General features: G+C 39.8%; 3 protein-coding genes across 5 annotated transcripts; 1 reads left to right on the forward strand and 2 right to left on the reverse strand.

Annotated features, from left to right (window-relative positions):
- Positions 1–6412: 6412 nt before the first annotated feature.
- On the reverse strand, positions 6413–21727 carry FEM1C (fem-1 homolog C). Of its 2 annotated transcripts, XM_054003292.1 has the most exons (3): positions 21609–21727; positions 20344–21066; positions 6413–10707 (listed from the first exon to the last, which is right to left on the reverse strand). In XM_054003292.1, the coding sequence occupies exons 2-3, from the start codon at positions 20885–20887 to the stop codon at positions 9398–9400; spliced, it is 1854 nt and encodes a 617-aa protein (XP_053859267.1). In that variant the 5' UTR covers positions 20888–21066; positions 21609–21727; the 3' UTR covers positions 6413–9397. The 2 variants fall into 2 exon arrangements, with proteins under 2 accessions (XP_053859267.1, XP_053859268.1); XM_054003293.1 differs by lacking the exon at positions 21609–21727 and having other exon boundaries at positions 20344–21198.
- Positions 21728–49747: 28020 nt separating this feature from the next.
- On the forward strand, positions 49748–65704 carry ALDH7A1 (aldehyde dehydrogenase 7 family member A1). 2 transcript variants are annotated; one of them, XM_054003294.1, is made up of 18 exons: positions 49748–49947; positions 50047–50100; positions 50982–51047; positions 52692–52772; positions 55085–55208; positions 55823–55955; positions 56544–56588; positions 56939–57016; positions 57842–57939; positions 58957–58998; positions 60611–60705; positions 61563–61647; positions 61938–62044; positions 62735–62851; positions 63290–63387; positions 63553–63626; positions 64378–64453; positions 65218–65704. In XM_054003294.1, the coding sequence occupies exons 1-18, from the start codon at positions 49774–49776 to the stop codon at positions 65270–65272; spliced, it is 1602 nt and encodes a 533-aa protein (XP_053859269.1). In that variant the 5' UTR covers positions 49748–49773; the 3' UTR covers positions 65273–65704. The 2 variants fall into 2 exon arrangements, with proteins under 2 accessions (XP_053859269.1, XP_053859270.1); XM_054003295.1 differs by lacking the exon at positions 50047–50100.
- Positions 65705–77162: 11458 nt separating this feature from the next.
- GRAMD2B (GRAM domain containing 2B) lies at positions 77163–106981 on the reverse strand. Its single transcript, XM_054004009.1, has 14 exons — positions 106890–106981; positions 94549–94671; positions 92402–92483; positions 92024–92090; positions 90990–91093; positions 87465–87560; positions 86773–86844; positions 86575–86655; positions 85825–85936; positions 84026–84148; positions 83749–83836; positions 83163–83264; positions 81460–81553; positions 77163–78428 (listed from the first exon to the last, which is right to left on the reverse strand). The coding sequence occupies exons 1-14, from the start codon at positions 106979–106981 to the stop codon at positions 78387–78389; spliced, it is 1278 nt and encodes a 425-aa protein (XP_053859984.1). The 3' UTR covers positions 77163–78386.
- Positions 106982–144179: the final 37198 nt, after the last annotated feature.

Genomic DNA, 144179 nt, shown 5'->3' on the forward strand with positions numbered 1-144179 from the left:
AGGTAAGAAACTCAACGGAGCAACTGGGAACAGTAAAGTCAGGCAGTAGGTAACACAATGATGATGATAAGAAGCAATGACGGCACATTTAGAAAGGGTCAGAAAGGATGGAGGGAAATCTGAGCATTTTGTTTTAATTTTTATTTTTAAATAGCTACCATTGCATATCACCTGCACTGGACCTTCCTAGACATCACTGTCAAAGAAGGGCTGGCTAGTTCAACAGCTGGCTTTCAGTGGCAGCCAAGGGCAAGAGCAGTCACCATGCCCTGCAGCTTTCAGAGGGGCAGGAGGGCAAGGTATTACAGCTGGAGAAACACTACTGCACAAAGAATCCATGAGAGCTGGAAAATTAAGACAAAGTATAGACAGAAGCAGGGATATCAGGAAAATTTACACTGGAGGCTCAGCAGAGAGAAGCCATCAAAAGTGCCAGATCCATTTTTCCACAGAACAGTTCTTCACCAGATACAGGTTTCCTCTTATAGATTTCATGTCACTTTGAGCTTTCTAATACAACAGTTTCCAGACTTGACAACTGAAATGAAGGATTTTGAAAAAGGAAAATCACACTATGGTCTTACTCATTACTTGTATAAAGATCAATATAAAAATCATGATGCTAACAAGTTCAGAACTCTTGTAGATGAACTAGGAGTCATGGTTTCCCCCAGCCTGCTAAGAAGGCAATAATAACTCAACAGAATTAACTTCAAATCATTTTGGCATGTCTAATAATACAGTCAGTATACAGCCATAGAAAGTCCCAAAGTTTCTCAATTTTGTGCAGCTTGGCCAATTTTTATTTACATTCTGTGCTATTACAGCAAACTCAGGACAGACTATACAAACCAGGATAATCTGATGCTCAGATGCTACCACCTTGATGAACAGGTGGACTGACTGCATATGATGTAATATAAGTATGGCACATTCTGAACAGTGACCAGATATGCTGCTCTCTAGTAAAGCCTGGGCTGTGATCAAAGACTTTTTCATGGTCCTAAGTATTTTAATTCCTGTGTTGATTCTCTCATGCCTAATAAGGGCCAAGCTCCTGCCAAATCCTCTCCTTCAGTGGGAACTGTTAGTATGGACTCTGGCATCTGCTCACTCTAGTGTTCTCAAGGAAGTTACAGACACACATAGGCTGCTCTATTTCTGTTGAGTTTATTAAACTGGTTTAATATGTTGAAAAACTAAGGAGAGGAAGGATAGATGCACACATTAAAACTGTGCAATAACATTAGCCCAATTTCCCTAAGAAATTTAGGAAATTCTTGTGGGTTTTTTTTTTGTGGTTTTTTTGTTTTTTTTTTTTTTTTTTTTTTTTGTTTTTTTTTTTTTTGTTTGTTTGTTTTTTTTTTTTTTTTTTTTTTTTTTTATCTGGAGTCTTCATTTATAAAATTACTGATGTCAAACCTACCTGGAGCAAATAATCTCAAAATTAAAGTCCCTGGAGCCAGATGATCTGAGCCCTGTTTCTTGCTACAGACCATACTTCCTGTGGTCATTTTAAGAGGTCACTGAGTCTGTGCCTTAGTTTCTGCCTTTGTAAAATGGAGCAAATACTTCTTTACAACACATCAAGAGCACTGTGTACTAAGGTCAGTCATGCTGTCAGGAGGAAGTTTTGCATGTGGCACAGCTGACTCATTTTCCAACAGTTAATGATGTGGTAGATCCACCTTTAGCAATCAACTACATGATCTCATTTTCATGACCCAGCTCAAAGCAGAACATGGGTTATGCAATGTTATGCACGATAGGCAATAACCACCTACAAGCAAGAGGAAAAACAAGCCAGTGTACATGTCAACTTATGTTTAACATCAGAAGACAAACTGAGAGCTACGGTTACACTTGTATTAGAAAGGACATCTATAGAATGAAGGAGTTGATGCCAAGAATCAAAAGTCTGTGACGCTCCATGGGAGTAGAGGAGGAATGGGAGAAGATATAAGGGTTACAGAATAACTTATAGTCTGCTCCCATGAACTAGACAGCCATTAGTGGTTAAAGCCTGTTATGTGAGCTTTTGGAACACTTCTTTAAGGCCAGGTGCATTCAAAATCAACACATGTTGTGCAGTAAGACACTTCAGTGACACAAACCCAAACAAGCAAAGGATGGACAATTGTGAGACTCATTTGAAAAGCAACCCTGATCTGCTAGGGTGTGTACAGCCTGCACAGAAAAGCCTTCTCACAGAACTATCTGCCGTCTGGCCCTAAGGTACCGCCAGGAGGGACTGGAAGTAAGCCATCCACACTCCTCGCAGCAGGCCACAGGGTATCTGCCTCACACAACATATTTTGTTTATTTATGGCAAGTCCTGTTTTCTGGTTTGGTTTTGAGGGTTTTGTTGGCAATTTTTTGTTTGTTGTTTTTTGATTGTTTGGGCTTTTGTTTTGGTTGGGTTTTTGTTGAGTTTTCTTTTAGGGATTTTTTTGCTTGTTTCTTTTGGTTTTTAACTCCCTGAAGCTTCTATTTCATGCTTTACGGGAAAACAAAGCCTGATAAAGCAGGAGATGTGCTTCCCTTAGCCAGAAAACCAGAAAGAGCACCGTCATCCCAGGAGGACGCCCATCTTACAGGCCAGCCAATAAAAAGTACAGGCTGGCCAATAAAATGCCTGGTAGCCACACATCCAAAGAGAAAGCAGAAAAAGGCAAGTTCACTATTTTTAAACTATGGGATGGAAATAAAAACTAATCCAAGTCTGGCTCATTCACTGAACGTTTTGCCTCACATTCCAGTTAGGATAAAGCTGTGTGTGAATGGAACAAAGCAACATCCAGACACTTAAAATATTTGAAGAGGACAACACAACCTACAGAATCTGAAATGAAAACAATCAGCTGTTTACTGTAAAAAAAACCCTCCCACTGTAAAAAGGAACGAATTAGCAATTTCAATTGCAGGTTCAGCAGCAAAAAGTGTTTAGTGAACAAGTGGATCCTGGGGGTTTTTTGGTAGTGTATAATCAAGAGAGGGGAAAAGGGAAAACCGAACCATTCTGTCAGCTTACTCAATTCTAGATTATTCTGTTTTTTGCTTATTCTTACAGCTTGGGAGTTCTTTTGGTTAGAGAATGAGAAGATCACACATACAAAGCTAGGAAAACATGTATTTCAAATGGCAGTTAGGTTTCTAATTAGTGATAGATGGGAATTCCAAATAACTTTCTAAAGAGAATTTTTAGTAAGGAACTTATGACTTGATAAATCTTCAGGAGATAGGATAGAAGCAACCCTTTGAACTTCAGAGAAACCCAGATCATGTGTCTTATGATCTGATGGGAGATGTGTTTGCCATTTTCATAATTTACATTGCCTCACACTGACTGGCTTCTGACAGACACTTAGATGAATCAGAAAGTAATTATTTTTTTCCCCTGTGTGCATGGCTCAAAACTGTTGTCCATAATTTCTGAGTATAGCTCCTTCTCAATTTTTCTGAATGCTGGAGATCAAGGTAAGACTTTGGAGTGGGGGAGAAGGGCCTTCTGCTGTTCACTGTGGATGGCATTTGGCCCTCTGGATATTATGTGCAAAACAAACAAAAGTATTGCCTTTGCCAGAGCAACACACCTCACACTTGGTCTCTTTTGCCCTAATCCTGCACTATTTTGTATGATGAGTTTTGGTTCAAGCACCAGCCAGCACTTGCTACTGCCAAGAAGCCGTTTTTGGATGGTTACACAGCTTAGGTAACAGCAGACATCTTTCATTATCTGCAACTGCAGAAAGATGAATAATGATGTAAATGATGCTTTCCAGTTTTTCCCTTTCCTAATTAAGTGAATCTACATTCAATTCACTAAAGCCATCTGTGTGACAATTATCCTACCAGAAAGTTCTGGAGCAGTTTTCCTCATTCAGAGCCTCATCTTTTTTGATCCTATTGTTACTGATCAGGCCTAATCTAAAGTTACAGTTCTCTGAAATGTACACTTCCTTATAGGATAGGATTGTGACTACTGTGCCTAACTATAAAAGTATTTTGAAATTACAATAGTAATTTTCTGCAAAGTCTTCAATTCTCCAGCTGCCTCTAATAAGGATCTTCTGCTTCTCTCACCCTTGAAATGTTATATTCCTCTATTTTTCAAATTGTTAATGCAATATGGAAGATCCTTCAAAAGCTTGAAGAAGAAAATTAGTTTGTCCAACTTTCTTGAAAACTGTCTGCTGCTTACTTCTTACAAGGCATTGCTATCTACTTTTAAGTTACAAACTGGAAGTACTGTTTCCTTCCAGTTAACAGTATGACTAAATGCTTTTTCTAGAGAGTGTGAAAATAATTTCTCCTGTATCATCCAGTTTAAGCCTTTTCTTTACTACTACCCACCACTGAAATTTAAAGGCTTTGCCAGACCATAATTTCAGAGAAAGAAAGAGCATATAATATGGCCTTTTGCTTAAGGTACAATTCTTAATGACAGGAAGGTTGAAGCTGCAGCATTCACATTTAGCTACTCAACAGGAAAAGTAGTTTACCAACCAGTACTGCAATGCCCTACAGAAAACACATATATACACTCGGACAGGTGTTCTCCAAAACATATTTTTAATGTAATCTGCATTTGGAGCCTAAAGAGAGTAGGAGCAGAGAAATATGTTTGTTATTCTTTTTTTACATTACTCTTAAAGCTAAATTACTTCACGTAAAAAAGAAACTGCAGTATTTCCATACACGGAGCTAGCCCTGCATAGGAAGTCTTTGCAATAGAATGGAACACAAATACAATATTATTTAAAACCAAACCAACAACACTCTGCCCTCACTGAGGGCTCAACAGTCACTTTTACACTCAAAGGCAAGAAATATGAGCAGTCTAGTATGTATCTCATCAAAATTACCAAAATTACTTTTAAGTGTTAAATACCAGTTGGCATCATTGTAGTCACAGAAGGTAAAATTAGTATTTAGTCTACTTTTTCATGCTTCCCAACATTTTAGAGTATAACCGTCATTTCACTCTATATTTCAAAGCATTTCAAAGCTATTTCGAGAGCAGCCATATCCCACCACTGTCACCTTGCAGCTGATACAAAACTGAGGAGAGGTACACTCAAAAGGTTTTTATCTAATTACAAATCCTCCTTTAAGGATTTTGCTATAGCACTGCATTACTTTCTTTAAAGTAGTGTTTGTAAAAATTGAAAGAGGTTAATTTTAACCAGATGCAAAACAGTTGTTAAAAGACAGCTCTTTGTGGACTTAGGAACAACACAAGACTACTTCCTATCCAGGGAGTGTTGTGAAGTATATATGGAAAAATAACCACAATGTTGCCTTGCATTTCAGAAAATGTCTTTACACTGCACTTAAATAGAACAGAGACACTGCAGACAGCTGGAATCTTGTTAGCAGCCTAAGTTCCTAAATAGGAACATAATTTTAGATTTTTTAATGAGAATATTTTTCATCTTCCTTGTTGAAATACTTCAGTTGAAACCCACAACTATCAGAAGAAAAGCTGCTCTATGCATTTATCCCTTTTCCCAAAAAAATGCAACTTAGAGGTCTCAACAAGCAAGGAGGTATCAGTTCCTTTGTCTCTAGGGGAGTGATACCTGTAAGCTGTTTAATCAATTTAAAACCTGTTTCATCCCTGAAGGGCATATAATTATTTCCGCAGTGTACTCAGCATTTTGCTGTGTCAGTAGCTCAGAAGCAATGTGTCTCATCAGAAAAAAGGCCAAACAGGAAGAAAAATGCTAAAAGAATTAGTTAAAAATATTACAAAATTAAGATAAATAAAACAGAGTAGTGTAAACACATAGGTCTAAATGCAAAGTGACCAAAAATGCATGAACTCATCTGCCAGGACACGTAAGTCCAAGTTATCTGGCAAGATAAGTATTCTCTTCAGCAGAGAGCTTCATCACCATGAAAAATTAAATTCAGCATGGAGGTGATAAATCTTTTGGATTGATGCACATCAGTAGATATTTACACAGGAACTCGTGCAATAAGTCAGCATGTACTAATAGCCTGGTTTGTTTCTAAAGAGCAGCTAACACAGTAAGCCTTTCTTGTAGCAATATTCACTAGATTAACATAGAACTAATAGTGATATGCTTTCACTTTTGGGAATGCTTTCCATTTAAAAAAATGCTAACAACTAAAAATTTTTACATTATATTTCTGGGCTAATAATTATAACTCATAGAATGATTTGGGTTGGAAGGGACCTTAAAGATCACCTAGTTCCAACCTCTCTGCCATGCGCAGAGACATCTTCCACTGGATGAGAGCCCCATCCAGTCCAGCCTTGAACACTTCCAGTAATGGGGCATCCATAACTCCTCTGGACATCCTTCACCAGTGCCTCACCATGTTCATAGTAAACAATTTCTTCCTTATATCTAAACTAAATAAATCTCACCCTTTTCAGTTCCTCCTTGTACTTTCACCCCATGACATTGTAAAAAGTCTCCCTTCAGCTCTTTTGTAGCCTTCTTTAGGTCCTGGAAGGTCCTATATAAGGTCTCCCTGTAGCCTTCTCTTTCTCAGGCTGAACAACCAAGCAACTAATTTTACACAGGGCAACTGACAGTTATAATGATAGAAATTTAAACTAAAACTACAAAAAAGCAGGACAGATTCCAAAGTAAAAAACTCTAAAAATCCTTTTCTCTATGACCTATACAAAAATAATTACTTTTATGACTTGAAGTATAATTCTAGCATGGTATCATTTGCTGATTATCCCCACCTACAGAGCAGCAAAAAAGCATTAAAATGTATAAATTCAAAAACCAAACTACATGTCCTCACAAATGAAAAGCTGAGTGGCACGTGTCCTAAGCATTACAAATCACAGCAATTCAGTCAGTTGACTAGAGTTTAGTCTCATGCGATGCTAGAGAAACCTGCATCCTGGCCTGTATCAGCAATAGTGTGGCCAGCAGGATCAGGGCAGTGATTGTCCCCCGTACTGGGCACCAGTGAAGCCATGCCTCAAGTGCTTGTTCAGTTTTGGGTCTCACATTACATGAAAGATATCGAGGTGCCACAGCATGTCCAGGGAAGGGCAGTGGAGCTGGGGAAGGGTTTGGATCACATGTCTGATGAGGAGCAGCTGAGGGAGCTGGGGTTATTCAGCCTGGAAAGAAGGAGGCTCAGTGGAGAACGTAGGACTATCTACAATTACTTCACAAGGCAGGGGTTGGCCTCTTCTCCCAAGTAACAAGTGATACAACAAGGAGAAATGGCCTCAAGTTGAATAAGGGGAGGTACAGAGTAGATACTAGGAAAAACTTCTTAATGGAAAGAGCAGTTAACCAATGTAACAGGCTACCCAAAGGAAGCAGTTGAGTCACCATGGCTGGAGGTATTTGAAACATGGGTAGATGTGGCACTTAAGGACATGGTTTAGTGCTGGACCTGGCAGTGCTGGGTTAAGGGTTGGACTCAATGATCTTAAGGATCTTTTCCAACCTAAATGATTCTATGATTCTCATAATAGTATACAACATAGACACGGTAAGGGACAAACCAGAGAAAATTGCTTCAAAACAGCAAGTCTGGTAGTGACAATACACAAACAGCACTGCTTTCAACATATCTTTGCTTAAAAACATCCCCATAATTTTTGCAAAAATGGCTAAGCTAGTAGGCACCTGTACACTGCCATACACTGGCAGGAATGCCAAAACAGAACAAAAACAAGGAAGGGCTATTCTTATGTGCTCCCAAGATATGTTCTTCTTCAAGTTCAACCACAAATGACAAAAGTATTCTAACATCAACTTAAAAATTAAAGTCTTACAAAGACCCTCCTAACCTAACCAATCTGGAGTCTAAATATGTCTTATCTCTGACAAAGGTATAAAACCAGTTGTTGGATTTCTAGAGCAAGAACCCCATAGGTACACTTACTGCCCACAACTGAGATGAAACATTAAGCCAAAAATACCCAAAACGCTAGATGACTAAATTTGCAAGTAAACTGTATCCTATCCAACAGAAATTAATTTCACTTTAAGACATTTGTAGGGCTAATGTGCCATATTAAATCCTACTATTAATCAACAGTAAAGTGCTGAATTATATTAATTACCTGAATCGCACTCACATTTATGATCTCCATTTATAGACTTCTTATCAAGTCAAAAGAGCCCTTTCTGTTGCAAAAGCTAAGCTGTTGTGCAAATATTATAAAAAATAGGTACTTCAATAGGAGCTATATACACAACAGAACTTCTGCTTTTGTTAAGTATAACTGACATAGTAGAGATGAAAAATCCATGCAAGTATTTATAAAGATATGAAGAAAAAAAGGACACTGCTATAGAACTTTCAATACCCCGGCAGACAGCCACTTATGATACTATATGATGTCTAGATCTGGACTGATAAACATCATGCCATCAACATGCTTTAGTTTTCTTATGTAGCTAAAGCTGATTTGCAGATTTTAAAGCAGAGCATATATTTGATCTATTTCTCATAGAAGTGTATTATTAAGGTCTGAGGTTAAGCTTTGAGCAAACTTCACATCTAGTCACATAACTAGCACAAGCAAGATGTTAGTGCAGAGGGGAAGGTGTCAGTTGTACATCATGAGGACTCTTCCCCCAGCTGCATGATGCAACAGAACAATTTTCAGATTTAAAGTTCAAGTGGACTACAATTAGAAAAGAGCAATATTTTCTTCTCCCCAGTTTAGGAAAAAATTCCAGAGGATCAAATGAAAGCAACCGCTGTTACAACAGTCAAAAAAGTCAACCCAAGTTTGGAGAGCTGATAAATAACTCAAAAATTCATCATGCTATGAAGACAGCATTCTCAAAGAGAGCTCTAAACAAACTGCAAAACAAGATTGGCATTTAAGTTGAAATTGGCCAAGTGCTGCATAGAAATATGCTCACACACAACAGTCATGTTTAAGCCAGTGCATAGAGAAGATAAAAGCACTTATGGTAGTTGCACATGTTAAGAAGTCCATACAACTTGCACAGTTTAGCAATGAGTCCATAGAAAAAGAAGAGAGTAGGAGCAGGAACGCTCAAGCAAAATCAAAAAAAGATGACCTTCCAACTGTATAAAATCCACGTTAACAGTTACAGTAAAAAGACATCAGTGGAAAATACTCAACTCAGTCCAAACACCCAACAGGCAAATAAGACCAGAAAAGACAAACCTTTGGCAAACAATTTAAAGTCTAAATATGGCATTACATTTCTAAATAATCCACAAAATATATTATATGGCATATTCATATGAAATACTGGGTAACCAACTCTGCAGATCTGATGCTAACAACACTAGCCAATGAGAGCAAAATGGAGCAAGCTAAGGGAACGCTGGTGTATCACAACAGTGCTCAAGGAAAATATCACCATGTCGTGCTTCAAAAACAGTACTCTGGAATGCCACACTATCATCTATGGAGCAAAACGAAGTTCTCTAGTTTTTCAGGGATATGCCCTGCATAGGATATGTTATGATTCACTATTACACGAGCAGCAAGACACTGCAAAGTAGTATGATTTATGGGCTGGATTAAATTCTTTGCTATTTCCTTCTCATCCAGCAAATCACTAGCTGTTTGTTTACATGAGTTTGTGGCATCGAAATGTGAACCTGACTTGATAAGAAGATTCATGATATCTGGATGGTTGTTCAGTGCAGCAATGTGTAAGGGACTGTTGTTATCAGAGTCTCTGACATTTACATCAGCACCACATTCCACCAGGACAGCAGTTACTTGTAGAGAGGGGAATTTACAAACTGGATAGCGACCAACGCATGTAGTATTATTGTCAACAGCGAGGTGAAGTGGACTGAAGTTATTTTTTCCTCTAGGCTGAAGCTTAAGAAACTTGTAAATAGTTTGTTTCTTAAAATGTTCCTGTTCTGAGCTGCAAGGTACTTTCTCCAACAAGCAAATTAAATGCAAAATGATGGAAAGAGCTTTGTTTAGCTGTATTGGATCAGGAAGACACTGGGTTTGTTTCATGGCCCGTTCTATTTCAAGAACGCTTTTGCACAGTATACCCATTAGATCATCAAAAGTGACAGTAGTGCCTAGCAGGCCCTTTGCCCTATCCTGAAGCATGAAGGAGAAAAGTTCAGCAAACGATAGCAAACTGCTGGCTGTCATAGGGCTTAGCGGATCAAGATTGCTCTGCTGCATGTCCAAAGCATACTTCCATAAATTGATGCAACGCTTGAAGTTTCCGGAGTCTGCATACACAGCACCTCTGTATCTAATATAGTAGGATGTGTCTGGGTGTGAAGGGCCAAGAATGCGTTCTCTAATTAATAATGCTTGCATTCTCATTTCATCGGGGTCTGCAATAAGATTTTCTAGCTCTTCTGAGCTGTTTACCTCTTTAGCATAATCATAAGCCATAATTAGTGTTTGTGGCACAGGTTTGCTGAGGATATTAGTCCTATCACTGTATCTCATTTCCATAGCTCTTTTCCAGTATTTCAAAGCACCAAGCAGATCTCTCTTTTTGTCCACAAATGTTGCTCCTAGAAGTTCCAGGGCATTTATGCGCTCAGCCTTACTAGTCTGTACATGCTGGGTCAGAAAGTCCACTATATTTGTGTGGCCTGTCACACTGGCTGACAGAAGAGGAGTCATTCCGTAACCATCCTTTTCCATTTTAGCACAATACTTGAGAAGCATCTTCATGATCTCCAAACTTCCAGATTCTGCACAGTCATGTAGTGCTGTATTTCCTGCAAGAGAACAAACACAATTACACAAATCATATCAAATTAGAGTCCAAATCTCATCATGCTAATAGTTAAAAAAAAAAAAAAAGTAAAAACCCCCAAAATATTAATGGTTTTAAAATAGCTTTTGTTTCCCCATTTATGTACTGTGAAAGCAAGGCTGACAGGAAGCTATAGAAATCAAAATGTTTAATATTTTTATCTGAAAAAATTAAACAGGTTTAAGAAAAATCCCAAACCAGATTTAAAATGGAAATTTTCACTACATAAAAGCACAGGAGTCAGCAATTCCATTCTATCAAAAGTCAAGCAAATAGGACAGGAGACCAGTTTGACTGGACAGAGAACTCCTCTTGGAGCTCGGGAGGGAAAAGAAATTGTATGCTGTCTGGAAACAAGTTTAGGCTTTGCAGGAATTTGACAGCAGTTCATATATTCTGAGGACAAGATGCAGAAGGCCGAAGCTCAATTAGAGTTGAAACTGACCGGTATTGTGTTAGACAACAATAAGGGTTTTTAAAGTACACTAGTAGCAAAAGGAGGTCTAAAGAAAATACCAGTCTGATTGAAGGTGGTCATCTGACTAATAAGGGTGAAGAAGTGCAGAGACACTCAAATGCTTTCCTTTGCCTCAGTCTTTAATAATACAGACAAACTGCCATCTGCCCTGGATTTAGAGGATGACTTCAGGAACAGTGAATGAGGCCATCAAATTTAGCTGACACATTAATCAAATTCATATAAAACATGAGTAAAAAGTTATTTTCTAAAGGTTATGGCTCACGTTACCAGAGGTACAAACATACTTTGTACCCCGAATCATATTTTAAGAGCAAAATTCAAACATTTTAAGGAAAAAACCCATAAAAAATACTGGATTGCTTCATTTATGGACAGTGAACTTAACTTTCAAAATTGTCTTTTCCTGAATAATCTCAAAAGAGTGGCCAGTGATTTTACAATCATTTACTAAGAGGTAAACTGAGGAAGACATCCCAACACAAAGTGGCATATGAAATTACCTGTTAGATCAAGATTCATAAAGTTAAATCCAGTTCATACAAAGGGAAGTGATTTTCCTTCTTTCTAATACCTCAGGCAATTTTTAACATTAATAGCACTAAGTCAGTTATAGGTCTGGCCAATCTCTACCTAGACTAACAAAATTTTCAATTGCAGGAGCAGAGATTTAAGCAAATTTAGGTGGATTGAAAGTTGGCAAATTTGGCATACATAGCTTATCAACTATAATTCTCCCTGTCTTTATCTGACATCACAGACTAGAAAACTGTCAATATGTCAACTGAGAAAGGACAAGACCTTGACATGCCTAAGAGAGGAAGATGTCAAATGCAGGCCTATATACAAACTTACCAATATGCATACACTTATTCTTGCTATGCTGCTGAAAGTCTAGTTAAAATGAAACTACAGCAGTTAATTCAGAACTAAAGAATGGCTGGTCCCTCAGATCATCTTCAGTTTTGTATTTATTGATAAAGGCAAAACCAGACGCACATGGGTATTTTCTGAGCCAGCGGTTAACACAGCTGTTTCAGGGTGTACTCAACTCCATACACTATCCTTCACAGCAGAGCTCTGCAACTGGCAGCTGTGTCTTCCTTCAAATAAATATTTTTAATATATTTGTAAAATAGTAACATAAAAGCTTATTAAAGATAAATACTGAAGCCAAAAGGCATCAGTAACGTCAAAGTTCTTAATATTGTCTCACAACTGTTAATTTATGTTTTGCTAGTTTTGACAACTGCAACAGTGCCAGCTATGCATATTACATACTGCAGATCCATCACCACGTAATGCTGCTTTTGACACTCTTTTATCAATTGACAGGCATACACACTATGACTGAAAAAAATCCACACAAAATAAGCTTGGCCACTGGCCATGTAAACTAAATCCAGCAGTCTGTATGCCACTAATTTACAATGCAGCTATGTAGAACATGTGGAAATATGCTTAAGACTCCAAGGAATTTCACTGCTCTTCCAATTGGATGCTCTAAATTTAAAACAATTTAGATTTATTTATTGGTATTACAATTACCGAATTCAGTTCAACAGCTTATCGGAAATAGTGTAAGTTTTCAGTTGTTTATACTGCAGTAGCCCTTAGAATTAAAATAACTACAGTTTAAATTATGCCATGTATAAACTAATAATGCAAGGCCATCACCACTAATTTTTATGCAGCAGCTGCACCTCACTGAAGTTTGATTGGATGGTACAGATACAGCAGTAGGAAGAATACTTCTTAAGAAACTCAAGTTTCCATAGAAAAGTGCCTAGGAGTAAAAAGATTGTTGAGAGTTGCCAACTTAAAAAAAAACCCAAAACATAAGCCCCAGCCTTAAGAAATAACACTGCTAGCCATTTATACCTAGCAAGTATCACTTGCTATATTAGAGGAAGAATTTGAAAGAAAACATGAGAGCAGCCTTAATGTGCAAATCAAAGGCTACATACTGGCCACAAATTGACCAGGAATTGAACAATTCAAATAAACACAGCAAATCAACCACTATTCTGTGAATTAACTCATCAATTTTAAAACATTGTCTATAGTGTCACTATAGTGACCATATCATCTGTAGTGATAAACAGTGACTGAACACAATTCAGAAGTTAATTCAATTTTTGTAACATTATTTATTCAGTAACAAATTAAAAAACAATGTTATATCTATTGCTGTATTAAGAAGGAAAAAGGTCAAAAAAAGCAAAACTAATTTGAAAGTCATTCTCTTTGACAAGTAATTTTTGAAGAGACATATGATGGGTATGGTCAAATTAAAGTAATTTTTTAAAGATGGGAGTAATTATTGAAAAGTAGGTTTCATCTAATTTTTTTAAATCAATTTTAAATTGGAAAATGACCAGCAGGAATTTAATCACATATCAAAGACAGCTATTGTTACCATAACATGAAAGGTTCCTCCTTGCACAGACAAAAAACTGGACTACAGATGATTCCGGTAGTCCTGATACTTCTCTGCTAAATATTAAGTGTCACTATACTGTATTGCTAATAGTGCTTATAAACTGCTTCTATCTGTATAAAGCTTTACTATTCATATTACCTAATAACTTCCTCATTAAAATTGGCAAAAAGAAACAGAATAACCCTAACTCCAGTCCTTCCAAATCTTGCAGATATGAAGTACAGAAAAAGGTATGGCTAGTTGGCATTGTATCTTCACACTTTACTCTTTTGTTAACAGGACTCCTTTAAAAGGAGTTATGAACATTTCAGAAACACTTCATGTATCACAAAACTAACTACCCAGTGTTTCCAAAAGCTTACTGGAGCAGGGATGGGTATTCAAATTCATAAGGAGGACAGGCCTTTCTATGTCAGAAGCAAGTAATTCCCAAAACAGACTGATAGCTTGTGACAAGGGAATGAAAGAAAATGAAGTCATGACACAGAAAGTGATTTGACTCGATTTGCAACCAATTAAGTGCATCCACTTCCTAATACTTCCAAAATGCTTTATCAGATTTCCACATTGTAAAACTTATATTAAAACTTAACACCAATCTGAATTTCTATCCAAGATCATAAAAAACAAAAGAAATAAAAGTATTTAATTTAAATGACTGACCAATGTGTAAAATTAACCACCTGTATATATTTTTGCAGCCTTACAAATGAATTGATCACTTTTATAAAGTGAAATTTTTCATGTAACATTTGTTTCTTTTTCTACCACAGCACCTGAAACAATTCTGTCTTCCAAGAGTCTTTACTGATTTAGAAGTATTGCCAGATAGATACAACATGGACAGTGCACAAGAAAACTGTTATACATCCTAACACTTAGTATGCATAGTAAATAAAAATGAAATGTCTTTCCTTCAAGAAACTAACTAAAAATGCAAAGAACTGCTAATCTCAACAATTTATTTTAATCTAATTTCCAAATGATGTAAGGGAATAATTGCAGTCTTGCTCACTGAAATACTTCAAGAGAACTTGTATCATCAAGATTATCAATTATTACATGAATAACAGCATGCTGTGAATGATTTAATTTAAACAAAAACTTTTTAGTTAGAATTAAACTTAAATTGTATCTTTATCTTCCTAATTGAACTTACAGACATTCCTCCTGAAGTTCAGTTTCTGCACACAGTCACATACAAAATATCGACAAGTTTCAGAGCCCTGTACCATGTAACACCTACCAAAAAAGGAAAAAAAGTAAACCCCTTCCCAAAAAAAAAAAAAAGACACAGCACATTTTTAGAGCAAGTATTTATTCACGGGGAGAATTTAAAAAAATAACAAAAAAGCAACAACAACAAGCAGAAATAAAACACAAGGACCTTTGTTTTGGGTTTTTTTTACCCACTACCTGCCCCCTCAATGCTTCTATGAACCTTGGCAACCAGAGAAGACAAACACCCTCAGAAGAAAACAAACCTGTAAAGACTCCTTAATGTTTACAGCACAAGAAAATTAATTTTTTTTTACACTAGACCACCCTTATCATAAAGGAAATAGCATGACGCTCCATAATCCCCCTACTTCTGGGTCTGCTATGTCTGTAAATGATTTTTTTCCATCACCAGCAGGTTTGAGTATTACACCTTCCAGTACCCCTTATAAACAACACTACTGAAATAGCACTAGCCCTTGATATAATACCCATAGAGACAGAGGTTTGTATGCTTCTATACTTCCCAAAATGAGGAAAGATAGTCAACAAACCTTGTTTACCATATTATTTTACAAAACTGTCAAATACTGTGCCAGTGGAATTAAGGAATCACAGTATTCTTTTTTTTTTTAATGCAAACAAACACTCCTGTGCATATCTCAAGAGACAACTAAGAGAATGCCTAATCCAGCATTTCTTAGAAACACAATTCTGATTTTCTAATATTCTGGAGGGGAAAATCCGGTCCTTAGGCTAGCTGATGAGTCTATTAACTACAGAAAGCAGGCAGAGTTGGTGAAAACCACTAACAAAATCACAGAAAGCACTCTGAAGAGCGAGACCATATACCAGATCACTGAGCAATGGAAAGACTTACCAGCAATGTTCACGTAAAAAAACTGCCTTTCAAGCATGGATTTGAACAAAGGTAACAATTCCCTTGCATTTGGCCCATCGTAGCTACCAGCATATGCATACTTTATCTATAATCTAACTCACTAACTGATTCAATAATGGATTTTTTTCCCTTCCTTTCTGCAAATCTGGCAGAGGAGAATAAAGTATAACACAAACTTTTAAAATATGCACTGCAAATTTTCAAAATGCAAGATATTAATTGTCCTGTCTGGAATCGAAACAGGAGTATAAGATTTCTTTACGATTAGTCAAAATGAAAAATATTTCTATTGGGGAACTTAACTGAAATACTGTACCTTAAATAAAAAAATCAAACAAAGACAGTCCCAAAGAGCCCAAATCTGTAATCTGGAATCCTTAGAACCACTGACACTTGTATTAAAAGAATAAGCATTTCGTTGCCTACACATCACTAAATGAACACTGTGCACAGAAACACATCAGCGAAATGCTGTATTTGAGAATGCAGTGGTCTGTTCTGAAGGTAATAATAAGGTAGCACCACTCTAACAACAAATCACTGGCAGGCTTCATAATGCAACAGAATAGAAAATGGAATGTGGCTGACACAGAACATGCTCCTCATCTGGCACAGAGACAAAACTGTGAGATTCTGAGGTTTTAGTTCTAGGATTCCACCTTCTGAAAAAAATTGTGTTTCTGCTACTCTAACATCCACACTCTTCCTACTTTTAGGAACAGCATAAAAACTTTGCATCTGAGAGATCACTGACTACAAGTGAAACTCCTTAAGCTTTATTTTTAATTTTCAGCTTCTTAAATGAGGAGTTGTTCTGCTGGTTTCAGCTGGGGTAGAGTTAATTTTCTTCATAGTGGCCGGTATGAGGCTGTGTTTTGGATTGATAATCCAAATCCACAGGGTTGATAATACAGAGATGGTTTTGTTATTGCTCAGCAGGGCTTACACTGAACCAAGACCTTTTCTGCTGTTTGTACTTCCATGCTGGTGAAGAAGTTGGTGGTGCATGGAGATTGGTAAAAGACACAGCTGGGACAGATGACCCCAATCGACCAAAGGGATTTCCAGACCATGGGACATCATGGTCAGCACATAAAACTGAAGGGAAGAAAGAGAAAAAGTGGACCATTTGGAGTGATGGTGTTTGTCTTCTCAAGTAAGTGTCACACATGCTGGGGCCCTGCCCTCCTGGAGATGGCTGAACACCTGCCTACTCATGGGAAGTGGTGAACTAATTCCTCACTTTGCTTTGCTTGTGTGCATTGTTTTTGTTTTCCCTATTAAACTGTCTATATCTCAAGCAACGAGTATTCTGTTCCTGGTCTCACTGGTGGGGAAGAGAGCAAGTGGTTGCCTGGGGCTTGGCTGCTGGCTGGCGTTAAGCCATGACAGTAGAACACTGGTGAAAGTTATTAATCAGAGACAGTGGTAAATTAATTGGCTTTGTGAAGTATTGCTTAGGCTGCTTCCTATCTACAGATATCTTTGCTGTTTTCCACAATTACAAAATAATAAAACCTATCCACCCTTCTTAGCCCACCTATCAGTTTGTCCCCATCACTTACACTGTTCATGTAAACTAAAATATTTTTTAAAATAGCCTTTGCTTACAGTTCTGCAGATTAACTCCTACATAGAAATTCAGTGAAACTGTGAGAAAGCTCAGATCTGCAAAACAGTAGAAATAAATACCATCAAAGGCTCATACTTTAAATTCAGAACCATTGGCCATCTTTCACAGTTGAGGACTCATCTACCCAAACATCCTCCTTCAGCATCATCTACCATGCGACACTGCCAGACCTACACTTCACTTCATTCACCTCAGTGTAGCATCTTACCTGACACACTCTGAAATCTTTATGAACACCTTAATTTCCTGGCTGTACTTCCATACTTTCATAACTTTTTCAAGAACCTCTGAACCCTGAACTTCCATAGTTCAAAACACAGCTGTGGGAGTCTGCATTTTAGAAGCAAGATTTCACCACATGTTTTCACCCACTCTTTCACAAATTTAAATGCATGTAAATGTACCTATTTTTTCCTATTAAAGTATTAAGATTTTTCCCTGGAACTGATAAACACTTTGAAACATTTTCATATCTATACATTCATGAGGTTTAATATGTGTATTAAGTTCTATTTTGCAATATGAAAATCCAGTGGAAAACCACAAGACATAAGTCAAGTAATTCTGCCCCCCACCCTCACACAAACTCTAAGAATAATAAATCTTAGGACATATTTCTGTAGAAAAAGGATCTACAGAAATCTCCCACAACAGCAACTCTACTGAAGTTATGTAGTTCTGCTCTTTTAAGAAGCATTGCAATTTTAAATGCAACAATTTATTTTTTTTTTTACATCTTTCATGGAAGAATAGGCTTCTCTATACACGGTCCAGGAAGGGGCCTGTCTAAATAGAACTCACATACAAGGGCAGCAACTCTTACTACCCAGGAGCACACACTCAGATGCTCTGTTATCTTCCGGCTACAAGCACAGGACACACTGTCAGCTATTTAGCACATAGCAGAGAGGAGTAGAAACTGAAAGTAATACACAAAATTCTTTGGGGGGGAGGATGACAATGTAGAATTAATACTGTTTGACTAATTTTAAAATCAACAGCATTTCTGCAAAACAAAACTGAGGAGGTTACCTGCTGATTCTCAGCCACTGTTACAACACTTACTGCGACCAATTTTCCTCAGTTCTTCTGCTTTTCCACAGACAACTTTCAGGGTTTATAGTACTTTCTTTCTTGCTTGCTTTACCTCACCAGTGCTTTTTCAATAACTTCAGAGCTAAGACTTCTTAAAGATACCAAAAAGTATGCTCCTGTCCTACCAGAGGGGATTTCCACACATTACCAACAGATAGCTACTACGCACACACAGCCAGTTGTACACATGACAGTTTAAAGTATAAAATGAGTTTTAATGAGCTGAACCCTATCCAATCCAACTTCTTTAATTAAGGATCATTTATCTATTTTAAGAACCTTTGCTTGTGTGCCTAGATGCAAGTCACACAGAAACTAAAGTAAGTAGAAAGGAATTAATATAATAATTGACAGCACTGAGAAAATCGTCAGTCATTTAAAGAAAGACAAATAATGCTAATTCACTAATAAAGTGAATAAAAAGGATGAGTAAGGTAAAGACTACTCCACCAACACAAAACGAAAAAGAGCTGCAGAATTACATCCTTTTCCCTAATAAATCAAATATTTAAGAGCATTTCTTGGTTCACACCTAACATATAAAGAGATAGGTTTAAAACTAAACCCCAAGTTTTCAGCTGGTTACACACTTTATATTTAGCTTGCTATTCCCAGAATGTTATTTAGAAAAATGACATTTTTATCCTACCACAAGTCCATGATGATTCATAAGCAACCTCAAACCCTTACAGAGGAAGATTTATTTTGCTCTGCCCACCTCCATGACAAATCTTTAGCTTTCTTTACGCTAAACCCACAAATTTGCATGATCTGCTGAGAAAAGGCATATTTAACCAAGTAGCTTTTCTAAAGATTACTCTCACATTTGGTATTTACCAGTATCATACAGCAATCTAGACATAAAGGATATTTTAACACAAATAACTGAAAGGTACAGTATACAGTTACAAATGTAATTAGCCTGAAAAAGGCAGCAGAAGTATTATGCTACAAAATGATCTGCTAGCAGATTCGTTTTTATATATATTGATATATATATTAAAAAAACCAAAACCTGCTGGAACATAATCCTGGCTCAGTGAGATAGAAAGTTAGCTGTAAATTGCAGTAACTGGTGTGCTTTTAAGGCTAACATGCAAGTCTGATTTATAATAGAAAATTTATATGTTCAACTAATTATGATCATAGGAAAAAAAGCCAGAAATTTATTTTGCATGGTAACACTAGAGCAATTGTAAACAGAGGCAAAAGGGTTTGAGATTTGTGAGCCACTGGAAGTCCTTCTGCTGAGATCACAGTCACCTGCATCTTCATTTCTTCAATCCTAATATATAATTTTGTTTACTAACACTGAAAAAGGTACAAAATTACTCACTAATTTGAAGAGAATGGGTGAAGACCAAAGTAATTATTAGTTTTCCAATGCAGAAGGTAATTTTTCTCCTTTATGTGTACTTCCTTAGACCAGCCTTACTGGTACAGATCACTTTTATGTACAGCATACTTGATTTGTTAAAAATTACTACAAAAACCAAGAACACATGTTCATGTTTTTGAGTATGTTGCTAGACCAACCTACTACACAGACTGGTTCTCAGCAAGTTTATTAGCTTTTAACACATTCATAAATGTGACACTTCATATGACTAAGTATTTTAAGAATTAGGGATTTAAGAGTAAAATGTATCAATTTAAACAAAAATTTATAATCCACGTTAAAAACCAGTAAATTAAAAAGTAAAAACACAGCTATAAACGCTTTATATATTACATTTTATGAGAAGATTTTTTTTTATGCCAGGCTCTTTAAGAAGTAAATTAGTAACTTTACCTCTATTTACTACAATGAAAGTGAAAAAATGAACTTACCTTTAACACTTTTTCTGTTCACATCAGCTCCTTTTTCAAGTAAATACTGAGCTATTTCTTTGTGGCCTTTGTAACATGAGATCATCAAGCACGTATGCCCATGACGGTTTGATACTTCCAGGTCTGCTTTGTGCTCCACAAGGTATTTGACTATTTCCAGGTGACCATCAAAACAGGCAGCTCTAAGAGGAGTTGAATTTGTCAGTGTTGTGTTGTTGACAGATGCACCATGATCCAACAGACACTGAACAACCTTCAAGTGGCCGGCAGCTGATGCTGCCCACAACGGCGGAGCTCCCTCGATGGTTTCACCATCAAAATTCACCGAGCCACCAACCTCTATAGAGGCAGAGCAATGGTCCAACAAGTATTCCACCATGTCGAGGTGACCATAGCGAGCTGCCATCAGAAGTGGTGTGGCACCATTGGTTTTTTCTGACATCAGTTGGGCCACCTCTTCCCTTGTTTTGTTCGCCAGTAGCTTGGAAAGGAGCCGCAACTTGCCATCACGAGCTGCGTTGAAGACTGCTGTCTTTAGATCCATTTAGCCTGTACCTCTGCTTCCTGATGGACACACACCTGAAATTTTCAGCCAAGAGCTTATTGGAACTGCTTAGCCCAAACAGAATGTCCCCAGCTTCTCAGATCAGTTTCATCCAGATAGGGAAACATGGAGACTCCGGACAAGGTCCTGACGAAGCGCAGGCTACGCTTATCACAAATCTGCAAAAGGAGAATTCTCGATGTTTTCACCTCCTACTTCGCAAACGAGCAACCGCATTGTATCTTCCTACAGCTACACCCAAACAAGTCGCTGTTGTGGCGCGCCGGTGTCCAGCAGCATTCCTTGGGACTCTCCCGGGCCGCGCGGTGGCCCCTAAGGAAAGCTACGGGGAGGAGGGGGCTCATCCTACCAGCGTGTTATCCATACCAGACACAGAACGATCCTCTTCTCCCTCATTTCTCCGTCAGCTGCACCCCCGACTCGCTCCGGGGCGTATCCCAAGTACAGAGACCCCTGCTCCCGCCAGAAGACCCGCAAACACGCACCTTCAAGGCAGCCGAGTGGGGAAGGTGACGGCCGCATTCCGGCCAAGCACCGGACGGCGGGGAGAGCCCGAGCCCTCCTACCGCCTCACGACCGGACCCGCTGCACCCAGAGCCCGGGCAGTCCCATCCCCCTCCCTCCTTTCCCGCACGGCACCAAACCCTCGCGGCCGCCGTGCTCAGAGCCGGCTGGAAAGGCCCGCCAAGCCGCGCGCTACCTTCCCGGGGCGCTCCGGATCGTCTGCCGCCGCCACCGTCCTCAGAGGGACGCGCCCGCCGCCGCTGCCCGCGCTCCGTCCGGCACCTCCATGACAGCCGGGCCCCGCCGCCAGGGCCGGCCCTGCGCAGAGGGCGGGGCGGCCCCGCCGCGGCCAATCAGAGCCACGTTCCGCGCGCCTGGGGGCGGGACTACGGCGCCGCTCGAAGGCGCCTTGCGGGCTCAGCCGGCCGCTAGGGGGCGCCGGGAACAGCGGAGCGGGGCCCCGGTGTGCGGAGGGCGCTAATGTCCCACAGGATCCCACAGGATCCCACAGGGCCCCACAGAGGTGCTTTGGGAATGCACTTCATAGACACGCCGTGGGCTTTGTACGGACACATCTCTGCTGTATACCGGCACTGCTGGGTCCCGTCCTGTGCTCCGCAGCACAAGAGAGAGAAGGACCTGCGGGAGCGAGTCGGCGGAGACCACAACGATGATTTGGGATCAGGAGCATTTCTCGTACGAGGAGAGACTGCGGGAGCTGGGCTTATGTAGCTCAGAGAAGACTGAGAGGGGATCTCATTAATACATACAAATATCTCACAGTCAGGTGTCAAAAGGATGGTGCCAGATTTTTTCTGTAGTGCCCAGCGGTAGTACGAGGAGTAATGGCCATAAACTATAACACAAGAAGATCCACCTCATCATGAGGAAGAACTTTACACTGAGGGGGGCAGAGCACTGGAACAGGCTGCCCAGAGAGGTGGAGTCTCCTGCTCTGGAGAAATTCAAAACCCGCCTGGATGCATTCCTGTGTCACCTGCTGGAGATGACCCTGCTTTGGTGGGGGGATTGGACTGGATGATCTCCAGAGATCGCTTCCATCCCTAATTATTTTATGATTCTGTGATTCTGTACATATATGCTTTTCGAATTAAAAAATTAGATTAAAATTCCAATTTTTGCAGCACAGATGAGGATCTGGCTCTGGACAATGTTGCTGTCTGGTGCAAATTTTGCTTTTCTCGACTGAGATTGCACATGGCTTGCTACAGGCTTAGGATTTGACATTTATTGTGTTCCTATGATAACAGAGAGAAAACTCCTAAAAAGAATGTAAATTCTGTCACAACCAAGTATGGTACCTGGAAGCCTCAGAAAGCAGTCACATGCAGGAAAAAAAAAAAAAAAAGGGAGAGAGAGAGAGAGAGAGAGAGAAAACAGTTCAATTTGTAATTTTATGTACAAAAGTAATGTATCAGAGTCTGGGTGGCCCTTTGTCCCTTTGTACCCAGTACTGGAACTATGATGCACAGGCTGCTGGTTGTTTTGTCTGCAAGACTCAGAAGAAGAAAGACCATAAGAAACTGATGGGAAATTAGAATAAAGCCATGTCATGGTTTGACACTGGCGCAATGCCAGCGCCCCCATGAAAATGCACCTTCCCTAAATAAATGCTGTGAGATGTTATCAGGAACAGAGCAGAGCAGGCCCAAGCTTAATAACAAAGGGGAAAAACTTTATTAAACTACTACTAACACAGAAAACACATAAACTAAATCCAGGATGAAGACCTTTTAAAACACCCCTCCTCCTCCCAATTTCCAAAAACACCCACCATGAAACATCACCCGGGATTCCTGATCAAATTATCAGATAATCAGATAATTAATACTCAAACTATCAAGGGAGAGAGAAGTCTCTCTTGCACCACAGACCCCCCAGGAAACACAGTTGCCACACCCTGTGTTTCCCTGTCACACATGGCAACCGCCCGGAGAAAATCTGCCAGTGTGACACTCTCCATTCCATGTCACAGTGCTCTCACCACTGTGCATGGACAGACTGCTCATAGGGCTCCTTTAAGGATGCTTTGCCACGGACCCAAAGATACAACAGTTCAGCTCCTCATCTTGGGACTACCGTCCCCCCCATTTTCCTCTGGGGCCGAGGGTCCAAGAACAGAAAATCATCTTCTTTCCCGAAGACAGAGGGCATCACCATTCCCTCTTCAACTTTCTTCTGTTCTTGCCATTCCGGTACTTTTAGAAGCTGAAGCAGGTCTCCTTGGGTCACCACTGCATCCCCCTAAAATGCAGTTTCTATTGCAGGAGATTTTGGTTGAGTCCATGGCTAACAAGAAAAGTCCAGCCAAAAGCTACTTCATCATCTGCTCCCACCTAAATATTTCTTCTTCTAACATCTCAGGTCCCGGACTATCTTTCTTCCACTACAAATCAAGGATGAGTAATATTTTACAAAGTCCTCATTTCCTGGAAAGGGTTAAAAGTTCAGACTCCCTGGACGGCTGATATCTCGGTCCGGCGTTCCGTCTCCCACGCTGGACATCATCCCCCCCCTTCTCCTTCTCCTCTGCCGGCAAATTTCCAGGTGCCGCCAGGCTCTCTGTCTCTTTCCCTCTTGGAGGGGGGGAACAAAGGCATCTCCGCTTCTCTCCACCCTTCCGTTCACAGGATCTGGCTTGGTTCCAGACCCCCAGCCCCTCGGCCTACCTGGACAAGGCCACGTGGCTTCCCCTCCCCCACCCAGCCCATGGCTGGGCAGGGGAGAGCCTGCACTCTCTGACGACCGGAACCAAAAGAGACAGTTCCCCTGGGAGTTTTTGCTTTTAACCCCCTGTGTTCTCAGAGGCGTGTCCATACTTTCAGTGGTCACTCCAGGTGCCAATATCCAAACCTGACCACTGATTGGTTTGACCCAACTTCCTGGAAAAAATTCACTTCCATGTCAAACCACGACAAGCCATTAAAATTTTTAAGGAAGTGGTGGTATTGATTTGTGGAGATGCATTAAAAGACCTAACGGTGTGAATATGCAACATTAAAAGGAAGTGGGGGAAAGAAGAAAAGAGAACATTTTCAAGAAATATCAGTGGAATGGAGGATTTACTTGAAGAGAGTTGCCAGGTGTAATCAACAGGAATTAGAAACAAAATGAACAGATGAAAGAGCATACTTAGCATCAAAAATAATATGCTGGTAGGGAGGATCTGCCAAGCCAGAAAAATAATTTGAAAGTTGTGGGAGCTAATTGATAGTCATGGTGGGCTGTGTAAATGATAGCACGTGTAAATAAGGTATTATAGGGAACGGTTCTGTGCTGGAGGGAACACGGAGATGATAACCAGACTGACCTTCCCCCTTCAGTCGCTGGAGTTTTCAGGGCAGGCAGTCAGCAGTGCAGTCAGCACTGATCGGCTTGCAAACTACAGGGCAGTGGGTGCAGAAATGCATCTGTGGGTGTCAAACACAAACACCCCCTTCCCAGCTCTGAATAGGCCAAGGTCCTGGGACAGGGTCCAGGGGAGGAATATTGGTCAAGTAGGCCAGAAGGGAACAGGAATGGCTTCTGCAGAGATGTAATGCCTGGACCATGGCAGAAGATAAACCCTTGCATGCAACCACAAGGCACGCTGATGGGGATTTTAGACACAGCCTGTCAGACCACCAGGCTTCTTCTCTATATAAAAATATCTTACTTCTGTGGCAAATAATAAGTCTGCCTTGATATTTCCAAAATCTACCTTAGAGTAACTAGGTGTTTGAATGAATTAAGCAGAGAAATTAATTACTAAAGAAAATTTTACAGGAGTTATACTTCTCTAAGTGCCCTGATGCCACTTTTTTTCATTCATATCTCATTATATATACATATTAAAGAATCACTTATATTTTCAGAGGGCCATTCTAATGATGTAAGTGGACTTAAGGAGGTCTGACTATATGGCTGCCTCCTGACTGCTGTTCTATGAATTTCATACTTTCATATTGCCTTGTGGAGGAAGCACTTGCTTGACAGTACCTGGCTCTGGGGGCACTGAGAGCCAGCACATCATGGCCTCAGCCTGCACTGCAGTTATTGTCTGGCTCCCAGAATGAACCTAAGCCCTACTTCCCAGAGGTAAAAAGCAAATATTTTGACCCAGTGTACCAGAAGCACCATGAAAAATAAGATATACCAATCCATGCTTTAAGGTTTCAACTTCAATCATTCATACCTAGTCAATCTGTCATGGGCACACTGCCAGCAACCATTTCATTTGTCTTACCTCCCCCTCTCTTTGGGATGTAGTTCCATGCCCATAGGGAAGAGGGATGTTGATATCAGGCTGGGATCTTTGGTGGTGCCACAAACACAATGCATACCATTGAAAAGAGCAAGTCAGTCTTGTTGCTTGTTCAGTTTTGCAGTTTCCCTCCTCAAAACACTCTGGTTTTGAAAGCTATGAATGAAGAATGGTGTTAAGTGGAATACTAGTGTTGTGATTACTTAGTTCTCACCTCAGGGTATTCTTGTCCTCACAGCTGTTCACAGTAGACAGCAGCAGGGATTTGTCACATACACATGTGCTACCCACCTTGCAGACACCTCTGGTTTTGTGTGGAGCAGTTGTCCCCTCAGTGTCTGGGTCACAGCTCTGTAGCACTGTATCTCATACACCAGTGCTTTACTGTTGCATTCACATCACTCATTCTAGATTGAAGAATTTATATTAATTTTGTGTACAAATGATAATACCATAAGGAAAAAGTCACAGGTCACTAGATAGTTCTTGACAGTGCTGGTATGAACCAGCTGAAGAGTTTTCAAAATTGCCATTGATAATATTTTGGAAGTCAGATTCTGACTTCAGCAAGAGATGTGGTTGTAAAGTGCTGTATTCAGTTTCAACCCTTCACTTCCTTATCTCTATGACAGAAGGTACATAGGTTTCTTCATCTTTAAGGCAGACTATGCTCAGCAATACAGGAAAGAAATCTTTAATCTAATCCACATCTCAGTTGTTAGCTTTGGCACTAGAAGGCATATATATGCATTAATACAGTGATTTCTTCAAATTCTTTATCCCACTTTTGTTCATGCAACGTTTGGTATCCCCAGCATAACGATACTTTTGTCAGGCCTCAAGTTAACTCAGAAAAAAACTGTGTTATATTTTGCAAGGTGGACAAGCACTCCAGCTGCTCTGTGTTATGCCCGCAAACTAACCGTGTCTTCCCTAAACTGGCACCCAGTTGCCTACACAGACCTGACTGAGAATCAGGTCAGGAAGGCACTATAGGATATTACATCAAGTAGGCTTCCAAAAACGGGAGCTAGAGCAAATGGCAAGCTGAGCAGACAGATGCGTAAAGCATTTGTGCAACTGCCTGCTTGTGAACTAAGGCTAAATTATGCAATAAATTGAAAAACCTGTTTAAGCACGGCCTGAATCCTAGGTCTTCCCTGAGGTACCTTGACTGCTGGACAACAAGGGAGGGATGGCAAACTGCTGCCAACTGCTGCCAAACTTACCTTAGTAAAGCTGCTTCCTGGTTGCCAGTACTTGCCCACACCTCTGGCAGCCCCAGTGGTATCACAGATACCACCACTGATGCTACATGCAGTCACTGAAACTTGCTCTTAACCATGAATATTTATGTATTTTCATATAAAGCAGAAGAGCTTTGTGAGGACAGAGACACGTGCTGGAAATGTCTGTTGCCAGGGGCTCAGAAACAGGGAGGAGACCCCTGCATTGGCTGGCCAGGGATGCAGACCTGCACCCCTGGGCCAGGGCCTGGGCCAGGATGAGGGCTCAAGGAACCTTCTCACCTTTTCTAAGCCTGAGCGCTGTCTGTGTGTGCTGCATCACAAAATACCCCTCTCTCCCTCAGGAGAACAAACACCATATGCCTTAGACACAGACTCTGTTTGGGGAGATGGTATGCATGAGGCAGTTGCATATATAGGCTTAGTCTCCTAAACTGTGTTTGCTCACTTTAGATGACATCAGTGTTCAACTTCTGGTCTAGATGTTCAACTTCTGGTCTAAAAACCCAGCCCTTCATATGGAAGTGCACTCTGGACAAGCCAGAGGACAAAGTTTCTTCCTTTAACTGGAAACTTTCCTTTCTGTCACCCTCACAATAAAATTCTGGGAACTGAATCATTAGTTGTTATATAAGCAAACAGACTTTTTGTGCAGAAATCTGCTCTTCTTCTGCAGATTGGTGTTAAAATCATGAGAAATTATGAGATGGCTGGAGGTGTGAGTCGGCAGGATCTGAAAAGTTTAGGCATGTTTGCTAACCCCCTGCAAGCTGTGAGCTTTCCTTGTCCCTTGGCATTTAACTCACAGCTGACAGCAGAAACTGCAGTCTGCCTGTGGACACAAGCTGAGACAGAGAAGTCTGGTCTCAGGAGGTGCCTCTTTTCTTATGAGGAAATAAGCATTTCTGCCTATTCACTCTGGGGTGTAAGGATGACATTTTGTTTCCAGGGGAGTCAGGGTTTTGTCCCAACTATCCATAATAGTATTTGGCTTTCTATTTTTTTCTGTACTATGAAAAAGGGAAATAAGAAGATAATGATCTACGTTTGTATACAACATGTAAAAAGTTTTACAGATAATACTAATTTTATAGCTCTTAAATTATACATTTGTCTAGCTGTATGCTTGTGTGTATATATTTTCATATAACAGGAATAATTTATATATTAACTTCCCTCAAATACATGCAATAGTTTGGTAATATAAATATGCTACAGGATACAGATGCTATTCCACATGATGCAAGGATTCTAACAGGCATAAATTTTAAAGGAATTCAGAGGTTTTATACATTCTAATTAACCTACAGCTTTCCACATTATTTTGGTGTTTGATGTGCAAGCTGCAAATTTCCTTTCCTTTCTCCATTGCCCTGGTGTTATTTCAAGAGGTTGAAATTACATTCACAGAGATTGCAATTTTCAGATGTTCCACATTTATATTTTTAAAATCAGTGTCAGTGGTGCACCTAGTTTTTAAGGCAGTATTTGCCAAGCATGTGAAAGCTGAATTTCTTTCCCAGAAGATAAAATTTTCTCCCTCTCCTGGCAATCCCTGGCATGCATTACCTGCACATCTGAATTCATATACCCTGAGACATTCCTGCTAGCCAGTGCATGACCACACATTGCCTCTTCAGTATGGCATTCTGGTAGAAACTGCCCTAGGCTCCATAGCAGATCTTGAGCAGTAAGACTTGTAAATTTTCAAGGTAGGATTTAAATTCAACAAAATCAACTACCAGAGTAAATTTCACTACCAAAGCAACATTTGCAAAATACTAGATAGTCTCAGATTCACAAGAACAGTGGTTTAAAGCTGACAGTTTTCTAAGATAGAGATTAAAAAAAAAGGCACAAAAAGTAGCGTAGCTTTACAAATTAGCTGACTTAGCTCATGGTACTTTAAATGTGCCATTATTTTGTAAAGCCAGGTGTGTTCATTTTGCTAGTCATGCTGGGATTTAACAGTGCTCTGCCATGGTGTGATCTATCAGAGACATGTTAGGAATGTACTGTGATTTTATTTACAGTTGATTGGTTTTACTAATACTTATGCTCTGTTAAACTTCAGGTTATGCACTTCTGACACCAGAAACCTCTGGCATCCCTCAGTCTGTACCCATTCTGGTATATTATAGATGTGAAACTTTCAGAACAGACTGCTCACAGTCTCCTTTGCTGCCATTTTTTGAAACTACACAAATTATTCCCCTGTTATTTACCTTTCTTAGCTCCCAGGCCAAGGAAAAGATGGGCCCCACAGTGTTGATAAACAGAATTTTAGCTATTGAATTAGCAAGATTTCCACAGTGGGTGGAATAAAAATATATTAAATCCTCTGCTTTCCAAATATAGAACAGGCATTTAATCTACAATGAAACCTACTAGGCTAATCATAATAACTTGGGAGTATGCATATTCAACTCCCAGGCATTTGCACAGACCTCTTTGCTAATTAATTGCAGAGAAAAACAGAGCTGATCAGCTAGTGAGTACTCTGGGTGAACAGAACATTCTCAAGGCTCCAGGGAGTTAAAAAAAGTTGGAAGTAAATATCCATGTGGTAAAGCTACTTTTCCTGAAATGGATGGCAGTAGAAAGGGGTGCCCAGGGGTAATTGAATGATTACTCAATGTATCTTAAGCCTCAGCCAGCACAATCAGAAAGAGCAAACAAAACAGAGTATGAGTGCTAGGCAACAGTCTGGATTGCAGCACACCACACGCTGCAGCTCTCACAGAAGATGACGAGTGGCTGGGAGCAGGTGGGTGGTATTTCAGTCCTTGGCTTCAGATGCAAGTGCTGTAAGCATCCCTACATTCCAGACAGCTGTAACTGTCACTGGAAGTCCACAGAGGCATCGAGCTGTTCAGAGTAGCAATGACCTTTTACACTGCCATATATATCCTGAAACCATTCTGTCTGTCAGAAAGAATCCTAGTTCCCGATGGTTCCTGGCCACATGGATGTCTGTGTGAGTATGCATGCACGCTATCACATGCTTACATGCTTTGGAAAGTTCTGCTCTCATTTTCTGCCTTCTAACCATTTCCATAAGCAGCTGGTAGAGTCAAGTGTGTGGCCTTTTAGTGAAGAGTTCTCTGGAGGTAGCTTCCTACTAAATCATGACTAGTGACTCTTTCGTTTGTATGTTTCTGATTGCTGGCTCTAGCTTGATCCTGAAGAAAGACAGGGCATGGACTAACAGAAAAACTATTTCCAAATCTGGCTTAAGTCTATATTAGGAGGCAGAGGGTTGGTGGTTTTTTTTTTAATTACATAGAGTTCACCTACTGAGTTTTTCAATTCCCTTGTGCAGAGGTGTCTCTGCCTGTCTGGTGATTTTCTGATAAGACTAGTCTCATTTCAGCAGTAGTTCTCTTTGTGGAGCTGCTGTTGATCCTGGACATCCCCTTGGCATTGTCCCACATACTCCTGTCCAGACAACCAGCCTGCTTGAGGAAAGTCCACAGGCTCGGAACACTTGCTTTGACAATGGGTTTCACATTGCTGCCTTAGTCTACAAGAGACACTCATGTAACCAGTTCCTTCCTTATCTAGGCTGCCAGTTCCACAAGCTGGATGCATTTTACTGAGGCTTCTTGCAAGCATGCCTCAGAAGATTCAGTTACAGCAGAGTGGAGAAGTTTGCTTAGCTTTTAATGCTAACTGTGCTGACCTTATTAAAGCTGTTCTCCACAGATTGCCTTAGTTTATTTAAGAATAATAAATCTCTGGAATATATGCTACTAGTACCTTGAGTACCCAGCTACTGTCCTTGGTACCTTGGGTACCCCTGAATTCTGGCTATCAGCCAGAGAGTGCAGGCAGGCCATCCCTAACACTGAAATCTGAGGAGAAGCTGCCTTATCTCTGCTTTGGGTTTTGCTTTTTTTCTTCCCATTTAGTGGTTGCACCAAATGAGATTGATGGTTTTCAGAGATGGAAGAGCTGCTGCTTTTACTTTGCCCTTTCTCTAAGGGATAAATACAGTGCAGGGCAAGGTGGCAGCTGCAAGACTTCACATTTTCCACACATCAAGTTGATAGAGAAACATGTAAAATGAATGCCAGAAATTTTGCAATAAGATTGTACTTTTAAGAGAAAAAAAATCCCAGAAGATGGCTTATTCCAGTTGATATGTCTCAGCACTTTTGCAGAAATCCTTATAGGCCTTCAGGCAAAACAAAGAGAAATTTAAAATCACAACTATTCAGCTGCAAAGAAAACCAAATAAACTGTTACACATATGGAGTGTGTTAGCTCTGCTTTCCATTTTATAATCACTACAAGACTTTAAAATAAAATACGTGTAGCCTTCTATGACATAAAGATCACTGTCTTAATTTAAAAGCTGAGCATAGCAAAGCATGGAGGCATTTCTGAACACCCAAGCTGCTTTGGGGAGAGGGGGCTGAGGCTGATGCCAGAGAGCATTTTTCCACTGTGTTACCTTGCTTGCCCAGCCCTTTTGGCCTCTGTACTACCTTTCCTCATGTGTTTGGGCACTTTGGATTTCCAACCATTAATAAAGCACCTGCATCAAACACTGCTGTTAAACCAGGTGACCACTATGCCTTGCCTGTGCCACCCAGGCCAGTATCCTTTCCCTCAAGTCCACATGATGCTCAGAACCCCCAAGGTCTCTCCCCATCTCTTACCACCAGGATACAAAGGGGACAGGTGTTATCAAGGTCGAATTTGGAACCTCCAGAGAAAGGAGACAATGCGAAGGCTGCTGGTTGCAGAGTACTCTGAGAGGCAGCAAAGAGTCTCCTTTGCAAATGCAATAGTCATGGCAATGGTTTTCTTCAGCTTTTCCTGCAGAGCAGTAATCCAGCTTTAGATGTAATTCTGTATAATTGATTTGTAGTCAAAACTATGGAACTTTTTTTTCTTTTACCATTCCAAATGCAGGGGAGGGCTGCTCAGCTTGCTTTTCCAGCACTAGCATGAATGATTGCAAGAGCAGGATCAGGTCAGCTGGATGAAATGCTTATTTCTTAGACTTCTCTCATAGAAGGGTACAAATTTTCACCCTTTGCCAGAGTACCCCTGCATGCCCTTTTGAGTGCTGCATTCTGCTGCAGTGCTCAGAAAACTCTGCACGTAGCGTGAAGGCAGCTGCCTGGGAGAAGTACAGCAGAACTGCAGTCTGCAGTGAGTACAGCCTCAGACAAGTAACAGGAGCTTCATTTGGCTGGAATTGCAGCAGGGCAGCACACTAAGCATCCTGGTAAGTGTGGCACAAAGATGGGCAGTGGTAAGCAGTGACAAGGAACACACCTCAGCATTGAAATGAGATGGTAATTTTTATTTGCAGGCTCTTAATGTTCAAGAGACTTAGTGTTCATAGACAGCTATGTAGTTCTTGAAGGAACTAGGCAGCGATATGAGCAGACAGTTAACACTTTTGGGAACACTTTTTTCTGAACTAGCTATTGAAAGAAAATAACATTGATGTAAATGACCTGAGGACTTTAACTGTAAAAGATTGTCTGAGAGCTACACAGTAGGATACTACCTGCAAGTATAGATCTCTCACCAGAAAAGCAACTGGTGCCTTCTGGGATCACAGAAGGAATGATTTTATAGAGGTGGAAGAAATATCTAGCAACAACAATGAAACAGCTCAGGAGCCCAAGAACAGGAGTCTCTGGGTTGCTGAGGTTTGATCCAAGCCTGTTTTTTCCTTTTGTAAACATTTGTCTGCGTAAGATTTCAGGACAGGTCGCATCTACCCCTATTTCTCTTAGACATATTCCCATTTTATTTTCCTTGTTTTCTTTGCATAATCCCCCTATTAGTGTAATTTATGGACTGTATGCTATATACACATTTTCTTATATCCACCATTTTAAATATCACAGAAAAAAAAGTATGTTTGCACTGCGGGGAAAAATAAAAAAGGGTTATAAATACTGTATACAGCACTTCAGTGAATCAGCACTGGCAGAGGAATGCCAAAAGCCTCCCACAGCTGAAACTCTTCACCCTTGCTCACAGTGCTTGTGGCTCTTCTCAAAGAGCTTAGGTGGCTCTGGCTACACCACTGTGGCAAAGGGAGCAGAGAAGAGCAGAGACGAGCAGAGGCCCAGCCCCACCTTGCTTACAGTGACCTTGCACTGCTGCAGGCAGCTTGCCTGCTGTTGATAGATACCACTCACAGCCCTGGGGACACTGGGGGTGATTAACTGAGAAACCCTCTCACTCTGCTCAGGTCTTTCTGCCATCCCAGGCACCAAGACTGGCTGCACTGAGGGTGCTTTGCAAGGGCTGTGGACACCCAGCAGCCCCTTGACTCCAAAAACTTACTTTCCTGCAGCACATGCAGCACAAACCTGCACGTAGCTGAAGCACATGGTGTGTCCATACATGATCCTTGGCCTAAATTCTTGAGACAGAGATACACAGCTGTTATTCTCCTCATTTGCTAAGAAAGGAACAGTCAGGGCACAAAGCATTGTATGGAAAATCACACCAGAACTAGCATATATGAAATGAAAAAAAAAAAAAAAAAGTGTTTCAAATGGATGTTGTTTCTGTTGTTCTCCTTTTCCAGCCTCAGATAAAAACACTTGCATTGCAGACAAATACAGTCTCTCTTATTATTGTCTACAACATAATTGTTGTCTAATATTTTCCTGTAAAGAATGTGCCAAAGAAAGTTTAGTCAGAATGATCCCAGAAAATGTTTGTTGATATAAGAAAACATATCAGCAAATGCTTTTTTATAGGAAAAAACCTTCAAATGTAACAAAACCAAAATAGCCTTGAAAGGCCTGTTTCTCAAAGCAGAAGATATTTCACAGAATGCCTTTTATAATGCATTGATTTCATTTTGATGACAAGAGTTCCTCTTCTATTAATGTTTTTCAGTATCAGCTACAAGATGTGAAAAGCTGTACATTGTTAATGGAAAACAATACATGTCTGTCAGAGCTCACAAGATAAAGCCAAATATAGATAAGGTTTCAGTTTGGCAGCAGCTTGTGCCTCTTAGCAGACACAGTGACAGGCATGCTTTTGTAAATGGCACGTATTCAGCAGTACTTAATTAACAAGCCTTAACAGAGAACTTTACCATTAATTTTGTCAAGTGAAGGGTTTACCTTCCTTCATAAAAGAATAGCAATGAATATAATTTCTGCTTATTCTGAACATGGTCTGCTTTAACAGTTTTCTACTGTGACAAATGCTACAGTTTCTGTTTCATCCTTTCCTCCCTCTGTATCTCTCACTGTTGTCAGTATGTAGAGTCATGGAAAATTTTCTCCCCTTGTTTTACAAGGTCAGGGCTATCCTCTTACAGTACATTAACAGCCTGCAAAACAAAAATGTTTCTGGGTAAGCAGGCTGCTTAATGGCCTCAAAAGAGTTATAATTTATACAATTAAAAGCATTGACAATGGAGGTAAAGGACGTAAGCAGATAACAGGATTAATTCAGAAAATTTTGTTGATCGCATAATAGTCCATGCTGATCCATTCACAATATTACCTAAGTTTTCCAAGACAGGCTCATTACAAGGTGTCACTGCAAAGATTATTCCAGATTTAGCATAAAATTTACTTCGCAGAAGATTCTGAATGTTGATGGCTCCATCTGCATCACTGTCAGCATGTAGAATGACAAACTTAGAGCAAACACCCATAGTCTCATTACTGCTGCAAACTTCTGAAATGCTGCTTTGAGGTTCTGTAATTACAGCAGAGAAGCCCCATAGTTTGTTAATTGGCTTGGAGTCTCCCAGACCCGTACTGAAGTCATTAGCCTTCTGCTGCTCTCTGCTGAGAGTGGTATGTCTGGAGTTACTACTGCCCATTACAGAAAGGACACACATATAATCATACTCTGCTCTTCACTGGAGCAGCCTCACCTTGCATAGTGTGTGTGCTTTTAGTCACTGAAATAAAAGACATTGAGCTGTTAGAGAGTGTCCAAAGGAGGGCCATGAGGATGGTGACGGGCCTTGAGGGGAAGCCATGTGAGGAGTGGCTGAGGTCACTTGGTCTGTTCAGCCTGAAGGAGACTGAGAGGAGACCTCACTGCAGTTACAGCTTCCTCCTGAGAGGAAGAGGAGGGGCAGGCACTGATCTCTTCTCAGTGGTGATACTGACAGGAGCTGGGGGAATGGCCTGAATTTGTGTCAGGGAAAGTTTAAGTTGGATGTCAGAGAGAGGGTAGTGGGGCACTGGAACAGACTCCCCAGGGATGTGGTCACAGCACCAGCCTGACAGAGCTCAAGAGGTGTTGGACAACACTCTCAGGTACATGGTGTAATTCCTGGGGATGGTGCTATGCAGGGCCAGGAGCTGGATTTGATGATCCTTGTGGGTTCCTTCCAAATCAGCTTATTCTGTGATTCTGTAATTCTGTGATAAAAATGTTTTTGTGGAAAGAGGAATTCTTTGCTTTCCTTTAACAACCATGGTTGAAAGACATGCAGAAATGAAAGAAAGCAGAAATGCTGAAAGAAAATCTGATATTTGTATTTCCCAGTATATTTCACTGGTGAACTCAATGCTGAGCTCTCTGGCCTGCAAGAGGGGCAAGCATTTACCCCAAAGACCCATCAGCCACCACCAGTAGGAAAGTCCATTCAGGGGAGCAGAGCTGTTCTTGTAGTTCATGTGATGTAAAGGGAGATACTGTGTTGAAGATGTTGGCATAGAGATGGCAGGGTGTCAGCTCATCCATGCCCAATATGATCTGTGCTCTCTCTCTAATGAAATCAGTTACAGAGGGTCAGTTCAACTGTTGACAACACTATGAAGCCAATGCTCAGCTCAGTACAAGGGGCACCACCTGCAGAAACCAAATGATCAGCCTTTCTATCACTGCCTCATTCCTGTTTATTTCTTTAATCATTGTTTGCATAGTTCAAGCTGAACTTACAGGAGTCTTCTCCCTTTCTGCAAAGACATTGGAGGAGCTGTGGTTTTTAATTCTGCTAAGGCTGCTCGCAGACCTGAGCAAACCCCGTAGGGGAGAGTGGAGCAGAAGGGGTTCTGCCACTTCCAGCAGCTGCCAAACCAATTTAGCTGTAGCAGGAAAGTGCAGCCAAGGCTCACACCCTCCAGGGAATTCGTACAACTGAATTGGCCTTTAAATGAATCTGGACTCCAGTGCTTTTGCACAGGTTACAGAGGACAAGCGAGGCAGAATCAGGCCTTATACATATGAGTGGTGGTACCTACAAAGGGAAGAGTGTTTGCCTGCCATAACACCACCAGTCCCATTTCCTGTCCTTCCCCTCCTCTCTTTCAATCTCTTTCCCCTTATAATGCAGGTTCATGAACTATATCCTGGCTGAGGAGAAATCAGCAGGGTCACTGGGGGGATCATTGTTTTTCCGCTTCACCAGCCAGAGAAGATTCTGAAAGGAGGCCTTCTGTGTCTGGAATTGTCTCAATACTTTCCTGTGGGCTTGATGTTCTCTCAGTACCTCCTGCTCTGAGAAGCCTGCCAAGGTCTTCCACAACTAGGTCTTGGTCGGACCCAAAGCTTTTCTTTTTTTGTACACAAGGTTAAGCTGGCATTAAAGTGTTCAAATCTAAGTATAGAACAGGTGGCAGGATTCATCCACTGCTTTGCGTTTTCCCACAACTCTAGCCTTGTGCTAGAACAGTGTGCTCCACTCGTTAAATATTGGTTTCATTTTATTGGTAGAGCTTCAGGTGTTTTCCAATTAATGGGTAAAGAGCCAGCAATGATGTTTGACCTTAGAAGGGCAGAACCTCAGAAAGCAACAGCAGCTTGTCCTGCAGTAACACAAAGCCCACATAGACTTTCCCTTTCTACCTCAATTTTATATGTCAGGCCATTACATTTTTCTCATTAAGTGAAAATCTGCTGTGAATGTTATGTTTTAATGTAATCTCAAAAATATGGGCAGTAGAACTAACTGCCTCCAGAGACAGGGGTCAAAACACTTCAGGCCCTTTTTGGGGTAAAAATAATTACCTGTATTGAAACCAATCAGGTTACTTTGTTTTTTAATAAAGCAGGTTTAGCCCAGAGCAGTTCAATAAATACCCTAATAAGCATGTCTTTAAGGCTATGTGGTGATATGTTTGTGTAGCAGTACACATGAAGGAATTGGCTCTGGATATTAAAAGAATGATGGACTTAAAAGAAAGTGCTGCCTATTGGAGATCAGAGCCTGTGTTATGTGTAATGAGGCCTGCAGTAAGGAGCTGATGGCAGGAACAATGATATGTATTACACATGGAAACAAAGATATAGTGTAGCTGTACACTTTGTAACACACATTTAGTCCTCTGCAAAACCATGAAAAGGCAGGTATGGGATTCATGCCTTCTACACAGTATCCCCAGAGCAGTGTGTGCTGTTTGTCCAGCCATGCTTTCCATGGCATAGGATTTATTTTCAAAAGTTTCACAGAAACATTTGGGCTTATTTATTTTATTTGAAAGAAAACAGAAAAAAATGCAATTCAGAGGTTTGCTTTTGTAGTAAAAACAAACTAACACCAGGTTAAGTGCAGTGGTCAGTAACTATAGTAAGGCACAGATCTCCTGTCCTAATATAGGGCCAGGCATGTAGTTTCTGTGCTTGTTTGCTGCCCTCTCTTGGCAACATAACCAGCCTCTGGGAGAGAAAACGGGAAGCTTCTGTCAAGAAGAGCAAAGTATCAAAGCAAACTCATTCAGAGAAATGAAAGAGTCTTGTGCCAAAGAAAAAGAAAACATTTGCATATTTTTACACATTAGAGAAAGAATTAATTGCATCTAGGCAATCAGATTTCCTCTCTTCTCTATGATTCATTGACTCCATGTGGGGGAGAAGGAGAACTGATTGTGCACATCCTGTGAATGGGTAATGTGCCTGTTACCGAGAAACATCATCATTTCCAATACATTATTGGGAGCATCTCCACATTACCTTTCCCTTCTCCCTCCACAAAAGCAAGTTTCTATAGAAGAATGATTTTTCCTTTTCAGTGCCTAGCACAATATTTGAGCAGACTTCCAAGACCTTAATTGCTTCTCTATGGATTTCCATCTGCAGTACACATATGTGTATCTTTTGTTACCAGTGTCAGAAAGGCTAAAAGAAACTGAATAGCAGTAATCCTTTATAGAAAATATAGAAATATAGAAAATATAGAAAATACCTGCTTTTCATGACAAGTCTTCTTCCAGCTCTCATTTCAAGAAGAGGAATCCATGTCATTCAGGATCCTCTTTGCAGGTAAAGAAATGCAAGGGACATAACAGTTGATTATGAAATCTCTGTATGCTCACGTATCTTGCTATGACCCCAGGTGTTCACAGACCATGCACACAGGTCATTCATACTCCAGAAGGCTGTAGACAAACAGCTTTGTGACTACCCAGTGAGGAACACTTTTTTACATGCAAACCTTCCGTGTCTGTCATGTTCAAGATTCACTTACGCATAAGAAAACACATTTTACATTTTCAGATAATGAAGGCTCTCCCATGGAGGAAACATTCTTGATATTTTTTCTGGATAGTAGTGGATTCAACCTTAAGAACATTCTTTTGCCAACAAGATCATGTTGACGCAAAGGGCACAAACAGTATCCTCCAGTCAGCTGCCTTCCTCCAGATCATCCTTCCTCAAGCATCCAGAGAGACCACCATTTGAAGTGACACTGCCAAAAAGTCTTGCCAACAGATCCTGTTGGTTTGATTCCCCAGGAAAAGATATCATATTTTACACTGAACATTTCTGAATATGAACAAAATGGAGAATTAGTGGTACATAACTTTTAAGGCTTCTCAGAAGGATGTTTTTAAATTCCCATAATAAAAGCCATCCAGTAGTCTCATAGTATAAGAAATATACCCATAAAATATTTCAAAGCTGTGTTTAAGATAAAAATAAGAATAAAACGCAAGGAAATTTCTAATTTTCTATATTAGAGGGAATACATCCTTCTATTTTCAGCTTGTAGTTGGGATAATATTGCTCAGGAATCCAAAACTGACTCTTTCCCCAAGATAGAATCAAAATCCATCTGGACTTAATCCTTTACAGTGTGCTTGAAGATGACCCTATTTGAGCAGGGAGGTTGGAGCTGCTAACCCACCATGGTCTTTTCCAGCCTAACCCATTCTGTGATTTGGTGAGATAGATAGGAGGGTGTAGCTGTGATAAGTTAGAAAAGACTCTTTGTTCATCAAGACAGAAAGGAGAAGCCTTGTGTAGATAACAGAAAACCAAAGGAGAAGCCTTGTGTAGATAACAGAAAACCGCCAGACAGAAACTAGCTAGTATGTTGATTACTTAAGCTGGTTGTGTAATTAGAACTTAGGTGCATATAACATATAACCTTATATGGAAAAGACCATTACAGGGCCGTGGACTTTCACCGAGGAAGAAGAGAGGAGCCTTCCTCAAACGACCACCAGAGAGTAGTAGATGACCCCCTAGCAATAGAGGGTGCAAGCGCAGAGTACACCCAGAGATACAGCAGACACAGAAGAAAGAGAGTATAAAAAGACTGTGGGAAGGGGGAAACGGTGTGAGCCGTTGGCAGAGCGCTGACTCCCCGGCTGCACCCAGCGCTGTTTGCTTGCCATTGCTTGCTGTAATCAATAATTTCTGATTGACTCTCGAAAGACTGAACAAATTATTCACCTCAATTTATAACAGTAGCCCTGCCTCTCCTTGCACCTGCTTTCAGCTCCACATGTGTGGCCCCGGCCTCAGTCCCCTCTGGTTTACTTAGTGACATGTTTTCATGTTAATTTTCTGTTGGTTTTCACCCACTAGAGCTTTCATTATTTGGGTCTTACACCCCATGTCCATGTTCTTGTGGTGCAGGTTGAGAGCAGAGACACTTGAGCATGAGTCAGGAGGAAGCTTATATACAACCAGTGCCTCCAGAAGAGGGAAGAACAAACTGGCCAGTTCTTCATGAGGACTCTATAGCCCAGACCTCCACAGAATCCATGGTTGTATCCCAGAGTGGGACCACTGTGCAAAGAGCTCTTACCTCCAGTCACTCATCAGTGTATGTGCTCTCACAAATAGGCATCAGTGCTGAAAGAAAATCTTTGGTTTATTGCAGACATTTACTAGGCACACAAGTAGACCTGGAGGTGGGAGCCAGGCCAAAGGATCAACAAAAGGAAGCCTGGCGTTTTCAAAGGCTCCTGGCATCTGTGATATCATCCTGCTGATATCACTCCAGAGGTATTCCATACAAACCAACTGAATCTGCGCTGGAATTGACAAGTGTTTACTCACCAGTGCTCATCACAAATGACCTGGGCCATCAAAAGCAGGCTACAAAGTTCCTATATATGAAGATTTTCACTTCTGAGTTGAAAAGAAGCAAGTCTGGAAGATAAAGAGATCTTTCTGGGATTTGTTTCTCCACTGTTGTATCGTGTTTTTATCTCTTTGTAACAGTCCTGTAATGGTTTGCCCCTTCACTCCCCATTGTCTCCCAATGGTTACACCCTGAGCTTTCCCGCCCTTCCCCCAGCACCAATCTCCCTGAAAATGCTCAGTCACTCCCCTGTCCCCTCCCTGGTACCTTGTCCATCACTCAGCTCCTAATCCCACTCTCCCAAAATCTTCTACCTTGGGCATGGAGTGAGTGGATGAGGGCCTAGTACCTTGTCCATCACTCAGCTCCTAATCCCACTCTCCCAAAATCTTCCACCTTGGGCATGGAGTGAGTGGATGAGGGCCAGGGAGGGCCAGGGAGGGCCCTTAAACTTTCCCCATTGGATTGTGTGTCTGTCTGTCCCTCCGCCTTCCACTCCCCCGAATTCCCCCATTGGGTGGTGGGCGTCCCTTCCCCCTTGTCACCGCCCCGGTACTTAAGATGATTGTGGGAGCTTCGAGGCTACTTTTGGCCACCGGGACAATGGCATTCTGAGCTCCCCAGAGCTTGCATTAAACCTGAGACTTTTTCCCTGGCCTTGAGTCGACTCCCTCATCACCTCCTCGGATGCTGCCTCTCCTCCTAACAAGCAAACAGGGAAGCGCTCTCTCTGTCTTAGCCGCTCCCCGAATCTCCTCGAGAAACAGTGGAGTGTCCCCTGCTGCTGATCGTGCCTCTGCCAGGCAGGCTAAGCCAGGGAGCTTCAGGGTAGGCACGGTGACACTCCACAGAGCTGGGAAAGGAAGAAGCTCTAGGACTCCTCTCCCACAGTCCACACAGACCAGTTCCACCTCATTCCACCCAAAAAATTCCTTGAGCTGGGGAAGAGCCTTCCCCTTTGGAAGCTTGTATATCTGCTTCCCTTGAGCCATCATGTAGCTTGGAATTCCTCACTACAAAGTGTTTTTGCCCAATGGCAGTTTTCTGTGGGGAGAGCACAGAGGATCTTTGCTCTTGTACCCTGCTGAGTAGCAGCCACAGCACTGGCACTGCCCAAGCTCTTGGCACTGGGACCTGCAGTTCTTAGGGTGAAGCCACCCTATCCCTCTCTGCAGCTGACTGGCACTGGATGTGACATCACTCCTCCCTGCTGCTCCAGGACATAAACATGTATTACACCGCAGGGGGACACCAGGACCATTGCCAGTGAGACCTTGTACCTGATGTCCCTTCTCTGAGAGGAACATCCCACTACAGCAAATCTCAGATCCCTGTGGAGATGTGAGTGCTGTCTTATCCCATCCCTCTCCATGACAAGGCCAGCAGCAGCACCACGGAGTGCCTTGCAGAGGGGAACGTGGGCACATACTGGGAGCAGGAGGCCATGGACTGGGGAGGAGGCCCTCTCAGGCATGGACTGACAGCACCTCTGAGGAAGGAAGGCAGCAGAAGAGTCAAGCCTTTCAGTTCAGGGTTTGGGAAGGGGGTCTTCTTTCCCTTTCCCTTTCCCTTTCCCTTTCCCTTTCCCTTTCCCTTTCCCTTTCCCTTTCCCTTTCCCTTTCCCTTTCCCTTTCCCTTTCCCTTTCCCTTTCCCTTTCCCTTTCCCTTTCCCTTTCCCTTTCCCTACAGCATTCTAGAGATACATCTGGTGAGCTTCTCCATTTTCATTTCAGGTGCCACCACAGGCATGCAGAAAACGTGCAGGAGATGCAGGTGGGCAGATAATGTTCTCTGCAGGGGTTGGGTGGTTCTCTGGTGCCGTGAGTCTTCTGAAAACCATTTTGCAGTTGCTACAGCCACACTCTGGTTATGTTCTTCCAGGACAGTGAGTGTTAGTGACAGAGATCGTTCCCCTGTGAACTGCCACCAGATGGCAAAATACCCATCAGCCGGGCTTGCAAGCCTGCTCGCCAGCACCACAAGCTGGAGATGAGGCTGCAGAAGAGTGATGCCTGAAAGACAGGATGGAAATAAATCCCCATAGACCGGTGTCTATAGAGCAGGTATTTGTTTATTGCAGCGCTGGGGGTGAGGAGATATCTCCATATCTCCACCTAACTCACCCACTCTTGTCAACTGCCGTGGTATATTTATATAGACAGTATGGCTTCGTGTCACTATGTCACTACAACATCATCACATATGTGCCAGAACTAATTTACATTGTATGATCTCATGGTTCAAAAAAGCTCTTTTGCACTGTGGTTGTGCCTCCCCAGTTTGGGGATCTCTGGGGTCTTTGATGAAGGCTTCCAAGGTCTACTTCACATCTGAACTTTTCAGCTTTGTTTTCAGAGCATGCACAGTTACGGTGTTCCTTGCCTGTTTGGTCCTAACCTGCCTAAATTCTTTGTTCTGTGGCTAACTGGCTTTACATTTGCCAATTTCTCATTAGTACTATACTTATCTATCTCTGGTGTATTTTTTCTTTCTTTTTTGTCTATTCAGCATTAAGCAGCTAGTTAACCATGTAATAGCCATTACATTGTATAAAAAGTTATTTTTTTATCTGGTTAGATAGGTATAAAAAATTATGATTCAGGTAATATTGGTATAAAAGGCTATGATTAAGGTTATATTGATATCAGGTTATATAGATAAATCAGGTTATATTGGTATCTTATAACTCAAGCTATATAAGCACCTTGTAATTTTGACCTAAGTTATATAGGCATCAAGAGAAGAAAGTGGCAGTCCAAGACAGAGCATGCAACTGCTCCCAGGTATGAAACACTCCAAAATGTCCCTGCTGCTCACTGGGCCTCGCCTTCAAGCCTGACTTCTCACAAATCTGATTGATTTTGGCAGTTGGTTTCACAGGTCTCCCTAGGAAGTTCAGGTTTCTCAACTCTCGTATAATTTAAGCACTGATCCTTAGGAATGCCTCCTGACTTCCTTAGAATTCGAAATGGGAGGTGTATTACAGCTGCAGTACTTCAAACTGAACAAACTGACACTGTGTATAAAACTGAGTTACAGACAATTCCTACTAAATTGATTTCATTATACAGTAACCAATAATGTGGAATACATTGATCAAGGTAATGTTATATTTACAATATGTTTGAGTCATCCCTATGTGTTTTCAGTTCTCTGCTGGCAGCAATTTTAAGGAATTTCAGAGTTGCCATGAAATGTTAGTTAGTCCTGGATATCTTGCTGAGCATCAGAATGAAAAATAACTTTGATATAACTGTGCAGAAGTGGATATTTTCTTTTTGAGGGTATGTAATTAGAAGAAGAAAGTACTGTACAACTGAACAGCTTCAAAAATGAGAGTTAAATAATTTCCCTCCATTTTGGAAAAAGTGTGGAGTCCTGGCAATACTTTTCTCAGCCTAGTAAGATCAGTAACCACTGTACTTATAGGTGGGACTAGGCTTTCTAGGTCCATTTAGTCTAAGGATGCTGACTGAATCAAATACAACTCCTCACCTCACTAGCAGACAGGCAGGGTTTTTTCTAGATTGGAATTAAGAATTAACACTGAACTATTTCATACCAATAAGCCTCAAGCCACTCCAGGCATGGCCCATTCTGCCCCAAATCTGTAAGATTCATGGGAATGTTATCTAGAAGGAGGGATGCTGCTGAGCCATGTTTCCTGGGAAGGTGATCTTTGCCCTTCAAAACCTGTGGAGCTTCACATGGAATTTGAACTCTAGAATTTCTTTCTCTTTTGATCTTGTGTCAAGTCTCCAGAGGTTGTAGGCTTTGATTGAAATGTATATTGAAGCATAAAGCTTTTTTTTTTTTTTTTTTTTTTGCTATCTGTACGTATTCCTGTTGAACTTAAATACGTATTTAATATATGAAAAGATATGATGCCTCTAAAACAGAGAGTATTGTCTGTTAACATACAATTATAACAGACAATATCAACAACGGTTTTGTCAAATATCTGCTAATTTCATTCTTGTAAATGCTCTTCCCTAACTCCCTCAGCCCTGTTATTCTAATATACAAGTTATCATAATGAAATCCAGATTCATGTTAGCTAACATTTGGATGATTTTTTTTTTTTGGTTTTGCATTTCTTAATGTCCTTGTAGCCATTTTCTACATGTATCACAGAGAACTCTGCCTAATGCTGCTGTATCAACTGCACAGCCAACCTTTCTTATCAAGCAATGCGACTGAAAGACCAAGAAATGCAAATCCACACAGCACTGAATGAATAATTACATTCCCAGAGGGGAGGCTATTTTCACAGCAACTTTACCACCCACATAGGCATTGAGCCGCTAAGTTACACTTGAGAGAAACCTTTGCAAAAATTGTTATGATGGCTTCACAAACACCCATTTCTTTAACTTCCTTCATAGTCAGGGTTCTACCATAAACACTACACGAGAAGAGACACAAGTTATCAACATGAGAAAAATGTTGAATGTGATTGGCCTGTTGCTTCCTATCCTCAATTGCTAAGCAACAGGTAGATGTAATGTATAGCTCATGGCCCCAGCACTATTAGCAGCACAAAAGCTGGATTCTCTCTGGCTGTTTGAACTTCCAGGTAAGCCCCTTTAAACAGAGGGGGTTTTTTTTTCTGATTGTTTTCCAAGTCCCACCACTGCAAAGAATTTATGATCTGGTGTTTTGGGGGTTTTGGGTTTTTTTGGCTGGGTTTTTTTTTTTTTTCTGTTTTTTTTGTGTGTGTGTGTGTGTGTGTGTGTTTTGTTTTGTTGTTGTTTTGGTTTGGTTTTTTTGTTGGTTTTTTTTTTTGTAGGGGGGTTTTGGTTTTTTTTTTGTGGGGGGTTTGTGTTTGGTTTCTGGGGAGGTTTCAGGGGCCTTTTTGGGGTTTTGTGTGGGGTTTTTTTGTTGATTTTTTTGTTGTTTTTTGTTTTTTTTTCATGTGGTGACATGAAAATTGGCAAGTAAACTCTTTCTGGGATGCCTACTTAATATGGACAGTCTTGCCCTGTACTGATAACAAAGTTGTTCAAAGATCCACATGTATATATAAAACACTGCTCTTTTTTTCCCCCTCCCATATGGTCTAGTTCTAGCATCATTCAAAATGTGCCTCAAATCCATCTGAATTTTTCAAGTATGTTCTAAATTCTTTTGCACCTCTCCTTGTCCTTCTCTCCATTGCTTATATATTGGACTCTAGAGCAACACACCCCACATATGCCAGAGAATCATGGAAGGGACCTTGGAAAATCATTTAATCCTTTTGTGGGATTTAGGGGGAAGGGAACCTAGAGATTACTTAGCACCTTATCTTATTGCACCTTGAAAGCCACCAGCAATGGGAACCAAGTCCTTAGGGAGGTTCTTCCAGTGATTGTTCTTGTTGTAAGAAATGTCTTTCTTGCCTCAAGATGAAACCTCACCCAGTGGTTGAGATTGTATCACTGCTCTTTTTCTTCCACATGTAGCACTTTATGAAGAGAGCCTCCATTATCCTTGTAGATGCCCCAGATACTCAAATAATGTGATTACCTCCCCTCTGAGCCTTCTCTTCTTCCCTGAGCCTTCTCTTCACTGGAGAAGGCTCCTAACTCCTAACTCCTAACCTAACTCCTTCAGTCTTTCTTCATGACAGGCAGGTTCTCTAGCCTTTTGCCATTGCCACTGCTGCAGTGCATTGCTGAATCATGTCTGGCTTGCTGCCCATCAGGAACCTCTGGTCCCTTTCAGCAAGGCTGTTCCCCCACCACACAGATTCTACCCTGTCCTCGGTTCTTTGGTTATCTCCTCAATGGAGGACTTTACACTTGTCTTCACTCTGTTCTTTCCTGCCCACTCTTTCAGGATGTCAGAGTTTCTCTCTAAGATGGCTCTCCCTTCTTATGGATTCACCAAATTTAGCATCAGCAGTGAAGTTAGAGAAGATGCTTTCAATCCCATCATCAGTTTATGAAGGAATTGAACAGTGTGGAGCCCAGTATCGATCCCTGGCAGAGCCCAACTGGGCACAGGCTGCTAGCCTGAGTAAAATACATGATTGATCACCATTTATTCCACCCATCAGTGTAAAGATATACACAACTCCAATGAGAAGCCAAGCATGTGCAAGCTGGGTTTGCTAGTCGTTTTTACATTACTAAGAGCCTGTTATTTGCAAAGAAGAAAGTGCCACATTCCTTGTTGCATTGTGCATATGACATGATATCTTCTTGGGTTTGTTGTTGTTGTTTCCTAAAACCTTACATAATTTTGTCTTTATGGGATATACATCATATATGTCTATTTTTTGGGATTAAAGTGATTCCTGGCACTTATCACTGTCAGTGCAGTATAAACAGGAGACTTTAAAATATGGGTAACTGACAAACTAGAAAAGTGAAAAGCACTGATTGAAATACCTCAGGTCAAGAGAGACATTTTGTTGTTTGCTTTCCCCCTTGTAGATTTGACTGTTTTGAGAGCATGAATCACTATAGTTCTTTGAACTCCTTGTGTACTACCACTGACAAAAAGACACAGTTCCTTCTGAAAATTAACTGAAATCACAGTCGTGTGAACAGGACAGAGGAGCCTGCTGCTATGAGGCAAGGCTCTATCATGCTGTAAAAATATGTGAAAGGAAGCAAAATTTTAAGCATGTTTTTGGAAGCTTTCCTCCTTTTCCTCCCCACTCCTCTTGTTTGAATTGCTTATACTATGTTGAAGCTGTTCCATATTCACAAAAGTAAAAAAGCTCTGGGACCTCCTGAACATGGATATTTGGCCTCCACCCTCATTGTGTCCAGGTACTGCTCCTTGAATATTGCTTTAAAGATGCAAGGAAATTGTACCTCTTCCTACAGATGAGAAAATAAGCAAAGAGCAAAGAAGAACTACATCTGAAGAGCCCTGTAGTGAATCCAGAACCCAAGAACACAGTTTCATAGGATTCAATGTCTGTCTCATGACTGGGATATTGTTGAATTGCCTGCCTTTCCAAGTCCCTTTCCAAGTCCCTACAATGTTTCTTACCCTAAGCTGAAGCCAAGAACTCCTGTGACAATGCTCAGCTGATAAGATCTGGAAAGAAGGAAACTTTGATGGACAAGATGAGGACATATTTTTACCAACTTTCACAACCATCACTGAAATTAATCTTTTCATATCTGTTTGAATGCTTTGTTTGAAGTGAACATTTTAGCAACCTTAATTATAACCTTATGGCAGAATAATGTTTCATGACCAGTTTTAAATATCACAAATTTCAAGATGCGCTCTCAGTGGTGGATACAACACATCTAAGTCAAGAAGAATGCAAATTGTCATGTTGGCATGATCACAAAGCAAAGTAAGTTTACCATAGATAGATAACTTCTCTCTAAAACTCTGACTAATAAAGATTAAAAATATCAAGCTCAGGATGCCCCTGTAGAACAAATAGAAAAAACCTACATACAGTAGTGTGATATGGGGCTTCTCCTCCCACTCCCACCTCCATGTATCTGGCTATTGCACAACTCCAAACTCCCCTGTGATTAGCCTTGCTCTGCAATTGTAGGACAGAGCACAGATTTTGTCTGCTCTTTATTTCAGACACTGGCCTGAATTCACCACCCTGTTGTGCTTGCAACTTCTGAAGACATACCTAGATTTAGATGTGGACCTGGACTGGACACAGCAGGAAGAAAAAAAGCTTGGGCCCCGCGCTAATGTTGAATGTAGGTCTAAGCACATCTTCATGCAGTGGATGGTTAATACCCATGTGACTCGCACGGTTAGCCCTGCACCATGATCACTGGCTGCTTGCAGACAAGTTCGCCCCAGGTCCCTCCAGAAAGGACTTTGGCACCATCTATGACAGTGATATTTTCATCTGCTTGGATGCTCTAGAGCAAAGAATATGAACAGAGCCAAGTCAGGCACAGTGCCAGGGTGTCAGATTTTCCCTGTGGCTCAACCAGTAGGTACTGCACCAATAGCTGTGTGCACTTGTTGCTAAAGAACTGCCTGCTTATGGTGATGGAAGAGGCTGTGGAACTGAAACTCAGTTCCCATGCCTCAGCTACTGCCCTGAGAGTCCCACTTTTTTGCTAGAACACAATGCATGTGTTGCAGCTATGTGGTTGTGAAACACCTGTTTGATCATGTAAAGATATATAAGGTCAAAAAGGTGAAGGTCTGCAGAAAGAAAACATTGCTACCTTTTTGATACAAGTTTTATAGTATCCAAATATATTTTCCAAGTAAAAGAGACAGTTAGATCATGCATGCAGCACAGCCAAAGGCAAAGCCAGCTCTTGAACCTTGTCAATACTATTTTTTACTGCTAATCTGTTTACATAATCCAAAAATATTTTTCATTTGAAAAAATTACTTGAATAACCATTTCTTAAAGAGCAAGTAATTATTTATAGTTAATGCAATTCACATTAAGGAAAAGTGTGTAGCTGTGGAAAACCAAAAAATAAACAATGGCATTCTTGAGAGAGTGGCATTTCTTCTCTATCCTATAAGTATGTGCTGAGACATTTAGATCTTAGTATTAAGATTTATTCCTCATTGATTTAGCCATTCAGAAAATAATGCATTCCTGAAAACAAAGAATATTTCATGATCACAGTGAGTTGTGTAAATTTCCAAAGTCACTGAAGTGTAATTACAGTAAAAATATCTGATAGGAATCACTTACAGTTTTGCAAGGTGAGTGCATATCAAGTAAGTGTGTTAGTCCTGCATATGAGAAAGAAAAACGTTGCAACTTCACAAACACTGGCACGTAGATAAAGTGGCTGGCTCAGAAGCCAAAGACACTGAGGTTTTAACTGACGTTCAAGCATGCTATCAGAGAAGGGAAAGAACAGTGCAAACTCCCACATATTTGTTGCATAAGGATAGCTACAGGGTTTCCCTCTTGTTTTGATGCCCCCTGTTCTTATTTTCTGCAATTAGAAAAACCTGATCTGGGGACTTCTCTGCCCCTGCAGCTCTTGAAGGGCATATTGAATCACACAGAATCACAGAATGGATCGCATTGGAAGGAAGCACAGTGGGTCATCTGGTCCCACCTGTTTAAGTGGGGTCATCCCAGGGCACATGGCACAGATTTGCATCCAGATGGTTATTGAGTATCTCTAGTGAGAGAGACTCCAACTCTCTCTGGGCAATCTGTTACAGTGTTTAGTCACCTGCACAGTAAGTTCTTCCTCATGTTCAAGTGGAAATTCTCGTTCACCAGTTTCTTCCTGATGCCTCTCGTCCTGTTGCTTGGCACCAGAGCCTGGCTCTGTCCTCTTGCCACCCTCCATTCAGATACTCATAGACATTAATGAGGTCCCATCTCAGTCGTCCCTTCTTGAAAAGAAGCAGAGTGTGGGTACATTTCGGAAGCACGCAGGCTGGGCTGCGCTGCCAGTGAGGGGCGGGGGAGGCCCGGTCAGGGGAGCTCGGTCAGGCAGGGTCAGGGGGCCCGGTCAAGGAGGTCCGGCCAGCGGGGCCCGGCCGGCCAGCAGGGCCGGGGCCAGGCGGGCGGGGCGGGGGGCGCGGGCGCGGCGCCGCCAATGGCCGCGGGCGGGCGGGGCGCGGCCGCCATTGCCCCGTCCCCCCGCGCTGGCGGCCGCCGGCCATGCTGGGGCTCCGCCGCGCCTTCGCTGCGCTGCTGCTGCAGGCAGGATCGCCGCCGGCCGCTGCCATGTCCACGCTGCTGATCAGCCAGGAGCGCTACGCGTGGCTGCGGGAGCTGGGGCTGCAGGAGGAGAACCCGGGCGTGTACAACGGGCGCTGGGGCGGCCGCGGGCAGGTGCGGGGGCGCGGGGGTTGGGGGCGGCGGGCCTCAGGGGTCGCGCCCCGTCCCCCGGGTGAAGGGACCCTGCAGCTCACCGCTGCCGTCCTGCTCTAGGTGGTGACCACGTACTGCCCCGCCAACAACGAGCCCATTGCCAGCGTCCGGCAGGTGAGCGCGGCCGGGGGCAGCACCGGCGCGGCGGGGACGGGGCGGGAGGCGCCCCGCGGGCCCTGTCGCCGGAGCGAGGCGTCCTGGGGCGTTGGTTTGGGCGCTGCCCCTGCCCGCGACCCGGATGGTGAAGGGCACGAAACTCCCGATACCGCATCGGCATTAGCCAGGGCCTACTGCTGGCAATATGACTGCGGCTTTCCTGGGAAGAAGAACAGCAGTCTGTTTGCCTTTTTTTTTTTTTTTTTTTTAACTTGTCTCTCCAGTTCTCCGCCTCGCACTCTTGCAAACGTTGTTGGGAAGAGCAAGGGTCCCTCCCTTCCCTTTTCGTTTCTTCTTAGGGAAGTTGCAGAACAGGGGCAGATTTTGTCTGTTTAGTAGGGATGAGTGGCCTGGGAGGAGGTAGGAAGGAGAGCAACGTGACATTAAAGTAGTAAATTTGTGAATGTTCTTACTGTAAGAGTAGCACTACTGTATTAGCCTACTCCTCTTGTGTATTTGGACTCAACTAGCCCTTGATGCCCAGTGAGGCTGATGGAGTAGGACATATTTGTATATGTGTGTGTATGTATATATACAAACATATGTAAGACCGTTATTCTATGTGGAGCTTCCTCTAATACCCTAATGAAATGCTTTTTTTGTTGTGTTTTGTTTTTTAATTTAGGCAGCACATATGCTTTTTATTGACAGTGTCTTCAGACAACTTGTCATATTGGAAGCAAATTGTGTCAAGATACAAGCATCCTATAAAAGTGGTATCCTGTAGTGCAAGTACTCTCTATATAAAAATGTTGATCTTGAGTTGGATGCAGAAGCTTTTTTGTGGCATTTCTTTTGGGGGTTTGATTTTCCTAACTTTGATGTGCTTTTTCATGTAGGGTAATTTGGAGGATTATGAAGAAACAGTAAAGAAGGCTAAAGATGCATGGAAGGTCTGGACTGATGTAAGTTAATAGAGACTTCTCTTTTATTACAGATCTGTGGCAGAGACAGGTTATTAAATTGCCTTGTAAGGTGAATGTGTAAAAATGTGTTCATACTATGTGTGGTGCATTAGAGCAAAAATCTGCAATGGACACCTCAAGAAACAAGCCCAGATAATTTGTGTATGATACCATTGGGGTACAAAGATGAGGACATTGACTTGTGGGATATGTTTGTTTTGAAAACCCTGGCAGATTTACCTAGGTTTATGCCTGTGAGCTGTTGCCAACAGGTCTGGTGAAGTTCAGAAACCTTGTAGCAAGTACACTATCCCTGTGCATGTTTCACTTCCTGTCGCCCCCTCTTCTGGGAGAGCTCTGTGGAGTATTTGGAGATGTAACTTGCATTGATCTTCTTGTTCTCCTGGTGTGAGGAAGACTGCTGGTTATAAACATGGGGGTTTTGGTTCACCTCTTGTCTTGGTATTTCACAAAACAACTGTGTGGTTCAAAAGCATTCGTGTTACGTTGTATATAATAACTAAGCTATTTTTCCTTAGCAAGCTGTAGTTCCCCATGCAGCTCTACCAGTTGTGTACAGCCAGCGCCCATTCTGCTGATGGCCATGCCAGGCTTGGTTCTTACAGCTACCTGTTGTTTCTTTGGTAGAACCTGAAACCTGAATTTCAAAAGGTGATGTGCACTCTTATGTTTTAGCCAGCAAAGTAGTTTGTCTTGTCTGAAGACAACAAAGTTTAGTTGTTGTCTAACAACAAAGTTTAGGATGAACAAAACAGCTTCCTCAGGATATGTTAGTACGTGTTCTTTTGTTACAATTTGTGAGTATAATGTTGGTAACTCATAACATGTTTGGAAATAATCTGAAAGCAATCCAACAGAAAAAAAAAGCAACAGATCAAATGTTTTTTGAAGGCTTTTTCTCAAAGCTATTTGTTATTAATTTGTGAATTTTGTTGTTTGTAATGTGCTTACTTGAAAGATATTGCCTGTAAAGAGATATGCTTGCATGGTTTATGCATTTCTCTTGAGTCTTGTTTTTACAGAGAACTGCTGTTTTAAACCTGTAAATCCTTTTATTTATGGTTTGTAAAGTAAATTTGGCTATTGATTATTATTTACCATACTGATACCACATTTTAAAAAATATATAAAGAGTTGGTGTATGAGCTTAATATTTTCATGATTGAGGTTTCTATGTATCTTAATTTCTGCTAACAAAGTAAATGTCATACTGAAAAAAGTTTGAAAGTGTGGTATTAAGTACACTTCAAAGCTCAGAAACCAGTAAGTACACTTTATGAAAAATGCTTGTTTCTTGAGGTGCAGCTGATTGGTTGCATTGCAGGTGATGTAGTTGAATAGAAGTAAGAGAATTAACAATCTGGATGCTTTTGGCAATATTCAGTGAAACTGAAGTTTTGAACAGACAAAATGTACTATTATCAGTCTCTGAGGCAGGAAACAGTTTCCTGTAAAGCAGTGCACATGATAAAAATGAACAAGTAACAGTGTCTTGGGAAGATAAACAAAAAAGCACAGCAATCAGTGATTGCTTACTACAAAGACAGAGAACTAGCAGTATATATATAGCAGGAGTTAGAGATTTTCAATCTCACATAGATTCTTCTGTTTGGTTTTGACTAGATCCCTGCACCTAAACGTGGAGAAATAGTGCGACAGATTGGTGATGCCCTGAGACAAAAAATCAAAGTTCTAGGAAGTTTGGTAAAGTATTTTCAGAAGTAGCCTACATTTTGTAGGGGGGGAGGGTGGGGAATGAGGGTGAGGGGTGTGTCAAAACTGGGGTTTTTTTTGAGTAATACTAAGTTTTTTCTGCAATACTAACCTTGGTAATTGTTAAGTAATTGCTGTTAGTTCTGTTAGCTTGCCTAATTAAGCTTTAATTTTAAAAATAAGAAAAAATTTAAAAATTAATATGTTATAGAAATGACATGAAGCTGTATCAGCTGAGAGTTTCGTTACTTGTTAAGAAAAGGTTCTTCATCCAGAGGGTGGTTGGGCACTGAACAGGCTCCCCAGAGAAGTGGTCACAGCACCAAGCCAGACAGAGTTCAAGAGACATTTGAGCAATATTCTCAGGCACATGTTGTGATTCCTGGAGATAGTGCTGGGCCAGGAGCTGGACTTGAGCCCTGTGGGTCCCTTTTAGCTCAACATATTCTGTGATTCTGTGAATTGACAATTTATAATAGGAAAAGAAAATTTATTATGGGCCTCTCTGGGATGAGTGGTACAACTGTTGCCCTGCTATTTTCCCTCCTCCCTGTCAGATAGGGCACTTCCTAATACTAAAAGTATCTTGAAAAAAGACCTTCTTCTAATACAGAGTTTTAAACTTTGAGCTTTTTCTGGTGATCTGCAGGATTTTGCCAAGTGACATGTGGAAATAGGAGGCTTTAGAAGTTGAGATGGTCTTAATGAGATAATCTTGCAGTGCCGTGCAGGACATAAAGGCTGAAGGACCACTCCTTTAAAACTCTTGCTTTAGTCCTTTTCTTGCTAGGGAAGAAAAGGAGTCAAGTGGGTAACTTCCACTTTCTTTTTGCGGTGCTTGCCTGTCTGTGCTGCTGTTCAGAAACAGCTGTCAGTGAATAACTCCATGTGTAGTCAAGCCCATAGTGTTAACCTTCAAAACTTTGTTCTGCTATTTCCTTTGATGTTGTCTCCTCAGCACAGTTTCTGTTGTGGAATTACAGTGCTAATGTACTCTATTCAAAAACAGTAGTGCTTCCCTGATGAGTGTGGACAGACAGAAGTTTGTTCTCTATTCCTTGAACAAAACTTCTTGCCATATTTTCTTAGTTTTCCCAAACAGATAATATTTGTGTTCAGCTCTGCTAGGATTGCAGATGAATTTCAGGGTGAAAGAAGTGCAGTAGGTATTCAGGTTTTAGGACTTTACCTGGCTTTAGGATATGTAAAAACGAACTGTATAGAAACTCATCTTTCTCATACGCTGTAGGAAATTTCCAGCATCAGCTTGCCGTGCCCTGGTGAAGTATCCAGGTGTTTCTACTGCACTTACTCACTGCTGTGTTTCTTTGTAAATATGTCTGATGCTGCTCTGGTTTTGGTCACAGACAGGGACTCTTCCTTCTGTCTTGAGATGACCACAGGCACCATAGAAAAACAGTTAGTCATCTTTATGTGAACTTTCACATGGAGAGAAAAATCCTGTGGAAATCCTTTGAACCTGATTCCTCATTTAACAGCCTTTTTCAAGTACAGTCATCAGTGTAAAGTAGCAGGTGATATCTGCATGGAGTCCATGCTGTTAGAGCATGACGTCAAAACTGAATGGAGATAAGTAGGTGATTTCTCAGTTCCTAAATTTTCAAATTTTCTCATATTTGGATGACAGTATCTTCAAATACCAACTTATTCTCACTGATACATTTCAACTGAGTAAATCTAGCATAATTTTAAGAGAAGGATGTAGTTTAAGATCAACTTCAGAAAAAAAAATCCATACATTGATCCTAAACATCCCAGGTTACTAAAATACTAAACATGTATAAGTACTTTCAGCAGTGTATGCAAATGAAACCTCTCAAATTTGCTTTGAGATGTTGTAAAATGAGTAGTTTGCTTATGAAAAATGTAAGTGGCTGTTTTCTTTTGCTGGAGCAGAGTAATTCCTCTTTTCCAACTTGTTCCTTGCTTGGCCCACAATGTAGGCAAGGAATGCTGATGTAAATCCAAGGTGTTGAACTAAACATGTGAATCTCATTAGTTTTGGACCCTCCTTTCAGTCATTTTTTAAAAATATTTTCTCCATTAATTTTCTGTTCTAATTTCTTCCTGTTGTATTGGGATATGACCCATGTCCAGTTGTCTAATGTGTTGTTTCTTTAAATTCTGTATTACTGAGGAAGAGGTGAATCTCTTCTAATGAAAAAGTGTGTGTTAAAATCTTACTTGGTGGGTAGATACACCTGACATGAAGGGGAGACCAAATATATTAGGGGATCCAAGGGAATTTTGAAAAAAGTTTGTCTTACTCTGAATTTTTTCAGGTCTCTTTGGAAATGGGAAAGATTTTTGTCGAGGGTGTTGGGGAAGTGCAAGAGTATGTTGATGTCTGTGACTATGCTGTTGGTTTGTCCCGAATGATTGGTGGACCTATTTTGCCTTCAGAAAGTAAGTATGTATTATTTTTTTGGCTTTGTTTGTGGAGTTTTTTGTTTGTTGTTTGGGTTTTTTTTTTCCTTTAAAGAAATGAAGATATGGAGGTGTAACTTAAATATACAGAGTATAGATCAAGATCTCTGTTCTGTGTGTTATTTAGGGAGCTTTAGGAATAGATATGGTGGGCAGTAGTGCCAACTACTGAAGTACCTAATGAAGTGACAAATAAGCAGGTCAGTCCATCCATTTTCTCTCCTCTTTGAAGCATTAGATTCTCTTTGATTTCTTTATTGATGAAAGGTGGTAGAGAAAAGTATGTAAAAAGTTTTGAAGTGTACTTAGACAGGAGAGACCTCCTTGTCAGTTATTGATTACCACAAGTCATCGTTATGTTAACTGAATAAAATAATAAAACTTTGTGTTGTCAAATCATTAGCTTTTTGCACAATCTAGCTAACCTTGATCCAGGCAAGCTGTGGAACACAATTAATACAGTTCTTTGCAAGCTAATGCTGTGGTGGAGTGAAGAGTGATGCCACGTTTCTTGCTTACATATTTTCCCTTTTTAGAAAAACATCAAACATTAAATGGATAAAAACTGCATTATGTTGTGACTTTGCTTTCAGGACCTGGCCATGCCCTTATAGAGCAGTGGAATCCTGTTGGGCTGGTGGGAGTCATCACGGCCTTCAACTTCCCTGTGGCAGTTTATGGGTGGAACAGTGCAATTGCAATGATCTGTGGAAATGTTTGCCTCTGGTAAGATCTAGCTGTCCACCTTGCTAACAGTATTTTTAAATTGGAAAGTTATTAACTCAGGCATGAAATTATTATTGAGTGTTAGGTGTTTCTGGATATTTGATTCTATGTAATGTAGGCTTAAATTCTCTTTATTTTTAGTCAGAGCTTTTTACATTTTGCAGTAAGCTCCTCTTTGAGATACTAAGGTACAGATCCATCCAGGACTTAGCCAAATGGCCTGTGAATAAAGCACCCAAGATGAGAGGTTGCAGCAGTGGTAGTTAATATATTCCAAGTTGGTACAGCTAAGATTAAAAATCTAAATAAATAGCTTTACTTTCTCTCCTATCTCCTACTTTGCTTTCATCTACCTCCCTCACTCTAAAGCCTGGCCTAGCTGTTGTCCACATGGATTTCAGTAGAAGTTCTGAATGCTCAGCTGCAGAAGGAAATACTTGTGCTCCTGTCTTAATTTGTACCTGAAAACCAGCCTAAGCAAAGTGTGCTGTAGATCAGAGACCCTAAGAATTGCTTATTTGAATTATTTCTTATTCTTAAAGAATTGAAAAGAATAAGAAGATAATGTAAATTTTTTTCCCTTTCTAGGAAGGGTGCTCCTACAACATCCCTTGTTAGTGTTGCTGTTACAAAGTGAGTTCTGGTTTCTTTGATCTTCATCCCAATAAAAAGGAGAACTTCTCCAAACAATAAATTTCATAGTGATACTTCCTTTAGGTTTATTGTTACTTTATATTAACATTATATTTTATAGTTACTTTATATTAACATTTTAAATACTTACTGTGCATTACCAGTAGCACTTATTTTAAATGCTAAATAAAAGTAGGCCCCATAAAATAGGTAATTGCTAAGTCTTGTAGATCTAATAGTAACTCCTGAGAACAACCACTACTACCCCAAAACCCCCAGACCATTCTAGTGGTTCATTCCCTATTTCCACTTGTCAGAAATCTCTAACATTTTTACATCTTTGGTTCCAGGATAATTGCAGAAGTCTTGGAGGATAACAAGTTGCCTGGAGCAATCTGCTCTCTGGTTTGTGGTGGAGCAGACATTGGGTAGGTAATATTTCTTGTTTTTTGTGAACCTTTATAAAAGGCAAAAAAATATTATTTGAGGTACTTCCTATGAAGTTACTCTAGTCTCTAGGAATGCACGTGTTGCCATGATTTTTATCAGCTGGTCTGAAATTCTGGCCCTGCATTAAATATAATGCGTATGTCTACTTGCTGTTGTGAGATCAGCTGCAAACAAAGAACTTGCCGGATATTTAATGAAGAGACTAAATGACTAAGTTTGTATTCCACTTCTGCATGTGCTTACACCCAAAGAGTACAGTTAATATTAGGTTCCCCTTACCATGTTCTTGAGAGTTTTCAATATATATAGTGCCTTTTAGATTAGTTGTGGAGGAGAATAATTCCCCTTTTCCATGCTCATCCAGGACTCTGCACTTGCTGTGCTTGGAACCTGTACAATCCAAATCACTTTGTTTGTTTTTACAATGAGTATAAATGTATATTCAGATATATCTTTTGAGTATTTAAAAAGAAGGCAACACATAAGACAACCATTAAAAAAAGGCATAGATTTGCATGTTTTCTTATGGATCATAACAATCTCTCAATATACTTTAGACTGAATTTCAGTGTTGCTACAGCTGATGCTTTTTTGGCCTGAAAAGGTGGCTGGAAACAGCCTTGCTCCTTTTTTCTGGCTAAGGAGAAGCTTTCCTGCCATTAGCTCAGTTGCCTGATGTTTCAAAGAAATGGCTCTGGCTTTAAAGCTCTCCCTGGTTGAAGCTGATATATGTGGAAGGTGCAAGCTGCTTTTCTGTCTGCATGTCTTTTGTTGAACACAGTGCTTTGTGTCCCATTGTGCAGGACAGCAATGGCGAGAGATGAGAGAATGGACCTCTTATCCTTCACTGGCAGCACAAAAGTGGGCAAACAAGTAGCACTTATGGTTCAGGAGAGATTTGGTGAGTGTGTGGGCTCTTCTCTATTTCTTTCCATGTTTGCTGAAGGCAGCAGTGCCCCATAAGATTTTAAAATAACAGTTTGTTTCAGCTGTGTTACCTCTTTTTTTCTTTTTTTTTTTCTTGGATAAATCAGGGTTTGAAACTGCTTGTAGATACATACGGCATTTTTCAGTTAGTTCTGTTACAATTCAGATTTTTTTTCCAGTTTATCCACGAATCCATAGTCCTACAGTTAAGTTGGGGAGAGGTGCGGTGGTGTCCATTAGTGCTTTATTGTATGGAAATTGTTAGGGTGAATAACCAGGGCTTATGGTCTTTTGGCAATGTGAATAGAATACATGAATACATTCCCCCTCACCTTTTACTCCTGATAAATATAGTGATGATTTTTGAAATGCTGTTTGGTTTTGTTGCAAATATTTAAAAGTGTACGGGCAAGAATCTCAGCTGCTGCATTCTTACTTCTTAGTTTATGAACAGCACCTTGCAAACATTTTTTTTTTGTTTTATACATTGGAAGTTCATACAAGTGTAAAAAAGCCCCCCAAAAACCAGAATAGATAGCTAATATTCTCCCAGATGCAAGTTGTGATTTTTTTTGTCTCAGATTGTAGGTCAACAGTTGCCAGGGAAATAAATGAACTTAGTTAAATTTTCTGTGCATTTTGATCTTTGTAGGACCTTATTCTTTATCTATGTCATACTGTTTATGCAGCAACTTTTGCCTGTTTTAATCTTTTTCTTTCCAGAGTTTTTTTTTTTTTTTTTGCCTATCTTTTTAAACTTCTTTGTGCCATAACTACTGTGCAGGTATCTTCACAATATGTGATAGATGCAGTATTTGCTGAATTTTTTTGCTTTGGCTAGAGTGATTCGTTGACTGTGATCTCTAAAACATTTTGTTTATCCATAAAAATATGTTTCATGAAGCTTAGCTCTAGTTAGAGGTAGCCTCACTGACTGAGGTGCAGTGAATACATGTGCGCATGGCGTAACTTATTTTGTGTTTTTCATTAGGTCGAAGCCTGCTGGAACTGGGAGGAAACAATGCTATTATTGGTAATATGCGCTGTAGAAATTTAGTCCCATAGATGATATTTGGAAGCTAGTATGCAAACATTCATAGCTAATTGTCACTTTTTTCTGTTTCTTTAGTTTTCTTGTTTTTCCCCCCATACAGGGCTTTTAAAAGTATGTATAGATCATGTAGAATAATAGAATGTTGTGGGGTTTTTCTGTCTTTCATGTTGCGGAGGGAGCAGTGTTTTAAGACAAAAAGCGAGATTCCAAGGTGTTTTAAGTAATCAGCATTGAAGAGGAGAACAGAATGAGAGAAACAGTGGCTTCAATAATGGGTTGTGGTCTAAAATAAATTTGATTGTATGATAGTTTTAGTGGTAGAATCATTAAGGTTGGAAAAGACCTTTAAGATTGACTTTAGCTCTTAACCCAGCATCAGCATATTCATCACTATGCCATGTCCCCAAATGCCACGTCCTCATACCTTCTGGATACTTCCATCCATAATGATTCCACCATTTCCCTGGGAAGCCTGTTTGAAAGCCTGACTGCACTTTTATATGTAATCTCATGAACACTACACTTTTAGCATTTTAGAGTATAAGTACATAGATATAAAGTCTAAGATACTTATGATATTTGAAAGAAAAGCATACAGGTATTTATTTCAGTAGCACATTTTTCACGTTTAAGTACCCTAGACTATGATCCAGTTCCTAGATAAACAACATAAATACTATAAAGCTGAGCAACATGGTGAAAAGAATATATAAGCACAGTCAGTACCTAAATTGTCCTGTTGTGCTGTTGCCTTTGTTTCACCTTTCTCATATTCTGGACAAATGTGCTTATTTATGTATAAATATTCTTGAAGTTTGAAGTACAAACATGATGCTACATCATCTGTTCTTTTGAAAATCACATTTGAGCAGATCCTTCTTTTTTCCTATGCTGCTTTTTAGCCAGCAGTATAAATTTGTTTTATGCTTGGAAAATTATTTATTTATTAATGTTAAAGTCCTGCCTTTTCTAGAATTGACTTTGAAGGATCACAGAATCATTGTTTGGTTGGACTTTGTCCTGAACTTCATTGTAGTTTTGGATGATTGAGAGACTTTTGTGGGACTGGTTAAACTGAGTGATATTTTGGGGCTCCTTTGAGCTTTATAAAACATCTCAATGTCTTCTAGCCAGATGAATTTGTTCAGCTCATTGTACATTTTATATTACTGTACACCTGTGTGTTTTAGCTATGCTTTTTGCAAGGCCACATGGATACACTTTATCATTGCTACTTTATGCTGATAAACTTCTTAGTGAGAGACAGACAAGTTGGAGAAATGTCAAAAAATTGCTTGTAGCTTCCTGAATTGAAAGGAAGCTGTAATTATTTGCAAACTTTATTGCAGAAGGCTTTCTTCAGTAGTTCAAACCTATAATTATGTCCAATTGCATATGTCTAATTCCTGCTGCGGAGAAATAGTAGGAGTTTCGAGGAGTTTCTTTGTATCTGACTATGCTGTGCAATAGTGCAACTGTTGCCAAAGATTCTTGACCAACCTGTCAGTTTCTAATATTGTTTAACTCCTTAAGTCTTGTGAACTGCCTGTTTACTCCACTAACATGCTCATATTTTATTTTTTTTTTCAAGTGTTTGAAGATGCAGATCTGAACCTAGTCATTCCATCTGCTTTATTTGCTGCTGTGGGAACAGCAGGTCAGAGGTGCACAACTGCTAGAAGACTGGTGAGTAAATGTGTATCGTCTGGTTTGGGTAGCTCTGAATTTTAACTTAATTCCAAATTGGCTCAGAAAATGCCTGACAATTCCTTATATTATGAAGAGCAATAAATAATATTTGAAACACATTTTTATTTTGTCAAAAAACTGTATGGTGGAAAAATAAGAACATAGTTTCATTGCAGTGTAATTTTAGCTCTAAACAGTTCCTTTGTATGTATTGCTAAATATGCTGTAAGTCAGGAAAATAGTACTTGGCAAAGTTCTGTATTTCTGTTTTCATTGCCAGAACTTTTCTTATGACTGCTACAAATTATGGTTTAGTGTTTATATTGCAGCAAAACAAGGGGGTGTGTGTTACCTACTTTGTTATTAATTCTTAACCAATCATTTTCAACAAGTTCAGTGGTGTTATAGTGTCAGTGTCTGCATAGTCTTGTCAGAGTTGGGTTGATTCAGTAAATATTAGGCAAAATGGATGTGGGTTAATTGATTTAGGTGTATTGGATGGGCGGTGATTCCTCAAACTGGAGCAATAAAATTCCTGGAGTGTTTGTACTAGAACACTAAACTGAAATGTTTACAGAGCACATCAATAAGACTGATCTTAGATGGGGTAAAATTAAAACAGATTCTTGTTTCTTGCCTTGTTTTAAATCTTTATGATGAAGGTTTTACATCTTCATTTTCTGCTGTTAGTGCTGTTTCAGAGCCCTTGGCCTCTGTCTCTTTTTAATTTAGGGATTTGCTGAATACGAATGACGCTATTTCCATTTTTTATTCAGCCCCCTTCAAAGTGCAGTAGTATTTCAGGAATAGTTACATAGGCTGCACTGTCTTACAACTTTCTTACCATGTTTTAGTTTCTCCATGAAAGCATCCATGATGAGGTGGTGGCAAAGCTTGCCAAGGCCTATGCCCAGGTCCGCATTGGTGATCCATGGGATTGTAAGTAGCTATTTCCATCTCATGGGTTTAGGAAAGTGTTGCTGCTGGTTTCTTTCTGTTTAAATTCTGAAGTGATTATAGATCCAAAGTATCTAATTTTAGCAATTTACCAGGGGGTGGAAATAGCTGATTTCCTTTAGAATACAGACTCTGAAAGGAAAATGAAGAATTTGGCTAATACTGCTCATCCTGGACAGAAAGAACAGTTAATTCCAAGATGTTGTGATAAGAATATTTGCAAGCACACACAATTTTGATGAAAGTTTGTTTCTGAGTCTTTTTCTTTTTAGCTGACACTCTGTATGGGCCTCTTCATACCAAAGAAGCAGTGAAAATGTTCCTTGATGCAGTAGAACAAGTGAAACAACAAGGTGGCTCTGTGGTCTGTGGCGGAAAGGTGACTTAACTTTTATTTTCCCTGCTACAGTTTGTACTCCAGGAAAAACATACAGTAACATGATGGCTTAGGCCAAGCTTGTACCTCAGCTTGTCCTGTCAGCCACTACAGGATGTTAGGTTAGTCAGATTGAGAATTGTTTGAATTGGAATCCTGTCTTCAGGGTAAAGGCAATTCTACTTGGAAGCTACTCTTACACCACTCCCCAATTGCAAGTGATAATGAAAATTAAAAAAGCAATGTAAATTATGAATGTCAAACACATAACAAAGGTAAATTGCAGTTCTGTCCCTCACAATATCTAACTTGAGGAAATACTGCAGATACAAGACAATCACTTGTACATCTTCATCATACAGGATGCTTAATTCTCATTGACTTATCGTTCTGGGGCTTCTTGTCTTCCATTGGCAACTTCTTTATACCTTTAAAATTCTAAGTAGCTTACAAGTAGGAGAAAGGAAGTTTCAGCTGCTACGCTTTACAATTTGATTACATCCTTAGTGGACATATTATGCTTCTATATTTTAAATACTTAAGTAAGTAAAATTTAAGTTACTCATAATACCTGGTCTTCCATTTCTGATTTCTCAGCTGTAGTGGTCAGACCATGAAAGATTCCTTTTCTACACTAATACTAAGCTGCATGCTGATTGGAACTTACTTGTCTATTTTTTAATTATTTTGAAGGTTATAAATCGCCCTGGAAACTATGTTGAACCAACCATTGTGACTGGCCTTCCTCATAACGCATCCATTGTCCACACTGAGACATTTGCCCCCATACTGTATGTGCTGAAATTTAAGGTAAAATAGCAGTGGTGAAACAAGTGTCAAGGATGGTAACAGTAGAGTCACAAGAGAGCTCTCAGACGTGTGTTATATCCATGCAATAGTCCCAGTGCTTCAAGAAGTGGTAGCTCTTGTTCTGCACTGTGAGGTAGCCACTGTTCAACTCACTGTGTAGCTGCATTTATGTGAAGAGTGCTGGAGTTACTATGAGAATCTGTACAGGAGCAGATTCCTGTTGTTGGTGTTCATTGTTGATACTGTTCACATCTGTTGAAAAGCAGACTGTGTTTCATGCAGCAGTGGAGGTATTGCTGGTACATGTGTATTTGCCCAGTGCTGTTCTGTACATTTGCACTATGGCTGTGGTATGTTGGGTTTTTTCTCACAGAGCTTCTTTGTAACTGCTTTGCTTTGGATAGCCATGGCTTAACCATTGACACATGTTTCTTCTAGGAGGAAGAGGAGGTTGTTGCCTGGAATAATGAAGTAAAACAGGGTCTTTCCAGCAGTATCTTTACCAAGGATTTGGGAAGGATTTTCCGCTGGCTTGGGTATAATTTAAATTATTTTTATACTTTTCTGAGGAACATAAGATCAGTCTTTCATGTCTTTTGTAAACCTGTGCGTAACACTAGTTGAGCATTTTACAGCCCTTATTTTAGGGAGGGAGCCTTTCCTGATCCTAAGGAGGAATTGTGCCTTATCTTTGTTTGTAGGCCAAAGGGATCTGATTGTGGCATTGTGAATGTTAACATCCCAACGAGTGGAGCTGAGATTGGAGGTGCTTTTGGTATGTTACTTAGGCTTCTTCAATGTTTTAATCAGTCCATTTAAATGACTAAATGTGAAGGAATCAATGAAGTTAATTTTGAATCATACTGCTTTAGCAGAAAACAGATATTGACTAACAGTAGTTAGATGTAAACTTTTAAAAATAGCTGTGTTAGGTTTTTAAAAATTCTGTGTGTTATTTCCTTCTCCTCCCCTCCATCAAAGGAGTGTAACTCAGAGATATATTCTGGAGGTATTTAAATATATGGCCAGGTGGAAAACTGTGTAAAAGTTTTAACTGAAACAATCTTGAGCAATTCTGTGTATATCGGCAAGTTTATATAAGATGTACGGTATGTAGTATTTTTGTGAGAAAATCTTTAAATAAAAATTTTTGCCTTTATTTCACTTTTTTTATATACTTAAGGAACTGAGGGGGTAGAAGAAGAAGTATTAACCGTACCAATTAAACAGTACAAGAACCAGCACATTCTTGTAGTCCTGTCTTGTGTTAAGATGAATGTTTTTAAAACAAGGTCCTCTAGTGCCACCATGATGAGACTTTGAACTCCAGGGAGATATTTTTTACATCAAGCATAAGGAGAGAGCTACCTGTGTGTGTTGTGTGGGGTGGTAATTTAGTTCAGATATAGGACAAGGGAAAGGAATAGTTTTTCCCATGTATTTTTATAAAAATATCTTACCTCCTGGAATTAGTCCTGATTCCCATGTCCAAAAATAGTTTTTAATTCATAATGTTTTTGTTACAGGTGGTGAAAAGCACACTGGTGGGGGAAGAGAATCTGGAAGTGATTCATGGAAACTTTATATGAGACGGTCTACTTGGTAAGACAGACCAGATAAATTTAAATTACAGATGAACTTCCAAAAGTTCAAAACATATAAATCCTTGACTACAAGACTACTATCTTTGCTGAATGTGACCATCTATAAGTGTGATTGCCTTTTCTTTGCATTAATAGCAGAAGAAGATTTTAAGGGTTTTTATAAAGACATTTTTTTAACTTTCCAAAGGAAAAAAAAATAAGGTGGTTTTGGGGTTCCCCCCCACCCTCAATTGATTTTAAACTCATCTGAAAAATTACTGAAACTTGTCAGGAAACACCCTGAGTTTCAATCACAGTGAGGGGACCATGAGGGCACCACTACTGCCTCTGGTAGGTGATTCAGCTATATGTTGGTTAGCTATCCACAAATCTCCTGACAGCCCATAGTGGATGAGCATTAGTATCCTCTGCTGACTTCCATAGCCTTTACCTATGCTATCTTTACTTTCCATGCAAGGACTTATGAACATGAGAAATCCCACCTTGTTTTTTCTATCCTAACATTTTCCTAATATGAGATATATAGATAAAGAGAAGTAAGATTCTCCATAAAGAAAGAGATAATGGCAAATGTGGTCTTTTCCTGTACATGGTTACTATATTGAAAACTGGAATAAAGTTAGTTCATTATTTTAAGTAGACACATTGCTTTAGAGAACTCTTTTGTTTAGATGTGACAGGAATCAGCAGCTTGTGCATAGGATGTGGACTGCATAACCTGTCTCAGTGATTAAGTCTGTTCTTGACTTGTTTCTCTTTCAGTACAATCAACTACAGCAAAGATTTGCCCTTGGCTCAAGGAATCAAGTTTCAGTAACAACCTTATGAATGGCTGTGCTATGAACCATCCTAGAATTTCTGAATCAAGCAGCTCCTAAGCATCATGGGGATAAAAATTAATTATATGAAACCTGTTCTGTCAGAAAATCAGCTACTCTTAAATTGCTTCACTTTCTATGTACTAATTTAGTCTTCAAATGAGAAGTCTGTGGTCTTTGAGAAGAAGGGAGAGTGACTAAAACTAACCACCTTGGGTACAGGTGGCCTGGATAGCATGTTGCCTTAACTGTATTTCAGTACCAACACTGCCTCTATCCCCTCCCCAGCTTTTTCTGGTATTTCCAGCTACAACGTCTATGTTTCAAACTGTGTGCCAAGTTCCCTGCAGGTAACTGGTGCTGTGGGGGATATTTGGCTGCAGTACAGGGCTATTTTTCCATGAATAAATAAAGGTACATTTTGTGAAATAGCTTGGGCTTCTCATTTGTTTTATTTACTGTTTTTGAGCAGGAATATTCAGAGGACTATCAATTTTCACACACTGAGCAGCTGGCTGGGAAAAGAATCATTGGGCTAAAAGCACTGCTTTAGTTTTCCTGCCTCTCCTTCAGAAAGGAGACTTTCAGCATGTGTTGGGAGATAGAGGTCTACTGTAGTGTCTTGGAATTTCCTTTTAACACTTGAAAGGGTTACAGCCAATTCAGGTTGTCACAGCTTCTGTGATACCCTACAACCAAACTGGGTGGAGATGAGAACTGGAGATGCAGTCAAAGAAATACTTTTATAGGGAAAGACATATTGCTTACTTGTGTTTCACCTCAAATGAGAGTTTCTTTTGGCCACTGGAGACTACAGGCAGCAACAGCTCATTTAGGAGCCTTGCTCAGGACTCAGGATGAGAAAAGACACAGTGCTACTAGACTGATTTTAGCTTTCCAGAGAGAAATTTCTGAGGTTCTTAATGTATTGTTTCTGGGGATTTCTTTTCTTCTCGATGTCATATACCAAATTTCCACAATCTCTGAACATGGCAGAACTGTTCATTATGGGCTCAGATTCTAGGAGTCTGATTTGTCTATTGATTTATTTTGATGATATTTTGGTGGTAATGCCATGCAAACTGGATTGAAAGTCCACCATACTGCAATGTTAGTTGGTCTCCTTTCAGCTTTGTTTCCAATTTAAAAATGCCTAGTGTTTAGAATTTTACGTCTGTGTTATACAAGGTATTTTGGGTGTCATGTTTTGTAGATCAAACATTAGGCAGCAAAAGCTTTTTTTCCTACTGAGTCTCCTGTAGTTCTTTGTGTCTGGCCATTTCATTAAAGAACGTTGTACATTAGCACACAGAATGAAGTGGCATATCCTAAGCAGGCAGATGATTACTAGCAGATAGGACAGAAAAACAATTCAATTCCCAAATTTAATTGTTCAGCAAATAGCACCAGTTTATAGAAATTGTACTCTTTAATGCTATACTGTGGCACTGAATGTTACTATGAAACTCTTAACCATGATAAAGAAGTTCAAGAATTATCTTTTCTTGCTGCTTATCATAGTTTTTGGATAGTCTCATGTCACATCTGTTTTTTTCTTGAAAATAGAAGCTCTTTTTAGAGTAAAATAAACTCACAACTCCAGTTGTTTAATTTACAGAAATAAGGTCGATTCTGCCATCTGGCTTTATGTATGGGAGCTCAGATCATGAACAGAATAAAACTTGTCTGGTGAGTCTGATCTTTGATTGGTCTTTAAATCTTCATATGAAAACTAATATGAATGGAATAAAAGCACAAATGTGATCAAGAGGTGGCTGCATAGGAAACACGCTAGACTTTTGAAGGTTAGCTTGACATCTTGATGCATAATTCCTTCTTCAAACTTTTGTAAGGGTAGCCTTACAGGGGACTCTGTGAAGTCCTTGTGTAACTGCTTCTGTGTGTTAGGAGTAAGTGAGTTAGATCCCTGTTATGTAGGCAGAGAATGGGCTTTCTGTAAGTAGACTACAAACTCAGCCTCACTTTTGCTAAGTATGAGAATTACTATTCCAAAGATCTGCTATCTGTACTGTCACTGGACTGCTAGTGTGGCATCAGAACAGGTAGTCACAATGCTGCTTCACTTTCCAGACAGCTTCAAATTCCTTACATGTGGTGATGAGCAATCGTACTAGAATTGGCTTGCTGAATGACTTCCTGTGAAGTAGCTCTGTTTTAAAGCCTGCTGCCAACTATAGTATGTTTTGGCAGGCATGTAGGTGCCTATAAGTAGTTATTGTTATGATGAAGTAATGAACTAAGGAGGTTTAAAGATACTATAAACATACAGTTTCTCAATTTCTGCTTTGATTTGGAAAGTCCACTCAGGAGATTGTAAACTGCATTAGCTGTCAGTGGGTTATCTCACCCAAGGAAAGCAATTTTGAGAAGTTATAAAATGTGTCTTGGAACAAAATGGACTTACAGTTTTAATACAAATTCTATCAGCATCTTCCACTGTTGCATAAGCTTAATTACCACTGAGTGTGTAACACCAGTGAATAACAAGTATTAAATGACACGTGATCAATAATTCATTTGTTAGCTCAGTATTGCTTACTGTGAAATGACCTTGATGGGAAACAGTCTTGCAAGTAACTTCCTTTCTTTTTGCCATATTATTACCTGAAGAAAAATGAAAATTCTACTAATATTTTTGCTGACAAATAGAGAAATTGATTTTTAATAAAATGTGAGAATGGGAGCTATAGGCTACTTTTCTTCTATCCTGTTGTGTCCTATCACAGCTTCTTGCAGAGGTGATGATTTTCAGGAACCAAGAACACTACTTTCCAGTAGTGGGTCTCAGCTTGGGATTTTGCAAAAAGTGGTCCTGCAGTGCTGAATTTAAAGCAGCTGAGAAAGTGTTCACCATTTTCTTTAAGCAGTAGTACACCAGCCCATTCATGTTATATCACGTCCTTTTCATCTGGTGTTTTCATCATTCTGTTTGTGTTGTTGCTGGATGGGTTCAAAACCACATGGCTGCCAGAACTTTTGATTTGTGACACCTATGTTTCTGTATGAGAAATTATGTGTTCAGGTGCTGCATTCAAGGGTCATTAGGTGTACTAACCCATTAATGTCTCTGCATTAATTTCATTAGTAACTATGTGAAAAAGTATAAATTACAGGAGACTTCTGTGCCTGGATTTTCTTTTGAATCACTGTCTATTTTTGTCCTGCACTAACGTGTTGGTCATGTATTGCACAAGTGTGTCCTCTTATTTTCCTAGGTGGAAGCAGAAAACAAATTAAGGTTTATAATATAGAGGTAAAATGACTTAATCACACAGAATCCAATTCTTGAGTAAAAACCAGTGACTTAGTAAGGATTTTTTTTAGTGTCTTCTCTTTGTTATTCCTTAATCAGCAGCCATGCTGTCATGTGGTACATGCTTGGTGGTTGAAAACTAATGCATTCAGTGTGCAAACATCTGCTGCCAGTGAAGTGCTGCTTGAAGTGAGAAGCATCTTGGCTCACGCTTTGAACATGTTTACCCTATGGATAGCTGGCACAAAGGTAAATACTGGTTAGTGGTCTTTAATTTCTGCTAAATTATTAGCACTGATTTTCCATATGGCTGAGTACTTTCCTCCAAATAATAGGAAAATGCATGTGCATTTTGGACAGGGATTTACACAGCAGAGCATAGCAGAGCCTTTTTAAAAAGCTTTGTGTTCCTCCTGGTGTCGCTGTTGGTCAGGCCAAGGGCAGCCTTTACATTTGCTAGCCAGCTGTGTAGAACACAGACCTCTTTGTCTGAATGCTTTTTATGTTCCAGTACATCTGGGACTGCTGCCTCTGAGCTAGTAATTAAATACACTCTATTCTGCAAAAGCCTCAGTTGATTAGTGCAATTGTTATATAAAACATTAACTCCAAAAGCCAAAGGTTAAAAATAACAGTGTTTCAGCCAGGAAGACAACTGGTTTAATACTTACTTTACCCAGTATGCTGCTGTTCTCTGGCATTATAGCTCTTTACCTGCAGCCTGATTTCAAGGTCGACTTACAAGGAACAAACAGCTCAAGTTAGATCTCTGAATTTCAGAGGAAGGCACATCCTTTCATTACATTAAAGTCTGAAAAGCCGGCAGTATGTGGCAACTGTGTTTCATACTTCCCTGACACTCTCTTTACAGGTGTCCCAAACCTCCTTAGCTGTGGTAGTGAAGCTAACATCACCTGCTTGCTTACTGAGCAAAGTGTTACAGTTGTAATGAAATTGCAGCATGTGAGTTTAAAAATGGGAGATTCAGGAGGAGCAGGATAAATATAAGCTCTCTTGCTTCTAAGGATTTTTAGTTAATCCACAAACTTACTAAGTGATATTGCCTCCTGTCTTCTGTGGATTTTGTAAGGCTACTCATTCACTGGCCTGATTAAACTGACCTTTAATACAAACAGCTCTGTCCAATGTGGCAGCTGTACTAGAAACATGTCTAAAAAGTGTAGCACATACCTCTCCTTGAGCTGTATTTTGTCTAACTACATTTTTTATCACAATTGCTGATACTTTTATTAACACATATACCACAAGAAATGTTCAGGATTTCTGTAGAATCCCAGATTATAAACCTTTTCCTAGCTTCTATTTGACTGTATTCACTTATGACTGTATTCACTTACAACTGTATGTGCTCGTGATTATGTGTGGGAGAGATGGGGGCTATCTGTTTGCCACATAGCTCTTCTAAACAACACTTGATTTATGGTGTTGGTTTAAAGCAGAACAAATAGCAGAATAAAGTTATGGTGATGTTTCATGAAACAGTGTAAATTGAGATATCCTCTGAAGATTTGCTGTTGTAGTGAGTCCTTGTAGGTTAAAAATACAGTATGAGGACTTCAGTTTGGCTTAACCAACATTGGCTGCTGTGACTGTTTTGCCTGCTTGTTTTCTTCACGTATTTTTTAGTTAGCTGTGTTACTGATTTTTTTTTTTTTTTCCCTGCTAATGAAATGCTGAAGTGACTCACCGCAAAGTCTGAAAGGCACCATAATTTTGCTGGAGAATGTGTTGGAAGACACCAAGCCATTGTTGGCTGTAGAAAATGAAAGGGCCTTGGAAGTGAGGATGAGGAATTCAAAATCACCAGAAAAGATTATGAGATGCTGATGATGGGGAAGCCAATATGAAAGCCACAAACAGGATTGTAGACAGGTAAGACCTAGTACCAGGATTTTAACTGCTGGATAATACATTTGGAATGCTGGAAAAGATCAGACTATTTCAAATGGGAGGTGGGGCAGAGCACACAAAATAGGATAAATTGAAAGAGTGTGGTTTTGAATATACAAAAAGATAAAAGGATTACTGTGTGAGGAAAATGCAAGGAAAGGAGCCAGATGTAGTTTAAGCTAACACATATGGCAATGAGACATAGATAGACATATTCACTAAGGTAGAGTATCACACCAAACCTCCAAATCTGTTCAGAATTCATTGACTGAAGCATGAATCTAACAGGCTGTCAAAACTATCTATTGCAATTAAGGAAAAAAACCCATTAAGAACACAAAGGAAGACAGAACAGAAGAAACATTATTTTGATGGTTGTGTTCCTCTTAATGTGTTCTTTGCTGTAAAAATTGCCCCAATTTCATGAAGCATGCTTTGTGAAAAAAAAACCCAAGCCAAAACACCACACCAGTCCTTTGTTCTGTGTTTCTAAAAATCATCTCTGATGTTGCAAACCATGCATTTCAAATATCTGTGAGATTTATGTTAGCCATTGTTTGTCTAAGGACTCTGGCTTGCATGCTGATCCTATCATTTTCTCTTCCGGCTGTTCACTGTCTTCTTCTTTATGAACAAATACTGAAAGTTCACAGAAAGGGTAACTCTTCCTTGTACTTAATCTGTGTTATTCCACGCTGTGTTATTCCTATGGGAAACAGTAAATTTGAAGAATACTTTGCACAATTCTTTTTTAAGTTCTTCACACCACAAATTTCCTAATTAAGTGAGAAGTTTGCAATTCCTCAGAGTCTTAGCTTGTTTCTTTGGGGTTTTTTTTTAAACTTTTTTTTTTGTATTTTGGAGCCTGCTGAATTTGCAAAAGATAAATGATTTTCTTGGTTTTCAATGTCTTTTGGCTACTCAGAAAACATATTTTGAATTCTGTATTTAAGCTGCTAAGAAAACTTCTTCTGCAATGTGGAGCATGGAAGCCAGGGTCTTTCACCATTTGTCTGCCAGAAATGGGACCAAGTTCTGTTGTAGAAATATAGCAGATATTATCCGAGTCAAAACAGTTAATTTTTCCCCTTAATATCTGTAGACTGACATAATAGTCTCTCTATAGCATCTCCATGAACTTGCTATTTTTAATTTTTTTTTTATCTGTTCCATCATTCTGAATGCTTTTCATTCCTTGGTACTGAGGGAATAGTTAACTTTTGTTATGGCCTAGTAAATTATGAGAGCTGAGCCAAAAATATTTCTCCTCTTTCTTCTTCTGAATTTGTGCTGTTTCTGTTTGTATAATTCTGTCTAATTACTCTAGATTTGTATTTGCTGGGATAGAGAATCTGGACCTACCAGGCCACTTAACTAAGACTCTCTTCCACCCAGGCAAGATGAATACAGTGAGTGCAGCCAACACACAAAAATCTGGTTCTTCCCCGTCTGTTATGAACATTTCCTTTCCACTCTCCTCTTTCCCAGGAGAGTGGGTGCAAAAAGCTGTATTTTTCTCCAATATGCTTTTCTGCTGTCCTACTCGTCCAAGAAAAAAGCTGTCTGTGCTTTCCTGCTGCCTTTCACTGTGGAAGCCTACATTCACCCAGCTGGGGTGCCCTCCCAATTTCTCATCAGCAGGGCTGACTGCCAGGGATCAGAGTTACCAAAAAAGACCTCACACTGCATGAGTCACAGATGTGATGGTTTAACTGCAGCATATCCTGACTGCTGGGCAAGAGCAATCCAGGAACAACTTGGGCTGAGCGAGGTCTGCCTGTCTACGAGATTTCCAGAGGAATTATTATTGGTCCACAGCCACACAGTGCAGTGACAGAATTCAATATGAAGAGAGTTCTATCTCTGACACAGATGTGGTCAGAGCATTGCAAAGTAAGATTTTGGCCTGTGCATTGAATCAGAGGCTGAACAGGATCTTGGTTACACTGTTGCTTCATCCTGCTGTTTCCCACAGAGGCCATGTGCTCCCCTCTGAAACAATGCTGTTTTCTCTGTGGCCCACCAAAAAGTCTGCATCTGTTGCTGTCCCGAACCATTTGTCAGCCGGATTTGGTAAGTTTTCTCTGAGCTAGGACAGGGAATCTAACAAAACCTAGCTGTGACTGTTTTCTTTTTTGTCCAGGCATGTGTATGATGGTCCTATCCAACCTTGGCCTAAGCATAGGAAAGTGCTGCTAAAAGGGAAATAGATACCTAAAGCAGCATCTTCCACATCAACCCATAAGATATGAATTTATCATTACCCCAGACTCTCATAATTTCCAGTTCCACATTCCTCCACCAAACTGATTACTCAGATGCTCTAATCTATTTAGCAAAGCAGATGCAGCAAAGTGATGCAACATACCTTAGCAATGTGAACTTTGCACAAAATATTCCAGCTGATTTTCCTGGAAGAAAATAAGGGATACTGCACCACAAGTATACTGGTAGGGATGGCAAGCAGCAGCACATGACCAGGAAGGTAGTGATCGTGGGGTGACAGTAATACTGGTCTGTAAGGAAAGCAGCTGCTGGCAGGTTGTACAATAGTCACAACTGGCTTCAATTAAGTGCTTAATGGCAGAGGGGATGGACATGTGCAAGAATCAGAAGTGACTCAGGCATATGAATCACTAAAACCTTAAGGATCAGGCAGTGCTGATTTCTTTACATAATTTTTAATCTCAGGAAAGACATCAGAGTTGTGTAGAAGCCTAACTTAGTGCTGCTGACAGATCAGGTCCATTGTCTGTGACCATGGCTCCCTAGGGAAGCACAGAGGTACAGGACAGGTGTGCAGAGAACTTCCCTCAGAATATTCTTGCAGTTTCCAGTGTTGCTTCACATGGAATTAGAGAAACAATAGAGGAAAAAAGCTGCAATGTCAGCAAAGCTCCTAAAGCATTATTTTAGGCATTGCTCATGCATGTCTGCATTTGATACTGGGCTCTTTTACAGACTCTTATCCATATCTCTGGTGGAAAATTAACTGGTTTTGGATGGGTTACTATTTAGAAGATCAGCTTTTGGATCCAGGCTACATCTGGTAGAACAACATGGGAAGTGGAGACAGAGGATGGTCTATAAACAGAAGAAGTGAGTAGCTAAATACTAGAGCTCTCAATATTCAGCTACAAGCAGTCTCATATCCTTAGTCCTAAACCTAACACAAATCTTGTACTTAGTTCCAACCCACAAACTGTTTTTGTGGTAGCATTTACTGTGATGGTCAAAGAGTGATTGCAGAATCAGAAATCCAGGAAGAGACTTGGAAGTGTGAAAGATGTGTTCATACAATCACAAACTTGGCTTTTCATACAGCATTCTTCCTTACAGCCATTACTATTGATCAGAGTCTTTAGAAGTGTAACCATTTTCAAGTCAGCTAATGCAGATTATATTGTTTTCTTTATGTGTGCTGTCAGTGGCATCACTTAAACAGTTTTTGGGAAAAAACATAGAAGGACATCTCTTCATGCGAGTATCATAAAACTAGTGTTGAAGCATTTATGTTTCATGATCTATTTGTGAGAGAAGGTCTGTGGTTCTTTATATAAGTTGTGGAAACAGCTGCTAGTACAGGCTGGCTTTCTTCCCACTTTCACCTTTTGAGGGTACTACCAATAGCAGGTGTAATCAAGGTCATACAAACACTAGATCACCCAACTCTAGAACACATTGTCACCCAAATAATTTGATATTTGATCCAAGATGAGTAGGCATAGTCTCACTGGCCAGTTTGACTAAATGGAAACTTGAGGGTAAGTACCTCAAGTACTTACTTGAGGTGCCACTAGGAAGACGACCAGAAGGTCTGAAACAACAACAACTGTATAAGTCAAATGCCTATATTTTGGACAGGAATAGTGATAGGCATCACAACATTCCATGAAGCCCAGGGAATAAACTCTCACAAGTGTTGTGAATTTACTGTAGATTGTACATTGTTTTATTGCTCGCATTTGACTGATTTTTTGTTAAAATCCAGGATGGCTTGTGATAAACGGAGAGTAACTTTAGACAAAATTAAATTAAATTTACTGACATATTTTTGTGGCTCTTCAATGAACAGCAGGATATTATGAGGCTCTACATTCATAAGATGATACTACACAGATTTTAAAACCCAAGAAAGCAAAAAACCCATCCCTTTTTAAAGTCTCATTACATGCAACCATGTTTAGCAGAATGGTCCACTGGTTTCAAACCATAAACCTACAAGTGTCAAATGAGGTGAGTCAATTTTCCCTCTTCAGCAAATTTGCCTGCCAGACTCAGTCTCACCAGGGAAACTGAAAAGCAGGTGCTGGTAAAATCCTTTCAAATGACATTATTCCTCTGCTATTTATAGAAGCATACACACAGGCACTGAACACAAAAAGAACTGTTTGCTCAGTGTAACTGTTTGCTTAGTATTCTGTCTAAATAACCAGCTTTTTCTGATCATTACTGCATGTCACACCTGGTCTGTAAATGCAAAATCTCCTACATATTTGGGAATAACACCTCACTAGCAGTTGAAACTGAACCAACTGAGCAATAGCCTGCAAAGGTCTGGATATCACCAGCCTGGATATTTCTTTAGCATTTGTCAAGTGACTATGAGGTAGAAACATGGAAATGAAAGTGCAGGTGTAGCAGGAAGCAGAAAGCATTACCACACACTTGTACAAAGGTTCACGTGAAAGCAGTTAATAGTACTAAATTCAGATATACTCAGACAAAAACACATACAAACCTGTTTGTCTTTCCTGCAAACATGAATGGGACCTACTACCTTTGATGTTCTGTTGAGAGGGAGGCTTTGACTCCTGCCTAGATTGCTAGCTGCATCCTTCACACCAACAGTACCATAAACTCAATACCTTGAGAGAGAACTAATTCAACAATCCCTGAATCCAAACAGCCAATACAAATCCTCATTACTTTTTTCACTAACTACAACTAGAGAAAACACAAGTGATGTGCCCCTCTTGCCTTCCACCTGGAAACTCAAAGCATCTTCCCAAAATCTGGCACTACTAACTACTAGGTCCTGCATGGCTGGTAGAACTCAGCTGTTTTTCTAGCCTCTGTGCTGTCAAGGACAACAGGTAGACAAAACTGGAAAAACACACAAGGAATTTTAAAATTGGCTTTTTAAAACAGATTTCTATGCAGCCTATGCAGCAAATGATGAATGATTGTTACTAAGAGTGTGTGCTAAGAATTTTGTGTGCATTTCTGACTTCCCTAAAGTCACACATCTTTCCTACCTACTTCTGCAAACTCCCACTTTTGCCAAAAGGCAAAACCCCTCCTTGTAGCCTTTGTATGCACTACCTGCCACAGACACTGGAATAAGTCTCCCTGCTCTTTAACAGACTCCCAGCCTTGGGGGAAGCAGCTTTTCCTTGCTTATTCCTGCTGTAAGTACTTCCCTCCCAAACACTGGGGCAAACCCCTTCCAGTCCAGTTGCAAACCTGAATCACAGGATTTAAATCACTCCACTCATTTCTAAGCTTTCTCCACGTGGGGCCTCACAGTGCTCTCTGGAGTACCTCAATACTGCATGCTGCCCACCTGTGCCCTGATGCCTGAAAAGTGTGACATCCTGAAACATCCTCCTCTTCCCTCTAGGGAAAGGAGGAATGAGGGTAGCACCTGAGGGGCAGAGGTCACACTGAACTGTGCCAGTGCATTCACGTGGCCGCTGTGTCACAAGCCAACCCTTTCTCTGGAGCGTAGTTCACTTTTCTGTATTAGAAGAACACTGTTACGCCTTTGTCCAGACTCGCCTCCCCTGGCATGCTGCTGCAACAGCCTAAAGGGCATACATCCACCTCTGATTCCTCATTCCACACAGTAATTATTTTGTTCTGTATGGCTAATGATAAGGGCTTAGCCTGCCTGATTTACTAAAGGCACCTATCAAATATTATCTCTCTCCCTGTTCTGCAGAAAAGCATAGCCTTGACAATGTAAGGTAAGTAAAAGGCTAACTCAGTTCAGCTGCTGGATATAACCAAGTCTTCTTGTAGTTCCTTTTCATAAAAGTGACTCATGGCATCGATTTTCCAACCACAGAGCTAGAGACTTCTGATAAAGAATTAAAGGGAGAGAAGAAGAGAAGGCAGAGAATGAGCTTGAAAGTCCAAAACATTACATAAGCTGTGCAACTGTAGAAGAATGTAGGGAAAATAATAGAAAAAATTTAAAATTAACTTATTTCAAGAGTTTTCTTGTGAAGCTGAGTTTTCCAATAAAGTCACAATAGTTGACGAAGCAAAGGCAGAGACTTCAATAGGGAGAACGGTCAAATCTCACAAATTTCTTACATACTGTGATCATGTGGAATCTTGAGTCAGGCAGGTATTCCAGAGCCTTCAGATCCCTGTAAGCTGCCTCACCATTCTGATACCCATCCAATATCCTCCAAGGAGAAAACTAGAGAAACCTGGGGAACTTGAGAAAACTATTAACGTGTCCCCAAAACTCTGGGGGTCAAATTTTCTCTTACTGTTGTCATTGAGATCCAGAAAGAAGTCACACACAATGGAGTCAGAGGAAGGACTGCAGCAGGATGCAGTTCCTAACCCCTTGTGTTGTGTGCTGGGTTTTGCACAAACTTTGTCCCTTGAGGTGTAAGCCTCATGAATATCACACTTGACTAAAACTGATGGATGGACTTGGGTTCATCCAAATTATAGTATTGAGTCACTGGTTTTAAAAAAGTTTATTTAAACAAAGTAGGCACATTTCACAGAAATGGTTATAAATGCATAGCATATTATAAACAATGCTGTTACTTCACAGATAGTAGTTATTATCCTAAATATTGCTTTTTAAAAACTAATGAGCCTGCTTGGTGAATCAGAAAGCTAAAAATCCCCATCTTAGGCACTCTGGGAAAAAACAAGTATGTGATATAATGAAGCAGGTGTCTACTTTTTCATTCACTCCACTGATTGTTTGTATTGCTGCACCATTAATTTGTCAGTTCTCATTAGGTGGAAATATCCAGTCCCTGAAGTCACATACCAAGACTAGATTTCCATTTACTGGACTACAAATTGCACTTGCTCAGCCAACCAAAGCCCCATGCAACTCCAAGGAAAGCTGACTGAGGATCTCCACACTGATTAATTTATAGGACAGAGACCATATGAGTGGACAGAAAACAAGTACTTTTTCTAAGTTGTGCAGGTGTGTCACACCCATATTGCTATCATAAGCAACTCAATTGCAAATTGGCAAGTCCATACAGATTTCAGGTTTGACGTCAATGGAACCTGAATGCCCAGTAGAAACAGACCTTACCCACTATACAGTGTCACAGAAAGTGGAATTGAGCCTTTTTACAGCACTGGAGAACTGAGCAGACCTCAAAACATTCATCACTTCGCATACCTAAACACAGAGGAATTTGTTTTCTGATCTTTGTGATGTCAGGGTGCAGAGAAGTAAGTAAAAATGAAGACTACAGCACCAATCCATAATCATAGCTAAAACAGATACTTGCTCATTCACGCAACACTTCAGTACATGAATCATGACTGACATTCTTCACACATGTATTTGTATGACAATAGGCATAAAGTACATGTTGAGGTAAAAGGATATGCACCAGGTTTGCACTGGTGAAAGCAACTCTAAAATCAAGCAAGCTATAAAATCCATTAATTCACACACAAAAGAGAAAGAAAAATCCCCACATTTTTAAAACATAGATACATGTAGACCAAACCATATATGTTTGCAAAATATATAGATACATGCTGAAGAATCAACTGATGTTTTTGTATGATGACACGAGCTTTACAGTAGTTTAAGCTTGGCTTGGACTAAAAATAAAGAAGCATGAACTCTGGCCAGCAGAGCTCCTTTGGAACAGTTTGTCAAGACAGAAGAATGAGGTCTGAAGCAGTCCAAGAACATTGGTGTTTCACTCACCATCTTCAAGCAGTTTTTTTAAGTTGTTCTGTATCTTAGAAAAAGAGAGGGAAAGAGTTGTGAGGCAAGAAGTGTTAGGCTGCATTTTAAATAAAAAATAAAATCAAGACATACTCTTCAATATACTCTATCTGGATGTTAATTCTCTTGCACCTTTTCATACCTGTGGTATTCCTGTTAAATGCTTCCTTTATTTTAAGTGTAATATAAGTGCATCAAATGGAACACCTAGACAATCAACTAGCAAGTTTCATATGATGAATATCCCCTGAAATTTTCTCCTATATTGTCTCCTCCATTAGTCAAAAGAAAATAAGACAAAAATAAAAATCAGAGCTAGAAGCAATGGGACAAGAAACTGAATTATTTTCACCTTGATCAAAATCCAGTAAAAGCCTCAAACTTCCAAGTCACAGCTCTATAGCTAAATGGATAATTCAAATAGTTTTGTAACAGCTTCAGCCATGATACGTGCACAGTAAAGTATAGTCTTCTAACCATTAGCAGACATGTCCCATTTACCAGATTTAGTGAATTGATTGTGGGTTATCTTCCTTTAGCTGCAATGAAAGTAATGTCAGCCAGTTGCATCCTTGAGAATAATTTGAACAGATCTATTTTTACACAGCCTATTTATCCACTTTTCATCTCCTTGTCCTTAAAAGCAGAGAGGAGGGAACAGAGTGGGTCACATCCCCAGACACACATGTCAATATCTCAGTATCTTAGTAACTTGCCAGCAGGTTACAGATTTAATCACAGCTACTTTCAGGCTTCAATTTGAGGAGCCACTGTACTTCCTGTTCAAAGATACCACATCCTGATTTCTATCTCAGATGCACACCTTTCCCAAGAAGGACAATTTGAGGAAAGGGAAACAGTAAGAAGCACCTAATTTTATGAGAGTTGCTTCACATCAACATAAACAGGAATTTCCTTTTAGCTTGGTAAGTTAGTGTAAGGGAATGAGTAATACTAGGCCACATTTTCCCTCCCACAATTTAATGCTTTATCCTTTGATAGACACAGTGCATTTTAACAAGCTTCTAAATGCAATTAAAAGCCAAGTTAGTATAATTTTGCTAAACATTGGTAGTTCCTTGGCTCCAAGTATGAAGGAGAACTTGTAAAAATCACAAGGTCACACTGAAAAAGTCATTGCAACATATTTGTGCACTAACCAATTTTTAACTTGGTTAACTTACTTAAGCAAAGTAAGTTTTAGTTTTTAATCTAGATAATCTCAATGTTCCAGTTTACAGTCCTGTGGTCACAGGGAAAGTAAGGGGAGACATGACAAGTTATACTAGAACATGTATGCTACCTTTGCTGCTGCAGCCAGTTACCAGCACTTTTCACTAAGGCATATGAAACTGTTAAGCAACTGCAGTAACTTTGCTCAGAGAACAAAAAGCTATTATATTTCTAACCACTGCTCATCCAGATTAGAACAGGATGTGGCAATATGCAGCTACAGGCAATTCTTATTTAGCCTGTACGCAGAGCACTTCATCACCCTGAATACTGGCAGATAAAGGTAAGTCTTTAAGGCTCCAATCCTACAGACACTAAACACAGAAAAGCAAGACACTAAACAAAAAACGCACACCACTTAAGACTCTAATTCAGGACAGAAGGTCACTTCTCTGGAAACAGCTGAATGACCTAACTATCCAGCTGTCCATTACTGTCTCCACACAGAGACTATATAAGGGAGTTGGACAATGCCTAGTCTTGTTGCAAAGCGCTGGCTGGCTGGCTTCCCACTGAAATGAGGTCTCCTATGAACCATCTTGCCAGCCTGTCCCAGACAGCAGAAAGCAGTAACCTCTTAAATGACCTAATTTGGCTGAAGACTGTCTATGGTAACCATCTGGTAAGCATTTCCCCTTTGTATTCACACTGTTATTATCCAGAAAATACAGAGGGGTTAAGCAGCATTACTCTAGATTTCCATAGCCGAGAGGGTGAAGATGTGGGGGAAGAAACTCCTTTTTGGCAGTAGTTCTAAAACCTATGCCACACATGTAAACAGTGATATTATATAGTCTTAGCTTTATGCTATTTGAGAAATTTGGTTTTGGGGGAAAAAGGTGTTTAAAAACCTTGGCACAGACTCAGTTTTAGAAACAGAGGCACAAATATCCCATGTGACTTAAGCACAAAGGAATTAAAGTAACTTTTGGTGTTGTTCCACTAGTGCTTTTGTCATGCTCAGCCTGTGTATGTGTACCTAACACATAGTATTTCACCCACCAGTACCAGGTGCATTTGTCAAGGTTTGGGGGCAGGTGGGGCAAGGTCTGCAGGGGCCAGAGCCAGGGCCTGGGCCTGCCCTGTGCTGGACACAGCCATTGCAGCAGCATCCAGCAGACCCATCACAGGGCACAGCCATGAGAGCAGTGGAGTCTCTGGTAAAGTGTTTTAGAAAGGGGAAAAACACCAAGTAAGGAAATAAGATCTGCACACCCACTTGTTTCACACTGGCTTCCAATTTAAGTCACCAAATACATTTAGCTTCCCAATTAGAGAATGGTAAAAAGCAAGGGTCAGGTATAGGGAATTGCACAACTAGTGCAGCAGTATTTGTGTTGCTGAAGTAAAACAAGAAGATCTCAGCCACTCTGTGTGAAGAAGCTGACTACATATGTAAGCAAGCACCATTTTTCTTAATCAAAACCCCAAAACTCCAGCAAAAGCCCCAAACAGAAAAATTAATCAAATACCATTAAAGGTTGAGCTCAAAATCCTTAGCTCTGATGGATTAAAAAAAAAAAAAAAAAAGTTGAGATCACTACATAATGCAACAATCACCCCTAAAGTGTCTGCCTCAGGGACACTTGGCTTGGTTATAAGCTTCAGCACAAGGCAAAGCTTTTACACATACCAGTGTTTATACTAGGGCTAATTTATAGTCCAAAACCTAGTCCTTTGTCTAGGAAAACCTGCCACCTTTTGGTATTGAATCTGGGGGTAATTCAACACTTCTCAAGATAAAAGATCATAGAAACACAGCAAGAACCTAATTTTTCTATCAGCATTTGCATTATATCATACGATGTTACCTTTTCCAATTTTCTAAGATTAGCAGTTAACTCATCACAAAAGGCGTCAGCATTAATTTGCAGGTGAGATCCCAAATCTCGGTGCACTTGATGTCTGTCAAATAGAATGAAAAAATAAGTATGACAGACTCAAAAAAAGAGGAAAACAGAACTGGATACATGTGTAGATGGCAACACTGCCAAAATTGTAAACTGTACTAGTTTACAGGAAAAAAAAAAGTGCTAAGTCACTTCTTGACTACATTTTTTACGTGATCTCATTTTCTAGAAGTTTGGATAGAACACTTTAGAGCTATTTCCACTGAAAAGTTCTGTAAGTTCAACATCCTGTGACTTGGAGGAAATCGTAAAGCCCAAGCCCTTGACACTGCAGCAGTACTGTACTTGTACTGTTTGGGATCAGAGCAACAGAAACAGCACTTTCTTGTGTTAGTGTTTCTGAAGAGGGACATAGTATCCTGCTAATAAAAATATGCCAGAAGTGAGAAAAAAGGCTTTTGACATTGCCTACTATGTGGGACAGGTTTACCCCACTTCTGGCATTATAAAACAGTAAAATATAAATGCAAGGCTGCATAGATAGAGCACCATTTCCCTCCTATCCCTTTTTTTATGGAGAACCTGCCTCTGTCTTCTGACACATGCATACAAATCCTACTGCTTTCCACAGATGACAGCTGAGACCCGTTGGATCATAAACAGCACAGTCATTGTTTGGTATGACCACAAGTTTAATGTCAGAGTGACCTATTTTGTCATGGATGGGTAATCAAAGAAAGCTGAATTTAAAAGCACACTTATGTAAGAGCTTGATAAATTTAAACCACTTTGCAAAGTTCCACCATGCCTGAGTCAGCTCTGTCTTGAATTTTATTTTTCCTTCTCTTTTTCATGTGGTGCTTCTCCAGCTGTCATCATTTCCACTCATGTTGCATGTGGCTGCAGATTTTGCATGGAGTTTACAAATGACTTTTGAAGTCATATTTTTCAGAGCAGCTCAGAGAAAAAAGTCTGTTATATGAAGGGGAGAAGACTTAATACAAAATCTAATGCTCAATATATATAATTATAATATAAATATAATTTAAATATAATATAATAATATATAATAATATATTATATAATAATATATTATATAATAATATATATAATAGTATTCTCACCAGTATCCAGTTTAACTTCCTAAGACAAGAGCAGGGAGCCAATACAACTTATAGAGGCAAACTGTGGAAAAAAACCACATACCTCTGCACCGCCTCTCCACATAATGTTTGCATATTTTCTATCTATGCAAGATGGAGACAAAAAAAAATTCCAAAAAAACTAACTGCAGGGGCAGGATGATAGCCACGACTCCAGCTACAGAAAGGAATTATTTATGTAACTATGGTCCCTTTCCCTATTTCCTCTTCAAATACAGAGACACCTGTCCCTTGGTGCGTTTGGATTTTGCTTTGGTTTGGTTTTGTGGTGTGGAGTTTTTTATTTCAGAAAGACAGGATATCAGTTTCTAAATGGTATATAGACAGCACAAAGCTTTATACAAGCAAGACAGATGTATTAGCTGAAAGAGCATGAAGTATGTTTCTAACAAACGAATCAAATTATGATAAGACTGAAGACAGAAGGTACACCTTTTTCATGGAATCATTGCTCTGGAAAAAGATTTTAAATCCCCACTATTTTTCCAGAGTTTATCTTACTCCTTAATATGTGAATCAAAGGCTGTCATGGACATAAGGCGTTCCTCCAGGACACTGATTTTATATCTCATGTAGAAGGTAGAAAGTATTAAAACACAAACACTGTAAGAGAGAAAAATAAAGTATATCAGTTAAGGAAACTTTAGCAGTACCTGACAAATTCGTTGTTAAAAGCCATTTAAATTGTTACTTGCATGTGTTCAATAATAAAGGTATTGTTCTTAGAAACATTTCAGGAATACCATCAATGGCATTCAGACAGTTATGAAAATCTCAAACCTGAGTATGTGTTTGCTAAGTGGCATGAAGAAGGAACCTCTGCAAGTACTTCAACACTTTTCACATTTTCTGAATCAAAAGACCCTTTGCTTTTAAAAGTAAATGGTCAGTTTAAGTATAAGCCTGTCACAGCAGGCTTATATAGATATATGTATATACACATTTCTGGGAAGTGTAAAGGCCACAATTCCCAATAATTTCCTTTTCTCAAGTAAAGCTTAGATTATATCCATCATGCTTACACTATATCAATCATATAAATATAAGAAAATCCTAGTTTTTGACAATCTTGCTATTGTTAACTTACAGAATTGCATAAAATACAAGTACATGGTTCAGAGATAAGAGCTTCTGGGACTTCACTTTGTGGAGGAACATGAAGGCTTCTGAATGGCCTGCAATGGAAAAAACCAAATCTTACTTTGAGCAGAGCAGACCACAGAATATAAACAGTGTTCTGAAGAATTCAACAGATGATGCAGAGGGAGAAACAAGAAAGAGATCTTCCATATTATGTGAACTGACATACTTATGCAAACTTATCTCAGGTCATTCCAGCTGAAGATCTGTCCTTGATTTCTTACCATTTCGAGGACTGTTTCGGGCTTTTCCATCAGGCCCATGTTTACTATGTGCATCTGAATGAACAGACTTGGCCTCTTGCTTGGAAACTTTCAAATGAGTCTCTGTTTCAACAACGTGATAATCTGGGAAAAGAAAGAATTTTAATAGAGGTGAAATACGAAGTTAAAGGAAATTGCTGATAGCTTATTTTGGTCAAGAAATAGAGGAAGAGGAGAATATTAAAAGGTGCATTTCTGTACTTTTGGGTAAAAAGTAGAAGTTGGTTTAGTATCCTTGAAACAGTTTACATACTAATTCCACATCAACACTAAATAAAAAGAAGCACCTGGATTGAAAGATGATAATATTTGTTGCATTTATATTCCAGATCTTTTAAAAGATGGCAACCCATGAAAATCTTGAAAGCTAGTACTGAATTTCTAGGCAGAAGATTATAGTCACAAAAGTAATCTCTCAAAAGGCCTGAATTTGCTAGAGTAATGATTCCAAATTACTTTAATAGCAACACCAAATGGAGATAGTGCATTGTTACTTTAAAAAGGACATTAGAACTCCCTTTCCTGACTGTCTTTAAAAATGCCAGTGGAATCTTGAAAGAAATGGAACAGAAAAACCTAATCACACTCAGTTTTATGCTCGAGCTGTTTACCCTGGACTTGCTCTAATGATGCACAAAAAACAACCATGAGTGACAGACGTGCTACCTTTCACCTCTGCTTTCAATTCCTTTTCCTAGGATGGTTCTTTGCCTGGATATTGGTTTTCATTTGTGGAAAAAGAAATGGTTTGAAGATGGTTACTAGCCATCAGGAAGTAATAAAAAAAAAAAGCAAATTAAAGCATTATTTAGAAGCACTTCTGTGGCATGTGATGACGCCACTATTTAATGAACAGCACCACACAATTAAAGACAGATGCACAATAAATATCAAATACCAATGAAAGCAAATAACTTCAAATCATTCTGCTGAACAAAAGACACAGAGCAAAAAGGAGAGTTAATAAAAAATAATGATAGAGAACTGCTATAAAAAATGACAGTATCTTTCAACAGTTTCTTATACAAATTATAGTCAAGATGGAACCCAGAGTACTAACAGCATAACAACACATTAATATCTTAACATATATTAATTGTACAAGAGAACACTCTAGGTTTTCAAAATAACATTCAGCATGAGCTACACAAAACAAGTATTGCTGTACTCATGAAGATATGAAGTATGAGTTATGAAGTGAGTTTCAATCAGAACAGCTGCTAGTTAGGTGAAGAACTTGAGACAAGAGATTACAAAGAGTGTGGTAAAGAAAGAACAACTTTGGATGGTATCTTCAAATATCTTAATAGCTGCAAAGAATAAAATTAATGTTTAAAAAAACCCACCAAAAACATGTCAAAAATAACCTTGATGACCAAAAGCCACCACAGTACAAAGTGTTATTTGTATAGTTCAGAAGTTGCACTATGACGTGAACTACTTTAGAATGGGTTTTGATTGTTCATTTTTCCTTTGGGTTTTAAAGCATGAACAGCTCCTACATTCTATTTCTGTGCACATGGCTAAGCAACTGAAACCAGTAGCAACAATTTAGATCAGCTGATGACCAAGTCATTGCCTGAGTCTGGATTGCAGAGGGCCATAGTAACAGAAATGCAGATACTGGGGCCTTGAGGAAGATCTCAAAATCCACATAATTCTCCAGGACCATGGAGAATCTTGATTCCACAACAGAAGGGGATACAGAAGCAAAACTGAGCTAGTCCATTCTTCTCTTGGGGCTCCATGATCCCACTCACCTTGGAAGCACTCCAGCTCTGGTGTCTGTGAGCCTGTGCTGCTGGACTCTTCCATCTCTTGTCTGTGCTGCTGCACTATTCCATCCAGATCAGAATAATCTTCGTTGAAATCCTGATGGGAAGAACAAAACACAAAAAGTCTCAGCCTTGTTCTAAATTGAAACAATTTAATTTCCTCTAGAATTTTAACAAATGATCAAAGCTTTAGAACTGTTTAACTAGGAACAATCTCTGATATCAGCATGTGGAGATCAAACTAAAAAATAAGCTCCATAAGATCACCAGAATTCAAGCTTCATCTCCTGCCTTGTCTGTAAGAAAGACTGTTAAGTTAGACAAGTTGTGAAGTCCAGGAGAAGTTCACAGACTTAGACTCTGGTCATCACAGGCGGCTTCACAGCTCTTTCATATGAGTGCTTTACAGAGTTTTACAGAGGAAGGTTTGCTACTAGAAACACTGCAAAAACTGTCTATGGCAGACTTTACGTCAGTACAGCAAAATCTGACTGCTAGACAGAGATATGAAGAACATACAGACCTTGAATAAATCCAAAGCGTACGCATGTATATAAACTGCACATCATGGATAATTATGCTAATTATTCCAACTGTTTCCCAGTGTTAAAGACTTGTGGAAATTCTAGAAACAGATGTAATGATTTTCTTCAGTTTCTTTTCTTCAGGCATTATAAACAGTATTTGCAATGAAAGACGCCATGCAACAAAAGAACAAACTTCTAAGCCATTTACCAGGTGCAGAGTTCTAGGGCGATCAGCCCTGAAACTGTTTTCTGCAGAAGAGGGATTTGGACTGTTGCCCATGCTTGTATCCTGAAAAAAAGCAGCACTTTTAACTCGGAACACAAGCAGAAAGTACCATTTCACAGCAAGATAGCAGTAATGATGAACACAAAGCTACATACCATCTTCACTGCCACTAGTACTTACGTCAAGATGTATACAGATAGATTTTAATAGCTTGTAGGTGGTATCTCTGGAGAGTAGTGAGACAAACATGTACTGCAAAATAAAAGTTCCATGACGTTTGCAAAAGACAGTCTTCCTCTTATCTAAATAAAACTTGGTGATTTTGTTAATTAAGTAACAATTTTCAAGAACTTTAGTTTGGCAGGAGGAACCTGCAGTCCTCCTAAGCCTTACAACGTGATGTTTATCACACAAACACAGAACAGATACATAAAAGTTAACATGTAGAACAAGACCATACTCCAGATCTGTTCTGTCTTTTAAAAACACTTTTCATGCTATGTTTTACCTACCCCTTAAAAAAACTCCAAACAAAATCCCAAACTTGCTTTTATGTACTGTCTCCTGCACTCACAGAATATTTGTGCAATGAAAATGCTCATAGGATAATCACATTTTCTACTGATTGATGTAACTACAATTCCTGAATATCATTGTAGGCAACAGTTTTTTGTGTGTCTAAGGTATGAATGGTTAGGTAGGAGATACAAGTAAAGGGAAGAACACTGACAAGAGCTGCTAACAAGAAGGTAACTCTCTGTGCATGCACCTCCTGACTCAGCTTTTTCCTCTGGTGCTATGAATTCTTGGAAAAAAGGGAATGAACAATTACAGAGAGCATGTGAAATACCTTGTCCTCTATCAATACTTACCCTATCTGTCACTGTTGCTATGATCAGAGCATTTGGCACAAGAAGGGCAGTTTTGGTTTTCTTCAGAAGTGTCACTGACAGCACAGGTATACTAATCTGAAACAAGATCAATGTAGCGTTGGAATCCAAATACTTGCATACAAATCTGCATCATGCTGTCTCCGGAGGGGCCAGCCCAGCTACTGGGATAAGCCAGACCTTCACCATTTTAACATGTCTCCACTACCCTTCTGATTACTATTATTTCATGTAAAATAAGAAATAGTAATAATCTGAAACCATACCTAACTACTTTTACTTCAGTTTTTATACAATACTAATCCAGGCACTAGTTTGTGTCTTTCTTTCCTGATCCCTTCTGGCTCTCACAAGACTATGGGCTTAGTGCACTGCAGATCAGCAAAATGAACCAGTCTTAAAGCTATGCTTCTTTGTTTAGAAACCAAGTATTTCAGAACATTAGACAAGAAAAGCTTGTTGAATAATGAGCATAAAAGTCTTCACACCACTTACAGATCTGCAACAAGCAGGTGAATAAACAGCTTGTCCTTCAGCAAGGTTGAAAGACCCAATACTGACATACTTGCTGATTTCAACTGATTCCTGTGTGTACCAAGGAGGCAGTCTACGTTTACATTGAAAAGTTCTCAATTTTCCTTCCTCCCTTATGTTTACATCCAATGCCATTACCATAACATCTACTAAGTTTCAGAGCATTTCACTTCAGATATTCTGCATGGGCTCTTCCTGTAAATCCCAATTTACAAAGGTAAAAAAACCTGGTTGGAGACAGTGACTTGAAAAGCCTAAAGATTTAGTGCGTTAGGCAAATAGAATAATCCTGGATATGTATATAATATAATAATCATGGCTAATAACATCCACGATTAAGAAACAGATCTTGTTAAAAATATCCTTGGCACAGGCTCTCAGAACTACCTGAGAAATTTGGAAGCAAGAGTCCATAATTTGTTCAGTTGGCAATCACAGCACTGAATTAAAATATGCCACTGGAGGAGAATGAAGTTACTCTGTGCAGTTTCTTGTTAACTTTTGTTCAGAACAGTAACACAAAATCATGAAATGAAAAATTGTACCAGGTAAAAAAAAAATCTTTGTGGATAACAATTTGGTTGCAAGGCTGTCAAATACTGTTTGAACAGAAATCCTGCTACAAGCTACAAGAAAACAGCTTACAATTTTTCTAGTTGGTTCAAAATTTAACTTAAAGAACTTTAAATCAGAGATGTAAGCGGCATTCTACTGTGTATAGTTTAGATGGATAACATTACTGTAATCAAAACTAATGTGTCCATTCAGCACTTGCTTACTGCACAGTTCCACAGCATCAGATTGGAAGGGTGGAATCACTGTTTGATCACAAATGCTTTTATATGGAATAACAATTATTTCAGAATAAAAGATTTACTGCAGGCAATATACAAAGTAATTTAAAAGTGTAAAACAATGTCTAAATCCAAGAAAGACTCAAGGCCAACATATATAGCCAAATTAGTGCTACCTGGAAAGAAAGTTTTTCAATGCCTATTCAATCCTGCAGAAACAATCTTTTACTTTTGAATATACACAGTGTCTTTACTGCATACTCAAAACTCCTGAATTGCATAGGTGTCCCTTGCATGAAAGCCTTCAGAAAAACAAAACAAAACAAAACAAAACAAAAACCAAAAAAACCCTGCAGGTAGAACTCCTGTCAAAAATTAAATGGAATGTGTAGATCTGCTGTTTCTCACAATAAAACACTTTATCCCAAAGCTCATATTGTTTTATAAGTTTTAAGAAACAGAAGCTTTGCCTCTTGGAAACTCTGTCAGTGTATCTGACTGCTAAAAATGTTCCTCTTCCTGTCCAGCTTGATTTCCTCCTTCCTTTCCCATGGCATCATTTTTCAATGTATCCCTGATTTTAAAGCTTTTTTATTGATGGTATTCCTAAAAACTGAATGAAGCTGTAAATAAATGATAAGCGCTATCTCATTAACTCTTAATTTTCTCCACAGTGTTTACTCAATTCTCGGTCTTATTTTCAGAAATTTGCAATATTTCTATTAATTAAATTTCCAGTGTTTATTCTACCTATCTTGTAAAATGTTTTCACTCTTCAGCATATAGGTATGTATATATATATATGTATTTAAAACCTGTTGACAAGTAATTTCCTAGTACTACATCATCATCATCATTCTGCATATTTTTTACCAGTTTTTCTAGTCAGTAAAGTTCTACCATATTCTTGTATACATTTATCTTAGTTGACATTAGAAAGCTGTTCCACAATTTGAAGTAGTTGCATTTGTTCATAGTGAACAGAAGATAGCTAGTACAGCAGCTTAAATTTTAATAAATTGCAAAGATAGCTGTTACTAATATTGAATGACAGTAGTCAACCAGTTGTTTTTTGCTTTGTGTCATACTGCTTTCACCAACATATACACCATCCACCATATACACTGTCTATGACTAGAAGAATCCATTAACCAGAAATCAACAATAGTCCTGGGCCAAGTAGTGGAACACAATAACACATAAGGCTGCTAAGGACAATGTGCTGTCAATAATTTTAAACATTCTATAACCTATTACACTTTATAAAAAGCCCTTTTACAACAGATGGTACATCATCAAAACAGCTGACCACAGAGAAATGAGATAATCTCAACCGCTAAACTGATTTCAGGATTCAGTTTACTGGATCTAACCAGGAACTTTGTTCAAGGATGCACCTGAAAGGAAGAAGCCAAAGAAATCCTTGAAGCAAATGATCTGTTTCCCCAGAAGAGGTCAAAACCAAAGCAGTTTATGTAAACAAAGTGCACTCCAAAAGCTCCAAATCAACAGACCAAGTCTTTGTTTTTTCTGTATGCATATAATTCACCTCAGGGGTACTAAGCTTTAGGTGGATCACCAAGAAAGACTAATTTATGGTCTTTCCAGTTCACATCTCAGTTCTGACCTGCACACTGGGCTCACAAGTAAAAACCTTGCCGACTTGTTTTTCTTTTATCCTGTTCTCTTTTTATGCAAAATGGGACTGCTAGAAGAATTCTTCAGAGAGCTTTGCTACTCAAGTCAAAAGCCAGTTTTAGTTCTTCCTTTCTAAATGCCTTAATATGCTTGATCCTTCTCTCCAGTGCCTCAACTATAGCCTTGGAGCCCTTAATGTTTTTCGTCTTCATTCCTTCTGCTCCTCCTCCTTAACGTACTTACCCCAAGAGAAACATTTTTGCAATTCGTGTTACATGGGTTTGACAATGCCCTCACTCCTGCTTGTCAGATCCTTTCATCTGTTTTTGCAGACATGAAGTCCTTAAACAAGAGATTAAATCTCTAATAATAATAGTGTTCAGTTCTAGACTATATTTCAAGCATCACTTCTAAATAGTGATTGTATTCAATAAAACTTGGAAGTATTACTATTCTAGCCTTGCACAATAATTTGAACTTCTGGTGATGAAAAAGTTGTTAAGAATAGCATTACCATTATATACATAAACATTTTACTAACCTTAGTGTCTTTACCAAAAACCTTGGAATGGAAGCAAATCCAGTTTTCAGAAAGGAATAACTTTCCTTGGTACAGAATTTCTTTCTGCAGAGCACAGGTAAAGCCTGAAACAAACAGAAATTCTATAATCTTGACTGTAATCACAACCCAAGCCAAGCCAATTTGGCTTCTGCTCTGTTCTTTTTACAAAGCTATGATATGTTTAGGTTTATATCTTTTGATTAACATTGTCAAACCTCAAAATTTTCATTAAGTTTAATTAATACTGACAAGCTCTGAAGATGTCCCAGGCCTAAGTTTAGACTCAAAGGACAACAACTGAAATAAATAAAATGAATAGCAACATGCAACTACCTTCCAAAGGTCAAAAGTATTTTCTGAGAGAATACGATCTAGGTTCCTATAAACTTTACTAACTTCTAGGTAACTGTATTACTTAAATGTGAAGAGCTTAATGAAAGGTTTTGTCTTTAAACTTCCAGCTCTACCGCTGTTGTCTAAACTAGATGTCTAATAGGGATGTAACACATGTAAAGTAATACTGCTTTTACTTCACATACATTGAGCAAACTATCTCACTCATGAACCACCTTCCCTGCATTCATTTCAAGAAACATTTGCTATACATGTCTGTGTAGAATTCCCTTCTTCTAAGTACTACATCATTAAAACATTAAAACATCATCAACAGCAAAAACTCAAACAACTCAAGCTAAATCACTTGACCAATGCTGTCTCAAGTACTGTCTTCATTAAGGAAGATTCAGTACCAAAAAATACTGGATTAGGCTACTCTCCAGGAATGGCAAAGTGGGGTACAATTTCCAAATATACCAAACATACAGAAATCTAAGTTTTCCAAGATTACAACAAAATGCCCATTGCATGTGGATCAAAGCCTCGTAGCTCTAATCAACTGGAGTTAAAAGTTTTTAAAATTTAGGTAGCTCTTCTTATACATCACCACATTTGTTGGGTAACAACATTATCTAGGATCCACAGCCAACAACAAACAACACGAGATTAATACTTACTTTGTTTCAGTGGCTCATCAATGGGAACATCTAGAAACAGCTTATGGAAGTGTGCATTTGCCTTCAACTAAAAAACAAAAAGCCCGACAACAAAAACACACACACTTTATTAGACAGTCTGACAATCAAGTAACCTGCTCCACTTCCTGTTCCCCACACACCTTCCCATTCTGCCCACTTGTTTTGCAAGAAATCCTCATTTTTTTCTATGTGACTATTAAGGCTATATTGTGCTTTACTCATACTCTAAATACACTGATGACAAAGGAATCTGTGTCCTTATACAACCATGAACTATAGTGTTGCTAAACAAAAGCCCTGTCATGGTAGTAATGTGTTTACTTTTACTCTATGTAAGCAGATGAGTCTCTGTCTTACCTGATTTGAGGCACGTTTTTTCCTTTCAATCTTGGAGTCACTCTTGATTGTCAGAACTGGACTATCTGTGCTGCTCTTGGTCCTGAAGATTTAAAGCATTTGATGTAAGCCTGGCCCCAGTTCATTGGTCTTGGTAAGTTACCAACAGGATGTGTTTTTTCATGGAACATAATAATCCTTTAAATAACTTATCTAATTCATCAAGGATTATGCAGAGATAAAGAGGAGCATATCTTTTCTTAAATTGCATCAGTCTGCTGTGACAGTCTGATGAAGGTCTCCTTTTAATTTAGAAGGGGTATTCTAAATAACCAACTGGTTGGTAAGGAAATACAAGAAGTTCAAAACATTTTTCCAGCTTAATGAATTATCACATTGCTTAGCTTCACCTTTGTTTCTGGGCAACATGTGAAATACTAATACTAAGCAAGCACATTCCTTACTAATTCAAGGGGGAACGGGGTAACTAAGCCAGCTCAGAGTAAATTCTATTGTGACTGCTTGCAATAGATAACAGAGCAATTCAAGATAAAATTATATAAAGCTTAGTAGTTGAGGTGGAAGGCAGTGTACAGAAAGCTATGAACTTGTAACACAAGGTGTGAGCTCATTTGAAAAGTACAACAAAGAAGAATAGGTGTACAAGTCAGAGGATGGCTATGAACTGTGTAATGTAGTGTAATGAAATCATTAAGACAACCAGCAACCCTATAGGAAATGAAATGGAATTCTGAGTGCCAGTTGTATACATAGCTGTACTTGTACAGCTCCAGCCATTTATAGTGGGAATCCAAACAAAACCCCAACCAACTTTAAAAAAAACCAAGTACAGATCAAACTCTGTGGACAGCTGGGGAAATCAGTTTTGCCTGTTTTATACAGGAGGAATCAATGACACAGATTCTTTAGAAAAACAAAAAGAGAAGTAGGACAACTGTTTCATAAATCACAAAGAGGAGAACACTCTCTCTGAGATCTATGTGGCACAGAATAAATGCATATTAACATACTAATAAAATCAGGTAGCTCTTTTTCAGAAGCCCTCAGATGCAAACTGAATAGCAGAATTAAAAAACACATCACAGGATTCACACTAAATGACCTGAAAAATATGTTGTGGTAAAGATACAGTAGGGAAATAAAGGTGCTACAAAAGTTTCCATTACTGCACTATTTGAGTGAGAGGAAGAAAAACTCTGAATGTTATGGAAACAAAGCAGGAAAGAGATTGTATAGCAATCTGACTTAGACAGCACAGACACTGGCTGCATATCCCAGGCAGTCCCTCATAGAAGAAAACTCTAAAATATGTGAGTACAGGTATTTGTGTGCTTATGTAAAGTACAGGTCAAACTGAAACAAACTGCAAGCCTGACAAAAATCTTATGTTTAGCCTTCACCAAAAGTAGTCAATTACAGCATACGAGAGGTAAGATTGCAATGTTTGGGAAAATAAAAATGATAACGTATTCCTTCAAATACCTTTTCCTCAAAGATGCTTCATAAAATTCAATTATGTTTTTTAAAATATTTGCCCTGTGGTCAAAACAACAGTGTCAGGCTGACCACGAACTTTTGCCCTGATGGTTCAGCTGACAAAGTGAAAGGGATGCAAAAGTTCAAGCCGTCCATGTGGGATTTTAGCTTCTTTTAGAAGCACTTAAAATGCATTCCAGTTCTCCAACAAAAATAGAATGAGTGTCTTTGTGGGGACATTAAAAAAATCTGATGCAATATATGTCACAGAGTCCAAAATTAAAACTTATGTCATAGTTTTACCATTGGCAATCAATATTCCAGCATGAAAGTGTTCTGGAAACAGGCCAGGACTAAAACTGCAGCTCTGTTTGACTGCCTGTCAAATTGATTATGAAAGGAATGTAACTAGCAGTGGCACCAAACAGTGCAATATGTTTTTTCCTAGAACAGGGGAACTAAACCAGCTCAGAGTCTAAATTCTATTGTGACTGCTTGCAATGGGTAACAGATCAGCTAAGGAAGGTGCCTGGATTCCAATTCACTTGCATAGTATGCAAGCTAACCCTAGGATATCTGATAAATATTGCTACTCAGTCTAACTTTTGAAGTGGGTTGCAGCCATTCTAATTATCTTACTAGAAGAAAACTGACAGTATTTCTGACATTACCTATCAACATCAACTTTTTTCCGGTCATCAAAATACTCCATTTCAGTGGTAGGGGTCTGAAGCGACACAGTGGGTGATTTTCCAGCCTTTCTTTTTTCATCAGTTCCATTTTCTCCATCTGAACTGCAGGGGGAAAATAAATAAATAAATAAATAAATAACCAAAGGAATAGAAGTGTCTATTTCAGGATTTACAGTAATGTTGAATGCCACAGCAACATGTTGACAATACAGCATATATTAAAGAACAAAATTGTAACTTATATTTCTGCTGAGATCCTTAAAAAATCTTTGTCTACAGACTTGACAGTACTATACATCCGAGCTCCAGTACTGGAATTTCAGCAATGAAAAGTGGAAAACTGAAAGACTGCCATGGATATCTCAGCACTCATAAAATTTGTAGCTCCAGCTTCTGTTCTGAAGAGAATGTCTCGTTTAGGAAAAATGCATTCCATGTTCAGTACTCAGATGACTAATGGAAATAAATTGATTGGCAAGCCATGAGAAGAACATCTTGCATGACAGCACTTGGTGCTTAGCAGATTATTTGTGGCTCAATATTGCAAGAGGAAGATGGGTCCTATTTTGCCTCTTACTTCCCATCTTCTATGAGAGTCCACATGCAGAATATTCACAATAAAGGTTTCTCTCCAAGTACAAAAAGTATTGGTTTTATTTCACAGAAGCAGCACTGCCACCACAGTGAAGCACATGCCACCAGCATGTGCCACTGCTTCAGAAACATGTATTACAGATCCAGAGTCTGAAGGCTAAGCAATGTGCCACTAGAGCCTCCCCCTGGCTTCCCCTTCCATAACTTTCCAACAAAATGACAACTCAGAAAACTTAGGGAAAAAAAGCTGTTATTAATGGGGTGTGAAGAATGATGATACTTCAAAATGACATGACAAATACAAACACACAATTGCCTGCAGAAACCTGAAGCTTCACAAAAACGATAGGATGCTCTTAGGATTAAAAAGGAAAGCCAAACCATGTCACCCATTATTTTAATGCCTGGCCTGAATGACTCAATTTACAGAAGCTTTCCATTAAAATGTTTCATTTCTGCTATTTTACAGCAAGACTACAGCCATCATGTGACACTGTCTTTAAAAAAACAGGTTTTTTTTCTTACTGAGACAAAAGTTTTGTAAACAGAGGTTCTCAAACTAATTTAATCTTCCTTTAGGAAGGGCACAAAAAGATCTTTTGCTTTTATTACACTCTGATAAGTAAGATCAGAAGATATGCCTCACCTTAATTGAAGTCTGATGAGGTGTTACCCTACCTCGCAGCTAAACTAAAGCTTATGTCACAGGACAAATGCCTGGATTCTCAAGGCATCTTATATTCACATAGAGCAGTTATTTCCATATCTAAGCCTTCTACAGCACCCTTAGAACTCCCCACCACAGCGGCACTGAATTCCTACTCCCTAAGTCACATGTTATTACTGTGACTTTCAATCCTTTCAATTATACACAAAACCACTAAGGAAAAACCCCTATTATTTCCCCATAACTTCACTCTTGGATCAGCTCTGCCTTGACCATGCATCATCAGCTTTTATTTTCAGTCAACATAAATGACAACTAAATAGGAAATTCATGAGATTCAAGTGGAACCCAATCTGCCTGAAAAACCCAAATAAGCAGCTTTATGCTGTTTGAGATTTTAAACAGACAGACAGACTACCTACTCGAGGCGCTCCCTGCAAGCATAGGGGAGTTTGCATTCCAAAAGTCTGTAAATCCTGCAAATATCTTATTCACAGTCTTGCTATGTTCCTATTACCCAGATCCTTGGGCTCCAAGAATGGACAGAGAATACCAGAAATGAGTGGAATAAGGAACAGGGTGAGGCAAAATTGCCAGATTCAAAAAAAGCTTAGCATAAGAATTCCCAAGTGAACAGAACTACATAACACAGGATTGTTTTTAAGATTAGTTGCTTGAGCCTGAAGCCTGACTGGTGTCCATCACTGCCTTGGTCAGCCTGCTATTCTCACATGGCAATGCTACCAACTGATCAAGGAGGCCTGTCTCACGTCTCTATAGTTACAAGTATCTTTTAAAAAACCCTATAACACAGGCTCTACCACTCACTTACATCTGTCAGCATGGTTAGATGCTTTGCTGCTTTTCTTACTTGCAATTCATACTCCCTTTCCCTCATCCATTCTTTCTGTTTTCCCTAATAACTTCTACTAGTCCTGAATCTCTAGCATCTGAACCCATTCCATCCAGCTGCTTTCAGATGGCAGAGAGCTCAGCCATCCCAATATGCTAATCCTGCTGACAGCTGCGTGTGGGAATGCTGAGCTAACTTGTGCCAACCTGCTCACCTCTCCAGGATGCCTCCTGAGAACAGCAGCACAGCTGTGAAGAGACTCATCCATGTAACACATGACACTGACAGTAGCAATACGGCATATTCCTACTAGCTGATACAGTTTCACCACGTCTATCTTTCACCCAATGTCCTTAAGCCTCCTTTACATAATGAAAAACTACAGATGGATTTGTCCTTATATTTCTGATAATTATGGCTCCACACAGCAGGTGTTTTCTAAGTATCAGAAGAACCTTCCCTTCCCTTCCCTTCCCTTCCCTTCCCTTCCCTTCCCTTCCCTTCCCTTCCCTTCCCTTCCCTCCCCTCCCCTCCCCTCCCCTCCCCTTCCCTTCCCTTCCCTTCCCTTCCCTTCCCTTCCCTTCCCTTCCCTTCCCTTCCCTTCCCTTCCCTTCCCTTCCCTTCCCTTCCCTTCCCTTCCCTTCCCTTCCCTTCCCTTCCCTCCCCTCCCCTCCCCTCCCCTCCCCTCCCCTCCCCTCCCCTCCCCTTCCCTTCCCTTCCCTTCCCTTCCCTTCCCTTCCCTTCCCTTCCCTTCCCTTCCCTTCCCTTCCCTTCCCTTCCCTTCCCTTCCCTTCCCTTCCCTTCCCTTCCCTTCCCTTCCCTTCCCTTCCCTTCCCTTCCCGGAACTTCCCTTCCCTTCCCTTCCCTTCCCTTCCCTTCCCTTCCCTTCCCTTCCCTTCCCTTCCCTTCCCTTCCCGGAACTTCCCTTCCCTTCCCTTCCCTTCCCGGAACTTCCCTTCCCTTCCCTTCCCGGAACTTCCCTTCCCTTCATCACAAGTAAATTAAAGCACTCCTCACATTCTCATGAGTGAGTTGGTATAACCCATGAGAAAATATCCATTGCAAATGCAATGACATTCTGCATCTTTTGGTTCTGTTTGATTAATTGGGTAGCTGTTGGCAGACTGACAGGATTTGACAAAGGAATCAAAGTAGTGTGAACAGTCCTAATGCTAACAGATAGGGTTGTTTAAGCTATTCTTACTCCCTTACATGAGTCTATGCAGGTAAAGGACTGTATTACTTTTACAGAAACTTAAGGTCAAAGGGAGAGACTTCAAATGTTTAAGGATCCCAAATAAAGATGATAGACTTCGGTAGGTTTTTAAAAGCAGAGAATATGGAGCAGGATGAAGAGACTTGTCTAGGTGCTGTCCAAAAGACATACCAGCAACATGCTTCAAGCAGACATGACTACAAGAAGGTAAGATGGAATGTACCAATGCTTGGAGGGACATTGTTCAGCATGCTGCAGGTCACAGGTCTCTTTCTAAGCACTTAGTTTCCTTGACCTATCATGTGCTTGAGAAGCAATCATCTCCAACTATCTTTTACTTGGACTAAAGTCTTGAAGTTTTCTTTCAGAAGAGATGTCCCATCATTCTACTAGATATTTTTTTCTATGCCACACCAGTCTGAACAAACCTTTTTTGCATGTCTAATCAAATTCTGGATTGTTTTATCTGATTGCATTCATACTGTACACAGTCCAATTACTTCTCACCTGGACTGAAGAAAATACTTTTCCACTGCATACTCTCCCACTGTCCTCTCCATACTGGAAAAACTAATAATAGTGCTCAAATTGAGGATTTAGGTGTTGTCTGTACAGTCTGGTCACTCAGAAGCAAAATGCCTCCTTGTAGCTTTACAGCCATGGTCTAGTGTTATGTGGCACACAGCACTGTTTATATGAGATAACACATCTCCCAGAAACAATTTCTCAAAATGTTGTGATTTAATCTACTTTGAAGACCACACGCCATTCCTACCATGCAAAAGGACAGCTAGACATTGACTATCACTAAGACTCCCAAATTATCAAAACAGGCAGAAAATTAGCTACAGCTACTCTAATCACAAAAGGGCAGAAAGCTGCTTAACAACTGCTATAATAGATGTTATATTGACACAATGTATCCATTTGGTATTTGTATAATTCCATATACTTAGTACACAGCTTGAGGTTGAACTCTGAAGAAAAGAAAGCAGCTGACTGTGAAGTGCACAACTTTGTATGTCTTTTGTATAGTTCATCTACAGCCAGCAAATGGATTTATACCAAATACAGAGAGTAGCAAAGCATTAATGATGGTGTGGAGATGTGAAACCCTGCATGACACAGAAGGTGAGTTTGCCAATATGAATAGGTATGAACCAGACTGAGATTTAACTTCCTCAGGTTGTTCAATGAGCAGGCTAATTCTCTTCTCATGAGATCAAACACGGCATAATGGAGGCAGAGTTACACAGCTGCACATTAACTGTGTAAAACATGCATATGGATGGGCACACTTGCACACCATGTGCTTCTCTAGGCATTTCTAGGATGAAACACATCTGTAGGCACAGCTGAAATCTTGAGGTCAGATAGCACCAAAAGAGAAATGAAACCAATTGTTTAGGACTTCCTCAAAATCTGAAACTAATTTTATATATCAAGTTAATTAATTGCAGAAATGCTTACTGTGGTCTATTCCACATCTATCTCTTAGAAAACAATTACTCACCTGTGAATAGTTTCATATGTTTGTGTTGCAACGTCTTTATTAAAAACGCAAATGAAATTTTGGATTCAGTACTGAACAGAAACCCCTCCAACACTGTAAAGGACAGATTTCTCCTCAGCTGAATAGACGTTTCACATAATAACTAGATCAAGTTTCAAACTGCCTTACCACTTGGACATCAGCAAGATCAATGTGACACTGCAGACGTCATTAGCAAGTATGTAAATTCTCTGCTCTAAATACCATCTATTATTAACTGTCTGTATTCCCTGTCTAATCAAAACCAGACTGCTATCAAGTTCCACAGGGAAAAAAAAAACAAAAAAACCAAAAAAACCTCACAGAAGAATTCCCTGTGCTCTGATGCTCTGAAACCAGAGACACTATAACAAGATATTTTACTAAGTTAACACCAGAACAGGAACACAAGCCATTTAGCTCTCTTGTCTTCTCAAAAGTTTCCCTTTCATATATCTACTTCAAAAAGCAAAAGCCCTTTCATATGTATCTTCACTCAACTCCACAAGATTCCCTTAATGCAGTTTCCATGGGAGTTTCAATAGGATGACCAACAACTATTTATCTGAACATAGGCATAGTCAAATCTAGCACACAACAGAAATCTGTGACAGACACATTCCTGGGGGAGAAAAAAAAAAAGAAAATGAAACAAAATACACTCATTCACCTCTACTTTGGATGGGAGCATGTGTTTTTCTCATTCTTCAACCTGCTTATATCATGTTTTCATATCTCCTAGTTCTAGCCTACCTAACCTTCTAACCCAAAGCAGATGAAAATAGAATCACAATTCATACTGAAAATGAAGTGTACAGTCTTAACTCACATGCTTATCTTTAGCTTCCAGAAGTGACAGGAGAAAGGGAAAAGAAAAAGTCCTGATTTATGACTTGTTCAGGTGCAAAAAGAGAGAAAAGGCACTTAAGTGCCAGGTCTACCAATTGTTCAATACCAAATTAAATTAAAAAGATAAATACTTCAACTATGTACAATTTTTATGTTCAATACCACCATATAAACATCTATCAATCAGAGCTGTTCCTTAACTCAGGCAGAAACAGTATGTACCCATCTGAAAAAATAAAAGCATCTTTAGAATCACCAGATCACCAGAGAATAATCATAAAGGTTTGGCCTCATTGCCTGAAGCTGCACCTCTGGTTTCAGCAAGAAGAACTCCAGAGAAACATACCTCAATGACGTGGATGCCAGTTTTTCAGCACTAATTGTGCTTTGAAAAAAACTAAGTAGTTACATCAGATTCAAATACTTAAAAAAGAAAACAAAAAACCCAAAAACCGCTAAAAAAAAACCCAAAAACCAAAATGCAAAAGAAAAAAAAATCAGACACCTGCAATTATATTAACAATTATTATTAAGAATGCAGTTATAAAGCAGAGGTCTGGGAATAATCTTATCAACACTTTTATTCCATTCTTGTCTGTTAAAAAGTGAAGCTGCCATGAAATCCTTGACCAGCAGCTTCAGTTCTATGGTAGGTTTAGAAATAATGAGAAAAAAAACCTATTCTTCTGACAGGTTATATACAAAGAGAAGGAGGGTTGTATTTTCTCATAAAGCAGTGTCTTTGAAAACTGGCATTGATAAAAGATAATCCAAAATAATTGATAAGATTTCCCTGTTTAAAGTGTGTTAGATGCTTCTCCTAAATATCTTATTTACATTTTTTGTGAGGTTCCCCAGCAAGAATCAAAACACATCCAACTGAAAAACAATTAGATGAAAATGAACTTCTCATTGCTTCTATCTACTGTGCTTTATCACATTTTCCTTGTTTAAAACACAATACTAATTAAGGAAACAAAAATTAGAAGTTTCAAGGAATACACGAGTACATTTTTGATGCTTCATCACACATTTCACAAAGGACAGAAGTGAACTATTCACCAAGGATCTGACAATGCTGAATTTCCCATTATTACCTTTTCAACCTATGACTATTCTTACAGAACTGCTCATGTGTTCATGGAAAAGACCAGATCAATGTGGATAATTGAATACAAAAGCTTCCATTTCACACTAGAAAATACTAGTTCACAACAATGGGTCTAACCAACACCAGTCACAACAGTGCCTTTAACTGTGACACTGAACTGAAAGAACCGTTTTCCTTCCAGAGTGATGGAAAAAGGTAGTCTTATTAGGATCAGATGTGACACATAGTAGTCAGACACCTGATAAGGACAACTGGATTTTCTATTTTCACCATTTTTTTCTATTTTTCTATGTCACCACGACACTGAGTCTGAATGCCCTCAAAAGCCTGCTTCTTGAATCTGAGCCTTTCCACTGGCCACAAGCTGTCCTCCATGGCAAAACACACTCACTCTTATGCCGGCCATAGCACGATTACATGTGTTTTAAGATTTCTCTAAACCAAATAGGAATATATATAATCCTGTTATTTACTGGACTTCTGTAAGATAAACTTCCTATTGAGAAAAAGGCTGAACAAATCTAAGCAGGTCTTCTTGAACTAGTATAGCACAGATGGCAGCTACAAAGTATATCAAGAGTCTTTTGCCTAGGTGGCCTGTCTTCAACAAACAGACTGAAACTATAGCCAGAGGGCTAAACTGAGGCACGTACAGGACATGCCAGAGTATGGCTGGTTTTATGGGGGATGTACAGAACTGCTGTTTCATAGTCAGATAATTAGACTTCCATCTTCTATCCACAGAGGGCGAAGGCTTCAGTCTGCCTCTATGTTCTCTGTTCTGCTGAAATTGTCTGCTGCCTATCTGCAGCCTACATATTATTTACTGTCACTCTTTCTGGAGCTTATTAACCTCCCTAACCTTAGTGTGCTATTTTTCAAGGACAGAGGCAAAGACAGTCAGTGCCAAGTAGAAGTTTACTTGAAGTAACACAGGTCTGAAAAGATTCATTGGAAAGGATATACGTGGACTTGGCAACAGCTGTGTACAGAGCATACAGATCATTAGTCTCAGCCTCATTAGATAAGCACATAATTTCTAACTACATGACTGCAACAATTATGGAGATGGAAGTAAGAAGACAATACAGTAATGGGACATTTATGCATCACCTGTCAAATACCAGCAACAAATTGTGTTCCCCAAAGTTGTAGTTATTATGTTGCCTAACAAGCATTTCTCACAGATTGCATATAACTAGTAAATACATTAGCTACATGAAGCACCTGGGTGGAAAGAAAAAACTCTTCAGATCCATACCATGTATTTGCACATGGTAAAATTATTTTTAAAAAGCTGCTTTTATAACTTAAGCATGCACATAAAGTGAACACAGTAGGAATGGCAGGGAGAAAAAAAAGGAAAAAACAGAAGTGATCAAAAAACATCATTATGAACAAATGAAAGTTCAAACTCATGGAAAACTCCTGTCACACACATAAATTTAAATGTTTCATTTACAAGCCTCTCCTTTGGAGATCATGTGTTATAACTTTTGCTATAAGAGTAAGGAAGAATTACTAGGGAACAATTGAAAGATATGATACTTAGTATGTGTTAATATCTTCATCCCCTGGAAGTACATACCTACATTTTTCCTCTTTGCAGAAAAAAAAAACAACAAAAAAACCAAAAAAGAAACAAAAAAAAACAAAACAAAAAACCAAAAAAAACCCAAAAAAAAACACCAACAAAACCCCCCCCCCAAAACAAAACAAAACAAAACAAAACAAAAAAAACCAAAAAAAACCACCACAGTAGAAGTTTGGCTGCTGGAAAGGAGTTAACCTAGATCAAAGCTGAAATAAAACTTTAAGTCAATAATAAATGACTTCCCTTTTTTTCTCTGTATTTTGTGTTTTTCTCAAGTAACAGACTTTAAAAAAAAAAAAGTGAATTTTGATTAAGTACAAGTCAGTCAATTAATTCTGTTCTAATTTATCAACTGATAAACAGTTATTGAGAAACATCTGTTACAGTAGAATAATATGCCAGACAAACAAACCATAAAAATCACATTCTCCCTGCCCAGAAGTCCCCAATTTGCTTGGAAGCATTTTCCACTGCTTGCAGCAGCATATAGCATATTTTCTCCAGTACCTGCAATGCATTTTTGCCAAAAGAGAATTAAAACCTTTCACATATTCACATATTTCAGACTCTTAAGTCCCAGTCCCTTCATTTCTTTAAGTTACACTCAGTAATTGGACATTACCTGATTCTGTAAACCATAAGGGGACAGACAGAATGTGCCACTTAATGTTAGCAAAATCTTGCCATATTGTAACCCATCACATTGCACTTATACAGACAGATTGAATTATATGAGAACAAATATTACCAGTGGCACCAGAAAGTGCTACATGGACTTCATTAGAAGCAAGCATGGGTAAAAGCAGAGGGATGCTGACAAAGCATATGAACTATTGCTATTACTCCTCTGCCATTTCTCCTTAATGTATCACACTCTTATTGTCAATGCTCAAACGTCTGTTCCACCTGCTGTCCCTGAAGTAAGGCTGACAGCTTCTACAGGAGGTCCAGTGCCATCACAAATAAAACATACTCCACTTCCCAGTCAAAAAAAAAAATATATTCTCTAAATACAGAGGCCTTTTTGGTCCAAGGCCGTACCAGGAGGTAATGGTTGCGGAGCTCCACTTGGAAGGTTTTTTCCGTCCACAAATTTTTTATTTGCTTGGAAGGAGCTCCACATAATGACAAACTTTTGGCACGTTACTATTTTGGGTAACAGTGCCCATCTTCCCCAGAGTGTTATCTCTGGGGTTACAACTCACAGAGCTCTATTGGAAACTTTGCAAATATATAAGTATCACTAAACATGCCAGAGTAGCCCATTTTCTGAATCAGTATGAAAATACTTAACTCTTCTGAATCACTGTTGGATAAATACAATCTTCAAAGTTTCTAATCTTGAAACACTTAAGAAAAACTAATCCAAAAAAACCCTGAAAAAAACCCAAAAAACCAAAACAACCCAAAATACCTTTACAGCTTTGGTCCTTCAGATGCACCTACTCCCCAGGGAGCCTTTATCATAGCAGCAACATATTAAGCTATGAAGTTCATCTCTAAACTGAACAATATTCTAAGCATACCTCCAGGAGGTAAAGGTTACTGTACACACATAAATCTCTTTACACACATGAATCTCTCCTCCCCCTGAGCTTTGGAAAACACTAAAGATTACAACCTCTATAACTGCACTAATATTTTTTCAAGTAGAGGTCATGATGAGCTGTGTTAGTTGCATATTGCTCCCTGGAAGTACATGAGGGGAATGAAGCTCCACCAAATCCACAAACACTTAAGTACAATATCTTCTAACACCAAATCTTCAACAATTAAACTTCTAGCAGTCTCATTTCTAGCTGAATTAAAGCCATGCTTCTGTTCTTCAGCTGAACAATCTCCCCTGTAACTTCACATTAGTCACATAACCTCACATGGCTTGTGAGGTTAACTCCCAATCAAATGAACACAAGAGTTTCTCAGACAAGTTTCTCAGTAAAATGGGGCTGGAAAATAAATTGCTATTTTGTTTCCAAAGAGCAAATGCTTCAACAATTTTCTAGTTTAATACAAACCTTTCCAAGTTTTTTTTTCCTCTCCCAGTCTTTTCACCCTCCTGCTGTCAGACTGCTATTGCTGAACACTGTATCTTAAAGTGTGACATACTGCCTAGCTCTTCCCTGCATGACACCTACTGAACAGCAAAAATTGATAGCTAAAAAAAGCTAGAGAGTCATAGTGAGTAAGACTTCTCTGTTTATCACACTGGCTAAGACTGACCTTGCTTCTAAAACTGTTAACTGATGATGGATTGACAGACTAAACACCTAGGGGCAAAACAGATGGTCAGTTACCTGTGCATGTTCAATGCCTCGGGAGATCAAGCTCTCCATATACTATCTTGGATTCCTAGTTCTGTTTTCAAGAGAAAAATCAGATACAGATCTTGCATACCTGAAGAATTTCATTAGGTTCACTGGCATAATTCTGCGCAGGGATCAGGATCCAAGGTTTGAATTCAGAAGACTCTAGAGAGGGTCTGGGAATTATGTTTCATTTGTAGTGTGAAGTCACTGATGTGATTACACCATACAGGATAAAGGACACTTAGAAGACACTTTGATTCCCAGTACTCTCTAACAAGCAAGTTATTTCTGGGAACAGATTTCACTGCAATACATACTTTAGGAATACACCTGCTTAGACATCATGCGTACAACAGCTGGGGGAAAAAACCCAAAAACCAACACAGACTTAGAATTTGTTTCAAGAGAAAGAGCTAGCTGCTGGTAACTTACTTGCCTTTCTCCTGGAAGCTGTTTAAGATTAAATATTTGTGAAGAAAAGTTCTTTGGGAAGAGGAATCATCCCAGTTTAGGAGAAAGTTAACTCTTTTTAATTTATTTTGAGAAGAAAGCCCTACATGTTTTAGTTTCTTGTTTCACAGATGCTTAACTTCTCAAAACCGTCCCTGGGACTGCCAAGACCCATGTGAATTGGGAGCCTGGTATGGAAACAGACAGCTGCTTGATATCAGCAATGTTTTCACGTGATGGTCATTGCCATGGCTCACAAGCAACTAAACAACATGAAATCTCTGCAGGAAGCAAGACACCAATGCACGAGTGAGACTTTAACTCTGGACGTTCCCAGTCATCATCACAGGCTGGAAGGTCTGCAGCCTCAGGGGAGTCCTCCCACCCCTCTGAGCACTCTGACTTCTCTACCTTCCATCAGTTAGTCGAAGCAGACAGCCTTTACCAGCCAGCAGGGCCTCCCCTTCCTCATGAAGAATATTTCCAGCCTCTTCACCTGCTCAAATGTTACGGTACTTCTCAGGTTAAAAAGCAGAAGTGTGAGTATGGGTATAGCTACGCTGGGCTTGCCCAGTGGGGAACTGTGCCAGGATCGGCAAGTGACCACCATTCTTCGCCTGAGAAGGGACATCCTCCACTTTCTGGGACATCAGAATAAACTCCCATTTTATTGTTTCTTGCCTGTATCAGACTTCGTAAACTTTCGACAAAGTTCTGGGTTTTCCTGGCACCCAGAGGAAAGGATCACAGCTTCCCACAGGAGCCCGTGCACTTTAACATAAGCGATTAAGCACAATTACTGTATTTAAGTGCCACGGCTCAGAAGGATTTTCAGGCTGCTGGGTGAAACTACTAGAAGCAGTATTTATACGCCTTGCTCCTAAAACTGTAACTTCGCAGTTCAGCTGAACTCGAGCGCAGGTCTTGGCTGAGCGGGGGTGTTCGCGCTCAACTTAAGCCTGGAGGCGGAGCCCCCTTGTTGACTCTTCCCGGGGAACTTGCAGGCCGACGCCCCCAACAGAGCGGCCCCAGCGCTGGGGGGCTAACCCGCCGCCCCCGCCCGCAGCTCCCCGCGGCCCCGGCGCTGCCCCGCGGGCGGTTCGGGCACAGCCCCAGCGGGGCTCCTCTCCCGGCGCGGGCACTACTCACAGACGCGGAGCGCCCCTGTTCTCCCGCCGGCCGGCGGCCCGCGCTGCCCTCGGCTCCTCCGCATCGCAGCGCGGCTCGGTCATGAGCACCATCGGCCCGGGCAGCACGACTCACTCACTCCGCCGCCGGCGAATCAGGCCGGGCCGCCCGCTCCGGCCTCGCTGCCCCGCCCCGGGGCGGACCCGCCGCCGCCGCCGCCGCCGCCGTTCAGGCCGGCAGGAGCCGGAGCCGCCACAAACTGGTTGAGCCTGCCCGGCTGGGCTCGGCGCCGCCCGCGCCGCGGAGCTTGTGAGGGATGCAGCGCCTCGCTCCCCGTGAGGCTGATCCCTTACGAGCTTTAAATTATTCAGTCGGGACGCTGTCGCGTGAGACGCCGGATCCCGCCGGCTCCAACAAAAGCCATCCTTAATGTTTTATACGGGGGTACAGGAGATAACGCATTGACATTGACGCAGTCCCGGGGGAGAAGGTGGCGGTGGCCGGGGCCCTGGTTTCTGTCAGTGCGCTTCCCCGGTGACTCGTGGAAGCAGGCAGTAGTCCAAATACTGATACTGGCCTCAGGACTGCTATACTAACGTGAACTTCTGAAATGACTAGCTGGTATTTCCATCTGCAGCTTTACATCTTGAGCAGACAAGTAGGTGTTTCCTTTCTCAACAGCAGCACCCCACGCTGCTTTGTACAGAAAAATCTCAAAACCACTGAACAGGTAATGTTGGAAGGGACCAGTGGGTCCAGCATTCTGGCTCAGACAAGACTATCCGAGAGTGTATGGCACAGGAGCGTGTCCAGGCGGTGCTTGAATATCTTCAGCAAGGGAGACTCCACAACCTCTTTGGGCAACCTGTCACAGTGTGTGGTCACCTGCAGAGTAAAAAATTCTTCCTCATGTTCAGGTGGAACTTCCTGTGCATCAGTTTCTGCCCATTGCCTTTCCTGTTGCTGGGCACCACTGAGCAGAGCCTGGGTCTGTCCCCTTGGCATTGATGAGGTCCTCACTCAGTCGTCCCTTCTTGAGGCTGAAGGTGCCCAGCTCTCCCAGCCTTTCCTCAGATGGGAGATGCTCCAGACTCTTGATCAATTTAGTAACTCCCTGCTGGACATCTTCAGGAGTTCCTAGTCTTTTATTGAGGAGCCCTGTACTGGACAGAGCACTCCAGATGATGCCTCACCAGGGCCAAACAGAGGGGGAGGAGGAGGAGCTGAGGAGGCCTCTGCCCCTTCACCTGAGTCATTGAATGGATGGATAAATTAAACAAGACTGGGCTCACTACTGTGAGCCTTGAGAGACACCACGAGTGACCGGCCTCCAAACAGAGCCTCTGCTACTGATTGTAACTCTGGGATCTGCTGTTCAGCCAGTTCTCAATCTGCCTCCCTGTCCTCCCATTCATTTCACTCTTCCTGAGTTTACCTGTGAGTTTGCATTTTAAGAGACAGTGTTGAAAGTCTTGAAGTCGAGGTAGACAAGATCTGCTGCTCTCCCCTCATCCATCCAGGTAGTTGTTTCATCGTGGAAAGCAAACAGGTTGGTCAAGCATGATTTACCTTTAATGAATCCATGCTAAGTACTCCTGATCATCTTGTCCTCCATGTGGATAGAGGTGGCCTCCAGAATGAGGTGCTCCATCACCTTTCCAGGGACTGAGGTGGGGCTGACTGGCTGATAGCTCCCTGCATCCTCCTTCTTGCCCTGTTTGAAGACTGGGGTGACATTTTCTTTCTTCAGTCCTCAGACACCAAGCCTGATTTCCACGACCTTTCAAAGATGAATATAAGGAGCATAGCTATGATGTCCATCAGCTCTCAGCACTTTTGGGTACGTCAAGCCCATGGACTTGTGTATGTTGAATTTGCCTAGGTATTCTCTAACCCAATCCTTCTTGACCAAGGAAAAGTCTTGGTTCCAACATTCCTTTACCCTGGTCTCCTGGGTCAGAGATTCCTGAGGGCTGGTCTTGCCAGTGAGACCAATGGAAAGGTGGTGTTCAGTAGCTTTGCCTTCTCTGAATCTTCTTACTTTTCCTTTTATTACTCTGATGTATTTAAAGACATTCTTCTTTTTGTTTTTGACATCCTTGTCCAAATTTAATTCCAGATGGGCCTTGCCCTTGTCTCATTTCTACTAACATGACAAAATTATCTAATACAGTGTAGAAAACCAGAAAGCTGGCTTACTCCTGGCCTTCCTTGGGCCTGTGCTGGCAGAACTGTGGGGCAAGTTGAGTGAAGGTTAGATTTAAGGTGGTACTTGGCACAAGTCATCTTGCATGGCAGGCACTAATTCTGAACGTAGATATGAAAAATGTACTACTTGGTTAATACCCCAGTTAAGTTTCAGTTTGGTGAAATTATGTTTTAATAAAGCTTAAATGGACTCTGTGGTTGTAAGTACACAATCAAAGGAGAGAAAATCCTGGGATGAGAGTTCAAAGTAGCATGTCTAGGCAAAGGTCTATTTTCATGTTTTAACAAAATTAATAATAGAATAACTTCCTTACAGCTGATTATTCACATGAGCTAAATGGAGAATATGTATAGTAGAGTAGTTTCTTTTAGTGAATATCTGTGTAGGAGATAGATATGAATGTACATTTCAGATTGAAAAGTGTATGAAGCAAATTAATCACCTTTGAATATTTAATCTTTAGGAGATGCAAGAAATAAGTTTTAGGTATTGTTGCAATACTTTCAGGAAGTCAGTGATAAGAAAGAGGTCTTAATGGTGAAATGCTTCAAGACTGCCATAGTTGCTTGGGTACAAAGATCCTGCAAAAAATGTGAGATTCCTGTATGATTTTTGGTAGACCTTGTGGGCTTAATTGGCTCCAGTACAGGAAAATTTAAAGACTATGTGCTAAAATGCATAGAATGGAAGACATTTAAAATGTCTGTATTTCTGGGAGACACCATTAACTAATGTTCATGCAGTATTTAACATAAATGTTGAGTCACATGTGGAAAATAAATGAGATTTAATTTACAAGGGAGATTATTCAGCCTGTTAGGCCCTGTACTTGTGAAACATTGATTGCTGCTATTCTTCCTTGTGGAGCCCCTGAGTGCACTTGGCATTGCTTTGCAGAGCCTCTCCCACCTCCTAACACCAGACACAACCTGTGGCAATATAACAGCATCTTGTTTATCCAGCCATAATGGAATAGGAGCCATTTCAACTGCCTGGACTATGAGTAGAGCTGGAACTGATGGGCTGGGGAAGGTGTCATGTGTCTGTTCAGGCCCTTTTCTTGGGTGCAGCAACCTATGTGAGGTTTTAGGTACCCTGGGATTGACCTTGTGTAAGTGTCCAATAAGAAGGCATGCACAGGAGGAGTGGAATCAGTAGGAAAAGTGACTGCCTACCCCCCATCTTGTTTTTGCAGGCTTTTCATTGCACTAAAAATGTATTTGCTAATTTACATTAGCAATTTACATTAGCAAATTACCTCCTAATTTTGAGGCCGACTTGTGGTTGAATAATTCCTGTGTAACTATCTGCAGTTCAGCAGAAGTGCTAGTTTTAGTAGGTGAGAATCTGGCTTCTAGATATTTGAATAAATAAAATTAACTTATTTTGAGTGCTTAGATTTTCGATCTGTCAGGTGTAACCACCTCTTTAGGAAATAAACGCTGCCATTGACTGATCTGTTCATTCATTGCCAGAAATTCCTGTCTTTAGCTCGGTGGTGGAAGAATTATAAAGGAGTTCCTTGTTCCTGGAACTCAGTCTCTCTTGTAGTTTCATCTGACTCCATTCTCAGGGTGTGCACAGCTCTCTGATTTAAAGAAATCTGTCTAGTCATTTAGTGCAGAAGAAACTTACATTCAAATAAATTGATGCCTAAAGCCTCAGAACTAAAAAAAGGAATCCTTGCTTAGTTATTTCTTCCATATCATGATATCTTAACATGTCAGAGACTTGGTTCTGGCAGATTGGTCATACATGTGTCCTTAGTCCAGTTTGCTTTTATCTGATAGTGACAGTGGAAGTAATAAGTAATGATCCAGGACTATAGCTTGTGGGTTTTTTTAGGATTTGAAAAAGAAACCCTGTGGCCAAGCTCTGTCAAATTGTACATGGTGCAGTAACTCCAGAGTGAGAGGGGACTCTCCTGAGTGATAAAAGCTCTGAATACCAGGATTCTCAGGAATATTCAGGGAGGAGTGCCTTATATTAAACAAGCAAATGTGCAACTGCTCATATGAGTGGAATATACTTGAAAACCATATGCTTTTATAATGATCAAGTCTCACATAAAAAGAAAAAAAAACCACAAAGGATCTTTAACTGTACTGTGATAATTGCTCATATATACAGATACAGAAAAGCAAGTATTTGAAGATCAAGCTGTCACCAACAGACTTGTGAGAAAAGCTGGGCTGTGTTTTTCTCTAACTGCTGAAGGGCAGACTGGGGAGAGAAAGAGAGTAATGTACTATAAAGTTACTGATTACTTTTTAATGCCTGCAGTACTGGTGATGCTGTATAGACAAAAATTCACATGTTCCTGCTCTGAAGAATATATTAATTAAGAATATATTAATATATCCCTTAGAGGGGATTCAGGGTTTTCAGTAATTAGGACCTTCAACATTATGTGCAACACAGCAAAGAATAAAAAATTACGGATGAAACAATAGGAAAAACTTCCATTGCAAAATAAAAATATTTCAGATACATATGAAATCACAGAAAAGCAGAATGGGGAGAGACACACTGAGTCATTTAGTTAATTCCCTGTCCTGAGTTAAGTTAAGGCCTGCTATTCCTGTGTCACTCCTGGCAAGACTTCCGTCTAAGTTGTTCTTAAAAGTCATCAGTGTGTCCAGGCCACCAATTCCAGTGTTTGCTGTCATCCAGGGGATGTCCTCAATGTACAACATGGTTTGGAGTCCTTCTTGATGAAATCTAAAGCCTTTACTTCTTAATTTATTAAATATGAAGAACAGTGAAAACCTGTCTTTTGCTTCTCCTCATTTTCATTTTATCTTTAGTCTCAGATAAAACATATAAAATCTAGATTTGGACTTCTCTTGTAGGTTCAGATGTTTCCTGAAGCGTGATCCCCCAGACTCAACACCATTGGTTTTATGAAGGCTGTATAAAGAGGAGTTTAAAAGATTATTTCATCTGTCCTATACCACTGGTCATATTTTGCAGTAAAGTGTTTGTGTTTCACAACAGGTGAGGCTGGCTCAGGTTTAGTATTCAAGCACTAGGACCTAATGAAGCTTTTATAAATATCAGCTGAGGTGCTGTCCTCTAGTACATCGGCAGCAAATTGTAAGACTTGATTAAGTATGACCATCCACATATCCTTTGTGCATTTGTTTTTTGTTTTTTTTTTTTCTTTCCAATCTGTTTCCTCAATTTATCAGAATAGTTATGAATCATATCATGAAGGACATGAAGCAAGAAACAGTAAAAGAGCCCAATGAGACACACCAGAGAGGTCAGTATAAAAAGCAGTGGAACTGCTACCCATGCCTAGAGATTCATGGCTAGGACATTGCTGTTGAATGATGAAAAAGACAATCTAGCTGAAAATAGACAGTGTTAGAGGTTGTCTTAATCAATACAGTCATTGGGGCTGTTCAAAAAATATTTTTCAGCTTATCTGGCAAGTATCAGCATGCCTGAATATGAGGAAAATTCCTTGGAAAGAAACAAAGCAGAAAGTGAATAAAGTGGTTACAAGCATTCTGTGTGTTTTGAGCACATTTCTCTTCAGTAGAGAGTTCTTCTGTATGTCTTTGCAGGTGTAAAAATATATTAAGAGATACAGCCTCAATAGTGCCTGAATACAAGTACTTTTGCCTAATAGGTCATTGTATATGTCTTGTCTTCAGTTTTCTTTGTGATAATCTGCATTGGTAGGATTCTGTGAAAGCCATGCAAATGTCTTGGAAGCCATTAAGTGTTGAAAGACCTGCTAAGTCCTTATAGTTGAAATGTGATAGTAAAGCAGTCTTATGTTAGATACTGTAGAAATAGGAGCGCTGATAGTATGAGACACAAACTAATAGACATTTGGAAAGATGTTGAAACAGGGAAAAGATTCTAATTGCTATAGTACACACAAGTAATCCACAAATCAGAGTGAAGCCAGCTTGTGAGATGTACACTACAAAAAACTACAAAACAGCTAGTCTTAAAAAGGTGGTGCAGCATTGGAAGAAGTTGCCCAGAGAGGCTATAGACTCTGTCTTTGGAGGGTGCAAGATCCAGCTAGACAAAGCCATACCTGATTTCAGCTGGTGTTGATGATACTCCTGACTCAAGGAGGAATGTTCAAAAACAGTGTTCAAGTTACTCAGTATACCTGAAGTATGCTCAAAGTAGGTGGAGCCAAGGTCCAAAATAGTCTGTAGAAGATAACTAGGGCCAGAACACAGTGAATGGTGTGATTTTGTAATGAATGAAAAGCAGTTTTGGCCAGTTGTGTCTTGTTCCTTACCTGGATTAAGAATTTAATAATTTATTTGCTTTTAGAAGTTTGAGATTACTTTATAGATACCTACATCAGGTAATATTTTTCTTCTGAGCTGTTTAGTGGAAGTCTTGTTTGACTATCTCTTCCTATTTTTTGTTTAAGGTAGCCTGGATTACTGTATTGGTTGAACCCCCCTTTGGACAGGGCAGTGCATGGGGCAAATGAAGTAAACTGGGCTGAAAGCTAGTTGGAGAACTTATCACAAATGGTGGAGCATGCCAGGACTGTTCCTTGTGGCTCCATGCTGAAGCAGTTGGGTGAATGAGACCGTGTTACACTGGTGCTGTAACACCCAGCAGGACAAAGGTGAGAGACTGCCACACGAATCTTCTGGCGTATCAGTTATATTGTGTCAGCCCACCTCTTAGTGAGCAGGTAACACATTGCACAGGTACTCATAAGCATATTTACTGCCATTTTAAGACCAATGACCTTCAAAATGACTCGTGTAGAGTCAGAGAAGACACACTATATGCTGTGAGCCTCACCATTGTCTTACTGTGCCGTGGTGATCAAAAGAACAGTATGGGATGGAGGGTTAATGGAAAAACACAGTACAACTGTTGAAATAAAGGAACGTTCATCTCACTCCAAATTGTTCATGGCAACTGTCTTACATACTGGAAAAAGCAACCTTGTGACGTGTTAACAGTTGGTTTTGCCAGCTGTGAGAAAGCACTCAGCCAGTTGGCATTTTGCTGAAAAACACACATCACTGTCTCCTCTTAGCTCATGATAAAAAAATAAAGACCAGTTATGGCATATTTTCGTGCAGTATATTGGCCTAGATGCCTCATGAATGGCAATGCTAACATATTAGAATATTGTGATGCCTAGATCTTATCATTTAAAATGATTGTATGAAATCTGATGGCAGCAAAATCCGCTTTCTCCATTTATAATTTAAAAAAGATATTTCCATTTTTAATAAAAGAGATATATGTTCTCATTTAATATATTGTCCAGCTGTGCTAAAAAAAGATAAATGTAAGTATTGCTCGTTCTTCTCTGGTGAGTCACATTAGCTTGGTTTGTCATCTTCTGATTATAAATGTCCAAGGAAATCCTGGACAGTATCCAAGTGTGACATCTCTGTGTACAGGTGACTTGGACAAAAATTTCAATCCAGCTGCAGCTGTATGTTTAGGGTATCAAACAGATGATGTGTACCTAATGAATGAGATGCATGCATATATATAATTACTCAATAAAGGAATACATGTGGGTCCTTTTTGAAGCCACATATACCTGAGTGCATGCAAACATTCATGATATGTGTAAATATGGTAATCATTTTGTTGAAAAAGACCTTTAGTCATCCAGCAGTCTCTGAAGTGCAGCAGTATGTTACATTAAGTATGTAAAAAAAGAAAACTGTCTTGTTTGAGGATAAATTTAATCTTCCACAAGAAAATAGAGTGCCCAGACTTTCCAGAAGCTTAGGAAAGGTTTGTTCTTAACTTTAGAAGATGAAGGTTAAAGTGAGGAACACAAGATAATGTGAAAGAATTAATCATACTATCAGTTTTCTCACAGTTTTTACATCAGATGGGGTTGTGAATAATAAGCTATTTGACTGTGCTTATACAGTTACTGTTCTATCTCATTTAGAACTAGGAATTATATTACTCTGGGGGAAAAAGAAACCAAAACAAGTGTAAATATGTCTTCATAGTCAGGCCAGTAAGGGTGAATGCCAAAGCCCAAATGCAAACCATTGAGCAGTAAGGTGGTTGCCAGTGTTTCAGGTGCTCATAATTGAGCTATAAAAACAACACACCTTTTAGAAGGTGGTATGTGTGTCTATCTTTTTAACATGATTTCTTAAATTAGTCTGAGCTAAGCCTTAGTCTTACAGCATTACACTGGAAGATTCTGACGGGTATAATTTCCATGCAGGATATCCTTTATAAAAGCTTTCTGTCAAAAAATCTTCATAGAGAAAATCTGGATGTAGGGTTCCTTTTTGTGTCCAAACAAAAACCTGTCTGTAACAAAACCATCTTTAAAGTTTATATTACTGGTTGTTACAGAGTTTTTCTGTTATTTTGTTGTAAGCAAAAGATAGCTAAATATTAATGCCAGATCACAGATCACAGATCACGTGAGTGCTGTATTTACTGTATTTGTGTATTGTAGCGCATTGTGTATTGTAGGCAAATGAGCTGCCAGGTCAGGACTGGAGTCAAGAACCCTTTTGATTTCCATTTTGATGATATATTTAGAAAACAAACCTCTCCATGTTCTGTAATAATTTAAAAAAAAATAGTTTGTAACTTTCACCTAATATCAATGTTACTGACACATGCTGAATTTTTTTTTAAAGCATTTAATATATAACCTGCAATGCAATTATTGCTAAGATTGATGTAAACATACATTATAACATTCACAGAACTGGTGGTCTAAATTGCTGGTCTAAAAAATGAATTTTCTTGTGTTCAATATGTTTGGGTTTTTTTTTCTAGGGTCACTTAGGAGATTATTCAAAACCAAAAGCCTTAAGATTTTTCTAAATTTTAGTAGAACTGGATACAGGTATTGACTTATATCATGGGGATGGGCTCCAAATGGGAGCTTGAGATCCCTGGTTTTTTAGCCCATATTTTGTTCTGATGTCAGAACAACTCTATACATTCATGCTGATAAAATGCTGCAAAACATGTGGCCAGTACTTTTATCAATACAAATTTCTGATCGATAATGTATGGCTGACACCTCAGCTTTAGCTCCAGAGTCTTAATTTCCTTCTGAAATCAGTTTTGCTCTATGTCAGGAATAATATGCTGCCATGACGATAAACTTTCCCCTTTATGAAATGTTAATAACTCCCCGGTTTCTGCTAAATTCATGCTCATCCACGTGCTAATTACAGTGAGGTGAAAACAGATGTATATAAAAACTTAGGCATATAGTCAGTTTTTCTCGTCAGGCATGAATAATTAGAATGAACAAGAGGGATCATTAATATAATAAATTTTCTCTGTGGGTGAATCTTCATATATAGAAAATATACTCCAAATAAATAAGACTGTATGAAAATAGTACCTAAAAATGCAGAGCCTGCATTTACTTTTTACAAAAGCATTTTCGGTAATTTTTCATGGGGCTCATTTTCAATTAATTTATCATGACTGTGACAAACACATGAAAAGCAAGTTTGGTGAGAGCTCAGTCAGTCTAGCTCATTGTGTGCTATTGTGCATCCTCCTTATTATTATTATTATTATTAGATTGTCTAATATTTGCAGCCTGCTACTCCATCTTTGCTATTGGCAGAGGTACGGTTTCACAGCAGGGTTTTATGATAATATTATCCTTACTGAACGAGCAACTGAGTAAACTGGTTTTCTAGAAGGCCTGCTCCTACCACTCGATACTTGGCAGGCAGGTTGATTATTGAGAAACTGGGGGTAAAGGACCTGTTCTTTTTAAAGCCTGGTCACATTGCCCCCAGAGCATATATGGCAGCTTTTTGTGTACTGGTTATTTAGTGGTAAATAAAAAAGTAGGCAGACCTGTCTGCCCAGTGTTCTGGAGAGGACACAGAAAGGAGGGCAACATTTATATTGTCCAAATTAGGAAGTAGTTAAAAATGACCAACTTGTGATTTTTAACTCCAAATACCTCTGTATGTACTTATGTCCCACGCCTAATTACAAAATGAGATCAACAGCCATATGAAAAGTCATGTGAATTTTTTTTTTTAAACAAGCTTGAAGTGATTACTTCTAGATAAGAGTCATTGAAATCTCTAATTAAAACTTAAAATTTCTGATTCTCTATTATCTGTTCAAACTGTTGGACATTATCTCTCTGACATTTAAGTTGGAAGAAAGGATGATATGCAGATATAATATTTAAAAGCCCTAATAATATTTCAAAAGAGAAAAATTTTATAGACTCTTTTATAGTAGTGACCCAATTAGTGATAAGATCTGTTACCCCATATAGAATTTGTGCACAGCCACAAAGAAATGTAATTCAGCCACACAAAAACTATATAGAGGTTCCAAATCACCCTTAAGGGTTGTTTGGTACCATGCAACAATTAAGGACCAGCTCTTGGCAAAGAATTTTCAAGCAGATTAAGAACCATTAAATGTCTAATGATATTTTGAATAGCTTTTTAAGCTATTTTATTCATGATGGGTTGACATAAGTACTGTGGGTGTTTTCTTGTCTTGCTCCTGCAGTAGATGAGGAAGGATAAGCACTAAATGCCAGGAGCCTTCTGACATTGACTTCCCTCATTTTTTGTGCTGTCTAAAATGTGCATGATTTATCCAGAACTCTGCATTGCAATGAATTCCACCATAGAGGGAATTTGCAATTCAACAAGTCCATCCTTCTAAAGTAACAAAACAGATTTTCCCCTAATTTTTTTTGCCATGTTCTATCAGAAAACCCTTTATTAGTATTCATTTAGCAAGTTTTCTACTTCCTTGAATATTTCTTGTGAGTAAGGTGGCACTATCTTGAAAATTAGTTTAATAAACATTATTGCCTTTGGGCCAAAACACACATGAAAATATTTTGTTAAACTCCCTGATCTAACAAAGTTTACCTTTGTTTTGTACAGAGATCAAATATTATAGATATTTGGGTGACCCCATAGAGGTCACTTTAAAACTTGAGTTTTATTAGTATATAGTGTTATAAACATTCAAAGCCCTATTTCAGTGTGAATAGATAAGGAAGAAGAAAACAACACCCTTCTGCCCTCCATCACAAGTTTTTCCTTTACAGTAGTGCTCCCCTTCCCAGTGTAATCAGTAACATACATGAAATTACCATCTCTGTGTGCATTTCCTTTTTATATTAAATACCTTATCTAGGTATTTTTGTTAGTGCACTTGTCCCAGTGCCCTCCTATGTTGCTGTCCCGTTCCCTCATCATCAAGCACATGCAAAACACTCAAATATATTGGGATTTACCTTATAAATACTGATCCAACACTCTCCGTAGGACTGGCTGGGGTGTCATTACTTGATTTTCGGAAGCTGTTCTGCCTTTCAGAAAGAAAAACGGAGTCCTTCAAGGAGCTTCCTTTTTTCAGCATTTTAATAGAGTTAATTGCAGACTTAGGTAAGTTCAATTCTAGAGTGATCTGTGAAATAAACAGCCTTTCTCTGCTGTAGGAAGTGCTGTCTTGGTGTGACTCCAGCTCAAACTAGGTTTAAAAATCAGTTAATGAGTAACGTAGTGTTGTGACATCATAAGGGAGTTTTCTTTTTTATCTGCAACACTTCAGACATTTACTTGAGAACAAAAGTCATATTAAATCTGGGTGAACTGTGTCTTTGAAATTTCATTATAAATAACAATAACTTGTTTGGATTAATTGAGGAGTGTAAAACAAGAACTCTGTTTCAAATGATGTTTTGGTTTCAGGCTTGTACCTAAAACTGAAACATATTTTGTCATAAATTCTAGTTTGTGATCTATCTCTAAGCATCCAAATCTGAATAACAAATTTATATATGTTTAAGAAGTGACTACATCCACCTGTTGTGAACATGCCAAAATTATTATATTGCACTTCTGCAGTGACAAGTTGGTCTACATGTGTGCATGTAGCTGCTATAAAAGTCAAATCATTGCAGTTCAGTTTAAATACAGGTAGTCTTTTAATTCTCAATGCACAGGAACCCAAAAAGGACAAAACCAGTTTGTCTAACCAGTTTTTCCATAAATTGGCAAACATTAACTCCAAACTTACATGGTTTTCTGTTTGTTGAAAATTACTATAATGATTAGGTTAGTGAGTGAAATAATCAGAAATCTTTCTTTATATTGCAAATCCTCTTATAGTACTGATTTAACATCCAAAGCATTTAGAAATTCTATTAAACTTCATCTTAGACCTGCACAGTAATGAAGATTTGTCTGTGAGACTGACCAAAGATGTTTAATGTAATACACTCTTTCTGTTCTCAGCATCTATAAACAACTTGTGAAACAGTACAAATTCTTTTGGACTATTCACATGTTTTATTTGTAAATGCAAAGACATCTTAGCAAACTGATGTCTTTTTCTCTTTTTAAATTTCTTTTGTTTCTGGTTTCTTTCATAACTAAACACCTAGACTTTTTTTAATATAAAATTTGCTTGTGATCAGTATTAAGCAAATTGTAATGAAATCTATAAATGTATGAAACAATAATTATTGAAATACAGGATTAGCATAATAGCTAAGAAAGGTAAAGATGAAACAGATACTTCCTTGAAAGCAAAAATTCCAAATAAATGGGAGAAGATTTTTAATAAGAAATGCAGAAAAAAATAAAATATATGCTTTTCATTGTCTTTAAGTATTCCCCATAAAACCTGTACTTAAGGAGCTGTATTTAAGCTACTTGGATTCTGAATTAATGCCTCCTTGAGTCACTATGCTGTACATGTTTGGTTTCCTGCTACCTAGGCCTTTTTGTTATTCTGCACTTGATCCTGTGTGATCATAGGCTACAAACACACGGCTTCTTAACTAGGCAAAGTCTCTGTACATGATTACTCTTCCATAAAACAAGTGATACAACCTTCAACAAATACAAAAGCTTTTTCCTTCTCTAATCACAAGAAGAATTTGCTTTAGCTCTGTTGTGTTGTTCATATCTATTCACTTAGGATAGGAAGTCTTTATTCTTTTCAAAGAAAGAAACATTCTTAAAAATGCTCAGAAAACTTATGTGACATAGTGAGCTTGTAAATCATCAATATGATGTATTTATCTTTGAAAGCTTATCTTTGTACAGTAAAATGTAATTAAACCCCTTCATTAAGAATCAGAATGGCAACCACGTTCTTTCTCTATGTTAAAGAGCAAGTACAGTGAGAGGGCAATTGAATTTTTCCCTGAAGGAATAATTGCAGGAACATTCTTAGCAAGGAAAAACTATGGCACGATTCCTTCCTCCCATTTTATGCATCTTTGCTGTTCTACAAAACAGTCAAGTTTTGCAGTTTTGTACAGGTACCGTGCCTACTTGTAAACTACTGTTTTCCATCCTATACCACAATAGCAAGTGGTAAGTGTATGTAAGTATGTAAGGCTTTTCAGCCTACAATTATATGGCTACTTGCATATGGCTGTACTGAAGGGCTTCTAGGTTTGCCATGCTAGTGCAATGCTAACCAGGTCAAGGACTAGGCTGGGGAGTTAAATGCTCCTGCGTACAGCTGGTGTTAGTGAGCTAGTTTCGGTCAGCTCAGGCCTGACTATAGAATCACAGAATCATGTAAATCAAGTCTATCCATAAACCTACCACTGACAAGTCCACCTCAAGAGCTTTGTTGCAGTGATAATCAGTGTTGTGTATGGCCATGTGAAGAAAAACAGGTTTGTGTGACAGTGCCCTGAGACTCTCATGGCTCTTGCTTATTAATAGGTCTTATCCATCTTGAATGTTGCAGCAGTAACTCCCTGGATTGATGAAAAGAAGAGGAGTAGGCCTACAAGATGCATTTCTAGTGGGAACAGAAAGGTACAGTGATGGAAGTGCGGTCATCATATTCTCAAGAGATGATTTTCTCTCCTTATTTCAGGCCCACACAAACTGAGTTTGCTCTTGATTTCTAGTGTGTCTGCACAACTATGATATTGAGCTGTTTTGGAGATTGTTTTAGGGCTGAAAAATAGTAGATGGTTGGTTGTAGTTAGGAGGCCAGAAGGGCTGACCTGATGGTGTCTGTATAAATGATAAGACTGGGATTCATGTAATTTTTATTCTGTATGGATCTAAGTGTATTATAATCTTTGGGATTGCCCTGTTTTGATGCAAGGATATGAAAACCGTGTAGTTTATAACCACTAGGCAAATTCAAAAGCAGTTATCACTCTATGTCTTTCTGATATCCATAAATGTTTTCAGGGGAGGTCTAGATACCTACAGAAATGTCACCGATAGAGATGTGGGGCAGATACAGGACTTTTTGTAGCTTCTCACTTCAGACTTCTTAGCAGTAGTTAACAGACACCATTATCTTTTCCTGATGCGATGGATCAGGTGTGGGAAGAAGTTGATACTCCTGATGGTGTGGCTATCTGCTGTACATGGACTTCTCCCCAGAGAATTGTTCTTCATGTTCTGAAGAAACTAGTAGCTCAGTAGCTTGTAAGCTTGAGTAAATTTTTTTTGCTCTGTCTCTTGCTGTCGCATACAATGAAAACAACTTTTCCCCTTTATTTCTTGAGTTCTTCTTACTTTCATCTACTTTTCTTAAATTCTATATTCATATTTGGCCAAGTGTATCCTTATTTTTCTCAATTATCAAACTATGCCCTTTAATTATGACCTTTGTGACTGACACTGTTATCGCTTATCTGCTAGACTATGTCTTATGGAGTCTAGGACTATTGCAATTATTTCTGATAGGCAGGCAGAGAGGGAAAAAATGTGGTTAGTGTCCTTGAACCTCATACAATTTTATTTTCAGTCTGCAGCAGTTGTCACTAAAAGGTTAGAAATTGTCTGGAAAAATGTACACATTTTTTTCTTTTTCTTTTTTTTTTTTCTCATTACTACTGTGGGGTTTTTTAATTTGTGGCTTTTTTTTTTTTTTTTTTTTTTTTTTTTTTTTTTTTTTTTTGTTTTGTTTTTCCTCAGTCCCTGGAGTATTTCTTCTGAAGATAGAGATATTCAGAAATATATTAACAATGCCAATTGTATTACACACATTTTAAGTAGTTCTGCCCTTACTAAAAGGTCTCATGTTATGGGATAGGAAGAAAAAAATAGTGAAATCTGAGTATTCAGAGCAAGAGATTTCATTTATGCTAGGAAGGACTTTGTGCCTTGTGATAGGTGACTGCTAAGAAATTGCCTAAATATTTCAAGTTGAAGTGATCATACAGGGAGATGCTGTTAAACAGAGTTTGTAAAGAGATGTCAGGAAGCATATTTTGAACAAAACATTCAATTTTATTACCATCTGGGAATGAACCAAATGAGCAATAAACCAGCTGCTAAACTTATGGCTGAAGGTCATACTAGTGACTTGAGATGGTAGTGAATGTTATATGTACAATCTTAGGCGAGTTTACGTCTTGGCTGGAATGTGGCCACAAAAGCTTATAGATTTTTTAGTAAGGAGTAGGGGAATCAATGAGTGGTCATTTTATCAGTTTGTTCTGAGTCTCAGAATTTACTGGCCTGTAAATTGGACTGCATAATTAGTCTGTTGTGATCCCTAGAATAATGGGGAGGTGAGTTCTTGCTTTATGGGTTTAGCTCTCATAATTTTTGTTTTCTGAGGTATATGCAAAAGCAGCTGCTCTGATTTGGAGCTCACATTGTCTTTCATGGTTAGGATTGTCTCTTTTTTTTTTTTTCCTGCTTGAACCAAGTCTATTCAAAAATTATTTTTTTTCCTCTTAACTGGACATGTGAAAAGTGTACCTTTCCACAAATAATTCAAAAAAGAAATATGGGTCACATGTTGGTCACTCTGAAATCAATTTGGACTTTTTTAGGTAAGTTTTATATCTGGTTTCCAATATCCTGTTCCTTCTTCTGATCTTAGATTTCTTGGTTTTCCTCTTGAACTGGGGTTTAATCTGTTCTAACTTTGCTTTATTTGCAATAGTGAGATACACTCAATTTGTAAATAGTGAGTTTTCAGTTGTGCCTGTTCCTCCTTGAATTTACACAAATGCTGTGTTGAGTATGTGGGATGCTACAGGCAAATATGTAGAATTGCTGTGCCTCCTCCTGTGCTACTCAGAATGTTGCATGGGACCAGAACTCATGTGTAGAATCACAGACAAATTTGTGGAGCAAGGGGAGAGAAAACTGGTCAAGTGGAGTGACAGCAATAGGTGAATATGTAGCATAGAAGAATTATGCCTAGAGGGACACAGGAAATGAAATGGTGCGGTGTCCATATTTGTGGAAGCCAGTGACTGTTTTACTCTTCAGTAATCTTGTTGTTAGAACATGCTCTTAAAACTATGTCTTTTCTGCTGTCTCACATGGTGGTCACCTTAGTAGATGCTGTTTCAGTTACTCTGCTGTATGAACATCCAATTCCTTTCCTCATCCTGGAACTCCCACATGCTCTGCTTTTGGAGGTTGGTATTTGCGTCTGGAAGCCTCTACTTCCAGGCAGGAAAAACGTTTTGAAACAAACCCTCATCCAATGAATTTGGCAGAAAGCCATTGGGGTGGAGAAGACAGTCTCATGTGGTGGGGTTATGAAAGGCAACTTTACCTTAGAAGATGAGACTTTGCAAAATTTGCTTTTAACAGAAGGAAACACTGAAGTCTACAAATTCAAGCCTTTCTTGAGCACCTGAGGCTGATAAGGAACAGTAACACAAAAAGTGTCTGAGACAAAAAAACCTGAGCTTGTTGCTCTGAGAGACTTGGGTTTGTTATTAAGAAGAAAAAAACCACTTCATCTGGTTGACTGAAATACCATTACTATTAATAAAGATTAGATCTTTGTAGGCTAACGTTAAATAAATTCAGCTTTGTAAATGGCAGTATTTCTCATTCTCTAAATGATATCTAGACTCTTGCTGTATTATCAGTCCACTAAAAAATGTGAATTGATCAATTCTCTTCAGTACTGTAATACTAATATTAGTATCTTTATTTACACAGCTGAATCTGATGAGTTTCTCCAGGTTATGTTTTCAAACTTTCTGTATTAATGATGAGGATTACTGACAGACCTAGAGTAAAATGTTGCTAGGAGTGAGAAGTAACTATTTTACCAAGCTGGTGGCTGCTGGCATGAAAGGAAGAAATCAATTTGGTGAATAGCATTGTGAAATGCTGGAAATTTCTGCATATCCACACTATTGTCATCTTTGTGGTGAGCTAGCTGCCTCCTGGCTAGACCTCTGCTTTATTAAATATTTCATTTGGTAAATGAGGTATTGGTATGTACTGTGTAAAATATCATTGCTGACTGTATAGTGATATCCCCTCTCAAGAGTGCATGGGCAAAGACATTAGTGAATAAAATAGGAAATTCCAGCAATGTTCAGCTAGAGTAGCGGCACCAAGAAGATGCATAAGACCATAATAACATTAAAGTGATAGCACCTGGTAATACAGCTGTCAGCAAAGCAATGGCAACATGGTTATAGAAAGCCAACAAGAACAGCTTTATTAATATATCCATGTAGCAAATAATTAAAACAGGAATGGCATTTGAGGTATTATAAAAACCCCTACCTAGGTGAATGGAAACTTCATCAGAATTCTGATCCAATCACTGTCAGACAACCCTGTGCTGCAACACTGAACTTAATTTGTAGGTAGGAAGCATGGAAAACCTTCACTGGAGAGAAACTTGCATACAGCAATCATAAAGATGATCTGAACTACTAATGGATTTGGTTGCTTTGATTTTCTCAGGAAGTGATTAGACTAGCCCAGGAGGGAAGTAAACAAATCCATGAAATTTAAGCACTTCAAACCTGTTTTTCTGTTCTGTAAAAGGAAAGTGGTGGTTTACTGCCTTCATGTACTCTCAAGCAGAATTTGCCCCCACTTGTTTATATGGTCCCTTCTTACCTCTTACCATATATTTTTATTTAACACAAACAATAGGAGGAAGGGTTAGAGATACAAGATAATTCTTATGTGATTGTGTAGTAGAGTGCTTCCTGAAAGTCAAATAAAAAGACATGTTTTATTTTAAAAGATACTTTTTCCTGTTGAATATCTTTTCAGAGGTTAATTTCTATCCCTGTATACACAGACATCACTTAATCTGTGTTTCTCTGTGTTAAAATCAAAATACTTTTGGCCTAGGAATTATAATTTGAAGGAGCCTTGCCAGTGCAAAAGAACTAAAGCTTAGGTACATTTCTTTTCCTTTGGAGGTTTTATATTTGGCATGATTTAAATTTACATAGGCCTGACATCCTTCCTGCATGAAGAGCACAGAAGACCACAGAACTGACATAGTTCAGAAACAAAAGTCATACTTGCAGCCTGCATATTGCTTTATTTGATTTTGCTTTCGTTTTTGCCTTGATTTGCTTAATTTATTTCATTACAAGCAATTTGTTGTATATACTTGTCCTGTGTAGAGCATTTTTGAGGCATTTGCAAGCTAAGTGATTTCATCTGTCCCTTTTACCACCACATGCACAGTTTCAATACCACAGTTTAGGTCCTGTGAGAGAATGTCTATCCTGACCTCTGGGTCTACTTCTCTTCTAGAGTGAGAGAAGGCAGTGAATTAACTGAATTGAGGGTGACAATGAAGGCTGCTGCTGTAAAATACAGATATGGTGAGCTGAAATCTGTCATTTCTGGAGGTATTTAAAAGACTCATAGATGTGGCATTTGAGGACATGGTTTAGTGGGCTTGGCAGTGCTGGCCTCAGTGGTCTTAGAGGTCTTTTCCAGTCTAAATGATTCCATGTTTCTATCTTACTGGTAGCTGTAGGGCCCATCTGGTGGTGCTGTGTAGGGCTGTAGAGAAGGAAAGAGTCTGCAGCACCCATCTGCAGATGGGTGAGATCCATGGTTGGACACATGTATTTCTTCTTTTCTGTTTAAAAAATATTTTTTTTCCTCTGAGGCTAATAGGCATACAGCCTGCAGCCTAATGGCAAGATTTATTTTAATGTACACATCAATTAGAACTGATTGTTGTACCAGTATTTGGCGTTTAAGAGATTTTGCACCACGTCAGCTACTTATAAAGAAATTGCAATTAAGCATGGATAGGTTATAACAATAGAGCCTCATTAGTCTAAAATACCTCTGTGCATGTTCTAATGAGGAGCTTAACACATTGTACAAACAGCACCTAATGAAGTTAATGCCACCCTTGAGAGTTGAGTAACAGCAGACCTGTTTTTACAATTACATTAAGTGAAACTTGAAGATGTGAGGGTATTTGGGAAAGGTTAAAAGAACTGGACTGATTTCAATCTAGTCTCTGTTACCAATTAATGCTGAGTGTTTAAAAAGCCTATTCAAACAGCCCATGTCATTCAAATAAGTGGGGTAGGGAGAGCCTTCAAAACTTCAGCTCTTCAATTTGACCAGCAATACAGGACTGTGTCCTTGAAAACCATTCCACTTTAGATTAATTACATAAAACTTATGGTTTGGATCAGTTTGCAGTAGATAGTATCACTCAAAGGAGCTGAACCATGGTAATTTTAGTCTGTGCGTGCCCGCATGCATTCCTGAGATGATGGTAACTGGGTTTAGGTTTTTAGCAACCTTTTTTACAAATCTGTTTTAATATTCTTACAGCAAATTTTCCTAACCCTTGAATGAGGGTAAACAAATTTAAAACAGATTAGTGCAGCAAAGTTTACAACTTTGTATCAGTATTAGTATACCTAGAAATTTATATCAGTAATTAGTATATCCAGATGCATGTTTGAAAATATAAGGAAGCACTTTAAAAATCTTTACTAGATCTAGCATTATATAGTAACCCTTTTTTACTTTTCAATGCTAACTTAGTTTATTATTAAAAATTAGAGGAATTGACATTTTCCTCAGCTCATTGCTCTCTTTACTCACTGTATTCTACAGTGAACAATAAAATATGTGGTAGGTTGCCTGGTAAACTAATAGCATAAGAAGTTGTTGATTTGTGCAGAAAAATCTCTTATGTTGAAACCTATGTTTTGTAGGTCAGTTTGCTATGCCAAGCTATCAATTTGTTATTGGTAGTATAGCAGTGAACAGACTGTTTATGCTTAAACAGAAGACATAGCCCAGTGTTCCAGTAAAACTGGAAACAATGCTTCAAGCCTTTTCACATCATTAACTTCACTGATGTTGTTTTTAATACTAGTAATTAAAAATTGTAATAAATATTGCCCATTAATTTGCCGAATAATCTAATCTGGTAGTAAGTTATTTGTGCTAATGAAAAACAGAAAATGTCAGAAATATTTTATTTTCTCAGTTCCTAGTTTTCTGGATAACCTTTAACATTATTGTCAGCTTTATATCAGAAAGACTAAATTAAACCTCTGCAGTTATCCATTTTGGTTTATAATCAGAATTATAAACCAAATGTTGCATAGTTTAAGAAGTTCGTATTTTGTGCCCACCCTTCTAAGGCTATGTCAATCCTATGTAGAATCATGATAGAATCATACAATCATGACAGTGGAAAGGACCTCCAAGATCATCAGGTCCAACCTGTGCCTGAACATCACCATGACAAATAAACTGTGGCACTGAGTGCCACATCCACTCTCTTCTTGAACACTTCCAGGGGCAGTGACTCCACTGCCTCGCTGGTCAGTCCGTTCCAATGCTTAAAAACCCTTTCAGTGAAAAACTTCTTCCTCATGTCCATCCTGAACTTCCCCCAGTGCAGCTTGAAGCTTCATCTTCTTGTCTTGTCTCTAAAACAATATATTTTAAAATGCTCTTAAAAGTCACTGTTTTATACTAGGTTATAGAGGCATAATAGTGACTTTGCATATATAAGCAGTTTTCACCAGCATATTTGCTTTCTGTGTATTGTTACTCAGGCAAGCACTGGATTTGTTATTTACCTAAGATGTTGAAGCTAACTTTTGGGTTCAGCCTTGTTTCTGAGCTTTTCACGAGAAACCAGGAAAAGTAGATTGTAATGTGATTCTTGAATGCTTCTCGTGAACTTTATTTAGGCCTCCAGCAATAAGAAACCTATTTTCTAAATTCTATTGAATCTGCTAATGATTACACCTTCACTGTCTCCCATTTTCATTCTTATTCTTCTTATACAGTGTGCTGTATGTTAATGGCTTAGTGCTTTACATACTTTGTCCCTGCCCCCTTCAGTAAAATTTCCTTTTGGCTCAACCCATTATTCTTTGCCTCCTAAACCTACATGTCTAACTTTTGCGTGCGCATGTGTGTGTGTAACTTTCTTTTTCCAGGAGAAAATTACCATCATTTGTGGGTTAGCTGCCATTTTTACACCAAAATTTCCTGTAAAGATGACATATTTCCCCCCTGTCCCCTTCCTGGTGTGCACTCAAGGTTTATAGAAGTTAGACTGTTACAGACTGTTATTTTGAAGTGAAGACAAAGTGGAATAAGCCATTTGGAAAAACTAAACTTTCTCTTTGTGTGTGGTGAACTTACGATATTTATCAGTGAGTAAACTGGAAAAGGTTCAGGAAACAAAAGGTCATGTTCTGTTTCTTACAGTCTAGGTTTTGCTTTTTATTTAATCTTCAATGTAAATTATTTTCAAACCTGACTATTTCTTTGAATTAATAAAATGAGATGTCTTTTCCAGGCTATAATTTAATATATGGTTGAATAATACACACTATCACTACAGCAGCCTAAGAATTGGATTATTTTAGACAACAACAGTTAAAAAAGGAGAGAACATATCTCTAAGCCCACTAGGCCAAAATTTAGTTTTCTGATCTAATGCTGCCTAAACAAAGAGATTTGCTGGAGATCAGTACCATTTACACGAATTATGAGGATAAAGCTTATTAAAAAAAAATCTTCTGAAACTTTATGCTATTTCTTTTTTTCCAAAAATTGTAGCCTTCAATTGTTATTTTCCTGTCCCGTTTTTTATTTTTTTATCTTTTTTATTTTTTTATTTTTTTTATTTTTCAGACAAAAGTACTAAATATATGGTTGAACAGCACCATCTAGCGGATTCTATCACCCCGGTGGCCTGTGCTGTGGGGCATTTGCTTTTTTCTTCCTGCGGAGCCGCAGTCATGCACTCACACCCGCCCCTCTCGTTAGCTGCAGCCACCAGTTCCCATTTGCCTGGGGTGGGGCCTTATGCAAATGATAGGCTGCAGATCTTGCAGTCAACTTGGAAAGCATTATGCAGAAATTTAGTGCATGACTTTTCTACACCTTGGGGTGAGTTCAGGACCTTAAAGAATTCATTGATTAATTTAATGGTTCTAAAAACTATTCTGATAACATATCAGTTAAAAAACGTCCTTTTCAAATGTTCCCCATTTGAGAGTGCTCTTCATTATCTCTGCAGTGCATTTATGAATATTAACAGGACTCTTCAGCAATGGTCTTTCTTTCAAAGAAAACTTTTTCCACTGCGAGTCATTCACCCTTCTGACTCTCATAAAGCGCCTTAAATGTAGATTATTTTAGCAAGAATTTAAGTTAAAGCTACTTTAAGTGGTTGAGCCACAAATGATGGAACAAACAAGAAAGTTGATATCTGAAGGCAGGCAGATGTCAAAACAGGTGCTTAATAATTTCCTTTTTGCATGCCATTTGTTAGTTTTAGTGCAAAATCAAGAAACTTATATAAACAGAAGGAAGTTTCATAAGTTTTTCTTTTCTAGAAAAAGTATGTTTATTATGAGTCTTTTTCCTCAGTGTTGTCTAGATTACGTGTCACTATTGCGTTTTCTACATTTGAGATTACTGGATAACAGATAATATGTATCCACCAGGTATGAATATTTGTCAGCTCCTGATACATAACCTGTATCTTATTTTGTGATTGGGATGTTCATAGTTTGTTATTTATGAGGGAGGTTATAAAAGTTAAGGTGAAGAATTCATAGAATCAGAATAATAGAAAAGGGGTCTTACAGATCATCTATTTCCAACCCTCACATCACAGGTGAGGACATCTTCCACTAGATCAGGTTGCTCAGGACCCCATTCCAACCTGGTCTTGAACACTTCTGGGGATGGGGGATTCACATCTTCTCTAGGCAATCTGTTCCAGTGCCTCGCCACCCTCACACTAAAGAATTTCTTGCTTAAGAACAGATATACTTAATAGTGTGAAGCTCTTAACCTGTTTCCCATTAAATGTCCATCTCAGATTTCTTCATATGCACAGATGCACTTAGTTTTGATATTGCTTCCTTCCTTTGTAGCTCCCCTTAGTACTAAAGATGAAGGACAGAAGATGACAGACTGAACCTCTGGATGTAAACCTGCATAAAAATCTTATGGCAATATTCAGCTGGAAATATAGACCTTGCATAACTAAGTGAAACTTCACTTGAAGCTGGAGAAAGAAAAGTGTCACAATGCTGTGGTTTCATCCCAGCCAGCCACCAGCCCCAGGTAGTCACTTGCCAGTGGAGAGAGAATCAGAAAGATAAAGGTGAGAAAACTTGTGAGTTGAGATAAAAATTGTTTAATAGGAAAAGTTGTTTAATAGGGAAAACAAAATCCCTACAAACAACCACAATATACTCAGACAAAGCAAAAAAAGAAGTTATTTCACTGCTTCCCATGGCAGGCAGGTGTTCAGCCTTCTCCGGGAGAGCAGGGCCCCATCATGTGTTAACACTTGCTTGGGAAGACAAATCCCCCCTTTCTTCTTCTTCTTCCCTCCAGCTTTATGTACAGAGCATGATGTCACATAGCCTGGAAATCCCCTTGGTCCCTTTATACAGGGCTCACCTGTCCCAGCTGTGTCTCCTTCCAACCTCACATGCACCTTCAACTTCCTTGTCAGTGTGGAAGTATACATAGCAGAAAAGGCCTTGGCTCTATGTAAGCCCTGCTCAGCAATAACAAAAATATTTCTGTATTATCAACTCTGACACAAATCCAAAACACAGCCCCATACAGCCATTATGAAGGAAGGAAAATTACCTCAGCTGAAACCAGCACACACAGTCCTAAAGCTGATATAGAAGTACATACAGTGCTTGTTGGTATTAGTGAGAAGTGCTACTCATTGGGTATTTGAAATTATATGTGGAAGTGACTACATCTAAAAATCCTGAAAATTCAGTGCAAGCTCTTCATTAGAATTCTTTATGGGAGGGAAAAATGTTTATGTGATTATCTTGTTTGGCTTTTGAATTTTCAAAAGAACTCCTCATCCTTGACTAAAAAGAATGCCAAACTCACTTTTAGATTCCTTAGGACCAAAAGTATTTGAACAACATTTATTTTAAATTGCACTTTCTTGAAGGAGATGGATAGAATAGGGGTCAGAAGTATCAATTTTGCCATAAAATGTGCTGAAGTGTTCTATTTTACCTTCTTTACACCTACATCTATCTGTTTCTGAACTCATGACTTTTGAAGGCTTCTGCAGTGTTTGACTTTATTTTCTGATCTGGAGACTGAATTTTTCTGCCCAATTTCTCTACACAGTGAATAGTTGTGCCTCTTCCCTTCAGATAGTTGCAAAGTCCACTGTCAGGGGCTCTGGATAGCTAGAAGAGCTGATTGCCTGGATTTACATCATATTTAAGCTACACATTTTGTGCTTTTGCTTGTACGAACAAGCTTTGTGGTCTTGAGAAATAGTATTGCGGAAATTAAAACAAAGATTGAGTGTGCTTAAGCTCTGTTTCATCATATGCTAAATTTCATTATTTAGTTATACAGACACAGGACCAAGGATCTTTTCAGTGGACATAATGTGTCCTATCACAGCTCCTTTGACCTTGATACAGCTAGAATGTTGAGGCTGGAAGAAACTTTGCTTCAAATTTTCCAAATCTGACTATTAGTATATTCTTCTCTTCTGTTAAATTGCATCTTGTAGGCTTCTTTCTTCAAGCAGCTTTTTGGCTTGTGAGAGGTTGCAGTCCTTTTGCCACGGAAGAAGAGAATATCTAGTATCCACTTGATTTTTTCCTGTGGAAAGCAGTTCTTCAGATATTCCAGTGTTAAAAGTAAAGTCTCATCCACTGTTATCTTTTGTTGTTGTTGTTATGGTAACTGGATGAGCTAAGAAAGACTTGGAGGTGTTTTGATTTTCTGTTATGTTTGATTATGAAGCCTTTGTGTGCTGGGAGGCAGAAGGGAGTCAGCGCACTTCTTTCAGTAAGAACACCATTGGCAAGATGGAACTATTAATTTTGGTAATTCTACCAATGTTACTTATTGAATGTACTTCATTGTAGTAAATACAAAACTCTTCCCTCATCTGCCAGTCAATCAAAATGCAGGCGATTGTGTGCTGTTGGCAAATTGGCCTTTCAGCTCATCCCAAACCATGGAAATTAAATCCAAAGTGTGCAGATGGTGATGTGTAATCTCCAAGGCCTGTTATAAAGCTAGATAAAACTGCTAGCTGAACATGCCTGTATTCACTTATCCTCAGAGGAGCTTCAGCTGGTATGTGAAATTCATGATGCCGTCCTGTTATTCCAGGGTTCAGAATACCTAGTCTTTAAAAGGTTAAAGAGTGTAATGAAGAAAGCAAAACTGTCTTGGCCTGTGTTGTTTATATTTATATATATTAAAAAAAATTATATATATATATATACACAGCAAAGGCTGCACTGAGTCCTGTGTTGCTTTTAAATTTTGGGCTATGCAGCATCAAAAATGCATGCCTACACTGTGAGGCTTCAGCTTTTATTCTTGGTATCTCATTCAGTCTCTGTATAGTTGCTTTGGTTCTTTGCTCTTGCTGTAATTAACAGAGCTATAGTCTCTTCAATTTCAAATACAGAGTTAGAAATGCCATTCTAAACTGAACTAGTGTCTGGCTACACCTGTAAAATGTTTCTGTATCTGAAAATACAGCTAATACTGACAAAGAAAAGGTAAAGAATTTGAAAGAAGGTTTTTTAACAGTCTACACAAATGTATGCTTTGTGTAATTGAAATACATTTTTTTCCCCGATCAAATAGTTCTATACATTGGATGATCAGGAATGGACTTTAGTTTTATTATAAATTAGGGTGCAAACAGCTGAGGCTTGCTAGCATAGTACTGTTCTCATTCTTGAATTTTTATATTTCTAGGATATGATTTCAACAAAATAAAAGAAGACAGAAGGAGAACACATATATAGCTGCACACCCTAAACCACAGGAACAATCTGAAAATTTCCAGGTTGACCTAAATGCTGTAATTCCAGATGCCTAAATGCTGTAACTTTGAGTATGTCACTTTAGGTAAGTTCACAGGATGGGGGGCTGTGCTTGTAAACATGTAGAGGAATCAACTGTTGCAAAAAGGTGCTGAGATCCTAAAAGTCTATTAAGCCTCATGTCTTGGTGCACTGTTGGGAAAGTATGGGGTCAAGAGGTTGGGCCACCTTGTGCACCAGTTACAGGGCTGCACTTGTGCCACATCAGAACTGCAACTTCCAGACACCTCACCTTGTACCTCAGGTGATGCAGGATTAAAAGAACGCTGACATCCATGAAGGGATACTGAGAGGAGATCAGCTCATTTGGTCAGAACGTAGTGTTAATAACATCAAGGTTTGTGCTATCCCTGTATGGGCCATTTACTTACAGGCTGGACTGCATGATCCTTGTAGGGTCCCTTTCAACTCAGAATATTGTGAGTGTGTATGTGGGATAAGAGGGTCCATGCTAGTTCCTGGGGAATCCACTAATGTGTATATGCTTATGAATCTAGAAAGGGGGGGTGTGTGAATGTATGTCTGTTTGGAAAGGTAAAGTCATCAGCTTCACCATAGCACTCCTCTTTAACAATGGGGATGGATTCTGTTGGCACTTTGGTAATCAGTGCATGTTTGGAAATGCTTTTCTTCCTTGAGGGATGCTAGACCAGCTTTGCAAGGTCTTTTATTGTCCCGTTCTGGAGGGACAGGAGAAGCTGAGTCTTTCAGCCAAAGGACTCATACTGGGTAGAAGCAGATTATATTTTTCCTGGAGATACTCTTGTTCAAATTCTCTTGTCAGGGTTAGAGCAGAATGATTCCTAGCCATAGGCATTTCCCTGGGCAGCTGGGCTTGGTCCTGCCAGACAGCAAATGCCAAGGAACTGGCTCTGGCTGGCTGCAGGTTCCAAGGGTAAGTTCTCAAATGTCACCATGCTGCTCCATGGTGGTGACATTGCACCCTGGAGCTTGTGTCTTGGCATGCTGCAGTAGCAAGAGGAGAAGACGACAAATAGCAGTTACCACTTTTCATTTCCAGAGCTGCAGGTGTTTGGACTCAGGAGTCGAGCAGTAAATCCAATTGTTGTGAAATGCTGTAGGCCATATGAGGGCAGTGCAGCGTCCTGCTGTCTGTAAGAAATTTTGGCCAGGGACGAAGAGGGAAGACTGCAGCATTAGGTCTCAAGTGCCCCACTCTGAAAGTTAGCCAGTTGGGCACCTTTCCCCCATGCAGAAGTGCCCTTGTCATTTTTGCTGAAGTGGTGGCTTTGAAGATCCTGCTTGAGAGCCTCCTGAGCCAGAATTGTGATGGACAGGTCTTCAGCCAGTGCCCAGACTGCTGGGGTTGTGGGGTGACTCTTAGCCTGGACATTGGAATTTATGCTGTAAGGACAAGTCAGGCTAGGAGGAGTATCTGGGATTTGGGCATGCATGGCCAGAGCAGGGGCTGCTGCCAGAATGGACAACCATGGGAAACAATGTGTGCCTGAAGGGAGGCAGGACAGTCCCAGAGGCTTGCAGAGACCGCAGGTGTAGAAAGGTGTGAAGACTGAGCTATGATATGCAATGTCTCTACTTCCTTCTCCTTTGAGCCTTACAAGAGTTCTGTGATTTCAGTAGCATTCCTTTAGTCCTGTGATGCTCCCAGATTTTAGCAGACTCCCCATAGCTGCTCTGTAAGAGCAACTGGAATTAAGTGCATTTTCCAAACAATCCAAATGGGAAGAATGCAATGTCTGCCTCCAATTTCTTTGCATGGGATCCTCTGCTTTCATTTTATATTTAAAATTCAGAAAGCAAGTCGACAAAATCTCTTATGTCTTATAAACATTATAAATTAAGCATTCCCTTCAGGAGAACTTAGTTTGTGAATGTCATTATTTTGGAACATTCACATGTGCAGAAACACACCTGTACGCCCTTTGCCACAATCTTGAAGTTTTTTCTGACAGCTGCTACTTCATGAACAAGTCCTAATGCTGTCTTGAAACTTATTACTTCATAATGATAATATAATTTTAATAACCATATTAAGCCTCAGTAGCTCTGAACTGATCTGCCAATGACTTGCAGATCCAACCAATATATTGTTTCATTATTCTGTGCAGTGTCTGTTTTGCTACATAGTATTTTCAAATACTTTTCCCAAATTAGTACTGTAATAACAGACTTTTCATTCAATAAAGTGACTTTAAAACTTAATTTTTATGCTAGTTTTTTGGAATGGAGTCTAAAGATATCACAAGAAAGTGAAGATGGAAAGTTGGGTTCCAAAACGGGAGAGTCACAATTTGTTGCAAAAATATGAAGGAGTCATTCCCTTGCATTTATGAAGCACCACTTGATCATGACATTCAAGTGCTTTTAAAATTGCAGGTGCCACAAAACCTGAGACAGAAAAAGGCCTGTCGGTGTTCACAGCATGTGTTGTATCTCTTTATCGGGTAGCACAATACTCAATTAGCAGGAACTGAAAAATGAAAGACATTGACTAGTAGTAGCTCCATTGTCTTGCTTTCTGGGGAGGCAGTGCTCTTCTCAGGGGCAGTTTGTGCTCCTTCTTGAGTGTTTGCAGACTGATTCCTTGACTGCTGCTGCAGTAGAGCTGCAGATCAGAGGCAACTGAGGTGTGAAAGCTTGCTTTTGGTACCTTAGAAGTGTCTGAAATCAGAACCGCATAAACCTTCTTATTTCTGAATAATTACTGCATACCGCACTTGGTAGTGTGCTAAGACATGCAAAAATAATAATAATAATAATAATAGAAAAATTAAATAATGTTTGGCCCTGCAAATATAAGTAGTAAGTGATATTGCAGGTTTTCAGGAAGCATTTGTTGTTGTGACATGGTATATCTGAGGGGCTTCCTACTCTGCAATGGCTTTTAGTTACATGAAAGGATTTGTTCTGTAGAGTCAGCTTTATATGTAAGCATAGGAACTTGAAGAACTTGGTGTTCTTTGCAAAAATTAAACTTGGAGGATATGGTTTTACTGATCAGATGGAGCTGAGCAAGACTTAAGCAAATGAGTTCATTTGCAACATATATTCAAGAAAAGAAAAGATACTGAATAAAACTCTGAAAAGCCATGCATGCTTCACAAAACAGCTGCAACTTGGCAGATAGTGGGTTTGGTCCATTTCTGAAGGTAGATAGTGCCTGAAACTTTAGAGATGATTTGAGTATATGGAATACTGCAGTTCACGAGACTGTAGTGTATAAACACGTGGAGATCTAAGCTGTTTTCCAGAAAAAAAAATTGTATTGGGCCAATTAGCCAAAGAGAGACACACCTTTACCTATAGGGTGCAAAAAGCTTACATCAGTACTTACATTTGCAAACCTTAGCAGAGTTTGCCTAGTATGGAAAAAAACAAACAAACAAAAAAAAAAATACAACTGTCATCAGGTTACTCTGAAATGTAACAAGAATTCCTCAGGCTTAATGTAGTGTGTAATGTACTGAGTTTTTACATTTTTGTTTGTTTGTTTAGGGTTTTAGTTGGTTGGTTTTTGTTTTAATATCAGCTGTGCATTTTCCAGTATCCTGACAGAACAGTAGTTTTAGTAATACTATGGGAATCCACTGACACAAAACAAAAGTTTATTTGTTTCCAGAGAACAATTTTATATCCTGTGAGGCAAGCAGGACTTCACTTTTATGATCAAGTAGGGAATTGGGACAGATGTTAAATGAAAAACTCTAGGCAAGATAACACCTGTTACTAGATAAATATGTAAATGTGCCCGACAACTTTCAGAGAACACTTGTAAGACACAGCCTGAGAACATCTGCCTGTGGTAAAGAAGACCTCAGCCAGGGCAGTTGCGGCATCGTACTCTTTCCCCCGTGGTCTGGAGCAGCTCCGGCACCCTCTGGTGCTGCCTCCCCCCAGACTTCTGGGTCCGCTGCTTCTCTCCCGTGTGCTGCTGGCACCGGCACGCCGGTCAGGGTCTGCTGGGTTCAGTCGCCCGCACTACGGGTCCGAGGCAAAGAGGGAAGGAACATCCAGATCACCCACAAAGGAAGGCAGGAAGGCTTTATTGTCACAGAGAGCTGTGGTGGGGGGGGTAGTGACCCTTGCTTCCCACTCCACGTGGGGGAAATGGCGCCGGGACCCGGGAGGGAGCGGGATGATATGGGGGATGTGATAGGGAGGGCACGCGCTGCCCCCCCCAGTCCGTGCGTAAGACAGCGACCAACCAGCATACTGCAGGGGCAGACACTGAGCCTCGGGCTGAGTGGGATCGTGGGGATGCGGGGGCGGATATGGGGGTTCCCAGGGCCGGATGGGGGAGTGGTTACAGGAGCGGCGGTGGGGGAAGGCCAACGGCAGGCAGCATGGGGCCAGAAACCATGGGGGGGGCAAGACATGGGGGAAGCGTAGGGGTACAAAAGACTCAGCTAGGTAACACAAATAAGAACCCCTAAAACCCAATCCCAGGATGCAACAATTCCCTCTTTTTCAAAATATAAAAAATAAGAATGGCTGCTTGATCTTCTTCGCTGCTCGCCTGACTGCTTCTTCACTCAGCTTCTGCTCTTGGTGTTTCAGCTGCTGCAACGGCTGCCCCTTGCAGATGGAGAGAGCTTGCTGCGATGATGTTGGGGTGGTTCTTCCCTGGGTGTTTGGGGATAGGGGAACTGGGACAACAACTTTATTACAAACATGGGGATTTGGGACACACACAGACTGGGATGGCTGGAAGGTTTTTCTGGGGCTTTGGGGAAAAGCATTTTTTAAAGCGATTGTAGGGTTCTTTTTTCTTTTTGCATCGCCTGTGGTTTGATGCAACCCCCCGATTGGTGGGGTCATCTGCCACACTCACAGGCACCCTGATGTTTTGAACTACCACCTGCACAATTACTTGATAGATTACAGCTCCCCTTAAGGTGCTGTGGCCTGCTTTATTTTTATCTTCACACGAGGCAGATGCACGTTGTTTTTTCAGGTTTTTGGGGGAATGGGGTCTCTCTCCCCCCCTCTCCCCCCTCCCACTGTCCCTGGGGGTGCCCTGCCCAAAAATGGACATTGAACAACAAAATGTCCCCTCTGATCGCAGTGGAAGCATTGGCGTCTTACTGGAGGCTGCTTCAGACCAGCATTCTTTGGAGGCACAGCATCCAAGGCAACCACGTGGCTTCTGGGCCTTTTAGGGATCTCAAGCTGTGTGTCAGTGTTCATGGATGCTGCTTCTGAGACAGACTTGTCCTGAACCTCCGATCCCTCCACATGCCTCTCAGCTGCCACCTCGACCTGTTCCACTGAATCTGCAAAATGCTCAGAAACCCGCCTCTGCTTCCCCCTCACCCTGCTTCCCTCCCTCCTGGGTCTCCGGGAACCATGGGAATGCAGAGTTGGTGGCTCTTGCTCCCCCCTCCCTCCTCTTCCCTCCCTTCCAGGTCTCTGGGAACCATGGGAATGTGGAGGCAGGGGCTCCGATTCCGCCCCCCCTCCTTTTCCCTCCCACCCGGACATCTGGGACCCATGGGAACTTGGAGGTAGGGGTTCCCGTCCCACCCCCCCACCCTTCCCTCCCACCCGTCTCTCCGGGTCCCATGGGAAGATGGGGACAGGGTGCGGGGAACAGGAGGGGGGCTGCCTCCCTCAGGCAGCAGGGTGGAGATGGCAGAGCTCTCCCCGGTGGGGGAGGGCGGGGTCAATGACTCAGCAGGGAGGACATGCAAAGGACTGGAGGGAATGCCCATTCGAGGGGGAACAATGGGTGAGGGAGTAACCTGACCTCTCCAGGGAGCGGTGCCCATGCCCACAAGGAAGTAGGTGGGGGTTGGGTCAAAGGTGGGGACACTGGGAACAAAGGAGAGAAAGGGGCTGTGGGAAGAAGAGGCCCTGCCATGTGGCTGCCCTCCATCTTGGGAAGACAAAGGGATCGAGCAAATGGTCTCAGCCTCCTCAGGAGAACAAAGGAAGGGGTTTAAAGAAACAGAGCAGCATGGGGCAGCTCTAGAACCGGGATTTTCAGCAGGGAAAAAGGGATTGGAAAAGGGGTTTAGGGTCAGTTCCTCATCGAAGTAGCCAATTTTGCTAAGGCAGGGGTGCTGGGGAACTTGGGGGAGCCAGGAGCACAGCCCACGCTTGTGGGGCTGCCCTGCGCCTTAAAACAGCAGAGTACTTCCCCCCTGCCCACCCGGGTTAGGGGAAGAAAGGGTAGGAAAGGAAGATCGAGGAACACGTTCAGGGGAAACAACATTTTTGTATGATGGCTCTTTCCCCTCTGTGCTCGCTTCGCATGCGGATTCAGCTTTCATCACTTCTGAAATCCGCAAATGGAGGGTGGCAAAAGAATCTTTCATGGAGGGATCCCTGTGTTTGATCCCCTCCACCAATTTCTCTCCCACCCGCTCCCAGAACTCTTTTTTGCGAGCGTCCCCCGCGGTTACGCATGGGAAGGAAAAGTACAGCCACCTTACAAGCTGTTTAACCGAACTTTTTGGGTAGGGGCCCTTCACCAATAGAATTCCCTTAAGTAGGGTATAAAATTCCTTCTGGTCGGCAGATAGCATGGTCCCCATGCTACTTCTACCCACCACCTCACCCCTGGTGCAGAAAAAGACGAAAAAAACCCCAAAAAATGCGAAAGATCCCGGTGGCCACCACTTCACGCTGCGTGCTGCGTGTCCGTACCCTCGGAAGCGCGGTAAAGCCCACCCAGGCGAAGGAGAGTATAGCCCGGGTACCCTCCTGTCACTAAGCACTCACCAAACCGGGATGTCTGCAAACAAAAAGCTGTCACCAGGGTCCTCGGTCCCGGGAAGTTTCTCTTCTTTGGCTCTTCGTGGCCGTGAAGATTTTCACTTCCCCTCCCACACAGGGGGCATCGCGTGCCTCCCTGTGGGTGGCAGAGAGTTCACTGACCTACTTTGGGGGAGTTTCTGCTCCCGTTTTCAGTCTAACACAAAGCACAGTTCTGGTACAGCTCTGCGCCTGCGTGGTGGTGCTCCGTGTGGACTGCGCACACTTGGCTCAGCGGCGGCGGCCACTGATCGGCGGCGTGGCCGCGTGCCGGTGGCGACGGCTCTCCGTGTGGCTCCCGGTGCTTCACGGTGAGTCTCTGTGCAGGGTGACTCCGCCGGCTAAGGCCCCACTGTTAGGCGCCATTTGCGGTGTTGTACTCTTTCCCCCAGGTCCGGGGCAGCTCTGGCACCCTCTGGTGCTGCCCCCCACCAGACTTCCGGGTCCGCCGCTTCTCTCCCGCGTGCCGCTGGCGCCGGCACGCCAGTCGGGGTCTGCTGGGTTCAGTTGCCTGCACTACGGGTCCGAGGTAAAAAGGGAAGGAACGTCCAGATCACCCACAAAGGAAGGCAGGAAGGCTTTATTGTCACAGAGAGCTGTGGTGGGGGGGTAGTGACCCTTGCTTCCCACTCCACGTGGGGGAAATGGCGCTGGGTCCTGGGAGGGAGCGGGATGATATGGGGGATGTGATAGGGAGGGCACATGCCCCCCCCAGTCCGTGCAGGTGCCGCGTAAGACAGCGACCAACCAGCATACTGCAGGGGCGGACACTGAGCCTTGGGCTGAGTGGGATTGTGGGGATGCGGGGGCGGACACGGGGGTTCCCAGGGCTGGACGGGGGAGTGGTCACAGGAGCGGCATGGGGGGAAGGCCAACAGCAGGCAGCATGGGGCCAAAAACTGTGGGGTGTGGGGGGGAAGACACGGGGGAAACGTGGGGGTGCACAGGACTCGGCTAACTAAGACAAATAAGAACCCCTAAAACCCAATCCCAGGATGCAACAGGCAGTAACAGAAATCAAAGTACAAAAGCTAAAAGCTAGGTGGCTTCAGTTCTTTAAAAGAAACCAAATACAAGCCAAACCAAACTCCCAAAAAAACCAGCAGAAAATCCCAGTAACTGGAATAGATTCTCCAAGAAAAAATACTACAAGAGTATGGGAGAAGGCCTTAGAATTCTCATTATGTGTGGAATAAAACTTCTCCAGTTTCCATTCCATGCAGAGGAAAAATAATTGTGAGAAGACAGCTTAATTATGAATATTTTTTTAATTTAGGAAACTTCTTTCAACTTCTAGGATAAAATGTAGGGGTAGAAGACAAAGGACAGAAACACTCATACAACACATTTCTGCTTTGAAACATTTTTTCCAAAGCAGGTTGTTTTCTTTAAAAAACAATTGGATCCTTGAAAGGTGCCACTTGATTTGACTTGAGCATAAGAATAGAATCTGCAGGGTCTGGGGTCCCTTGCAATCATGCCACATTGAAATATTTTCCTCTGGCAGCAGTAGTGCTCTTCACTGTGATCATGCCCTCAATTGTTCGAGTATAATTAATTAATTCAGTCTGTTTGCATATATGCATTTGAAATAGTTTGAGGCTAGGAGACAAATGCAGGGGAACTGTTAATTTCATAGTATCTAACATGCAACATAGAGGCTTATGCTGTAAAGTAGCATAAGGGGGTAGATGAATTATTCCCAAGCAGTCTTAAAAGATGATTTGAGAATACTACAGTTTCCAGCAAGACATAGCACATCTTCATATGTAAGTAAATGGACAGAGCGTGCTTTTCCTACTGTATTTTGAACAGTCAGTATGCTCGCACAGTATACTGAACAGTAGTGATGTTAACAAGAAAATTGTAGTAAACATTTGGAGTATGAGATAAAACTTTCAAAGGTTTGTGGAGATTGATATGTAGACCAGGAGTATTTGATGACTGATGTAGAGAATAAAGGTCTTAAAACTAAGACAAATGAAACTTATCCTTGAGAATTTAATTTTCATTGCACAAAGTCTTACTGAAATCTTTATAGGCCAGTCTAGCCAAACTCCTGCAACCAAACCAAACAGAATGACCCAAAAACCAGAGCTCCAAGCCAAACAGAGCTCCAAGCTCATTAATTATTTGCTTGTTACTTCTAACCCTGAGCATCCCAGTTCACATACATGTTGAGATTTCACAATTAAACTTTAGTAAATGGAAATTCTGTCCTGAAAACTTGAAAAATCACATTGTACTGACTTGAAAAAGTTTGTCATCACAATGTTAATTTTGACTTCCATGCTTTTATTTATCATCAGTAAAAGCAAAGGAATCATGACGCTCCTTTGCCTTGTGGAGTGTTTGGAGGAACGCACTAAGACAATGTAATGGGTGACAAACACCTGCATTTCACACAGAAATTAGTAGGCCATAGCATCACAGAATATTGTGTTGGAAGGAACCTATGAGGATCATCAAATCCCACTCTTGGCCCATAAGGGGACTGTACGCACAATCTTGATGTTTCTAGCACTGGGGTCTAATAGGCTGAGCTGATCTCAGGATAAAGTGTGACTAATATACTAAAATGTGAGTCTGTGCTGAGTAGTAAGAGCAACATTATAGTGCTAAGTACTTTCTATTCAATGAACATCAGCATCCCAAGCCAGTCAGATGATCTTCTTGTAGAAAGAAATTTGATTGTGTAATTAAGGCTACTGCTGTGCACAAGGTAGAGAAAACTTGTCCACCTGAGCCTCTTTGCTTCGATCACAACTGATATAAACAAAAACCTGAACAGATATGGGGAACTGGAAGAATATTTTCTTTTGCCAAGTCTTAAATACTCCCTAGTGAAGTCTTAGATAAGGGGATCCAACTCTTTCTACTGTTGTGGGTATTTTTGTCTAAAGGTGCTATAAAAGGCTCTTCTAGAAGACAGAGGGACCCTCTTGAAGACTGCAGCAGTCTCTCTGGGGTAGGAAAAGTGTGTGTACCCAGTACCACAGGGAAGAGAACCTAAATTCTGAGTGCATTTATTCTTGCTTGCAAGAGATAGAAGAGATAATGAAATAGGGAGGAGGTGCTGATATTTCTCTCCTCCTAACCTGACTGTAAGAATCTCACTTTAGCCCTGACTTCAAAACTTACTTATGAATTACAGAAAAGTTTCTAGACAATACGTCTTTCTGTGATATTTCTCTGAATGAGGAAAGGCAGCAGTAAAGATAGCTGAAGAAAGGGGACTCATAGTGATCCCAAGGAGGGAATCTGGGTTTCTAACACAGATTGGTATTGTCTCTGGAGCACTCCAGGTACTATGTCATATATTAGGACCATTAGCTACACAGATGCTACAACATTTTGAGGGTATTTTCTTTAGACGTTTTGATTCCTTCTGAGATTGCAATTCAGTAAATGAGAACCATATATGAGCAAGATAATGCTGATATCTACTTGGCAGTTTAGTCTGCACTATAGAAAAATCAAAGTGTTTTGCAAGACAGCAAGCACATTGAAACGTTCTTAAGGATGAAGGAAACAGGCACCATGCAATTCAGTTATCTTTAGGGTACTGCAAACTCCTACTGGTAGCAGAAATTTAGTTTTACTGTTGCCTGTGGCTCAGAAGCTGTTATATTAGGTTGTTTATGTTGTCATTTTTCACATGCCTTAATATCTACTTATCACTTAGAAATCATAGCCTGAAATGCAGTGAGGGATTTTACTGTAACTTAATATAGCTTCACATGAAATTTTTAAAATCTATGATAGCTGTGAAGTCCAAGGGAAAAATTCTGTTATATAGTTAATTCAAAATGGATTTATGATTCCTTAAAAAACACCAAAGCTGTAACATCCAACCAACCTTCCCTTAAAATATGTAAGAAAATAATCTTAAAGCAAGAGTAAGTAATGTTAACCACATTATCTACATAACGACATAAGAACTCAATGCACTTCTTTTCTGAAACTTTTATTGCTTTCAGTTTAAAGAAAGGAATATAAACACTGAATTCCAGCTTGATTCTGACCACTATTACAGGAACTTGGGCCTAGAGCTCAACATTCTTACAAGAAAACACGTTCCAGTTTCCTCTGTGTTGTTTCTACTCTTACAGTTGATCAGCCACCTTCATAATTCCTCAGCTGGAGAACAAAATATTTTGGGTATAGGGCATTTTAAATTTTTTTTCTATTTGATCTGCTTGACTTAGACAGAGATGAGGGAACCTGAAATTTCCCACAGATCATAGTGTAATTATGTCAT

This window comes from Vidua macroura, chromosome Z (assembly GCF_024509145.1).
Source record: "Vidua macroura isolate BioBank_ID:100142 chromosome Z, ASM2450914v1, whole genome shotgun sequence".
Taxonomy (NCBI): Eukaryota; Metazoa; Chordata; class Aves; order Passeriformes; family Viduidae; genus Vidua; species Vidua macroura.

Bases quoted from the DNA above. Each gene is read 5' to 3' on its own strand.
- FEM1C (XM_054003292.1), bottom strand. From the start codon at position 20,887: ATGGATCTAAAGACAGCAGTCTTCAACGCAGCTCGTGATGGCAAGTTG. The intron at 10,708-20,343 runs GTAAGTTCATTT...GTTCTCTTGCAG, and splicing joins GAACAGAAAAAGTGTTAAAG to GAAATACAGCACTACATGAC.
- ALDH7A1 (XM_054003294.1), top strand. From the start codon at position 49,774: ATGCTGGGGCTCCGCCGCGCCTTCGCTGCGCTGCTGCTGCAGGCAGGA. The intron at 49,948-50,046 runs GTGCGGGGGCGC...GTCCTGCTCTAG, and splicing joins GCTGGGGCGGCCGCGGGCAG to GTGGTGACCACGTACTGCCC. The intron at 55,956-56,543 runs GTAAGATCTAGC...TTCCCTTTCTAG, and splicing joins TGTGGAAATGTTTGCCTCTG to GAAGGGTGCTCCTACAACAT.
- GRAMD2B (XM_054004009.1), bottom strand. From the start codon at position 106,981: ATGGTGCTCATGACCGAGCCGCGCTGCGATGCGGAGGAGCCGAGGGCA. The intron at 87,561-90,989 runs GTTAGTAAAATG...ATCTTGTTTCAG, and splicing joins TTTTTGGTAAAGACACTAAG to ATTAGTATACCTGTGCTGTC. The intron at 83,837-84,025 runs GTAAGAAATCAA...TTTCCATTGCAG, and splicing joins CCGAAACAGTCCTCGAAATG to GCCATTCAGAAGCCTTCATG.